Source organism: Nyctereutes procyonoides, unplaced genomic scaffold (genome assembly GCF_905146905.1).
Source record: "Nyctereutes procyonoides isolate TBG_1078 unplaced genomic scaffold, NYPRO_anot_genome, whole genome shotgun sequence".
Classification (NCBI taxonomy): Eukaryota; Metazoa; Chordata; class Mammalia; order Carnivora; family Canidae; genus Nyctereutes; species Nyctereutes procyonoides.
The window spans coordinates 51106927-51251105 of record NW_026575133.1 but is presented as its reverse complement, the minus strand read 5'-3'; the positions used below and the strand labels follow the sequence as shown (position 1 = coordinate 51251105).

General features: G+C 44.7%; 1 protein-coding gene across 3 annotated transcripts; it reads right to left on the bottom strand.

Moving 5' to 3' along the window:
* Positions 1–55195: 55195 nt before the first annotated feature.
* SLC25A37 (solute carrier family 25 member 37) lies at positions 55196–97338 on the bottom strand. Of its 3 annotated transcripts, none has more exons than XM_055346103.1 (4): positions 96976–97338; positions 62758–62986; positions 60699–60755; positions 55196–58829 (listed from the first exon to the last, which is right to left on the bottom strand). In XM_055346103.1, exons 1-4 carry the CDS (start codon positions 97186–97188, stop codon positions 58309–58311), a joined length of 1020 nt encoding a protein of 339 aa, XP_055202078.1. In that variant the 5' UTR covers positions 97189–97338; the 3' UTR covers positions 55196–58308. The 3 variants fall into 3 exon arrangements, with proteins under 3 accessions (XP_055202078.1, XP_055202079.1, XP_055202080.1); XM_055346104.1 differs by lacking the exon at positions 96976–97338 and adding an exon at positions 74195–74452; XM_055346105.1 differs by lacking the exons at positions 62758–62986; positions 96976–97338 and adding an exon at positions 62290–62720.
* Positions 97339–144179: the final 46841 nt, after the last annotated feature.

Genomic DNA, 144179 nt, shown 5'->3' with positions numbered 1-144179 from the left:
ATGAAAATTAGTGAATACAAACATATCACAAATATCAACAATGCCAGAGGTTGCTCTCTTGGAAAAACTAACGAAGTTGACAAGCCACTGGCAGGATTAATCACCAAAAAAGAGAGAAAGGAAAAACATTAGAGATGAGAGTAAAAAAAGAGAGATTTAACTACAGAAACTACAAAAATCTAAAGAAACTTTAAAGGAGGGCTGCCCAGGTGGCCCAGCAGTTTAGCGCTGCCTTCAGCCCAGCCCGTGATCCTGGAGACCTGGGATCGAGTCCCATGTCGGGCTCCCTGCATGGAGTCTACTTCTCCCTCTGCCTGTGTCTCTGCCTCTCTCCATGTCTCTCATGAATAAATAAATAAAATCTTAAAAAAAAGAAACTTTAAAGGAATATTAACAGATTAATTATGAATTGTCAGTCAATTATACTTAATTAATGCTGTTATACTTAATTTATGCTGTTTTATCCACACAAAAGCCTGCATACAGGTGATAATTTGTAGCAGTTTCATTCATAACTGTCAAAACTTGGAAGCAGCTAAGATGTCCTTCGGTAGGTGAATATGCAAATAAACTGTGGTACATCCAGACAATGGGATATTGTTCATATTGTTCAGTGCTAAAAAGAAATGAGCTATCAAGTCATGAAAGGACATGGAAGAAACTTAAATAGTTGTTACTAATTTAAACAAGACAATCTCAAAAAGCCACATATGGTAAGATTCCAACTATATGACATTCTGGAAAAGGCAAAACTATGAAGATAAGAAAATGGTCAGTGGTTGCCAGAGATTGGGGTATGCAGCAGTGAGGGTGGGAGGGGAGATGAATGGCAGAGCAAAATGCATTTTAAGGGCAGTAAAACCACCTTGTATGATACGAGAATGATGAGTACATGTCATTTTTATATTGGTCAAAATCCATAGAATGTACACCAAGAGTGAACCCTAAAGTGAACTATGGACCCTGGTGGTTATGACGTGTCAGTGTAGGTTCATCAGTTATAACAAGTGTACCACTCAGGTGCGGGGTATTGACAGTGAGGGAGGGCTGTGCATCCTTGGGGCAGGGGATGTGTGGGAACTCTGTATATTCCAGTACATTTTGCTGTGAACCTAAAACTGCTCTAAAAAATAGTAGATTTAAAAAAGCAATTATGAGGTAGCTTGGGTGGCTCAGCGGTTTGGCGCCGCCTTCAGCCCAGGGTGTGATCCTGGAGACCCAGGATAGAGTTCCCACATCAGGCTCCCTTCCTGGAGCCTGCTTCTGTCTCTGCCTCTCTTTAACTCTGTATGTCTCTCAGGAATAAATAAATAAAATCTTTAATAAATAAATAAATAAGCAATTATAATTCCAAAATCTTTGAGTTGAATTGTGACTCCAAACAATAAATTGTCATTCTATATGTCAGCAGCAATCAGATAGAAAATAACAAATTTTGGGATCCCTGGGTGGCGCAGCGGTTTGGCGCCTGCCTTTGGCCCAGGGCCGGATCCTGGAGACCCGGGATCGAATCCCACATTGGGCTCCTGGTGCATGGAGCCTGCTTCTCCCTCTGCCTGTGTCTCTGCCTCTCTCTCTCTGTGTCTCTCATAAATAAATTAAAAAAATCTTAAAATAAATAAATAAATAAAAGATCTTGCAAGGCCATTTTTTAAAATATTTTGCAGGATCATGGACTTTAGAATGCTTTAATTCCTCACAGTGTCCCTCAATCTTACACATGACTATTGTCTAATCTTTTAGTTTCGGGATCTCTGGGTGACACAGCGGTTTGGCGCCTGCCTTTGGCCCAGGGCGTGATCCTGGAGACCGGGGATCGAATCCCACATTGGGCTCCCGGTGCATGGAGCCTGCTTCTCCCTCTGCCTGTGTCTCTGCCTCTCTCTCTCTCTCTCTCTCTCTCTGTGACTATCATAAATAAATAAAAATTTAAAAAAATTTAATCTTTTAGTTTCATATTACTTTTATAGCTGCTGCATTAATTGTGTTTATTCTAATGAAGTCACTTTTTATATATGTCTACATGTGGTTTATCATATTTCACCATTTCTTCTTAAAGAACATTTCTTATCTCTCAGTTACAATTAATTTTTCCCGAGTTTCTCTGTGAGGGGTAAATACTCTCGCTTTATTTCTGTGGATTCTGTGAGGGGTAAGCACTCTCACTTTACTTTTCTGAAAACACCTTTATTTTACTCAGACCTTTGAATGGTAGTTTGAGTATAGAATTCTATGTTCACATGTAGTTTCCTTTGGCACTTTTATTTATTATTCATTTGTCTCTGGCCTTCATTGTCGAAAAGTCTACTGTCAGTCTAATGGTCATTTCTTGGTAAAGGACGTATGTGTCTTTTTCTCTAAATGCTTTTAAGATGTTATCCCCATCAGCCCTGATCTGCACCTTTGCCTATTGTATGACTTTGTGTGGATTTATTTTTATTTACCCCACTCAAGATTCATTATATATCCTGGGTCTAAGTGTTTTTCATAATTCTATAAAATTCTCATCAGTACCTCTTCTTATGTAAAATAGTAAGAGCAAACAGGGTGCTGTGGGTTAGTCTACTACCTTTAAAGTATCCTGTATCATCCCTCTGTTACTTAAACAAGATGGTTCCTAATGACCTGTTCATTCAGGTTGTGCTGTTTTATACTCACCAAAGTTTCAAAGTGTTACCCCAGTTTAGTTTCACATGTGGGTCACAACTAGCTTGGATAGTTTTGGATTTTTTGTTTTGTTTTTCTAAAGTTTTAAAACTTCTTTCTATTTCTTGTTTGGGAGAGCAAGTCCACACCTTTTTCACTAAGTCTCTTGCATTTTCCAGCGTCATACCCTTATCCAGGAGTCAACCCTACAGGCCAACTTCTGCCTGCAGCTAGCTTTTTGCAGCACCTGGGAGCTAATAATGTTTTTTTTTACATTTTTAGAGGTTTGCAGAAGACAGAAGGGGGAGGAGAGAGACCATACAGAGTGAAGCAAATGAGGCACTCACCTGGGATACAAAATTTAAGGGGGAGCCAAAAAACTCTATGATATTTTAATATAACACACAAGAAATCAAATTGGCAAATTATGGCCTGTTTTTGTACAGGCTTAGTGGAACCAGGGTCAGGATTAGAATGAGACAGGCTCATGCAGGGGCAGGGTTGGGTCCTGCCTTTATTTAAAATTGTAATATTTTGTTCATCATGGATCTTTTTGCATTAATGTATATTTTTACAAGATATTGCACTGAATATGATTTATTTTGATAACCAAGGTTTTTGGTAAATTTTGCACCAAAAGCAGGTGCCTGCCCCACTTGCCTCACCCTAGTCCCAGCTGCACCTAGAATCCTTATAATCTGGCCCTTCCAGAAAAAGTTTGCTGGCCCCTGCCTGCTCTTATCTGCTGCTTGGATTCCATTCTTCTCGAAGACTTTTCTTTTTAAAGCTCACTGACTTTGGTTGTAATTTGATAGATTTAATTTTAGACTGCTGCCCAAGGATCATTCCAGGATCTCTTTGAGCTCCTGAGTAAGAGACACCATTTCTTGGATTCCATATTGTCTTTTGGACAGAAATTATCTCCAAAAGTCCTCTTATGTCTGGAAACAATCTTAATTTTGCTCCTGCATTGACTGGTAGTTTAACTAGGTATAAAATTCTAACAGAAAATTTATTTTCCCCCTGAACTTTGAATACTTTGGCACACTGTCTTCTAGCATTTATTATTGCTGACAAGAAGTTGCAGGTAAGAATTCTGATACTAGTCTGATTTTTCACTCACTTTTTTTTCTCATAAGCAATTTGTTACGATTTTTCCTTCATCCTTTGTGCTCTGAAATTGCCCAGTGATACAATAGATGAGAGTCTCTAGTCCTATATCCTGTTCAGCTCTGGGAAGCCTCTTGCATTTTGAGGCTCACACTTCATTTTTTTCTCTGGAAATTTTTCTTCCCTAAATACTTTGATTAAATTCCTGTTAATCTGATGTTGAACATTCTTACTTGATCCTTTATCTTTCTTTCCATCTCTTTACACTGATATTTTAATTTCTGAAACCACATTTTTTAGTTCCCAAGAGCATGTTATTGTTCTAATTTTTTCATTTTCCATGGCACACTTTATGTCCGTATTTTATGGATATGCATCATGATTTAATCACTGATATTTCCAAGATTCTACTCAATGTAGAAGTTTCTACATCAATTTCTATTTGATGTATTCTTTTGGTAGGACTTTATAGTGCATATTTGTGACCAACAGAGAAACAGGTAACCATAGGGTTTATTTTTATAAGATACATATTCTAGGGGTGCCTGGCTGGCTCAGTCAGTAGAGCATGTGACTCTTGAACTCAAGGCTGAGTTTGAGCTCCATGTTGGGTGCAGAGATCACTTAAAGATAAAATCCTTAAAAAAAATAAGATACATATTCTAAATTTTAAAGCAGCCATCGCTTTTTTAAAAAAATTAAATGATAATCTGTTTTTGTCTTCCTGCTTGAGGTAAGCATTACACAATGTCAAGATGACCAGTTAAGTTGGAGGCATCATTTTCTGGGCTGTAACCAAAGTAAGTCAACTGGAATGGTTGGGGAATTGAATCCAGAATTTTAGCCTCAATAGTTCCATATTTATTCTCTTCATATTCTCTTCTCCCTCCATATTCAAATCTCTCTTCTAGAGAGATCTTATCTGTGATGCCTGTTAGTACAAAAGCAGCTTCTCTCTCTCTCTCTCTCTCTCTCTCTCTCTCTCTTTCATTCCATCTACCCCCATTTTAATGATCATGCACCTATTTTAGGGGGGCAGGGTGGAGGGGACTCCCAAGTTCTGCCCCATGAGGCAAAAGATCATGTAGAATAAGAGTCAGGTAATGTGGTGTTGGTCCCACTTCTGGCTACTTCTTTGCCCTATCCAGGAAATACAGCCCCTTGCTAATCAAAATATCGTTCTTGACCAGCAGCCCGGGTATCATGGGGGGACTTGATAGAAGTGAAGAATGTCAGGCCTTAACTTAGACTTAATGAATCAGACTCTGCATTCTAACAAATCTGCAGGAGAATTGTGTGCACATTAAAATTTGGTCAGCATCAATTCAGTTTCTCTGAGCTGAAATTTTCTGTGAAATGAAGTTTCAACCCCTACATAATCTTATCACTCTAAAATCCTACAGTTTTATCAATGAGTGGAAGGGAAGAGCCCCTCTTTCAGAAGGACCCAGTAACTATCTTTTGACATTTTGTCTCACAATTAATTAGATCCTGTGAGTGAAGTTGTGAGGTGTCTCGTTGAGATCATGGAGAATGGCAGAAGCTGTCCACGTGTGGATTCAGGAACATAGATGCAGTCAGAGAATGTTCTCTAAGAATTGAGTGTCATTGATTCAGCTGGTGCTAGTCACATCTGGAGCAATTTGAGATCTCTGAATGCCAGTTTCATCCTGGATGTTGTCTTTGAGGTTGTTAGTTTGAAAGGCCAAGAGTCTTTGGAAAGTCTTTGTGGAAATGACAGGAACCCTCTGAAGATCTGAGAAGAGCTGTGTCAGAACAGAATAAGTGGGATTCTAATTAGAAAGACCACCACAAAGAAACATGGGCTTTCGGCCATGACTGTGACCTTTCAGAAAGGCATTTGTCCTTCTTGCTTCTGCTCTCTAGCTCTGTAAACTGGTCCTGAGACACACATAGATTTCTGAAGCCCCCAGGAGGTGAGACGAAGATCCCCTCAGTGATGCATCCACACAGGATGGTTGTAGTTCTGAGGCCATGACAAGATATATGACCACCCCAGGGATGTCCCATTGGAGCCAGAGAAAGGGCTGCCCCACACAAGTAGCTACTGCAGAGGGATTCTTCAGGGCAGCAGATCAACCCCCCTCTTTGTGGGGCTCCTGACCCACCTATTACATTGTATATATCACATCTGAGATTACAAAGTAACCGTAGCTATTTTATTAAAATAGCATAGAAAGCTATTATTATTCAAACACACATGAGTTCTTGTGTATTTATTACAAGTTTTAATCAGTCACAGTCTTGCCCTAGATAACCCTCATGGGACACTAGAGAACACCACCAGTGTATATGGAATTACATTAAAGGGAAAGCAGTGTAGGGTAGATAAGCAGATCTGCCCTGGAATACCCAGACTTGGGTTCAGGCCTTAGCTCTGATTAGAACGCTGCACGCATCTGTAGATAGGAAAACCGAATCAGATGATTCTTCTATTTTATGTGTTAGAATTTTGAACAAGTCAGCTTTCACGTACTGCTTTGTTTTTTATCTTCTGTGAGTGTCTTGACTCCACCAATAGTTTGAAAACACATGGTGGGCAGAGATCCTATATGTTATTCCTTTTACAAACTCACTGAGATCTAATCAGAGCTCATGGTATGTCGGTGGCCATGTAAGTCCTTTGCAAAACAATTGTGTGAACAAATGGCCTTGAATCTGTCTAAACTCAACCTCATAATTGCCAGACAAAAAGAAAATATTTTCTTTAACACTGTGCCATCTAGGTAATATAATTGACTTTACTTTAAGAAAACTGTTTGCACCTCTCTCTCTTAAATCAATCAGTCAATCAATCTTTCGTAAATGGGCAGGTGCGTAGGTGGTGCGGTCCAACTCTTGGTTTCAGCTCAGGTCATGATCTCAGAGTCATGCAATCAAGCCCCCATTCCAGGTTCCACATTCAGCGCAGTCTGCTTGAGATTCTCTCTTCCTCTCCCCCTGCCCCTCCTGCTTGTGCTCTCTCTCTTTCTGAAGAAGAAGAAGAAGAAGAAGAAGAAGAAGAAGAAGAAAGAAATCTTAAAAAAAAACTGCACCAAAAATCTTACAAACATTGGCAGCTGTCAGTGATTCTTTGTCTTCTAAGTGGGGTTTGTCTCAGCCGGGGGTTGCAGAAAATGTGAGGCACTCTCAGAAAGGGTAATTTGAGAGTTGGTTAAGGAACTGTTTACAAGGGTGTGAGCAGGGTTTAGGAAAAGCCTAAAGGGATGATGTACCAGGAACCTGCACTGAGCAGGAGCAGCAAGGACATCCCTCACCAGGTAGAGGCCTAAAGGGAAGGTAGAGGGAGCAGGTGCTGGCAGCAGCAGCGAGAGCTGAATGGAGAGGTGCCCAAAAAGGGCAATGCAGCCACCTGGCAGAGAAGCAGCCAGGAAAAGCAGCCGAAACCTCCTGTCCCTCTGGCCACCTGTATAGTGAAGCCTGGAGGCGTGCAATTACTCCAGAAACACTTCTTTCAATAATAACCCTCTTCCCTCCCCTGGCAATTTGAAAGATCAGAAAATTTATTTTTGGAAGACTTGACAGTGCTGGAAACAATTTTGTTTTAAATGAAATTGTGTGATCAGAAAAAGCCAAGCCAGGAAGTCACAGACCAAATCACTGGAAGCAAAAGAGATCCTTTCCAAGAGCATCTCAGAGAACCTTCAGGCTTGGGACATGTGGGAAGAGAAATGGTGAGCCTCCAGAGCAGTTATCAGGGTTCATAATGAGAGAGAATTAACTCTTTTCTCCATATCAGCTGACCCTAAATATTCTGCATTTTGGCTAGCATTTTCCTTGAAATATATTCTCAGTATTTCTATCAATGAGATATATTCTTATTAAATCTCTGATGGGTGCCTGGGTGGCTCAGTGGTTGAGTGTCTGCCTTTGGCTCAGGGCATGATCCCGTGGTCCTGGGATTGAGTCCTGCAGCAGGCTCCTCTCAGGGAGCCTCCTTCTCCCTCTACCCGTGTCTCTGTCTCTTTATGTGTCTCTCATGAATAAATAAATAAAATCTTTAAAAAAATCTCTGCTCTCCTTTGATTAGCAAATCTAGCTCTGGAGCTGTTTCTAGAATAATGAGACCATTTAGGTTCTTCCCAATCCCCACACCCACCTCCTCTCTGGGCATTGTTCTTGCTCAGGCTCTAGTTGCAGTGAGGTGCCTAACTGCACGGCGTGCTTCTAACTGCAGGTGGGAGAGACTAAGGGAGCAGTGGATACATGTTTAAAAGGGCTCCAGTTCAGGTGCCTGGGTGACTCGGTCAGTTAAGCATCTGCCTTTGGCTTAGGTCATGATCTCAGGGTCTTGGGATCGAGCCTCCGCTCAACAGGGAGTCTGCTTCTCCCTCTGCCTCTCCCACAAAACCCTTGTGCTCACTCTCTCTCCCTTTCAAATAAATAACTAAAATCTTTAAAAAAATAAAAACAAAAGGGACCCAGCTCATAGCACCACATCAGATGTGAAGGGAAAATGGAAGGAGAGGGGAATCCTTTGGAGAGGCAAGCACACATCGGGCAGCACACCAGAGCCTTCCATACTATGAATATGGCCCTCCTCATCTTGCTTGTGTGGCATCTACACACCTTAAAAAAAAATGCCTGACGGGCACTTGGGTGGCTCAGTGATTGAGCATCTGCATTTGGCTCAGGTCCTGATCCCGGTGTCCTGGGATCGAGTCCTGCATCAGGCTCCCTGCATGGAGCCTGCTTCTCCCTCTGCCTGTGTCTCTGCCTCTCTTTCTGTGTCTCTCATGAATAAATAAATAAAATATTTTTTTAAAGAAAAACCCTGACAATTGTCCCATCCTCTATCCCCACCCCCAACAAGAGACCCATGGGGAAACATGTAGAAATCCATGCACAAAGCAAACAAATGGTGACGTGCTTCACACACCATTCTGTACCTTGTTATTTCACTCTGTCTCTTAGGTAGGTTATCTTATAGGTTAGCCATAACCTATAAGATACTGAAAAATTTCCCTATCAGTACAGAGAGAAGCTTTCTTATTCTTTGTTTTGTTTGTTTACAGCTCTATATTATTTCATAATGCTTATGTATCATAATTCATTTAAACAGTACCTTATGATAGAAAATTTAGGTTGCATTGTCAAACTTTCTGATCTTTGCCAACCTGATAGGTGATAGATGATTTTCATTGCATTTATCTTATTAGGAGTGAAACTGAACATCTTTTCACGTATTTTAGAGACCTTTGTATTTTCCTTTCTGTAAGCAACCTGTTTATATACATTTCCATTTTTTCTATTAGGTTCTTGGTCTTTTATTAGCGATAGGAGACCAACCTCTAAATCTGGGGGCTGAAAAGCAACGGAATTAAAACTTGTTAAAAATTTCTGAAGCAAAAAACAATGTAATTATATTTAGATGGCAAATCAACTCCACTGTCTTAACATGCAGCATTTTTTTTACTTCATAAATTTAACTTAACAGAACAGAAAATACATTGCCGAAGCCACTAAACTCTTATAATCTGAAGACTAGAAAGATCAGAGATCTTCCACATTTAGTTGATAGAATTAGTTAGTAGAATAGAAAACCTCCAGATTCCTAGCCCAGGGATCTTTGCATTCTACTTTGCTGTTCCTTTTAATCTGCTACTTAGAGAAACCAGAATTTTCTGTCCTTGGCTGAAAGTTTCTTTTCTAAAGATATGTGAATAGGCAGTGCCAAACCTTTGAAGAAAGCCTGGGATAGCTGAGTTCAGTTTTGCTGGGGGGCGGGGGGGGGGCTTTTCCTAACTGCCTCCCCGACTCTCACAACCTTGACCTTGAACTTCTATAAAGGAAAAAGGTCAGCAGCACTGGGTAGGAAACAAATATTTTGCATTTCTCTCCAGTGATAGCACAGAATAAGGCAACTGGGGCAGAGGTGTGGCCAGGAAGGCTTCAGAGTCCAGCATTGGGCTGAATCCCACCATCAAAGGTAAACATGCAGCTGAGTGAAATTTCAGGCCCTTGGCTCTTTGCCTTTATGTGTGATCCCCTATAAAAGGATGTGATATTTGATGAGGAACAAAAGATTTGAGCAAACTAGGTAATAATCACGTACTGATAGTAGATACAGGAGCTTAATTGTTTAGTTCCTGGCTTAATAAATACAGTGGGATACAAAATTTCAAATGTAAAGACTCCAGCAGAAGCAGTGCATTGGGGACAATATAGCCTCCACTATGAGCTCCAGGCTAAGTAAGGATGCATTGGAGGGTGAGGAACCAGAGGCCAAACTCTCTTCTTTGAGTAGAGATGAAATCAGTTCATGCCCACATGTCCTTCTAGCAGTATCTGAAGAAAAACAGGTATTCCTGTGCAAGAATGAGAGAATGGGCTGGTTGAGTTGTGCCATGAAGGAGAGAGAGAGTAGCAGATCATCTCTGATGGATCACATGCAGGGCTGTCTTAGCAATAGTCCAAGAAAAAGCTGCCTCTACATAGTCAGGACTGCCCTGTACAGTTGGGCAGCTTGGGCACTGCTCAATGGCACCATCTGAAAAGAGTGCCCAGGCTGAAATCTAGCCAGCCTATCACTCCCAAATTGTGTGGAGAAAAGGATTCTTTTTGTAAACGTTTCTTCAGGGCTGCATCTTCCTAGAGGGAAGCACCTTTTCCTAATTCAGGCCAACGTGTCCTGGCAGCCTGGGTTTTTGTTTTTTGTTTTTTTTTTTTTTAAAGACTTTATTTATTTATTCATGACACACACACACACACACAGAGGCAGAGACACAGGCAGAGGGAGAAGCAGGCTCCATGCAAGGAGCCTGATGTGGGACTCCATCCCCGGTCTGAAGGCGGGGCTAAACCACTGAGCCACCTGGGCTGCCCAACCTGAGATCTTCTTGTAAATGCAGAATCTCAAGTCCTCACCCCATCCTAACCGCTCAACCAGAATCTTCCCATTTACAATATCCCAGGTGACTTGAACACTCATTAATCTGAGAAGCACTGCCCTAAAGCACAGGAGAACACATTTCACTTTGCAGAAGGGGAAACAGATACACAGGAAAGTGTTGTGCTTAGAGAAGAGGCGGGGTTGCACTTGGGCCTCCTGAGCTCCAGCCCTTTACTAACTTTTCCAGTAACTTTTTATTAATCCTGATCTGTTTTATCATAGTAGCACAGGACAAGGACACATGTCCTGAATCCCTTATTACTTTAAGGGTTTGGAGCCTCCTGGAATCCTCAACACTTGCCACATATTTTTTTTTTCAAGACTCTCTGTTCATGTTGGAATGGGGATCCTCAGATTATATCTGACCCAGAGCCATGGAGCTACTCCCGCCCTGATCCTGCTAAAAGCTTCAGTCTTCAGATTCTGGCCAGACCCCAGTTCTAAGAGTGTAGGAGGGCTAGAGTGTGTGTGTGTGTGTGTGTGTGTGTGTGTGTGTGTGTGTGTGTCTGTATGTGTGGTGTCTCAGTGCACACAAGCATGAAGTGAGGATGGGTTTACAAGGCAGACAGAACCACACTGCATGCACATCTTGCTTTTCTACCTGTCTTTTGATTTAGAGTTTTAGTACTCTGCTAAGGGCCTCAGCCACCCACTCAATCTGTCACAGAGTCCCAAAGAACCTGTCCCTAAATGTTCTTTGCATTTCTCATCTGTGCAAACAGATGGTACTTCTACATTTGGACTGTCTTTCAATGGAAGTTATTCTGTTATTTTTGGTATAATTACTTTCAAATTACTTTCAGTTACTTCCCCCCACCCCCGGTCTCTGATTCTCTCTCTCTTAAATTAAATCACCTCACTAGTGACTACTGCTAGCTGATGTCCAGCTTATAGAAATAGAAGGAAAGTCTTGAGGCAAAAGTATTGAGGAGGGAATTCCCAGTTTATTAAAAAATGCAAATGTTGGGGCACCTGGGTGGCTCAGTGGTTGAACATCTGCCTTTGGCTCAAGTCGTGATCCCGGGGTCCTGGGATCAAGTCCCACATCAGGTTTCCCGCAGGGAGCCTGCTTCTCCCTCTGCCTGTGTCTCCGTCTCTCCCTCTGTGTCTCTCGTGAATAAATAAATAAAATCTTGAAAAATAAATAAATAAAATAAAAATAAAAAATTCAGATGCTTTGTAAAATTCAATGCATCTGTAAAATTCTGCTTACAATTTACCCATTTGGAGTAGGGAGCATCATTCACAGTTAAATATCAGCTTGCCACTTCTCAGAGAAAAGCTATTTTTTCTCCTTAGCATTTTCTCATTATCTCTTTGTTACTTCTCTCTTTCTCCTCTCCCCTCTCCCCTGTCCACTGTCTCCTTTCCCTCCCCATCCCTCCCTCCGCCTCCCATCAGAGGCGATCTCTTGCATTTTCTCTAAGCTGATTATCACTTTCCAAGTTCTCTTTTGTGAGTCCCAGGAAAGAAAGGAAGACAGTGGAAACAGGTGTCCAGTATGCGAGCCTATTCCCAACAGGGGCTCCTCCACCTGTCCCGCTCCATCCCTCTGTTCCTCATTACTCCAGGGGCTGGAGCTTGGGGACCCTCGGTGCTTATGCACACGGAGGCTGCTGAGTCTCTACAGCTGATGCAAATCCTTGCTTAGGAAGCCACTAATTTCTGTCCCTGCTCACAGACCTCCCCCCTCTTCCAACCCCGCTTCTTGCCATTTGTCAAGTAGGCAGAAGGAGGGTTGAAGGAGTTTCCACCAATACTTTCTATCAAAACAAAAGCCAGAGGAAGAGCATCTGTCTTAGCCCAGGAGAGGAAGGGGTAGGGTCTGAAGTCTAAGAAAAGCGGAGATTTTACATTTTTGTGTGACCACTGATCAAGGACACAGAAGGGGGGCTGGGTGGTTTTGTGACTTCTTCCAGCCTGCTCGTGCTAGTGAGAGGACGCTTTGGACTCATATCCCTTTTCTTCTCTCTCTTGTCTCACTCACTTGGCCTTCAAACCAAGGAGGAAGCTTTTCCAAAGGGAGTCTCAGCTCACTAATAATCAAGTTATATGGAATGTAGAGAGGAAGGAGACATTTTTAAATCAAAGGCACTAGGACTAGCCCAAGCCACATATCATTAATTTGGTCTGTCGTTTCACCTCTGTGAATCTGAATTCTATTGGACATCAAAATAGGATAATGCTAGTGATCTAATCCATGATTTTGAAAGAATCATGTTAGATAATGTATGTGAACACATTTTGGAAGATATAAATTGCTCCAAGAGTAGAAGGAGCTACTGATATCAACTCACTGCTCCAGGGTTCTGTGGATATAAGTTCGAGTACAAATTCCTTACCAATCCAAGAGTTCACAATAAAATCAGGGAGTTCAGACATAGAGTAGTCAAGAACAGCTAGTAATAGGAGACAACGTGGGATAAGGAGTAGATGCATATGGTATGGTACATAAATGAATAGCTACAGACCTATAAGGTGTAAAAAAAAAAAAAATACAGACCGAAGAGTGATTTGGGAAGTTCCCATTGAAGAGATGGGAGCAAAAATACAGACCATAGAGTGATTTGGGAAGTCTCCATTGAAGAGATGGAAGCTTGTAGGAGTTGAATTGTGTCCCCCAAAAAGATATGTTGAAGCCCTACCGCCCCAGACATCACACGTGAACTTATTTGGAAGGAGGGTTCTTGCAAGATGTATTAGTTAAAATCAGATCACACTGGATAAGGATGGGCCCTTTAATCCAACATGACCAGTGTCCTTGTAAGAAGGGCAGAAAGAGAAACAAGGAGAACACTACGTGACCATATGCACACACGAGCAGAGACACCATGTGACAGCAGAGGCAGAGACTGGAGAGATGCAGCCACAAGCCAAGGAAGGCTGAGGACTTCTGACTAGCACCAGAAGCTGGGAAGAGGCGAGGAAGAATTCTCCCCTACAGATTTCAGAGGGAGCACAGCTCTGCTGACACCTTAACCTCAGACTTCTGGCCCCCAGAACTGTGAGACTGATTTCCACTGTTTCAATCCACCCAGATGGGGCACCGTTCAAGCAGGCCTTGGAAATGAAAACAGGAGCTGAACAGGGTCTCGTGAGCCATGCTTTATTCCCACAGGCAAAGCAGAAGGATATTCTCTGTATGACATGAGATCACAGAGGAACATTCACCAGTCAAGTTAATCATTTCTCAATGTGCTATAACATGCTGGAAAAATATCTGTGTTCCATCTGGATAAGATCAGCAATTTCTATTTTACTATCTAGTGATCAGTATCATCATAACTTTACTACCCTGTATATTTGATTTGGCTGTACAGACCCTTTTTAAAACCCTTCTCCTTGCCTATTATCTATTTATTTCCCATGAAGAATCATGCTGGCCCTGTTCTCATCTTTTTTAAAAAAATCATAGTTTGGCTTTCACATTTATTGGTATCAGATATTGGTGGTACCCAAATTTCCTGGTAAATTTTGACATTTAGCTCGGAAGAAAACAGCATGAAAGTTGTAACAAGAAACTCCTAAGCCCTATGATGAGCACTGTTGGATACTCAACAGATTTTGCTTCCAGGAAATCCTGTTCTCTGAAGAAGCTGTTATGGTCTATTGGACTAGTATCATACTTTGAGAAAGATCTGAGAGCCGTATTTACATGTTCAGCTGTCATAGATCCAAAGTAGCCATTAGTAATGATTAGGTAAATAGAATAACTTCAAATGTCCCTAAATACATATTTGCAGGATAATAGGCTATTGGGTGAGGTGTTCCTCTTTTACATAAGCTCAGTTTTTAAAGGAAATTCTGGTTAGGTTACAAGCACGCTGGGTAAGTCTGCCCTCCTCTGTGTGTGTTACCAGTTAATATATCATGGTTGTATCTTATTGTGTCTTGGCATTCTTTGGGTTCATGAAGGATGATACGGAGTATGTGACATTTATTTAATGCAAAGCTCAGGATACGAATCAATATTCTAAGTGCCAGAGCAGAGGCTTTTGCTGACATGCCCCCAGAGTTAGTAATAGATGTCTATGTGTTGCTTTCCTTGTTTCATAAAGTCTATCAGAAATCAGTCATTTACACCTAGGTAACCAATGGTCTCATTCAAGCATCACCTATGCATTATAAAGATTAAGATTTTACAGGGTGGAGCCAGACTGCCTAAAACTCAACACAATAGCTGTGAAATCTTGTCCAATGTAGTCAACACCCTGAGCGTCAGTTTCCTCATCAGTAAAATGAGGGTGACAACAGTATCATATGATTGTTGGGAGGCTTACCTGAGTTGAAGGCATTTAGGATAGTGCTGGGACATACAGTAGTTCTCAGTAAATGCCTCTTACAACTTTTTGGTTTTAGCTAAATTACATGAAGTCCAATAAAATATTTTACACTAATCAGAAACTCTACTTGGCAATGGTATATGTCTCAAATTAATTTTTATTACTTATTAAATAATGTATTTCTAAGATGTCTCTTAAAACCTGTTTTATACAAGGGAGAAAAAAATGAAAGGGGTCATTGGTGGTAAAAATTTTGGAAATCATTGTGTTTGGGGGTTTTTTTAAGACTCTTTTTTTAAACATTGTGTTGTCATAGCATCCAAAACCCCAAAGGGAACACCTCCTCAAGAGAACCCAGTCCTTAGAAGCACTATAACTTTAATATAATAATAATTAATAATAATAATAATAATGACTTGGCAATTGGACACAGTGTCTAATTCTAACTCTCTCAATTTCCCATTAAAATATCCAAGGAGACCTAGAAAAATACAAAAATGAAATGGAAATTAATTAACACTCTAACATAAAAATCTGGAAGGAATCTCCACTAGATAAAGCAGATGGAGCCAAAGAGAAGAAAAACCTGCTCAGGATGATAAGAAACTTAAAATGCAAAGCACCAAAATTAAAGCCCACAGTGCAGTAGCTGTGGACAGTGTCACCATCATTGAAGGGTGCCTCTCCTCTCTCTTTGTTCATTGTCTGAGTTCCCAGGAAGGCCTCTACATTCTTCTACAGTATCACTTGCCACATCATATTGATACTATCTGTTTATAGGTCTAAATCTGAATCTAAATTGTAAGAACCATGTACTAGTCATATCTGCATCTCCAGGAACCGAAGCGAGCTAAACAAAGAGAGAGAGAGAGAGAGTAAAGTAGCTCTGGGATATACAGAGGTGTCTATTTGAGTCGTTGGCTGAATACCTAGCTGCAGATGTGAGAAGTGTGGTTGCACGTGGACAGGCAAAGAATCACCAGAAAGCAGTTGATGAAACAATTTCTGGAGCTCGTGTAAAGCTGAGGATCATTCCTGCTTTGACCAGTCAGGGTAGAGAGAACTCCTAATACATGGGCATGGGTGATGGATGCTGGAGCAGGCTTGCACAAACTTGAGGTAGCTGATTGTTAACTTTCAGGGATTTTGACAGATGTTTGATGTCACATTGGTAGATTGAAACTGGCCATAGGGGATCCCTGGGTGGCTCAGCGGTTTAGCGCCTGCCTTTGGCCTAGGGCGGGATCCTGGAGTCCCGGGATCAAGTCCCACATCGGGCTCCCGGAATGGAGCCTGCATCTCCCTCCTCCTGTGTCTCTGCCTCTCTCTCTCTCTATGTCTATCATAAATAAATTAATTTAAAAAAAAAGAAACTGGCCATAATAGAAAGTAAACAAGCACTGTAAATTGGGTTATTTTTTTCTTAGAGAACAAGCTGTTAAATATTCACCAGCACACCACTGAGCTTGGTGTAGAGTCTTTAGAAAGAACTATGCTAAAAAAAAAAAAAAAAGAAAAAAAAGAAAGAACTATGCTTTAGTAGTTTAGTAGTTTTGTCTAGGACAAAATCTGCCCTAAAAAAATACAAAAACAAAAACTAAAAGGGCAAGCCTCAAAAGCATCAAGCTGATCTACAAGTGACTTAACTAACTCACCTTCAGTCGGACATGCTTGAATGTAATACAATGAGATCCAACTCTTAACACAATAACGTTTATAATCATATGAATAGCCTTACATCTGTTAAATAAATTTAATTCATTATCAAAATCCTTTTCACAAAGAAAACTCCAAGCCCAGAGGATCTCACTGAATTCTATGAAACATTTAAGGAAGAAATAAGACCAGGTCTATACAGACTTTTCTAGAAAACAGAAGAGGAGGAACTACTACCTAATTCAAAAGGCTATGAGGCCAACATCACCCTGATACCAAGACAAGGCAAGAACATTCCAAGACATTACATTACATTACATTACATTACAAGGAAACTGCAAGCCAATATCCCTCGTGAACATAACTATAAAATATTTAACAAAATATTAACAAATGAAATCTGTCAATAGGGCTAATAATAAATGATAAGCCAGTGTTGTTCACCCCAGGAGTTGGATGTCAGTTTAACATTTGAAAAATCAATCCATATAATTCACCATATTAACCATATTAACACATTAATATGAGAGAACTCAGACATGAGACTGTACTATATGATTCCATTTATTTATTTATTTTTAAGATTTTATTTATTTATTCATGAGAGACACACACACACAGAGAAAGGGGGGGCAGAGACACAGGTAGAGGGAGAAGCAGGCTCCATGCAGGGAGCCCAACGTGGGACTCGATCTCGGGTCTCCAGGATCATGCCCTGGGCTGAGGGCAGCACTAAACCAGCGAGCCACCCGTGCTGCCCTATATGAAATTATATGAAATTCTAGAAAAGGCAAAACTGGAGTGGCAAGAAGCAGATCAGCAGATCTGGGGCTGGGATGGAAAGAGAAGATGTATTGCAAAGCAGTACAAGGAAACTTTTGGGTGTGATGGAAATGTTATATTTCTTTTTTTATTGGAATATAATTAGCATATAATGTTATATTAGTTTCTGGTGCACAAAATAGTGGTTGGAGAAATGTTCCATTTCTTTTTTTAATGTTACATTTCTTAATAGTGGATGTAGTTATGTGACGTTTATCAAAATTTATCAAACGGTACACTTAAAATGGGGGGATTTCATTTAATGTAAATTATACCTCAATAAAGCTCATTAAACCGTTTTTTCGGCCCAGATCAGCAAATGCCCTCATAGCAAAAGCAGCTTCTATAATCCTATCCATTCCCTAGGTCTCCTTGTTTAGGAGTGACACCTTAGCACAATACAACGTCAACTTGTTTCATCTTCCTTGTTTAGCCTAGTGACACCTTAGCACAATACAACGTCAACTCTGGATGGCTGGTCCAATTGCCCTGGCCTGCCACTACCAGAAATGGGGGTCAGTCATTTTCTCCATGTGGAGTCTCTGAGAAAAGGTGAAGCATGTGCTTCCAGGCTCCTCCTTCTTTCCCTGCTTTTGTCAAGTGAGTGAAGGCCTAAGGTGGGCCTCCAGATAGACTCTCTATGGCTTAGTCAGAAACATCTGTTCATTTATCAGTGACAATAAATATGTCAAGGACTGGACTTAGAAGTCAAGTGACCAAATTTTAGAACTGGCTCCGTGTGAGGCTGAAGAAGTGAACAAGTTGCTTAACATCCTTGGCCTTAATACTATCCTTCAAAAAATAAAGATTGATAATTCCTAAAGTGTTTCCAATAAAATTGGAGTCCACACTTTCCAGAGGAAAGACTTCTACACGATTCCTACTCTTTTCTTATAGAATTGCTTAGAACTGTGCATCTGCTTTCTATTTATAACTTCAAAAATCATGTCTGTGATATTTTAATGCCCAATCACATTCAGTTTACTAGACTTAATATATAATACTACCTTATCCATCTAGCACTCAGCTCTCCTGATTTCTCAATTCTCCAGAATAAAAATCAAGGATCAGATTTAAAAGCTTTGAAAGAGGGAGGAGGAGAGGAGCTCTGAGCAGTCTATTCAAAGATTGGGAAATTTTTTTAAAATAAGAAATCTATAGGCTTCCTTAGGGTTAACTCGCTGGGAACTCTACATCCAAACCTAATAAAATTAGTTAATTTGTTCTCAAAACCATGCTAGATAATCATCAGCAAATTAAAAGGTACTGACAAACCAATTACAAAGGACAACGTAGAAAAACCATAAAATATGGGTACAATAAAATACAGATGGTTCTATTGTAGAAAATAGACTGTTCTGAACACATACTTCCAACAGATCCTAAGGCAAGTACTGGTATTTTGGAGCTAAATACAGTTACTGATCTCATTAACACTACTATCTTGTGTTGTAAGGGACAGTCTCCCAGACATCCAGAAAACTGGATGGATTCTCCAGAATGACTCAACTTTTGACAGTTTTGGAAAGCTGCTGTTTTACTATAGCATATTTTATTTAGCAGCTGTTTCATACATGTAAATGTTATGTTCTTTACCAACCTGAAACTACATGAGGGGAAGGCTAGGTCATATACGCTTCTGTGCCTCCCATACAACTGTCTTCATCTATGTTGTGAGACCAGTGATACCACCTTCACAGTGGGTGTAGTTTAGGAAAGGGACCCTAGTGCCTAGACAGAGGCTGGCACATAGCTGGTCTTCAGTTAATGTTGGCAGAATGAATGATGTTAGTGTGTTGTGCAGTTTTAGAAGTGCTAGGATTATTACTGATTTAGAGATACCTGTGCTTTCTTCAAAGCTGTGCAACATGCTTGGAGTGCCATCCTTTCTCTCTAAAAAGTTTACTAATCCTCCCTACATAAAATAGTTTCTGAAATCCCACAAATTCCCAAAGATTTTCCTGAAATGGTCTGATGGTTTCTCTCAAATCACACGAGGAGTAGATTGCAAACTTCCATGGCTTTTGTCCCTATGCTCTTCCCAAAATGTTCTAGCTCTGGAGAAGAACTCAAAATTTCTTTGATCTCTGACTCATATTTGACACAAATAGTTTACAGACTGAGCCTAAGATTTACATTTTGACTTCTCTTTTCTCTTTCTGTACTCACATTACATGGTTATCTTATATTACATGTTTTTAGTGTCTTGGTGAAATGTACCTTTGTAATGATTTTTTTATAGTTTCCTGTAGGCAATTAGGTGCATAAAAACGTCTTAAGAAATATGAAATAAGGAGTCAAGGATTCAAGCACTTCCAAAAGAATATTTTCATTGGATACTTTCTGACAACAAAATATTTTAGAATGAATAAAGGAGAGTGTTCATTTGTGATCGACTCTCCTGTAAAATTATGGGACAGGACAACAGGTCTACTGTGTACCTCTTACACAGCTCATGTAGAGCTATGTGAAGGAGAGGATAACAAAGTGATAGAATCCAATGGAATGATTCAACATGAGTATTTAATATATTTGATTTATCTTTATACAAATATAATAATAAAACACATTATAATCTTGGCAAATTCAAAACAAGGAAAAATGCCCCATGTTCTTACTACCCTGACAAGATGATTTGTATAGACTTTCAAAGTGCTACGGGCACAGTACCTAGCAGAAAACTTAGTTCCTGCCCTGGAGGAGTTGTAGATCTCGGAGGGAGAAGACAAGAGCTACACAGTTGATGTAGTTTCAAAACGAGGTGAAACCATGCATAGTTTCCAAGTGCTAAATGGAATTCACAAAGTATTTACAGAGTAGTATTTACAAAGGAGATAAAGAATAGACCCTATAGAATCTTGGCCTCAAAAGTGCTTCAAGGTACTCTACCCAAAGCATGAGAAACTATCCAAAAAACAAGACCCTCTCTTCTAATGACCCGCTGGCCAGATAACAAGCATTGAGGAAATGTTCCTGGCACCAGAAACATCCACTGAGCAGGTGGGAGACAAGGATTCTTAGCCCATCAACTGTGATGCAACAAAACCTTCAAATAAGTAGGGTTATGAGAGGTTTTTCAAAGCTTTATTCTTATTACGCCACTGCTTAGATATAGCTCGACACCTCTGTAGAGTCCTGGCCAAAACAAACTCAAGGTTAGGCCTGAACATTTGGGCAGTTGTTAAAACACTCTGCAGCTCAAGGATTCTCTCTGAACAAATGGCAGCCTGAGATAAGCAAGCAGTCATGAATATTTGTGCTGGGAAGTTTTTAAAATGTGCACTTCTGGGCAGCCTGGGTAGCTCAGGAATTTAGCGCTGCCTTAGGCCCAGGGCCTGATCCTGGAGACCCGGAATCGAGTCCCATGTCGGTCTCCCTGCATGGAGCCTGCTTCTCCCTCTGCCTGTGTCTCTGCCTCTCTCTCTCTCTCTCTCTCTTTCTCTCTCTCTGTGTGGTATGTGTCTCTCATTAATAAATAAATCAAATCTTTAAAAAAATGTGCACTTCTGTGTGTGGGATATGTGCCAAATTTCCCCCATTCGATGAAGAGCACTGCCACCTTGATACTGGGTGGGTGGTATTCTCTTTTCATGAAGTGGTATCAGGGCTGCTTTCCACTCTAGGCCCAAGAATTTGCAATTAGTTAGGATCTTCCAATTCATACCTACAGTTTTTAGTTTTGAAATTCAAATTCCTTGCAGCTTAAATATTATTTACTTCTCTCAAATCAAATTTCAAAAACAGTAAAACAAGGTAATGAATGTCCACTCTAATGTTGCTCATTCACTGGCCTGCTAATATTTCTAAGATTCTTTCCAAATCACAAACATTGTAACTTACCAGGGGATTCCAGAAAATTTGGTAAACCATGATTCTCTCTACATATCACCTAGGATAGAACAGAATCATAGAATATTAGAGCTGTGCCTGAGTCTCGGAGATTATCACGTCCCATTCCTCCATTTTACAGTGGAGATTTTGAGAGATTAAAAGATTATCAAGGTAATGTCATAGCTAATTAGGAGAAGAATCCCTATGTGCGCTTCCACCCTAGTGAACATTCAATAAATTATTTATTTGTTCAATGTCTTGCCTATATTAAGAATTTGTATGTTCTTGCCTCTGGATTTACCAAGATGGAAAAAATTACTCAAGAAGTTTACATTCAAGATTGCTTAGAGTTAGATCTTAGAAAAATGTTAAATATTTAATATGTAATACTCTCTTTGATTAAAAAATCTTTCTTAACTATTTCAATTTAAGAAGGATGGCAGTAATATGGTTCAGATCCTAAAAACTAAAGGAGATCCTCATTATCCCAATATGAATCATCCAGGTGTCCAAGCTCTGACACTGTAAGGAAGCAAGAGTGGTTTTAATATGAAAATTTTCACTAGACAAATGTCCACTTAAAAACTAGTGACTAAATATCCCTTCTCACTCAGCACGGTGTTTATCTTCATCCTTTGGGCCAGCGTTTTTGTTGTTCAGTCTTTCCCCAATCATTAAAAATATCCACACAATGCCAACTGATTGCAAAGTAAAATTGAATCCCTTACCGAAAGAATTCATAAAGTAAATCAAGTTTATGTGGAAGAACTGCTCAACTACACGCAAGACCACTGATAAATGAAGAGCTGCTAAAAATAAAATGGTCAATGGGAGAGAAAATCCTAAGAATGATGACTAAAATTTATTCCAAAAAAGAATGGTCTAGGGGTACCTGGGTGGCTCAGTTGGCTAAACCACCGACTCTTGATTTCTGCTCAGGTCATGATCTCATGGGTCATGAGATCAAGCCCTGTCTTGGGCTCCACATTGGGTGCTGGGCATGGGCCCTGCTTAAGATACCCCCGCTCCCTCTGCCCCTACCCCATCCTCACCCCTACCTCACCCCTGCACTCATGCACGTGTGAGCTCTCTTTGTCTTTAAAAAAAAAATAAGTCTGAATATCCTTAAATTAAAAGAAGCCCTTGAAAAACTTAATAAAGTTCTTAAATATCTTTCCAAGAATGTTCCTCTTTATAATTACAGGATGAAACTCAAACAAGAAGTGGAAGCCATTGCACTCTGCCAGAGTATACTTTTTTCAGAAAAATCACACACTCCAAGAAAGAATGAATATTTAGGTCATCCTTTGTTCATGCTCAGAATAAAACATGGTTTTAATTTAAATATGTGTTTTTTATATAAAGTAGGATAAAATTATCTTTAAAATTTTGTTTGATTCTTAAAGATCTAGTTCCCACCACTTTTTAATTCAGACATTTGCTCTCAATATCAAGTATACTCAATTTCAGTAACAGAGATGACCTGTAACTGGAGAGATGAAGGATGAGAAAGTGTAGTGACTTTTCTAGGGTCTCACATCTAGTACTGGCGGTATTGAGTCACTGGATGCTCCCATCGCCCAGAGATTGCTAATCTCTGTGCAAAGAGGTAAAGAATTCACTTTGCATTTAACGTGGCTTTTCAATCAAGGTAAGAATTTGATGGCAGGAGAAGTGAAAGACGCTAAGGAAAGATCTTATAGAAGATCAAATAAAATTTGTTTTCCCTTCACTTTAGCTAAAGAAATGACATGTCTAAAATTGATCCTAATCCTAAACGTACATTCCAGGGATAAGACTTGCCCATTTTAAAGTGTATTCTGGTGCAATTAAGAGACACACTTAAGATAGGGATTAATCTTGATTATACTGTTCAGGGTTCTTTTTTAAAGAGAGAGTACACAGAGGAAAGTGTGACACTCCCTGGCACGTTCACCCCTGCTGCCTCGCTCCTGCAGCAAGTGACAATATAAGGCTAAAATCAGTCCCAAGGTATTGTGGACTGGATGTTTGTATCCTCCCAAATTCATATGCTGAAGCCCTAACCTCCAACATGATGGCATTTGGAGGTGGGGCCTTTGGGATGTAATAAAGGTTAGATGAGGTCATGAGGGTGGGGCCCCACAATGGGATTAGTGCCCTTATAAGAAGAAAAGATCAGCAGATGTGTGTTAGTGCTCCCTTTATCTCTCTCTCCTCTGCCACATGAGGACACAGAGGGAAAGTGTCCATCAGCAAGCCAAGAAGTGGGCCACACCAGGAATTCCCCTTGATTTTGGACTTCATAGCCTCCAGAACTGTGGGAATATAATGTTTACTGTTGGGATGCCTGGGTGGCTCAGTGGTTGAACATCTGCCTTCGGCTCAGGTAGTGATCCTGGAGTCCTGGGATTGAGTCTGCATCAGGCTTGATATAAATAAATAAATGTTTACTGTTTAAGCCACCAGCCTATAGTATTTTGTTACAGCAGCTTGAGCTAAATACAAGGTCTCCAGACCAAGGTTTGGTTCTTACCTGATGGTTTTCCAGGCGGTCACCATTTCCTCTTATGTAGACATGAAGAACGACACAGCATTTGGAGCCAATAGGCTAGGGATGTGCTGTCTCGCTCAGAAAGACAGGGACCCGCCTGCTTCTGCATCTCAGAGAACAAGGCATCCATGCTATCGCCTCTGGGCTGTGCCCTTGGCTCTAGACACCATTAGTTATGTTACTTCAGCCTGCCCAGAAGCCTTGGACCAGCTCAGGGGCAGTCAGTCTAAACGATAAATATTGAGGCCTCTGCTCTGCCCCTGGGAACACAGAGGTCTCACCCTTAATCATTTTTTAGGGACTAGCTCAAGGGGGAGGACAGGGCATCCCTAGGTTCTCAGGCCAGGTGCAGGCCTCCATCCTACCAGATTTACTTGCTCCTTGGTATGGAACATGAGGGAAATCCAACAATTCCTGCTGTTGGTGGCTGTGTCATGGTGACAGAGGGAGCCCAGACTAGGTGGATGGAGAGGGAGTTTCCCCAGCATTCCGTGGCAGCTGCTCCACATGGAGCCCGTCAGCTACAGCCCATCACAGTGGTTCTGCTACCAACTTGTGTAGCTGTGTGCAGCCGCAGCACCCAGGGCTGTCAGTAACTCCCAGCAGTGAGGCCAATGGTCTTTCCCTCACATCTTCACACCATTGGTTTCTGGAACCACTGGAAGGCTCTGGGACCAGGCTGCATTGCTCTCTCTCTCAGCATGCCACCAGAGGGTGGCTCTCAGCAGGGTCCCCCTGCAAACCCCAGGATGTCGGTGGGGCTCTTTGCCTCTGTCTTTGCACAGAAGACATCACCAGCACCACAAAGTTCAGCAGACCTAAGACAATGCACTAACTCATCCCTCAGTCTGCCCCAAAACGACTGGCTTCTTCAATGCTCACTGCCTCAGCTAATGGCAGCACTAAGCTCATCCACCAGTCCAGAAACCTTTCCCCTCTTTTTTCACAGACAACTGAGCCAAGACTTCTAGTCTAGACCAGAATTCCGCACTCTTCCCACTCCCTGCCTTACACTACTTATGCTATTGAACTGTATCCCAACTGGTTTCTCAGACTCCAGCCTTCAATTTCTCTAATTTATTTCCTACCCATCCTTGCTGATCTGTTCCTGCTCATGCTCAATAATCTCTAGGAGTTTCCCGTTATTGAAAATTTTAAATTCAAACACCTCAGTGTTTGTTCTTTTTTTTTCTCAGTGAGACCTGCGAGACACACCAGCAGGACCTGATCCAGCTTTCCTGCGCCACCTGTCACGAACTCTACCTTACACTCTGCATTCAGGCCTCTTTGGAGTATTCATTAAATGTATTCCTGGAATTCCCCCCCAAATGTCCCTGCTGTGTCCCTTCTCTGGAAAGGCCCAAGCTTGGGCCAATTTTTTAATCCCAATTCCAGTTCAAACATTACCGTTCTTTAGTTAACTTTTCTGCCATTTTCTCAATCTGAATTTATGCTCTGTTCTCCAAGTTCATGTGTCACTTTGTTAATTAATAAGATGACCCTCTGGTTTGCCTGGGACAGTCCTGGTTTATGTCTGATGTTCCTGATTTTTTGTTTATGTATTTGTTTGTTTGCTAGGGGAGGGGCAGAGGGAGAGGGAGCAAGAGAATCTTTAGCAAGCTTCATACCCAGCATGGAACCTGATGTAGGGCTTGATCTCATGACCCTGAGATCATGACCTGAGCTGAAACCAAGAGTCATACGCTTAACTAACTGAACCACCCAGGTGCCCACCTGATAATTTACTAATAATTCCCTCTTTTTGTTCTCGAAAATATCCAGATTAGGGCAATACATGATATGGCCACTATATAATATAATTCTTATATTCTAAAATCTTGTATACTTGTATACTTCATGTACTTATTTTTGTTCATCCCATCCTATCCCTAAGTTTGAGGTCAGGAATGGCCTCCTCTCCCCAGGCTGTCTTTCCCCAGAGTTCAGCCAGTGCCACATAGTAGATGGTCAGTATTATTTATTTTAAGTGCACTCTGGTGGGCCCTCAAGGGATGAATGTGATTTGAAAAAGCAGAGAGTTGAGACATTTTTAAGACTGTAATATTATAGTGATATTAGGGATAATACTAAGATATTCTATTGCAAAAAATATACTTAATTCCAACTGCATCCCAGACTTGACATGAGGATTTCCTGATCTGCTGAGCAAGAGAACACGTGAGCCTTATGAACATGAATTTTGGGCCCTAAATACATGCTAAACATCTGAAGAATAATGGTTTAAAGGGATGTCAATTTACTGGCCTGCTCTGGATGGCCACATGTCTCGAATCAGCCCTAACTCTGAAGATAAGCAATAAGGAGTTAAAAATGAGATATTCTAGATGTTAATAATATGTCATGCATTAATGCATATAAATTCATACCAGTGTTCACATGTTTGTAAATACATAATTAAGTGTATACTGGTGCATTCTTGTGTGTGTGTGTGTGTGTGTGTTGTGTATATGTGTGTCTACTAGGCACATGGAGGGAAGACCTAAATCATGCGCTCACTGTAAATCCAGTGATCCCCAGACACCCATAAGCAGCTGGTAAATGGCTCCTGAGTCTGATCCCAGCCCTCAGGACAAAGACTCTTAAACCTCCTAAACAAGACCTTCCACTTGACTCACCTGGAAGGCAAATGGACAAATATGGAAATCATCAGTACAGGTGCATGGTGTAGCAAGGATCGTAGCAGTGTCTGGGGTAAGTGGCTGGTACTGGGGGAAGGGCAGATTGAAGTACAGCAAGACATGCATTAGGACTGTTTTCTTGACCCTTCTCTGGTGGTTGATGCTGGGGTCCTGGGGTTGTCAGTCTTAGCACCACATGGAGCACAGATTTTGCAGTCCCAAATTTGATTTTGTAAAGGTAGAAGGCAGTTTCGACACTTGCATTTACCTGTAGGCACACAGCAAGAAAGTGCAGCAAGGCCACAAGAATGCAGAGATCATCAGTAGCCCTTTGGGGTTTGGGGACCCAGCATCATCATAGGACCCCGGGGAGGGATTCTTGCAGAGACAATGAAAGCTGCTTGATGAGGTTGGGGCCACCAAGGAGGAGGACAAGATGAGCAAGGCTAGATGGCCATTCTTGAGCTGTATAAGATCCCAGGAACTCTGAAGGACCAAACAAAGGCGTGAGGGGTTAGAATAATCAAGGTTTTGAAGAGGAGATTAAGTCAAAGAAATACTAATTTGTTGCAAGTATCATGACTCTGCTGGACACCCAGTCCAACACCAGCTGGTCATTCTTGGGAAACACTGGTGTATGTGTGTATATGATTGGATTTACTGAGTTTACAAGGAGGATGAATTCATATCTGGACAGCTGGAAATCCCACTTCTGGATGCTTACATCTTGAGTGATTTCTTAGACAATGGAGAGAGAAGTAGAAAGCTTGCTCATCATGGGAGCACTCATCAGCTACGTTTGGACAGGAATTTCATTGATGTTCCCATCCTGGGGTTTCTCGTCCTAATGGCACCTGGAATAACCAGCCTGATACAGAAATGAAAACAGCACCTTCAGGAAGGCAGAGTAAATGGGTGTCAATATGATGAGAGGTTCTGAGTTCTAAGGGAACATCCCAGGACTTAAAAATATTTCTTTCATGTATGCCTCTAATAGAGGCATAGGAGGTCTGAAATCCTGCCATTACACACTCCTTAATACTGTTTGTGGCATTTTGAAGTATTTTTCTGGTTGGAGGTTGTTTCTAATAGATACTGCATCCACATGGTAGTGGCACTATTGATGTAATTTTTTAGTTGATACACATCAAAGTCTCTGGCTAACCCCCCCCCCCAGTTTTTGTCCATTCACACCACCATTTTCCTTAGTGTTCTGTGTATCCTCGTAACATCTCTTTTTACACATACAAGCAATATAAAAATATATCCTCACTTCCGTCCTATATTCAAAAGCAACATTATTATATAACATTTTGTTTTGTTTTATTTTTGTTTATTTTTTGAGACTTTTTTTAAATTAAAAAAATTTTACTTAAAAAGTGGATGTCTGACATACTTCCCTATCAGAAGTTTCCTCATTGTTTTAAAACAGTGTCTTATAATTGTCCTTTAGATTGTATAAAATATCTTGCAAATAACATGGCAAAAATGGGTCCAGGAGAAGCTTGTCAGCATGGCCATTTTGCACATGTGCAAGTATATCTGGAAAACAAATTTTCAAAGGTGGAAAAGGATATATGGATTTGTAATTCTGATAGATATTGTATGTATCTGTGTGTGACTTTTTGCTTTGGAATCATTTTAGATTTATAGAAAAATTGCAAAGATAACACAGAGTTCCCAGACTTCTAACAATACTGCATGTTTTTTATATAGACATTGAAAATTTTTATGTAGTCAACTCTATTTTTGCTTATAATTTCAACTATTGCAGAAAAAGTCCATTGTTTTTGTTATTTTTTTTTGTTTCACCTTTTACATTGAATTACTTAATTCATCTTAATTTATTTGGGTATATGATTTGGAGACTGATACTTCACAATTTAAGAATTTAATTTTTCCCCTTCTATGAAAATTGTTAAGTGTCCTAGCATCTTTCATTGGCTAATTCTTCCTTTATCTCCTAGTATGCAATTCTACTATTATTATATATGAAATTTGTATCCAAACTTGGGTTTATTTGTGGGCTTTCTATTCTGTTACATTGATCTGGCTTTTAAGTATTGGTGCTTTAGGGACAATTTCATATTTTAATTGACTCATTTTTTCCATTGTTTTTAGCGGGTTTTTTTATTCATAGGGAAGTAATTACATTTCCAATGTGCTTGTTAATAGTGGTAATTTTGTCCCCTTTTAAAAGAATATTTATTGTTCTTGTTTTCACTCCTTGTTTTATTCCATTGGCTAGAAATGAAGAGGTAGAAAAAAGGTGGAATCAAGTGCACAAAGGGGCCTCACCTTAGAAGGAGAGAAGTACTCTTTACATTGGGGCATTAAGGGAAGGATGAATGAGTTCAGAAAAGTAGGAAATTGGAAGGCAGGGAATTGAAGGCCTCTCCTCTGATGGTTCATGTGTCTGTGGAGTAGGAGACAAGATCGTCTTCTTAGAGAGTATGGATGAAGAAATAGAGGAAGGAGATGAATGAATGAGCAACTTCTTCTGGAAAGGATGGCAGGGCATAAGGTTCTCAGGTTCTCAGGTTAAGATTAATTATGATAAGAAGATAAAAGAAACATTGTGAGAAGAGACTGGGGATGTAGGAGCATGTGTTCTAAAAGGGCCCTGTGGAAATCTTTAGGAGTGAGAGGTGCTGTAAAAGTTTGGGTCACGGAGATGAGGCTCTAAGCACAATGGGCATGAGAGCATTGAAGCAGATAGCTGGTCAGGGAAGCCCCCAATTATCTCCCTCACAGAGCTATGAGATGTGGACATGTTAGCTGGTGCAAAGTTTCCAAAAGGATTAAGGTCAGAGTCCCATGGTGCACAGGCAAGTATGGAGCTGGAGAGGAGTTACCACAACGGGAATTGATTATCCTTCTAAGGGGGTTCCAATCCAAGAGAGCAGACAAGCAACAAGTCCCTCATTGTGGTTAAAATTCAGCAACCAGGGATGCCTGGGTGCCTCAGTGGTTGAGGGTCTGCCTTCAGCTCAGGGAGTGATCTCCAGGTCCCAGAATAGAGTCCCACATCAGGCTCTTTGCAGAGAGCCTGCTTCTCCCTCTGCCTCTGTCTCTGTGTGTCTCTCATGAATAAATAAATAAAATCTTTAAAAAAAATTCAGCAACCCCAAAACTTCCAGTGCTGGCCAAAATTAAATCTTCTTGCTATAAATAGACTATATAGTCTATGTCTTCTACTGATTACAACAGAAATTCTAGACCAAAAAGAACAGCAAATACTTGAGGGCTCTGAAAAGTACAGAATAGCAGGCAGACTGGGGAGAGAAGTCCAGACCTAAATGACAGTGAGTTTCTTGGCTTTTTGTCTGCTTTGTTTTGTTTTCTGTTTTATCTCCTGGCTTTGTCCTGAGGGAAGTCTGAGTTGCTGAACTGCACAGCAGGTACAGTTAGCCAAAGCTCTGAGAGAAATCTCCTTTTCCTGGCCATAAAACCAGGTAAAAGGGTCCCTGTGGGCCAGAAAATAAGGATGAAACTCTTGTTGTTTTCTTTTTCTTTTTGTTTTTTCCGTCTCTTTCCTACCCCCGTTGCAATGACAGCAGTAGCATAGACACAGAAAACTGGAGAAAGATGTTCCTCTGATCCTAAGATCAGGACCAAAAAAGTAGGGACAGTTCCAACTCTTTTGTCCTCTCTTTTCCTTTGCCACTTTTTCCCTAGGGTTGCCCCATGATGTAGAGCTATGAGTATTGGTGGGGAGGGTGGAGAGTGCTAAAGCTCCTAGAGAAACTTATATTTCTGGTCAGAAAAACCAGAGCAAAAAGACCATGGAGTTAGAGAAGGGGGGTGGGTGGCAGTAATTCTAGAGAAGAAAGCTGGAGAAGTGACCACCATAATTCTGTATACGAACCCACAGACACAAAGAAGCATAGTTAAGGCTTTGAGAACTGAACTATGATATAAACACTGTCCAAGTACCAGAATAAACTCAAAACTGCACATGCATAGGGCAGAGTGACATAGCACAGTAAAGTCTTTGACCAGCAAACTAACATTGGACACATCATCTATAGTAGTTGAAATTGAATTTGCATTCTGAACATAATCAGATTGATTACCTGTTGAAACAAAATAAATATTCTTCAGAGGACTTTAATAGGACTCAGAGTCTCACAACATAATATTTAAAGTACTCAGAAAACAATCTGAAATTATCTAACCTGCCAACAACTAAGGAAATGTGGCTAATACCCAAGTAAAGATAATTAATAGATGCCAATCCTGGATGACCCAGATGTTACAATGATCAGACAAAAACTTGAAAGCAGACTGATAACCATACTTCATGAGATATAGGTATATACTTTTGAAAAGAATATAAAGATAGATATTCTCATCAGAAGAAATAGCCCACTTTTTTAAAAGCTAGAGAGTCTTAGTAGAACTAAAAACAAAACAAAACAAACAAAGAAACAAACAAAAAACAATTCACCAGATGGACTCAATAGCAGAATAAAGATACAAAAGAAAAAGTGCGTTAACCTGAAGATAACTCAAAAGTAATTTTTGATCTGAAGAAAAGAAAGTTAACATTTTAAAACACACAAATTGAGTTTTAGGGATTTATGGGATATTAAAATTCTACACTTAAGTCATTGGAATCCCAGAATGAGAGGATATTAATGCAGAAACAGTATTTGAAGAAATAAGGGTGAAAATTTTCCACATTTTGTGAAAGATAAAGATATATAAATTCAAAAATATCAATGATTCCCAAGCAAGACAAACACAGAAAACCAACAAATAGTAATCAAATTGACAAAAACAAAATACAAATATATATACACACACATTGAAAATAGCCAGAGAAAATGACACATTATGTATATGAGACACTAGTCAATTACTGTAGATTTCTACCAGGAACCATGGAGGTCAGAAGAAAATGGAACAGAGAAATGCTCAAAGAATTATCAACCAAGCTTCATTTCCATTGACTATACTCCTGAAGGCAAATAAAGACATTTTCAAATGAAAGAAAACTAAGAATTTGTCACCAGAGGATCTGCTCTACAAGAAATGGTTTTTTAATAAAGATTTTATTTATTTGTCATGAGACACACACACACACACACACACAGAGAGAGGGGGGGGGCAGAGGGAGAAGCAGGCTCCATGCAGGGAGCCCGATGCGGGACTCGATCCCGGGTCTCCAGGATCACACCCCGGGATGACGACGGCATTAACCGCTGAGCCACCCAGACTGCCCTCTACAAGAAATGATAAAGGAAGTTCTTCCAGCTGACAGGAAATGATATTGAAGGAAAATCTAGAGGGACGCCTGTGTGGTTCAGTGGTTAAGTGTCTGCCTTCACCTTAGGGCATGGTCCTGGAGTCCCAGATCAAGTCCCAGATTGAGTCCCAGATCGAGTCCCAGTAGGCTCCTGCATGGAACCTACTTCTCCTTCTGCCTGTGTCTCTGTCTCTCTCTTTCTCTGTGTCTCTCATGAATAAATAAATAAAATCTTTAAAAAAAATTTTTGAAGGGAAATCTAGAACTTTGGGAACAAAAAAAGATGAGCAGCAGCAGATAAAATCTAGAAAAATTAATAGACTGTTTTTCTTAAGTTCTTAAAAATATGTGTGATCATGGATAGCAAAAAATCATTTTATATTGTTTAGTGCGGATGGAATTGGTAGGGATAGAAAATGATGCACCTTATTTTTTTTAAAAGTTCTAAAGCACAAGGGAATTTGCAGGAAGTGATGGAATTATTCTGTACCTTGATCATGATGATGATTACATGACTCTGTATTTCTCAAAACTCTGAACTGAACACCAACATATTTCACCATTCTTTATGTAAATTTATAAATACATTTTTAAAAATGTAGCAGACTGTTAATGCCTTCAATTCCTAATGTCCCTCCATTAAGTCAACATACATGTTTCTAAAAGCTAAATGCAAACTGAACTCTTGTAAATTTAAATATTTAAAAATCCACTAAGGGAGCTTGCTTTTAAAAAGAATCTTAGTGTGAATTATTTCACAAAGTAAACTGGGTGCATCTGAAATTCAACTATTATCTATGTGGACCAGAGATTTGAATTGCATCACCTGCTTAAAGGGAAGTGAATGTGTAACACCAAGATTTTTCAGGCTCTTCTTTCTTTTTCCATAGCTCTAAGGTGGGTTGGGTGAGTTATTCTCATGGCCTGTCCCAATGTCACGACTGGAAGAAAGAGTTAGGACACTCCCAGGCAGTTCACATCCCCCAAGACCTGCCACTGGAGAAACCCATGTTGTCTAACTTAGTGAAGAGGACACTGGAAGGCAGGGCTGGGGGATCCCAGGGCACCAGGACTCATCCTTTGTAAGACTGCACTTCCAGCTGAAGGTCTCTGGGGCTGAGCCTCATTGAGCTGGATCATGGCCACATCCCTCCTCTCACTGTGCCAGCTTCCGAATGCCCTGATGTCAAGAGCAAACAGCAACCCCATGAGAAGGAGGAAGTTGCCTTTGTCTCAGCCTGGTGCTTCGTGATGTATGTCAGAGATGACACCTGTTCAACAAACCAGGTAAACTTTGTGCACTTTGTTCTGGCTGCCTTCAAGCCCCACAGTTAGCTCAGGTGCCCTGCCCCACCGGTTTGCACATCCTGGTCACATTTCCTCAGGTCTCACTTTCCCAAGTTGTGTTTCAGGTTCAGTGGTCTTCCAAAAACTCAGACAGCTCTGCCCTTGCCCCCACTAGGAAAGTGTTCCTCACGTTGCTCAATAACATCCTGAAAAAATAATGGATGCAAATCTCATTATTATCAATCATGGAGCATAATAAAAGCCTGGGGGAGTTCCCTACAGAGCAAGCCCAGCGTGGCTTCATCTACAAATTGAAGTTTCCTATGTCAACAAAACTCAAAGACAACCTACAGAATGGGAGAAGATATTTGCAAATGACATATCAGATAAAGGGCTAGTTTCCAAGATCTATAAAGAACTTCTTAAACTCAACAGCAAAGAAACAAACAATCCAATCATGAAATGGGCAAAAGACATGAACAGAAATCTCACAGAGGAAGACATAGACATGGCCAATGTGCACATGAGAAAATGCTCCGCGTCACTTGCCATCAGGGAAATACAAATCAAAACCACAATGAGATCCCACCTCACACCAGTGAGAATGGGGAAAATTAACAAGGCAGGAAACAACAAATGTTGGAGAGGATGCGGAGAAAGGGGAACCCTCTTGCACTGTTGGTGAGAATGTGAACTGGTGCAGCCGCTCTGGAAAACTGTGTGGAGGTTCCTCAGAGAGTTAAAAATAGACCTGCCCTACGACCCAGCAATTGCACTGTTGGGGATTTACCCCAAAGATACAGATGCAATGAAACGCTGGGACACCTGCACCCCGATGTTTCTAGCAGCCATGTCCACAATAGCCAAACTGTGGAAGGAGCCTCGGTGTCCACCGAAAGATGAATGGATAAAGAAGATGTGGTCTATGTATACAATGGAATATTCCTCAGCCATTAGAGAGGACAAATACCCACCATTTGCTTCGACGTGGATGGAACTGGAGGGTATTATGCTGAGTGAAGTAAGTCAATCGGAGAAGGACAAACAGTGTATCTTCTCATTCATTTGGGGAATATAAAAAATAGTGAAATGGAATAAAGGGGAAAGGAGAAAAAATGAGTGGGAAATATCAGAGAGGGAGACAGAACATAAAAGACTCCTAACTCTGGGAAACCAACAAGGGGTAGTGGAAAGGGAGGTGGGTGGGGGGATGGGAGACTGGGTGACAGGCCCTGAGGAGGACACTTGACGGGATGAGCACTGGGTGATATGCTATATGTTGGCAAGTTGAACTCCAATAAAAAAAAGAAAAGAAAAGAAAACCAAATTGAAGTCTCCTTTTGTAAAGGAGTTAATCCACCTTTCTACACACACGCACATGCACACACACACCAATTTCTCTGGCTACTAAATCCTTATTGACACAAAGTGGTTTTTTTGTGTGGTGAGGAGTAACTCTCCTGGGTTCCTAAAATTACCTATGCTTTAATGCAGTGTTTCTGGGAGGCAATTAAACTTCAGCTGAATTATTAGATATCAAAACCACTCCCCAGAGCTCCAAGCTCCTGACAGAAGTATTTCCTCTTCAGTCTGCAGCACACAGCAGCTTCTGCTTATCTCCTAGCCCCATCCAGCAGTCTCCACCGTTATGGAAGAAGGTAGTGGCATAACTAAGGAGGATCTACTCAAGTAAAGCGTGCAGTTAGGAAACAAGAAGAAATAGGTTGTAATGTGTAAATGCCCTTTCATTGAACCAAAATACACCAGAGTTTATTTTCCTTTTCTGGCGCTCTCACTCCAACTGCAAGGGTAAGTGAATATTGCGAAAGTTTTATTTTTTTATTTTTTAAAAGATTTTATTTATTCATGAGACAGAGAGAGGCAGAGACACAAGAGAGGGAGAAGCAGGCTCTATGCAGGGAGCCTGATGTGGGATTGGATCCCTGGTCTCCAGGATCTGGCCCCAGGCTGAAGGCAGTGCTAAACCGCTAAGCTACCGGGGCTGCCCGTATTGCAAAAGTTTTAAAACAAAGCTCAGTGCAAGTCACATTTTAATTGTTAATTATCTTATTTTGAAGGTGTCAAAGAGTATCCGCTAATAAGGAAGTCCACAGACCCCTGGTCCACTTCCTTCCTCATCCTGTGCAGGGCTCGCCCTATGCTATCTGGTCCACTGGTTGAAGGACAGTAGCAAGTCAGGAGGGCTGATTCACACCCCCAGACCCTGCTTCACCTGGCTGCCAAGTCACGCTCATCCTTAAGGACTCCATGGCAGAACCAGCCATAGGAGCAGAACAGTTTCAATGACCTTATAGGCCTGACTTCCTATGTCCTCACCCCACATCAAATCAGACATTTTAAATTTACCTACATACCACATTAAATAGGATTTCTACATGGCTACATAAGCAGTTAATTCATTGACACAATGTTTTATAGACATTTGATTAAATGTTCATTTAATTTGATTTTGTGATTTTCTTTTCATATTTTGAAGTTAACACATTTCTTTTTGGGTTCCACACATTCCCGCTGTCCCCTGTAAAGCTGGTCCTCCTAAGGCACTGGATCTATAGTGTTTAATGCATACAATGGCCTTGCACAGAGGAAGCCAGAAATGGACCAAATTTGTGGTATATCCAGCTCAAAATGTTTTCACCAACCAGGGGCCAAAATGTTTGAATAGAGGAAGAACTCAGCTTTCGAACACCTAGTGGCAGTCAGCTTAACTTATATCATCTATTCAATTCTTTGCAACACTGTTTCATGTTTGGAAGAAAGTTCATGTTTCGCCTTCATGTAAAGAAAGGGAAAAATAAAGCACAAAAGTTCTTAATGCTTGTCCAAGATCCTCCTGCTTTTGAATCCAGGTCTCATGGCCCCCAAATCCAGTTTTCAACTGAGTCCTGTCTCCTGCAAAGGTAGCAGAAAGTCACAGCTGTTCTTCCTAACATTTATAGTTAAATAAATATTGCCAATTTCACTGATGACTTAATTCTCTGTCATTCATAGATCTGCTTATATTGTTTAGAAGCTATTCATTCATATTTTTCTGTCTTTATCTTTTGGTCCAAAATGACCCTGTTAAAGCTGTAAAAAGTACTCCTCATGTAACTGTTGTTTGTGTTGTTGTTTCAAGGGGCTAGAGTTGAATCACCTTCTCTCTCTCAGCCTTACTGTATCTCATGAGGAATTCTCCTTGGGATGCCTACATCACACACCACCTTTCAAACTCATTTGGCACTTGGAACCCAGTGTCACTTTTTTATTTCTACTCATCTGGTCTCTCTTAAATTATACTCTGGGATCTGCTAGGCAAAGATGGGGTCTTATGCTTTTTGCTATCTCCCTTTCCAGTGGGATCTAGTGGTAAATGAGTCCTGGTTTCCAATTCCCACTGTGAAGCTACTCGGTTATGTCACCTTGGGCAAGTCACCCAACTTTTAAGTTTCTCCATTTATAACATGAAAACAATAGTTACCCTGCTTAGTTAAAGATGAGAAAGCAAGCTGAGCAGTGCCTGAGTGGCTCAGTCAGTTAAGCACCTGACTCTTGATTTTGCTTAAGGTCATGATCTCAGGGTTGTGAGAATTGAGCTCAACTTCTGGTTCCACACTGGGTGTGGATCCTGCTTAAGATTCTCTCTCTCCCTCTCCCTCTGCTCCTCCCCACCTATCCCTGCCCTCCCCTGCTCCCCACCCCCCAGCTTGTTCTCACTCCTGTGTATGTGCTCTCATTCTCTCACAAAAAAGAAAGAGAAAGAGAGAGAACACATAAGCTGATACATATGTAAATGCTTTGCAATTTAGAAAATAACTATGCACATATGCAGAGTGATTAGTCAAAAGTATTACTGATTGTCACTGAAGAAGCAGGTTCCTGGAGTCTTTTGCCAAACTAAGAAAGTTCATAGACAATAACAGTTACACTGCTACTGTGTTGGGCTTCCCAAGGTCATGGCAGGTGAGTGAACCAATGGATCAGCTATGATGTGACAGCTGGGTCAGCAACTGGGTCCCAGAAGAACAAGGAAAAATCATCAGGCAGCCACATTCTCATGAGACCTTTGTGAACCTCCTGGATCCCTCAAGAAATGATACTGAAACTCAACCCCTGACTGGTACCATCTGATTGCTGAGCACCTAGAATGTTCTGAGAGGTATTGCCAACACTCAATCACCCTATGCTAGGTGCTTACCTTAAGAAAGCATGACAGGTGCAAGCACAGATGCCAGTGCATGAAGAGGGCACTTTGCCAAACCCTTTTCTTAAAGCCCCAAATTGTCAGAGTGAGAACACTGTCACGGTAGGACAGGCTAATTGCAATGAAAACTGGAGAAAGCTGATATAGGAGTGAATGACAGTGAACGAGGCTCCCCAGCCAGCAGGAAAGGGAAAATCTGATTCAACTAGTCAATCTGGCCTTAACAGAAGGAATTCACCGGGAAAATGTCTATGATGGAAAAATAATTCCCTCCACTCATGACTCCAAATAAAAGCAGAGCCACCACCTGTGATAGAATCCCAAGCAAAGAAAGCTCACCTAGGCTCAAGGCCCAACATGGCCACACCTCAGTCTGCTCCCCCATCTAAACACCCATCTCCTTCCCTAGTCTAACTTCTACTCCAGCCAAGCAATCCTCTTGGTTCTTTTGGCTTGTTTCCAGGCAAATCTCTCCCCACTCACAGAGCACCCACCCCTGCAGCTTTAGTGGCCCCCTCAGCTCCTCTGAGCTCATAGAAGATGTGATGCAGGCATGGCCAGGGAGCCACTTTACTGTCTTGTAGAGCAAGCTTTTTTTTTTTTTTTCATGAGCAAGCTTTTCTAGAAACATGTGTAAGCAAATGTGCATGTTTTTGGCTTCGTGGAGCTTCAGTCAAGGACCTCAGTGCTGGTAGTTTATTTGGAAGGTGATACCAGAAAACAGAAGTAAGACAGTCCACAATGTGAGAGAAGAAGAAAGAAAACCAGCCAAGGATGCATTATAAACCAGCTGCCACCTTCATCAATGGGCCTCACACCCACCAGAATCCTCTGAGGAACCATGGAATGTGCGCTGGGCATTGTCCTAACTAAAGATGGGAGGCTAGGGCCTATGGCCAAGGAGTTATGCCTCCTTGGAGGCTTCAATTATCCCACCCTTTGTCCTTCAGGTCTTACCTGCCACAGCCGAGTAAACTTCTTCTGCTTCAGAGAAAGCCCTGAGGTAGCTAGGGGCTGCATCGTTTTTTATACAGTTCTCCACAGGTCACAAGACTTGCTACACTGAGCATGTGTGTGCTTTCTCTGTGCAGCTAGATAGCAAGCTCCTTGAGTGCATAGATTCTAAAAGGGGAACGATAATGATGCAAATGGTTTCAATCATAAATTAATATGAACTTGGCTAAAAAAAACCTTTGAGATGGCTTGCTTTTTGTTGTTTTAACTTGGTGGCATTTTACCAATTCATTACCCCTATGCTCTCCTTAAAAAATGAGACCTTTTTGGACCATTTTTATGGCAAAAACATCAGATAAGGAAATTAGAAGAAAAATAATTGTCTCCTTTTGCTCTGTGAGGCAACAGCTATGTATATTGCTGCATCCTGGCTGTAATAATACAGAAAAAGAAATGAGGAAATCTTACTTTGGTCTATCAGATCCTGTCTAACTCTTACTCTGTCCATCCCTCAATAAGCAGGGTCAGACAAGAGGGCCAAGTGACCTTGGGCAAGTCATTTCACCTCTCTGAGCCTCAACTACTTTCTCACCTATAAGGCAGAGATAGTAACTGTGTTGACATCACAGGGATATTGTTGACATTAAACATGCTGGTGTTTGAAAAGATGCTTGGTAAACTGTAAAAGGCTATTCAAATATCGGGTATGATCATAGCAGGCCTGGCTAAGGGGCTACCTCACCCTGCAAGAAGCCCTGATGTACTCAGCCAGGTGGATCACTTCCCTCTCTGAAAGATCCAATGCAGGTTTTATACCACCTAAGTCTAGGTGTCCCGTATTGCCTGGTATTATTATCTACATAGGCATCATGTGTCTTTCATGGTGCCCCCCCTTCCCCCTGGTGTACTTTGCATCTTGACAACCCATTAAAACGGTCTTTGACTCCCCCCCTGGAGAAAACACAGCTCCTCAGCATGGCCCTGGTGGTCGCGCTGATTCCCCAAGTTGTAACACATATCCCCACCTCAACTTTCTCCATCTGACCCACACCCATAGTTTAGAGTCAGCTTCACTCTACTCATCCATGAAACACTTCTCAGCCTTCTTCACCCATGCATTTCATAAGTTTTGTTGTAGTTCTTTTGTCTTTTTGTTTGTTGGTTTTGAGTACCTACAAGGTGCCAGTTCTGTGCAAGCTATAGGGGGCGCAATGGTGAGCCTATTGGACTTGATCTCTCTCTCCTCATGGATCTAGAGATGTTACTCATAATAATGCTCTGGAACTTAGACAGTTTGCCTTGTGAGTTTTTCCTTTATGGTTATTTCATTCACGTACTCACGTACGTTGTACAGACCCAGTGTGAAAGCTAGATTTGAGTAAGGCTTATTTGTACCCTCTCACTCACAAGCAAAATGCGCGTAGCATATATGTCAAAATACTTCGTGTCTTCTCTCTTGGCTGTAAGGCAAGAAAGACATGAGGAAAGTTCTCAAAGTATGATACATATTCAACACAATGATCAATCACAAAAATTTAAAATGCACGAGCACACCTTGATACAGATATGAACACCAGACAAAAAAAAAGTTTGGTTCAAGGCTGCTAGACAAACGTAAATTAATGCAATTTCCATTAGAGATGTTGCCATTCGAAAAAATAATCTGGTACAATAAACTTCACGAAACTGAGACAGGTGTGGGTTTCTAGTTTGAGGGGTGAGGTGAGTGATTCTTGTATTAATGAAAATCAGATGCCATCTTGTGGCCAGAAATAAAAATTCAAGAATTTAGTTGGGCACAAGAACTGATCGCTCTGGGAATCAGATATAAAATTGCATTCCCCAAGGGAATTGCATTCCCTCTACTGCTCCATGCTAGTAGAGGTAGTGTATTCCCAAATTAACTCTCAAAGCACTTCTTTGATCTAATCTTTGAGGTTTTGCTTCCACAATTCTTAATTCATATATACATGACAATTACAAGCTTTCTAAAGCCCCCCTGCTCTAATTTATAGGGCTGGCTGTCTCCTCACCCAACATCCAGTGTTGATTAACCCCTGAAAAACTCTCAGGGAAATTTTGGTATCTTGTTACTTGTATCAGTAACAAGAGAATGGATGCTTTTCTAAAAGTTGTCTACAAAGGAAGTAATTTCAAAATATTTTATAATTTGTAACACTTACATTTTGTATTATTTTATAAATTAAATATATTTTGTGATATTATTTTAAATTATTTTTCTTTTAAAAAATTGATAATTTGTGATGTTTTTTCACCACATATGTGACCAATTTTCACAGCATTGCAAAGTTCAGAATTTCCCTCAAACTAAGAGTTATCCAATAGAAAAAGAACAATGTAAATATAATCATGCCTTGTTGCAGGTATTATCTATTTGGATGATTTTTTTAAGTTTAGAAATGCCTCAATTATAAGGCAGAAACTGTCAGAGCGATCAAAAATGAGCCTAAATTATTTTTTGTCTACAGGAGACACACTTTACATATAAAGACACATACAGATTAAAAGTAAATGGATGGACAAAATATACCATGCAAAATGAATCAAAAGAATAAAAAAGTAGCCATATTAATTTCAGACATACAGGACTTCAGAACAAGGAAAGTTATCAGGCATAAGGAAAAGCATTACATAGTGATAAAGGGATCAATTTTCCAAGAAGGGAAAATAATCCTTAATGTATATGTACCTAAGAACAGAGCATCAAAGTAATAAGGCAAAAACTGATAGACTGAGGAGAGATAGATGAATCCCCTACTATATATAGTTGAAGACTTGAATGTCCCTTTATCAGAAATAGATCCAGTGAGGAGCAAATCAGTAAGGATATAGTTGAATTCAACAACACCATGAGTCAACTGGATATAATGGATATCTACAGACTACTTCATCCAACAATAACAGAATGCACATTCTTCTCAAGCTCAGAACATTTACCTAAGGTAGAACACATTCTGGGACATAAAGTACAATTTCAAGAATTCTAAGAATAGAAATCATACAATGTCTGCTCTCAGACCACAGTGGAATTATATTAGAAATCAGTGACAAGGGCAGCCCAGGTGGCTCAGCGATTTAGCGCAGCCTTCAGCCCGGGGCCTGATCCTGGAGAACCAGGATAGAGTCCCGCGTCGGGCTCCCTGCATGGAGCCTGCTTCTCCCTCTGCCTGTGTTTCTGCCTCTCTCTGTCTCTCTGTGTCTCTCATTAATAAATAAATAAAATCTTTTTTTAAAAAAATCAGTGACAAAAGATAGCTGGAAAATACGTGGGGGTTAGACAACACACTTCAAAATAACATATGGGCCAAAGAAGAAATCCAAGAGATTTTTTGAAATATTTTGAACTAGACGAAAATTAAAGCATAACTTATCAAAATTTGTGAGATGGAGTTATAAGAGATCTTATTATAAGACATCTTATAAAATTCTCCATGCAGATAGAACTCAAAGAGAGTTAGAAAAAACTCCCCCTCCCACACGGCTCTGGGAGACCCAGCATGCTAGATCTTAGCTGTAGTAGGAGCTGGCACCCTTCACAAGGTGGCTGAATTCCTATAAACGGCATCATGAGCAGAATGATGCTGAGGCTTTTCCAAGTGGCTCTGCAGACCAGGGAGTGAGAGCAGAAGAAATAGAGGCAAGACACTCCACACCATGCAGGATGGTCCTTTCAAAGTGTTTTCAAAAGACTTCTACAATGACCACCATACCCCAATCAGGCATTATTCATTACCTACGATGCAGAAGTTCTCATCACAACCACTTGGCAATTTTATAACAAATTGAGTCTCTTATAACATGAAATCATTACTAAATGCTTAATAAGCTGTCAAAACAAAATTTCTAATTTCCCATTGCATTACATTTTCCTGTTTTTTTCCAGCTTTACTGAGGTATATTTGGCAAATGAAAATTGTATATATTTAAGATGAAAAAAAACTAATGGGACACAGCAAAAGTCATGTTTAGAGGGAAATTTATAACACTGAATGCATCTATTAGAAATGAATAAAATAGAGGCACCCTGGTAGCTCAGTTGGTTAAGCTTCTGCCTTCGGCTCAGGTCATGATCCCAGAATCCTGGGATTGAGCCCCATATTAGGCTCCTTGCTCAACAGAGAGTCTGCTTCTCCCTCTTCCTGTGCTCCTCCCCTTGCTCTAGCCCTCTGTCTCATTCACTCTCTCTCTCTCTCAAATAACTGAATAAAATCTTTAATAAAGAGAGAAAAGAAAAGAAATGAAGAAAAATCTAAAATCAATCATCTAAGTTTCTACCTTAAGGAAAGTAGAAAATAAGAGTAAATTAAATCCACAGTAAGCAGAAGAAAAGAAATAATAAAAATTAGAGCAGAATTCAATAAAATAAAAAACAAATCAATAGATAAAAATCAAACTAAAAGCCAGTTTTTTGTAAATTGTTAAGTCTCTAACCAGGCTAACTAAGAAAATGAGAGAGGACATAAATTACTAACACCATAAATGAAAGAGGAGACATCACTACAGATCCCATGGACAGTCAAAGAATAATAAAGCATTACTATGAAAAACTGATGTCCATAAATTTGATAACCTAGATAAAATGGACCATTTTCTTGAAAAACACAACCTGCCAAAACTCATGCAAGAAGAAATAGACTATTTGAATAGGTCTATATCTACTAAAGAAATTAGATCAATAATTAATAAACTTCCAAAACAGAAAACATGAGACCCAGATGGGTTTACTAGTGAATTATATCAAACATTTAGGGAGAAATTACACCAGTTCTCTACAATCTTTCTTAAAAGACAGAAGCAGAGGGAATTCTTCTTAATACATTCTATGAGGACAGCATTACCCTAATACTAAAACCAAAGACATCACAAGAAAAGGAAAACTATAGACTAATGTCTCTCATGAACATAGATGCAAAAGTTTAGCAAATAAAATCCAACAATGTATAAAAAGAATAATAAACTGTGACTAATTGGGTTTATCCTAGGTATGCAAAACTGGCTTAACATTTGAAAATCAATTAATGTAATGCATCACATAAGCAGGCTAAAAAAAAAAAGTCACATGACCATATCAATAGATGCAGAAAAGGCACTTGACAAAATCCAATATCCACTCATAATAAAAACTTGCAGTAAACATGGAAGAGAGGGGAACTTCTTCCATTCAATAAAGAATGTCTACAAAAAAACTACAGGTAACATAAGGTGAGAAATTTGAAGCTTTCCCAATAAGATAAGGATCAAAGCAAAGATGTCCCCTACCATCACTTTTTCAACATTTTGCTGGTAGTCCTAGCTAATGCAATAAGACAAAAAAAAAAAAAAAAAAAAAGAAAAGAAAAAATAAATAAAAACTACACTGATTGGGAAGGAAGGAATAAAACTGTCTCTGTTCACAGATGACATTATTGTCTTTGCAAAAAATCTGAAAGAATTGATCTTTTTAAATTCCTAGAACAAATTAGTGATAGCAAAGTTGCAGGATATATGGTTAATATCAAAAGCCAATCACCTTCCTATATACCAGCAAGAAACAAATGAAATTTGAAATTCAAAACACAATATCATTTACATTAGCAACCCCCAAAATGAAATACTTAATTTTAAATCTAATAAAATATGTACAAGTTCTATATGATGAAAACTGTTAAACTCTGATGAAAGAAATCAGAGAAGAAATGAATAAATGGATGGATAGTCTATGTTCATGGAAAGGAAGATTCAGTACTGTCAGAATGTGAACTCTATTCCCAATTTGATCTATAGATTCAATGCAATTTCAATCAAAATCCCAAGAAGTTATTTTGTGATATCAACAAACTGATTCTAAAGTTTATATGGAGAAGCAAAAACCCAGAATAACCAATTCAATATTGAAGAAGAAAGAACAAAGTCAAATAACCAACACTACTTGACTTCAAAATTTACTACAAAGCCACACTAATCAAGACAGTATGGTATTGATAAAAGAATAGACAAATAGATCAGTGGAATGGACACTGAAAGAGACCCACGTAAATATAATCAACTGATCTTTGACAAAAGAGCAAAGGCAATACAATGAAGATAGTCTTTTCAACAATGGTACTGGAACAATTGTACATCCATATGCCAAAAAGTTAATCTAGACACAGACTGTACACCCTTCACAAAAATTAACTTAAAATGGATCATAGTCCTAAATGTAATATGCAAAACTGCAAAACTCCTAGAAGGTAGCATAGGAGAACACCTACATGACCTTGGGTTTGATGATGACTTTTTAGGTATGACACTAAAGGCATGATCCATGAAAGAAATAATTGATAAGCTGGACTTTATTAAAATTAAAAATTTCAGCTCTGCAAAAGATGCTGTCATGAAAATTAAAGGAATAGTCATTGACTGGGAGAATATTTCAAAAGATGTCTGATAAGGACTGTTATTCAAAACATACAAAGAACTCTTAAACTCAACAATAAGTAAACAAACAACCCAATTAAAAAAAAAGTGTCAAAGACCTTAACAGATACCTCGCAAAAAAAAAAATACACACACACACACACACACACACACACAGATGGCAAATAAGCATATGAAGAGATGCTTCATATTATGTTAGCAGAGAAATGCAAAAACAATGAGACAGAAATACTCACCTATTAAAATGGCCAAAATCTGGGGTGCCTGGGTGGCTCAGTCAGTTAAGCATTTGCTTTCAGGTCAGGTCATGATCCCAGGGTCCTGGACTAGAGCCCTCGGTTGGGCTCCCTGCTCAGCGGGGAGTCTGCTTCTCCCTCTCCCTCTGTCCACTCCCCACATTCCAGTTCATGCGCGCATGCTCTCTCTCTCTCAAATAAATAGATAAAAAATCTTTTAGAAATAAAATAAAATGGCCAAAATCCAGAACACTGACAAGGATGTAAAGCAGCAGCAACACTTCTTCATTGGTGGGAATGCAAAATGGCAAAATAGTAGTCACTTTGGAAGACAGTTTGGCACTTTCTTTCCAAAAGAAAACCCACAGTCTTACCAAACAATCCAGCAATCATGTTCTTCAAACCAAAGGAGTTAAAAACTTTCAAGGCAAAAACCTGTACATGGATGTTGTTTATAGCAACTTTATTCCTAGTTGCCAAAACTTGGAAGCAATCAAGATGTCCTTCAGTAGGTGAATGGATAAATAAACTGTGGTACAGCCAGACAATGGAATATTATTCATCACTAAAAGGAATGAGCCAACAAGCCATGAAAAGACATAGAGGAACTTTAAATGTATATTAATTAAGTGAAAGAAAAGTGAAAGAAAGCCTCTCTGAAAGACTACATACATACATACTATATACATACATACTATATGATTTAATATGTATATTAATTAATTAATGATTTAAATGTATATTAATTAAGTGAAAGAAAGCCTCTCTGAAAGACTACATACTATATGATTCCAAGTATAGGACATTCTAGAAATCGCAAATTATGGAAATAGTAAATAGATCAGTAGTTGCCAGAAGTTAGGGGAGGGAAGGATAAATAGGTAGAGCACATTGGATTTTCAAGCTAACAAGACTACCCCGTATGATACTATAATAATGGACACATCATTATACATCTGTCCAAACCTATAGAATGTACGAGACACCATGAATGAACCCTAATGTAAACTACAGTCTTTGGGAGATATTAATGTGTCAATATACATTTATCAATTGTAACAAATGTATCATTCTGGTGGGATGTTAGTAATGAGGGGTGCTTGGGGCGCCTGGTTGGCTCAGTCAATTAAGAGTCACGGTCCTGGGATTGAGCCTTACATCGGGCTCCCTGATCAGCGGGGAGTCTGTTTTTCCCTCTCCCTCTGCCCACTTGTACTCTTTCTCAAATAAATAAATAAAATCTTTTAAAAAATAATGAGGGGGGGGGCTTTGCATGTCTGGGGGAAGAAGGTATATGGGAACTATCTTCTTCACAACTTTACTGTGAACCTAAAACTGTTCTTAAAAACCGAATATAGGAGGAAAAAAAAACCGAATATAGGGCAGCCCCGGTAGCCCAGCAGTTTAGCGCCACCTTCAGCCCAGGGTGTGATCCTGAAGATTCGGGATCCAGTCCCACATCAGGCTCCCTGCATGGAGCCTGCTTCTCCCTCTGCCTGTGTCTCTGCCTGTGTGTGTGTGTGTGTGTGTGTGTGTGTGTGTGTGTGTGTGTGTGTGTGTCTGTCATGAATAAATAAATAAAATCTTTTTTAAAACCCCATGTCTAATTTTAAGTTTAAACAGTCTCTACAATTAAAAAAAGCCACAGAAAAACTACATTGTGTCTTCCTATAGGCATATACTAGGTGAAAATAAGGGCATTACAAAAAAAAAAAAAGAAAAAGAAAAAAAGAAAATAAGGGCATTACTACTATCACATTCCGGAAGTTGCAGGCACTTGATACATTATGACCTATTTTGTTTCAGGCATTGTGCAGAGCCTAGAGTTCAACACAGAGGAACAGTCAGCACTCAGAATTTAGATAGACATATAGGTAAACCAGTTATTGAATTACTGTTGCACAGAGATGTAGCAGTTAAAAGCCTATTACAGAGAAGGATGTGAAATACACTGAACATCCATCATTTTCCTATACCAATTTTCTGGATGTTTATATTTGATTGTGTAGGAAACGAGAAGTGAATAATAGTAAAGAAAAGTGATAATGAATGATTCTTTATGGCAGGCGGGCTAAAAGGTCTGTGGAGATTCTCTTTCCAATCTCCTATAAAAAGCAAGTAATCATACTTTTGATTATAGACTTAGAGACAAGGTGGAGCCTATGCTATATGAACAGAGGCTACTGCAGCTGAAGGAACTATTACAGGACATCTGGCCTACTCCTTTCATTTTGCAGATGAGGAAACTACAGACCAGAGAGATTAAATGATATGGCCAAGGCCACTCAAGATTGTCCAACCAGTTAGTGAGCTCCAGGACTAGCGTCCAGACCTTTGGATATGCTGACCCATCTGCTATGTGCTCAATGGTTAAAATGGACCAGAGCAAATAAATTACTTCATTATAACAACAAATAAAATTATCCATGTATTAGTATTCACCATAAGATAATTGTATGCTTTTCAAATCTGGTTTTTAGGAACTCACTGATCTTAAAAACACAAGACTTACAGAGGCCAAGGTGGACATTCAAGAGAGTGTCAATAAACAAAGATTTTTATCTAAGCCAAACCAACAAAAACAATCTCTTCAAAATAAGAAGCTGGTTCAGATGAAGCAGGACAGTAGGAATTTAAGAACATTTGACATACATTTGACAACCCTCGCTCATTGGAACACCATGAAGCTTAGGACCTCAGATTCCATTCTGCATGAAGGAAGTTTTTCTATCACGATAAATAATAGTTTCAGGGTCTGGTACAATCTTTCCATCTAGAACATTCTCTTTTCTCTTTTCCTGGCTGCTCCTCTCAGTATGATTGCCCTCGCAGTACCATTAGCCATGACTCCTGTATCATTCACCCAGATGTCATTCATGTCATGAGTTTGAGGGGAGGCAAGTGAGGATTATACACTACTCTTGGCCATCAGATCCAGGATCCTGCCTGAATACCGTGAACTGACCATAAAGTTTCACTATTATGGACATAAACTAAATCATGAATGAGATCACTGGAAATGCTAGAAAATAAGCAAGAAGCAAAGAAAGTTGTGAGCCTTCGGGTCTTACCAGCTTTTAGGCTGGTGATGTTTTTTCAGTCTGGGACCCAAAGCAGTTGAAGTTTGAACATTGCCTTGAAGCCTTAGGTATTTTTTTCGCCTAGGATTCTCATTATGGAAAGTACTTACTACAAAGCAGTACCCATTAAAACCTCGTGAAGCCCAGTACTCCAGAAAAAGGGCATTATGGGTTTTTCATTGAAGTTTGCCTATTATTTTATTCCAAACTTTGCACAGGCACAATTAGCTAAAGGGAGACAATTTGCTGAAATATTTCACTCACATGGTTGCATTAAGGTAAATATATGACTCTCAGGATACATGTCTGTCACCTGTCATCCTGAGCTAAAGGCGTCCACCAGGAGGATATTCTCATTTTTCGGTAGAAAGCCAGAATCTACTTCCACAGTCCAGAAACAGAAGAGAGCGAATGTTCTCAGGACTACTCTTAATTTCTTTTTTTTAAGCTACCTCTTCCCTAAAGGCAGCCACAAGGGCCAGTGTGACAATAATGGGGAACCCACATATCCACAGTGGGTCACTTTTGTCACTCTGGGCTTCATGAAGCTTCAGTTGGGTTCTGCTTTTTAGTAAGGGCTGTCAGCAGTGAGTCCTTCACAACAATAGAAATTCATGAGGATTCTAAAGCAATGGCAGGCCTCAAATGCCCTGGGTCAAGGACAAAAACAGTGGATCACCTGGATTTCTATCTTTTCTTCCCACAGAGGAGTTTCAGATAACAGTGAACATGGGCTAGGCTGTCCCTCTTAGGGTGGCACTTTGCCCACTCAGCAAAGCCACCAGTGGTTCTCACCAGGTGCCCCACCTACAATGGAAAATGAAAGATCAGGACCACCATGGGTAAATAATAACATCAGCAAAGAGCTTCCTAATGAAGCCCTATCGGCAGAAAACTGGAATTCTAAAGTATCATCTCATAGCCACACATTTACCAAAGCAAAAGCTCACATGTTCCCCGAAACATTACTTGTAGGAGGCAAGGCCAGAGAAGTAAGTTTGGAAGTATTCTCAAATTGTATAAATGTACTGGGGAGTCTGAACTTTAAATATGGTGTCTGGCTGGAGACCCCTCATGAAATTTTCTTCCTTCCCACTAAACTACTGGGATAGCCTGGATATTCTACAAATTATTTGACCTCTTGATAGATATCATTTGTTTCCAGCTTTTGAATTTCATGAACAATCCTAAGATGTGCATTTTTGAGTACCTAATTATCACCTATGGGAATATTATGTCAGATACATTAGGAATGGTGCTGGGAGGGAAAGCAGGTGAACTTGGCAAAGGTGGGATTTATAAGGCAACTAGTAAAGACAAGAGTAAAGGGGGGGAAACAAACCAAGGACAAGAGCAAGGAGAAAAATGTGGAAATTTTTAATTGCTTTAGTTGTTTCCCCACCACACATAAGCAGGTAGAACTGATGACACCTCCTCCTTCTGAAAAGCTTCAGCTCTTGGCGACCTTCATGGTTTTCCAACCATTCGAGTGTCTCCCAGTTCCTAGTTTTTTCATTATTAAATCTGAGCCTTCCAGAAAGTTCTTGTTCTCTCTTGGAGTTCTCATCTGTGTGCATGGCTTTTGCCACCACACCCCTTCGGGTAACTGTCAAATCCTTAGCCCCAGTTCCAGCTTTGCTCCTGAGCACCAATATTGTCATTCCTTCTGAGTAGGTATCTCCACCTCTGATATCCCGTAGGCATTCCAAACTCTACAGGACTTCAGAAGTTTGCTAAATACAGCTAATGATTGTTGCTCTTATGCAGAATGAGGGAAATGATAGGATGGAGGAGTGCTGTGGAAAAAAGAATGAACAGCAGTTTCTGTTCTCATGGAGCACACATCCTGGACAGATGGGAGCAGAAGTGCAGAGCAAGGTAGGGTCCAGTGACTCTAGCCCAGGTACTGACAAGGAAGAGAGAAAGAGAGAGATAACATTTGATATGAGAGACAGGAAGAACTTTCCAATGGAGTAAGAAATGCCATCTTCAGGGCATCTTAAATATAAGACTTTGATGGGCAGAGAGAGGAGGTAGGGAAGAAGCAGGAGAGGGAGGAGGACATTCCAATGGGAACAAAGATCTGTATAGTCAAATGATGGAAAGAGACCAGATGTCCATCTGTTCACCAACAGATGGATGGATAAAGATATGATATAGATAGATAGATATAAATATATACATATATATGTGTGTATATACACACACACACACACACAATGGATACAGATACACACACATAAAAAATGGAGTATTACTCAGCCATCAAAAAATGAAATCTTACCATTTGCAATGACATGGATGGAACTGGAAGGTATTATGCTAAGTGAAATAAGTCAATCAGAGAAAGACAATTATATGATGTCACTTATGGAATTTAAGAAACAAAACAGAGGATTATAGGTGAAGGGAGGGAAAAATAAAACAAGATGAGATCAGAGAGGGAGATAAACCATAAGAGACTCTTTTTTAAAAAATATTTTATTTAAATTCAATTCACCAACATATAGTGTAATGCCCAGTGCTCATCCCATCAAGTGCCCTCCTTAGTGCCTGTCACCCAGTTACCCCATCCCCCACCTTCCTCCCCTTCAAAACAAAGCAACCCTTTGTTTCTTTCCCAGAGTTAGGAGTCTCTCATGGTTTGTCTTCCTCTCTAATTTTTCCCCAGTTTCCCTCCTCTTCTTTATAGTCCCTTTCACTATTTCTTATATTTCACATATGAGTGAAACCATATAATGATTGTCTTATTTCACTCAGCATAATACCCTCCAGTTCCATCCACATCAGAAAGGATATCCGTCCTTTCTGATGGCTGAGTAATATTCCATTGTGTACATATACCACATCTTCTTTGCCTGTTCATCTGTCGAAGGACATCGTGGCTCCTTCCACAGTTGGCTATTGTGGACATTGCTGCTATAAACATTGGGGTGTGGATGTCCCAATCACTTCACTACACCTGTATCTTTGAAGTAAATACCTGGTAGTGCAATTGCTGGGTCATAGGATAGCTCTATTTTTAACTTCTTGAGGAATCTCCACACTGTTTTCCAGAGTAGTTGTACCAGCTTGCATTCCCACCAACAGTGCAAGAGCGTTCCCCCTTCTCCTCATCCTCGCCAACATTTGTTTCCTATCTTGTTAATTTTAGCCATTCTTACTGGTATAAGGTGGTATCTCATTGTGGTTTTGATTTGTATTTCCCTGATGGCAAGTGATATGGATCATTTAATCATGTGCTTGTTGGCCATGTGTAGGTCTTCTTTAGAGAAATATCTGTTCATGTCTACTGCCTATTTCATGACTGGATTGTTTGTTTCTTGGGTGTTGACTTTGCTAAGTTCTTTATAGATCTTGGATACTAGCCCTTTATCTGATAGGTCATTTGCAAATATCTTCTCCCATTCTGTAGGCTGTCTTTTAGTTTTGTTGACTGTTTCCTTTGCTGTGGAAACGCTTTTTATCTTGATGAAGTCTCAATAGTTCATTTTTGCTTTTGTTTCCCTTGCCTTCATAGATTGTGTCTTGCAAGAAGTTGCTGTGGACAAGTTCAAAAAGTTGTTGCCTATGTTCTCCTCTAGGATTTTTATGGATTCATGTCTCACATTTAAATCTTTCAACCATTTTGAGTTTTTCTTTGTGTGTGGTTAAGAGAATGGTCTAGTTTCATTCTTCTGCATGTGGCTGTACAATTTTCCCAACACCATTTATTGAACAGATTGTCTTTTCTCCAGTGGATATTCTTTCCTGCTTTGTCGAAGATGAGTTGACCAGAGTTGAGGGTCCATTTCTGGGTTCTCTATTCTGTTCCATTGATCTATGTGTCTGCTTTTGTGCCCATACCATGCTGTCTTGATGATCACAACTTTGTCATTCAACTTGAAGTGGGGCATTGTGATGTCCCCAGCTTTGGTTCTCTCTTTCAACATACCTCTGGCTATTTGGCATCTTTTCTGGTTCCATACAAATCTTAAGATTATTTGTTCCAACTCTTTGAAGAAAGTCCACGGTCACCAGGGACACCTGGGTGGCTCAGTGGTTGAGTGTCTGCCTTTGGCTTAGGGTGTGATCCCAGGGTCCCCGGGTCGAGTCCTACATCGGGCTTCCTGCATGAAGCCTGCTTCTCCCTCTGCCTATGTCTCTGCCTGTCTCTCTGTCTCTCTCATGAATAAATAAAAATCTTTTTAAAAAAATAAAAAGTAATTAAAAAGAAAGTCCATGGTATTTTGATAGGGATTGCATTGAATGTGACCACAAGAGACTCTTAATCATAGGAAACAGTCTGAGGGTTGCTGGATGGGAGGGGGTGGGGGATGGGGTAACTGGGTGATGGGAATTAAGGAGAGCATGTGATGTAATGAGCACTGGGTGTTATATGCAACTGATGAAGTGCTGACCTCTACCTCTGAAACTAATATGTTAATAAACTGAATTTAAATAAAATAAAATTTAGAAAAAAAGATCTGGAAAGAAGGCAGCATTGCTCTGTTTGGGATTGAGACCTGAGATCTCATACATCTATCCTGCTATCCTATTCTGTTTCTCTTTATTCATTCACACAGGAAGCTAAATCAGGTACTGGCATATTTAGGAGAGCCTATTCTTAAATTCAATGGGCACTGAGGAGCCTTGGAAGGTTTTGAGCAAGTGAGTAGCACAGTAAGCCTCTGGCAGCAGGGGGCAGGAGTCTCTTGGAACTAGGGGACAAATGTTAAGATTTGGAGGATCTCCAGCAGGCACCTGGACATTTAGATCTGGAGCTCAGGAGAGAAGTTGGGGTGCTATATCCCACATCTGGGAACCATCTTTCTCAAGGGGCCAGCTGAAGCTATGAAGGCAGGCCAGCACCAAAAGAGGGAAGAGAGACAGGAGGTGCAAAGGCAGAAGCTTCCCGAGCAGCCAGCGCTAGGTGGCCCAGAAAGGAACTGAAGCCAGGGGATGGTAGTCAAGGTGGATAGCCTGAAGGAGGGCGGGAAAATGGAAGCCAGGAGAGGGGAGCTAAAGAGGCAGCTCTTAGTCTTAGCTAAGAGCTCAAAGCTCTGGTGTTGTGCATGCTGGAGGGGAGTCAGGGCTTGGAAGAGATGGCTGGATGTCGAGACAAGGTACCTTCTCTGCCACCACCTGCTATTCCTCCCGGCCAAGTCTCCCCCTTGACACCACCCCTGCTCTCAGACAGTGAGCTCTCATTCTCATCTTTCCGTCCAGTCATGTGCACCCTGCCCCCAAGCCCTGTAGATCCCACTTTTACATGCTTATCAGCTACATGCACTCTGTTCTGGTCACCTTGCCATTCCCTTCATTATCCCACTTCTAGGTGGTTTCACTGTGGCACCAAACCACCATCTCGGGGCCGCAATATTCCCTCTCCACCTCATCCTGTCCACTCCTGCCAGAGACTCTTCCTAAAGCCGAGCTCACGGTGTCCTCTGCTCCAAGACCCTTAATGGCTCCACATCACCTACTGATTCAAGGTCAAACTCCTGATGGCAGTCAAAGCTCCGATTTGCAGCTTACCACTGGAGCACCCCCTACAATGCTCAGATGGCCACACACTAAGCTGTTCTCTCTAGTTGCACTCATCACTCCTAGCCCACGGCTGCCTCTGCCTCAGACCAAAGACAACTCTTCATTCCCCTGTGAGCAGTACCAGCCCACCTGCACACCCTCCCATGGTTGTCTCTCTCTTGCACAACTCTGGGCTTGTTACATTCTTCTCGGAGCTGTTTGTTCCCTAAGACCGCTCTCGTGGGTAGGACTGGCATCTCTCCCGAGAACTCAGATAGAAAGGAGACCTAGGCCCAGCAGGAAAGGAACCTGCTTCCCTTGATGGCTTTTCTGGGGCTGGCATCTGAGGAGCATGGATGTGCTGGAGAGGGTCCACTGTGATGAACAGGGCCTCTGCCATGGGCAGAACTGGAGGGTCCAGCACTAGAAAGGGAACTGGTGGAAAATGAAAAGTTTCTTTCAGCACACATTTTCCAAGCACCTGCCATGTGCCGAGCATTGGGCTGTGCACCAGCTGTAGCAGACTGGCAAGCTGGTAAGAAAAAAAGCCCTGACTTGTAGCGCATGCCTATTTCTGTGGTGCAAATATTCTTGCCATCCCTGATTTCAAAATAGCAGCATGACAGCATGACACAGGAAGCTGGCAGGAAATTTAGAGTCTGCCCCAGGGAGCTGGGTGCAGGGGCTGGCTCTGGCAAACTACCAGTGGGGACAGAGTCATGAATAAGAGGGCCAAGAAAATCATGGCCATGGAGTTTGACCCAGTGGCATTACGTTACTGTTTTACCTCTGTGTATTCCCTTATGTTCCCCTATTGGGCTGCCTAAGGCTGGACAGGGCAGGAACCACAGGGTATACTTGGCTGTTTACCCCAAGGCCCCAGACACGGTGCTCTGCTTACAGGATGGACTCCAGCCTGGGTGGCAGACTGACTTCATGGGGCACACAGAGGAGGATGGACATGTATGCTCTGGAAACAGCCCCCTGCCCCCATGTCTGCCACCCACCCCAGAGGAGTGGAAGCAACCACAAGCCACAGATCTGCTTTGAGAAAAGGCCTTTGGTAAAAGGCCACAGCTTCCAGTTTACCTCGAGCGTTCCACACTCTCCAATCCCTTTCCCTACTTCACGCACCCTTGCCCATGGCTGGTTCTCAGGTCTGCCCTCAATTTTGACTTTTCAAAATGGCCTTGCTACGGCCTTCAGTGGTGATGCTACAAGTAGGTTCTCTGACCACCGAGCTTTGTGAAGAGTCAAGACCTGCCCCTGGCTTTTCAAAAGGGTCTGAGGTCTCTCTCCACCCCTCTCCTACCTCCAGAAAAGGTTAGGTATCTGGCTTAACCTGTGATCTTCAGGAATTATGTGAGGATTCTAGTTGCTCTTGGGCTTTCCATGAAGAGGAACCCTCACTGAACTTCTAAGAGGGGTGGGGGGCGGCACATGCGTACACATGCCCCCCCCACACACACAAAGTGTGAAACAGGCACATTCCAGGTACCAGGTCTGTGCATCCCATATCCTCACAGCCTGTCACCCTCACACTCCCACACTAGGAAAGAAAACTCCCACCCTCCCCAGGGTGGAGAGCAAAGCGAGAGGTGGCTCTCAGCCCTTGCTTTGGCATGATGATGTGACCGTCCCTCAGCTGCCCAACGTAGTGATCTGCTTCCATTTCTGGAATGCTGAAACAGCATTTTCTATCCCAGCCATGGATCTGGTTTTGCATGAGTGAGGCTGGACTAAGCACCAGCCCCATGGATCAGCCTCCTTCTCCCCATCCACTCTCCTCTTTTCAATATTCCCACCACAGAGCCCACAACACTTCAAAGATCAAGGCTTTATTTTCTCTAGCTCCAGTGTCACAATGGTAGCAGCAAATCTGAAATACCCCCACACATAAACACACATTTGTCCCTGTTCCAGAGAGCTGCCAACAATTGGAGGCAGAAACTGTGCTATTTACTACAGGCATTTAAGAAACAATACTTGCTCACCCTTCTACACTGTGCATCTTACAGGTAGGAAGCAGCAGTACATCCGCATTGAACAGACACAATCATCCTTAAATAAAGTTAAATAAAACCTTATTGGCATAACAATGTGCTAGAGACGAAGCTTTGGGGGGTGGGGACCTTTGGAGGACAGTGCTTGGAATAAGACATCATTACAAACAAACAGAAAACACACAGGATGGAGGCCAGTAAATAGCTAGATTCAATACAAAGTTAATAAAACCCTGTTCTACAAGGGACTGAATCTCACACCACGGTCTGGGCATAGGGGTTCATGCCTGTGTGCCCACGCAGTAACTGAGCACGCACTCAAGGGGCACTGCCCGGCTGCGGATGTCACCCCAAAGACACGAAGGAACAAGCACATGCCATGATTACGTTAAGGTGATCATCACCGGGGTGGGGTGAGGACACTTTCCCATTTAGTTACTTCTCAATGTCAAAGTCACTATTGATAACTGGACTGCAGTCTGCACAGCGCAAGAACACAAACTTTGGAGCTCAAAGGGGGAAAATTAATTCCCATAAAATTAAGACAACTTACATTTGTTCAGTGCTTTACAACTTTCAAAACTCTTTCAGATATATGGCTCATCCAGGCTCAGGACGGTCCAGGGGGGGAAGGCAGGATGAGTGGCCTCACCCCATTTCCCAGACCTTCCAGCTCAGTCCACAGAGCTTTCAAATCCACTCCCTGCCTCTCCTTCTTGCATCCCTCACCCAAAGGAGTTTTCCTAGAGAAGTGAACAGTTTCTTTTCTCAATACCATCGAAAACAAAACCCCATAGGAAAGAATATTTTGCAGCAGTGTGGCATATATTAAGGGGATGAAAAACAGCGGTTGGATAATTATTTTAGAATTATAATGGTCTTCCTTTTGCAGAATTTCACAGTAACGCACAGCATGTTTTAGTAGAAGATGCAAATACTTCCCAGAGCACCATGGTTTCCATGGGCTTTTGGCACCCCCAGGTGGGACAGAGGCATCCTGCAACTGGTTTCTGACTGGTTGGGTGGAGGAAGGTGAGGGAGTGGGAGTGGTCAGCTCCAAAGTAGGACAGGTCAGCAGCCGAGACCTCCCAGCCCAGGAGCCAAGGTCCTGTTCAGGGGTCACGAGTGGGAGCTGCCTGATATGGCACCGTCTTGTCTCTGATCTCAAAACTACTCCTGGAGGCAGTATGCAGGGTGCAAGATGAAAACTGTCCCAGTGCCACCTTGAGTTCTTTGCAGGAGTAACAGCCCCCAAAGGAGCCTGGGTGGGGGCCTCAGTGAGGTGCACTGCACTGACCCTGTGGAAGGTGAGGGGCAAAGGGCAAAGGCTGAAGGTCAGGGCTAGGCCCACCAGATTGAACATATGTGTGCTTCCTACTCATTTTTAAAGGGCTCCAGAAGGAAACCGTGAAGCCACTTGGTCTTCCCTTGGAGATGCCTGGCAGCCAATCAAAGGGCGTGGCCAGAGGAAACAAGCTTGCATTTTTCTTAGCATCTGGCTCGGATGTACCATTTCAGAAAACAAGGCAGTTAGGCCTCGAGTCCTCAGCTGATGCAGATAAGTGAGGCTGCAGCCAGCTCTGGAGAGGCGGCTTGACTTGTGCACGAGGGTCTGGGCCTCGCTTCCGCAGCTGAACTTGGCCGGAGGATCTGACCTCAGTCCCTGCGAGGCGAGAGTCTCTGTGACAGGACAGGTGAGCTCATGGTGAACAGAGGGATGGACAAAAGCCATCAACATACTTGCTACGTTTTTCAAAAATCCCTGAAACCACACAGGGAAACTGATTTAGTCCATACACGCGCGCACGCACAAACGAGACTATCTGGAGTGCCGGAGTTAAAGGCTAAAGCAGAAATAAGTCCTAGGATAAAGGTAGGACTTATCCCAATTGCCTGCCCAACAAGTAACAAAAGATTGGCATGTCAAGAGCTGCTAAGTGCTGGCCCAGAGTGGCTCACATTCGCATCATTCACAACGAAGAAGGGAATGGTGTCAGTAGGTATCCCGATCCTACTGGGGGCCACTGGCCTCCAACGCAACCCATCCTGCCACATGATGTGTGCACACGTGTGTGCTGACAGCAAGAGAAGACACTCCAGGGCCAGGTCTTCGGTCCTGGAATTTTCAGGAAAGACAGAGGGAAAAGGCACATGAAGGTGACTGATTGAATAAAAGGAGAAAAGAAGTAACTGGAAGTAATACATCATCATTTGGATTTTGTTTTCAACGTACTTTTTACCCCCACGAAAAGAGAACTTCAAAATAGAAACTTTATTATTTTACATTCAAGTGAAACTGCCATCTGGGGGCTCCACACAATTTTAGGCCACGTTCAGCAATTTATCACTTTGGCGCCTTTTTATTACTTAACCCAATGGAAGAATCCAGCCCTCTCTTTTTTTAAAGAACAGCCGATACTCCCAGCTGTACCACTGATCTGCACACACACGCTGGCACACACATACACACACCCCGCCAAAAACTTCTACATAGAAAAATAAAGGATAAACATTATCCATCTATTTTCGACTGTGTACTAGAACTTTTATGTACAGAATTCTCTGTTTTTAATGTTTCCAGTCACTGCACATTTCCTCCCCTCCCGTGGGAGCTGATTCTAGGGCAGGAGACTGCTACAGTGAGGCAGAAAAGCTACATTCCTGTCGAGGGGACGGAGAGCAAAAGCCATTCCTCGCTCCCCTTCCAAAGTCTTTCCCCATCTACCACCTCGGATGTCCCTGCGGACGGCCTTCCGGTAAGCGGCTGTCCCATTGTCCCCTGAGGCGTCAGGGAGCAGAGGGCTCCCCCCCCCTCCTGCAAACCTCCTGCCAAGATAACCTCAACCAAGTATGAGGACAAGAGAAGGGAAGCAGGCAGGGAAAGCCTTTTTAAAATAAAAGATTCTGGAATCACTGCCCACAGCCTGTTCCTTTAGTATGGAGTTCGATTCTCCAGCTGGTGCTTGGTGAGAAAGTACTTGAAAAACTCATAGACAGACCAGGAAATGGCAGTGGAAGGCATCTGGTAGATGACACGTGCCTGGATGCCTTTGAAGTAGCCGGGGAGGCCATTGAGCTGATACACCATCCTGAAGGCGTTGACCATGCCCGACAACCGGCCGCTGATGTTGGCCAGGTTGAGGGCCATGTTCTCCTGAGTGTTGAGGAGCGTCTTACAGACGTCCAGGGGGGTGGTGGCAGCGGCAGCGAGGGCCCCGGCCAGCCCACCCGAGATGATGTGGGACTGCGGGTTGTAGCTTCGGTGAGGGTTGACCTGCTCCTGCAGGAACTCGTAGGTGATGAAGTGGATGGACTGGAAGGGAATGTTCATGGTCAGCTGCGTGGTGTAGCTCCGATAGAAGGCCCCCAAGCCCTCGGTCCTCCAAACCGTCCAGATGCAGCTGAGGGCCGACCGGTGTGGCGAGTCGTACATCTGCATGCGCTGCTTCACAACTGTGGTCAGGCCGCCGGCAGTCAATGGGTGGTAGGTTGGGTTTGGCCCCACCCCAGGTCGGAGTGAGAGGGGAAGCCAAGCCATAAAGAGAAACAAGCAAGTTTAGACACACTGGTAACAGGTCCCAGAGAGCTAGCACACACGCAGCCCCAGCCTGAGAAACCAGAGCCAGCTCCAGGCACTCCTGCCTACCAATGTGGCCCTGGGACCCAGTGCTGGGTCACCCCCTGCCTGAAGCCCATGTAAGGTGGTCCTCGAATTGGGCAACCACTTCAGACTAGATTCACCACCGATCTGATCCCCCTGGGGCCTGGAGGCCTCCAGCATCGCACCTGCAGCAGAACTAAATCCTGCTCTCTGGTCCCTCTGCCTGCCTCTCTGCCACCCCAGCTGCACAGGTGTCCCGTCTTTTATTCTCTGCACGTGGCCTGTACACAGCATTTTCAGCCTCTGTGTGTCACAGGGCTCTTGGGAGAAACACTGGCATTAAGTCAGCCCGGATTCAGGACAAACTCCAGTGAAGAGCCTGGCTGGTTCAAAGGAACAGGAGGCAACCGGGCATTAGCTGGGGCCTCTGAGAACTAACAGCCCCCACACGTGGCCAGGTGAACACATACAAGGTGCTTTGCTTTGTTTTTCAAGAAATGAAGTCCTTGGGTCAATACGACAAAGAAAAGAGAGGAAGTTGGACCTCACTTATTTCTTTTAAAAGTAGAAACAGAATTCTTGCCTGGTTGCCATGGGCTAATTAACTGGTCACTAACCAGATCCCTGTATGCACTGCCTTAAACACACAAGAACAGAAGCCCACCTCTCCCAGCCTGACCCATCACATCCCTGCAGGTCAGAACAAGTCCTTTGGTCCTCTGTCTGCTAGGGGATGGGAGGCAGCTGAGAGCAAATTAGGAATTTTAACCTTAAAAGACAAAAACTCCTAACACAAGACTTGAAATGTTGATGTTCTACCTTGAATTTTCCTTTCTGGCAAGGGACCATTTTCAGACGGGGACAAAGGTGGACAGTCATATGCATGGCACACAGGGAATAACTCTGCAAAGAGGATGCCCAGGACAAGGCCCCACTGAAGCCCCTCACCGTGAGGACATGAGTCGGCTAAGGACTCCAGTCTGCACAGCTGACAACTGTTTCCCAGTCTCCCAAAACTCACAATAAAAAATAAAATAAAAAGTAACGTGGGAGGAGTTGGCTACGACAGGGACGGCCAAAGGTTAATTCATGAGGAGAGTAAGGCACATGTGGGCATTCCTGACACTCTTCTCTCTACAACTGTGTAGGTTTGAAATGGTCAGAATTTCAGATTTCTTTTAAAAAAGCAAATTGAACCCAAGCCCTAATGAATGGCCTTTGACGGCTTCCCCCTAATCCTTTGTCTAGGATTGAAAAAGGTTAACAAGGGTCAGAGGGTGTGTGTGTGTGTGTGTGTGTGTGTGTGTGTGTGTGTGTATACATACATTACATGTACACACAGGTTTTAGAGGAGTGCCAAAGACTAGCCAAGGGAGCTTGTTAAAACAGACTCCCTGTCTCTACTCCCAGAGATTCTGATTTAACAGGTCTGGGGTGGGACTAGAATTAGCATTCCTAACGTGCTCCCAGGAGGTGCTCCGAGGAGATGCTAACGCTGTTGGTCTCCCCGGATCACAGTCCCACTCTCTGTACAAGGGATCAGGACCTACACCATAAGCTCAAATGCTCAGTCCCTTTTCAAGGCCTTTGCTAATGTGGTAAAGAATTCTGCTTATCCTGACTGGAAGTCCCCTGGCCCGACCTTCTGTCCCCACCACCACAGTTTTTCCTGCCCCTTTGCACATCCCCTCCTGCCATTCCCTGGGACCATGAAGCATTACCTTCTGCTGGATTCATTACCGCATCGTGGAGCAGGGTGGCCATACTCCCAGCTATCCCTGCAAAACAAACTTCAGAAAATTACCCTCTGGGACCGGGGGTTCTGAGGAAGTTCCTGGAACCTAAAATCAGATGGAACGCTGTAGAGAGCTTTCTAAGAAGCAAAATCTATGATCAGCGGCACCCAGGTGAGCACTGACTCCTCAAAACGTAAAGTGATGATTGAACTGTTGGGGAAAATGGGAACGATAACACAGATGCCATGAGCCATATTTTCATCTTGCAGATCTGTAGTCACTGCCAGGCAAGGCTAGACCCGCTGACGTCAGATGGTACCCAGGAACCACACCTTGTGGCTTTTCCCAGTGGACAACTGTCCAGGTTTTAATTCTCTCTTGTCCCCTCACCTTTGTCTACAGATTAATTTATCTGCCCTCAAGCTGGGGCAAGCAAAGGGGATGCGATTATATACACAGCTAAGAGGGGAGGACAAAAAGAAATTCAAAAAGAAAAAAACCCTTAATAAAATCCAGGCATTTTCAAGAAAACAGGCAAGGGAAGCACACGTGAGGAAGCTCTGCATACGGCAGGTTTCCAGGGTTGGTCTGCAAAGCTGTGACTTGTCTCAGACGGCAGACCCCATCTCAGGCTCTCATCTGGCCTGGCTTCAAGAACCAGGAGCTTTAAAAGTCTAATTCAGGCCTGGAATCTGGCTTTTGGCTTTGGGTTTCCTCCCTAGACAGGTGACACTGCCCAGCAATTAAGATTAGCACCAGAAGGGGGAAGGAATGAGCAACAGCAGGATAACGCTTCAGAAATGCGTATAAAGCCCCCGTCCCCCTCCACACACACTTACGATTACCACCAGAAAGGTCAAAGTGCAACCACAGCATACATCACAGCAAAGCAGTAACAGCGCTGGGCAGAACTGTGTTCCATCCAACCGCCTACAGGGGGTTCAGCGACCCAGGACTAAACCATGACACGAGGCAGTTTCAGCAAAAGGCAAGCCCCGAGGCCACGCACTCAGGGAACAGCATCAGAGTGTGACCTTTGGGGGCTGTCTTGATAAATGCAACCAGGGACCCGGTTTTGTTTTGTTTTTAAAAAGCAAAATAAATGTCTGCAAACCAGCCAGGTAGTTATTATTACCAGGGTTTGCTGATGGAAGGGATGCTTTGGGGTTCTCTCTTAGTGGGACAAAAAGAAGGGGGGAAGCTGTCGCTGGTCACTCTACCTCTTCGTTGCTGAAAAATTAGTTTTGTTAAAATAAAGATACCTTACGCTGCTCTTCGTAGTCCCCTTCCATACCCAAAGAAAAACCAACAAAAGCAAAACCCAAAGGAGGGGGAAGGAGCAGCTACCACTGAGCCGCCCGCGGACCCAAGCCCCCTCCCACTGCTCCCTCAAAACGACAAAGGAAAACCACTCCAGCCCTTGCTCCCTTGCTCGCAGGGCTCGCAGAGATGTGCAACCTCGACCAGAGACCAACAGAAGAGAATGGGGGCGAAATCCCCAAATCCCCAGAGGCTTAAGACGGGAAAGGTGGCCTGCGCTGCAGCAAATCCTTTGTCAGCCATAAAACTTCTTGACCTTTTAAAGCTTAGTTAGATCTTGACGTTGCAGGGACCTGTTGAACCAGTTTTTAAATAGTCTCAAAGAAGCTGTCCAGATAACTTTTTTTTTTTGAATCCAGCATTGAAAAGTTTTGTTTCTATTCAGGGTTTTTTTTTTTTCCTAGATCTGATCATTAACTGCTTTTCAATGTCTTAAAAAGAAAAAAAAAAATGAAAAACCCACGCAACAATGCAAACTGAAACACCTCTGTCACCGACTTCCCCCAGGCTTTAGAAAGCGAAGAAGGGGAAACAGAAAAAGCCTGTGTGTGTGTGCGTGCGTGTGTCTGGGTGTGTGTGCACACACGACTCTAGAGTCCTTTATTCATAAGCAAGCGCGGCGGAGATGAGGCGTCAGGCTGCTGGGTCACGGGGAGGAGAACCCCGGGGAAGGGTCTGTTGAAGGAGAGAGCTCTCTAACTCCAGACAAACGCTTTCAAAATACCGTTGGCTAGGTGGCTGTTTCCTTGGTGGTGGAGAACGGCATTTAAAGTCCTTTTCATGTTTTCATAGCAGGCAAAGTACATGGCGTGGGCCGGCCCTGCGCCCATCATCATCACGTTGAGGCCTCGCAGGGGCCTCCAGAAGCCTTCAGTCCGAATGATTTTCTTGAGGGCTCCATAGACGCTTGTGTACTGCGCTTTGGGATCCGGATTCAAACTCTGCATTCGTGTCTGGGGATGGGCAAGAAGACAAAACAGTGGATGTTAACAAGGATGATAGGAAAAAGGGAGACCTGGGGCGGGGGGTGAGAGAGCTGTCCATTGTCGGTTTCACAGGATTCCTCGGTGAGGAGAACATTTCTTCCCTCCTTCCTGGAGGACTCCCTCCCTCACAGACACACATTCCCATGGATTTCATTAGAGCCAGGAGAGGGGGAACAGGTTGGGGGCAGGATTTGGGATAGGAATAGGTACCCTGGGGACACCTGGGTGGTTCAGAGGTTGAGCATCTGCCTTTGGCTCAGGCCATGATCCCGGGGTCCCGAGATCAAGTCCCCATCGGGCTTCCTCCATGGGGCCTGGTTCTCCCTCTGCCTGTGTCTCTGCTTCTCTCCCTCTCTCATGAATAAATAAATAAAATCTAAAATCTAAAAAAAAAGAAGAAAAAAAAGGAATATGTACCCTGCCACTGGCAAGCTGTGTGACTCCTGACCCCTTAATCTCTCTGGACCTCAGGACCCCCAATTAAAAAAACAGGATTGCCACAAACATCAAATGAAACAATGCATAAGAATTCCTTAATAAACTCACAGACCTAGTCACATGTAAGTATTCTTTTTAAAAAAAACAGTTTATTTATTCATAAGAGACACACACAGAGAGAGGCAGAGACACAGGCAGAGGGAGAAGCAGGCTCCATGCAGGGAGCCCGATGTGGGACTCGATCCCAGGACCCCAGGATCACGACCTGAGCCAAAGCAGATGCTCAACCGCTGGGCCACCCAGGCGCCCCCACATGTAAGTATTCTTATCCTATGGTCCTAAAGTCTGTGTCCTCACTTATCTGAAAGTTCTGAATGCTCCTGTTCAGCCCCAACTGGGCATCTCCCGAAGGTCCTCCAGGCCTCATCTCACATCTCCTCTAACTATATTTTACGTTGTGCCTTTAGAAGTTAGCACTTTTATTTTTTAAAAAAGATTTTATTTATTTATTCATGAGAGACACACAGAGAGAGAGGCAGAGACACAAGCAGAGGGAGAAGCAGGCTCCACTCAGGGAGTCTGACGTGGGACTCGATCCCGGGCCTCCAGGATCACACCCTGGGCTGAAGGCGGCGCTAAACCGCTGGGCCACCCGGGCTGCCCAGAAGTTAGCACTTTTAAATACAAACGGTCTTGTTCTTAATTTGTTCCTGTGTGCAGCTCTGCCTGCTTGAGACAGAAGCTTGGCTTTCCCCACCTCTGTTACCCCTATCAGACTACCAGGGCACTGAAGTAGGTGTGACAGTTCTACGAGTCGACATGGCAAGACCATGGTACCCACAATGGCTCCAACTATGGCCACACACTAGTCTAGATGTTCTAGGGAGGAATTTCTTTAGATAAGATCAACATTTAAATCATTAGTTTAGGATCCCTGGGTGGCTCAGCGGTTTAGTGCCTGCCTTCTGCAGGGCGTGATCCTAGAGTCCCGGGATCGAGTCCCACATCAGGCTCCCTGCATGGAGCCTGCTTCTCCCTCTGCCTGTGTCTCTGCCTCTCTCTCTCTCTCTCTCTCTCTCTCTCTCTCTCTCCTGGTTTGGCCTCTGGAGAACCCTGACTGGTACAGGAGATAATGTCTGCCAGGTGAAAGACCCACCCTGGTTCTGTCCTGCAAAAGCAACAGCATGCCTTCCTCGGCTCCCCTCAACACACGCACAGCCCAGAAGAGGGCTGTTAGCAGGGATATCCTTTCACCACCAAACAAAAATCATACCCAAAGCTAATATATAAGATGGAAGAAGAATTTCTCCAGCTGGGAATGGGGGAAGGGCCCCCGGCTCTCTCCTCACTCTGAGGCAAAGACATCCATCCCCTCGGTAATTCTAGGGCTCAGAGGAACTGGGTGAAAACCAATGATCTAAATTAACACTCATCTGTGGAATTTAATAAACAAATGAACAAACAGAGAAAAAAGGGACAAACAGCAAAGAAAAAAAACAGACTCTTAACTACAGAAAACAAACTGGTGTTTGCCAGAGGGGAGGGGGGTGGGAGGATGGGTGAACTAGGTGATGGGGATTAAGAGTCCACTTACGGTGATGAGCACAGAGTAACATACGGAAGTGCTGAATCACTACATGGTACTCGTGTTTTTTTTTTTTAAGATTTTATTTATTTATTCATGAGAGACACAGAGAGAGAGAGAGGCAGAGACACAGGCAGAGGAAGAAGCAGGCTCCATGCAGGGAGCCCGACATGAGACTCGATCCTGGGTCTCCAGAATCACGCCCTAGACTGAAGCCTGCACTAAACCGCTGAGCCACCCGGGCTGCCCACTACACTGCACTCTTGAAGCTAATATGACACTGTATGTTAACTACCTGAGTTTTAAAAAATAAATAAATTTTTAAAATTAATGGTCAATTTTCAGATTTCACCAGCTAACAAAAACCACAAAGAAAATGGGCACATCACTGGCAACTTTTCATTTTGCCAAGAAAGAGCATAAAACAGTAACAACATGAGCAACCAATCACCAATGTCCTCCATTACAACCATTTTCTATGAAAGGACATTTTTAATGTTCAAAAAAAAAAAAAAAGCAAAGACTCCCTCTGATTATAAAAGTGTTCTGTAAATTAAATTTAGCTTTATTAAAAACTCACCACTTGGGGCACCTGGCTTAGTTGGCACATGGCTTAGTTGGCTAAGCGTCCTACTCGATTTCAGCTCAGGTAATGATCTCAGGGTTGTGAGCCCCACGTGGGCTCTGTGCTGGGTATGGAGCTTGCTTATCCCTCTCCCTCTGCCCCTCCCCACAAGTTTCTCTCTCTCTTGAAAAAGAAAAAAACAAAAAACCAAAACTCACCACTTTAGGCCTTCTTTTCTACCACAGACTGGTGAAAACACCCCCTGGTCCAGCCCAAGGTAGCTGCCTGGCACACCTGACACACACTTCTCGGGGAGTGCGGGGCAGGAATGGATGGGGGTCAGGGTCACTGTACCTTTGGTTGAACTGTTTTCTATTCTAACATGTTTCCAATGTATTCGACGTAGCTTAGTAATGGAGGATACATTATAAGTAAAGGAGAAGTGAAATGGTCAACCTAGAGGACACCTGACTTTGCTCCGAGTGTCCTGCTGGCCGGGGCAAATGAAGTATGGGAAGTGCAAAGTGCCGACTTTGGAAGAGGCACACCTGCTTCTTCAGGACAGCTGTGGCTACCTACGGCACTAAATTCTCAAAGACACTTAGATTGCTCATATTTTAGAGCAAAGAAAGCTTTGTATTCCCCTGCCCTTTTCCTATAATTGCCCCTGATAAAAAGCAGGAGCATAAGGCAGGAGGCGGCATAGGGCAAATGGGGATGAACCAGGTCCCATCCCTTATGCTGTGACCCTGGGCAAGACAGGGTCTTACACTCTTCCTACTTTCATTTCCTCTGGTGACAGAATGGTTGAGAAAATTAAATGTCTATGACCATCATTACTGTTAATAACAATAAAGGATGTGGTTCTAGTCATCTAACCCTGCAGAGGTCTAAGCTCCATGGAGGCAAGGGGCTGCATGTGTCTTATTTACAGTATATCTTCGACGTCTATTACGGTGTCTAGCTCACCCAGGGAGTCCAATAAATATTTGTTGAACGAATGGATGAACAAACAAATGTGTGCAACGTATAGTACCAACTGGGGTCATGGGGTACTATGTCTCTTATTTCACTTCCCCCCTAAAATATGATGAGTAGATTTTCTGGAGTTACCTGTTCCTCCCACCACTCCTTCCCTATTGATTAAAAAAAAAAAAAAAGTTCCCGTTTTACTGCATTTCCCAAGACCAACTGTGATCTGCTGAGCCACAAGCAGTCCAGAGGCAGCCTGTCCCTGGGGCCTGTCAACAAAGGGCAGCTCCTGGCAGTCCTGTTCTCAGAGGAGAAGCCCCTGGGGATGAAATGCAGAAGCTGGCTACCTTCTCCACCACCCACACCCCCTGTTTCTGGCCTGGGGCAGCAAGAGCAGTGGTGATGAAGGCCTCCCTCGGGTCCTAGGGAGTAGAAACCCTTACAAGCAGGGGTGGCAGTGTAAGAAAACACATAGGACCTGGAATGAAGAGCGGAGAGGTTGGATTCTGGACCTGACACCAGCTCCAACAGGGCCAAGTGGCCTTGGCTATGGCATGTCATCTCTCTGGTCCTCCATGTCCTCAAATGGAAAATGAAGGAGAGGATCACAACAGTGGCTGATGACCAGAATCACAGGGAAATGTTTAAAAATGTCCTTCCAGGCACCACTCCAACACATGTGGATTCAAAACTTTTTTTAATTCCCTAGATGATTCTAATCATCAGTGTGGAGAACTCCTAAATAAAGGGCCCGTTTGGCCCTAGCACTTTCCAGTAACATTCTGTATCCAGCCTTGGCAGAAAGGGACACACCTGGGTTAAGTAAGGGGGGGGAAGGTGGGGGACGCAGTGTGGACAGAGCGGGGGGCAGAGGCAGGAAGCCTTAGAGCCAGCCAGTCCGACCTTGTCGGTCTGACTCCAGCTCTGGGACCTCGGGCTGGTTCCTCAAGGTTGGGGTGTGGAATGATCCCCAGCTGTCAGAAACCGGAGTGAGGTAACTGTGGGAAAGGCCTGGAGGAGGAGGCAGGCAACAATGCCCATCTTTTCTCCCATTCACCCTTTATATAGTGTCAAGAAGGCTTCTCCCTGACAAAGCTGCTCACACTGGCCAGCTCTCGTGGAATCAGAAGGGAAATTTGGGATCGATGCGTCATCTCTTTCTTTTTAAATTAGGGGTGAGGGGACGCCTGGGTGGCTCAGTGGGCTGAGTGTCTGTCTGCCTTTGGCTCAGGACGTGATCCCGGGTCCTGGGATTGAGTCCTGCATCAGGCAGGGAGCCTGCTTCTCCCTCCACCTGTGTTTCTGCCTCTCTCTGTGTGTCTCTCATGAATAAATAAAATCTTTAGAAAAAATAAGATAAAATAAATAGGGGTGAGGCAGCTAGCGTAAATTTTACTGAACCAAAATGTACCACACCCTGTGAACAAGAAAAAGACAACTGGGTGTCTCTGCACACTCAGTAGACTTCTGTGTCCAGTAGACTTCTGAGGGTCTCCTCAAAGGAGGCCACGTTTATTGACACAAGCTTGGGATGGAGGCAAGTGGCCGCTGAACAGGGGGAGGATCCAGTCAAGGTCCCTCAGGCCCACCGTGGCCACAGTGGCCAAGTTCAGAGCCGGAGCCCCTTTAGTGCCACCTACATTTTTCAATCTGCTCTCAGAGTTCACCTACCCTCCATCGGGCACCTGGATGCAGAAAGGAAAAGTTGATGGGGAAATAAATAGCAGGGAACATGGGAGAGGAGGGGAGAATGACACAGACTCTCCGTCCATGTGGCACAGAGGATCTCCGAAGGGGGACGGGAGTGGCCATCTGCACCAGCGTGGTCGCCGGAGCTCTCCCAGGAGAGAGGCCGAGAGAAGCCAAGGTGGCTCAGGAGTGGCCACAGGAGTGGCCGCAGCAGGGGAGCCCCCCAGTTCAGCATCTTTCTTTCTTCTTTCTTTCTTTCTTTCTTTCTTTCTTTCTTTCTTTCTTTCTTTCTTTTTCTTTCTTTCTTTCTCAGTGACTCTACTTGGAAAATGTACAACTGAGGGCCAGGCATTTTTTAAGTGACTTGTGGAACCGAGAAGAAGAGGGGGTGAGGGGAGACAACCCAAGTGGCCCTTCCCTCGATGGATGAATGCATAAACCGAAAGGGATCCATACAGACAATGGAACACTATTCAGTCTTGAAAAGGAAGGATGTTCTGGCCCAGGCTATAGCTTGGGTGAACCTCAGAACATGATGGTGAGTGAAATAAGCCTGTGACACACACCCGCAAACAGATATTGTGCAATTCCACATAACATGAGGTACCTGGAGCCGCCAAAACCACAGAAACAGAAAGTAGAATGGGGCTGCCAGGGGTTGGGGGAGGGGGAACGGGGTTGCTCCCCGGGCACAGAGTTTCGTTTCTGCAAAATGTACAGTTCTGCCAATGTACTTAATGCCTTGGAACCGTGCACTTGAACGTGGTTAGGATGGCACATTCCATGTTATGTGTATTTTACCACAATTTGTTTAAAAAGCCCGGGTGTGACAGGGGACCGAAGGAAAAAGACACAGAGAAAGGGCAGAGATTAAAAATCATAAACAAAACAAACTGAAAAGACAGAGACAGAGAATTTCACAAACTGCCTATCCTGCCCTGGGTTTCAGTTCCTGCTCAGGCCTAGCTGCTCACCCTTTCTTTATGATAAATTCCCATTCTTCACATGTTCATTCTCCATTCTGGGAACTTCGGAAGGCTCAGTAGCACATTCAAGGCTCTGGGAAGTCCTTCAGGAAAGTGGCCGGTGAATTTTGCTTAACAAGGCACTTCTTACATGCGTCTGTCTTGGGCAACAGAAACCTTGTCTCACCGAATAACCAGTTCCGCCTCGCAGAACACACTTTGAGAAAACAGCTGGGCCCGGGAGCAGGAAACACAGGGAGCAGCTTCGGGTGTCAGCAGGATCCGGCCCCCCCGGATCCCAACCACCCCCCTCCTCACTCCCTTCCCAGGCAGCCTGGGCACAGAGCAGCTGGCAGGAGCAGCCTGGAAGGCAGGCCCAAGAAGCAGCTAGGCAAAGGTGCAGGATGAGCCTCTGGGCCGTGTTACTCCAGCACCCCGGCCCAGAAATCAGGAGACCTGGGTCTCAGGCCTGGCTCTGCCACTCACTGTGTGACTGAGCAAGTCTCCTCCGGCTCTAGAAGGGCAATTCTACAGCAGGGCTCCACCAATGAGACCAACTCTGTACTCGCACGAAATGGGCTCCATAAGCTGCTAACAAGGCCAGCATGGAGTGAGGGGCAAGCCCCTTGGCCCAAACTTCCCCCTAAGAAGACAAATCAGGATGAGCCTGCCTTGTCTTGCTCTCCTCTCGAGAGGAGGAGAGGGCGCACAGAGTGGAAAATGTGTGCTCTGCCTCAGGTGAGCTCGCAGGATCGAATGACAGGAGCTGCAAGGGCCCCAGACAGAGGACACATGTAGCTCAGCACCTGCCTTTTCAGGTAGGAAACTGTGCCCAGCAAGAAAAGCAAAGGGAGGGAGCAAGCTGAGCCTGGTGTGGAGACCTCTGCTTCCACTCCAGTATCCTGCCCAACCCAAGGACCTACAGCACCACTGGGCAACTGTCCTCCCACCTGGCCCAGATTCCAAGTCCTCCTTTCTTGGTATTTCTTAAAAATAAAGACAAAGTGCGGCATCTGGCTGGCTCCGTAGAGTATGTGACTCTTGATCTCAAGGTCGTGAGTTCAAGCTCTACATTGGGCACAGAGCTTACTTCAAAAATAAGTAAGTAAAGAAAGAACAACTAGTAATATGAAAAACGTCCTGTGTTAAAAACATGTGCACTTTCAAGACCGGGAGATAATGAGAAATCTACCCATTCATCCATTCAAAAGCAGTTGCCAAGCTCCTACTCTGAGGTAGGGCCAGGAATGGGTGTGAGTGGGGCTCCCAGTTCAGGGTGTGAACAAACATCCCACCAAGGGATGGGGGCTGGGCCCTAAAAGGCTACTGAGGAGTCTCTGCTGTTCCAGACTTGCTCCCAGAGAAAGGAAATTCAGTTCAGGCACCCACAGGGTGCTAGGAAGATGCCAAACAGCATTAGTGTCTGCCACCCAGTGTCCGTTGCAGAATCAACAGTCAAATCGGTAAGTTTAATTCTATCCCATCTGCTAACTGTTCCCAAGTGGCACTGACAGTCATGAAGTGGAACTACAGCCCAAGCCAGACTGCAGGTCCCAACTGCAGCCACCTCCCAATTTTCCAAGCCCCATGGCAAGCCACCCATGGGCACACAGCCTCACCCTCCAGCCCTGTGGCCCGAAGCTCTCCCACTTCCACCCACACCCCTTTCGTGGCACGGTGCGTCCATGGCACTGGGGCCTGCTGCTGACACTCCAGTTCCCACCCACAACCACGCAGGGCAGACAGAGGCAAGCCAAGGAGTCTGTTCCCACGTGGGTGTCGCCTGCTGACACACAGTTGCATGGGCTCCAGCAGGCAGCCAGGAGAGAAAGGCTTTTTTGGCACAGTGCTGTGAGGAAAGAACCATGTTCCAGAATGAAGCTATGGACCTCATCAAGGGCTTAGAAAGGACTATCCTAGCCTTCCAGATCCTTAGAAGGCATGCACGACAGAGAAGCAACCCTAACCATGTCCAGGAGAACCCTGCACACACAGTCACACCTTTGGCACTCTAGAGCTCAAGACTGCCAGCGTCCCAACTCAGAATCTGCATCCCAACCTGCAATCTCGCCCTTACTATGTGTGATACAGAAGATGGACAATCACACCCTGGCCCTTTGAAAATACTTGTAGAAGCCATCAAAAGTGAAGCATCATCATCTGCCTCCCCCCCACACACACACATTAACCAGGAACAGAGAGCACTGCAGGAAATGCTTTAAGGAGAACCCACTATTCACGGCAAGCAGAAGCACTTCGAAGTTTATTCTCAAGGTCAGAATTCCAAATCATGTCTTTTCAAATCTCCCAAATTGGCCAAAGTATGTATGTAAAGAGAATATACTTGGTCTCTCTTTTTCATCACAAGGAAAACTTGATCCTCTTAAAGTTTGGGAACCAGCAAGAGGAAAATAACTCCTTAAAAGTCTTTGCCTCCCCAGCACCAGCCCCAAATAAAAGGGGGGCATGAGGCAGGAGAATGAAGTGTGTGGTGGCTTCAGGAGAGGGGCTGAGCATTATATAATCAATAAATGTTTGCTCAGAGAAAGGCAGGTTGGGGCTGGACTTGGGAGACCCTGAACTGTATGTTCTAAAAGCCCCCAGTAAGAACCACTCATTTAGAGCAAACAAAGGGCAGGTGTGTTATACGGTCAGAAGGGCTGTGCCAAGACAAAACAGAGAAACAAAATCAGAGAGCTGGTGGGAACACCCGCAGCTAAATTGTGCCTGCATCTATTTCCCTGCCTCACCTATCAGAAGGGCCAGACTCTCCTCTGTTCCAGGTCACTATTCCAGGTCACCCTGATGCTCAGGGGAGGAAGCTCAGCAAACCAGCAAGGCTGCTCTTCCACTTACGTCCCACAGGAGGCGCGACTTTCAGAACTGTCACCTCTGCCCTTCTGAATGGACCAGCCACAGTCCAGCGGGCTCCTGGTTACCGGCTGCCTCTGAAGCGTGGGGCCTAGCCTGCGGTGAAGTGGTTGGGCCATCTCTCACTCCCACATTCCAGAAAGAATCCTGAAACCTTCAGGGCCCAGGATGAGTATGCTTTCAGGGCACTGCTTTTTCTAAGGATAAAATGACTACGGGGCAGCCCGGGTGGCTCAGCAGTTTAGCGCCGCCTTCAGCCCAGGGTGTGATCCTGGAGCCCCGGGATTGAGTCACACATTGGGCTCCCTGCATGAAGCCTGCTTCTCCCTCTGCCTGTGTCTCTGCCTCTCTCTCTCTCTCTCTCTCTCTCTCTCTCAGTCTCTCATGAGTAAATAAATAAAATCTTTAAAAAAAAAATGACTATGTATTTAGTACGAAATAAAAATTCCACCAAAACCAAGCCTCTCGGCCTCCCAGGGGAGAAGCCACAGTACCAAACATCACTTTTCCTAGGAACAGGCCACAGCGGGAGGAGTTAGACCCCAGATCACATCCAACCCAGAAAAGGGTGGCAGAAGAGGGGCCACTTGAGCTCCAAAGAGGAACAGTATTGCGATTGCTAAGAAATGGAACTGTCTTTGCAATCCCTTCCATCCGATTTGATTTTTTGACTTTGGGCATGTGTTACTGTGATTGAAAAAAAAAAAAAAAGCAAACGGGAGGGAGAGGAAGTGACTGATTCTGCTAGGGGGAGGGGAGTGTGCAGGTGGGTCTGGGAACCAGCGGAAGGTATGGCCAAAGGGGATGTTTAAAGGCAAAGGCAGGGGTAAGGTGCGGTGGAGAGGTAGTCCTGGACTCAGGAGAGGGGCTGAGCATTATATAATCAATAAATGTTTGCTGAAAGAAAGGCAGGTTGGGGCTGGACTTGGGAGACCCTGAACCGCTTGCTCAGGCATCTGGAATTTTCTTTATAGTCAAGTGTTTTCCATGGTTACGTATTGCACTCGAGGGCAGCTCTGCGGAGCCACACAGTAAGCAACACAGATGGGATGAAATCGCCAGCTTCTGGGAGAAGGGATCAGGCCCAGGCAACAGAAGCCCTCCCTGCCTGGGCTCACTGCAGGCCGGCCACGCTCTGCTCTCTCCAAAGCTGTGGCCACAAGCAAGGCCACTGCACCACCACCCCACAGTCACAGGCAGCGAGCAGCTTACGGCCCTGCTATGGCTCAAAGGACACCATTCCTTCATCCCTTTATCCTGGGAGCTAAACCTGGTCACTCCTCCCTTTCTCTAGAAAACTCTCTGGCAGATGCAGGCAGGGATGAAAGAATCTGAGTCTGGATCGGATCCAATGTACCCAGGACACACTTAGAACATCCAGTTTGTGGTCGCCCCAAAGGATTAAATGATTGCCACTTTACAGGTGGCAAAAATTGCCAAGATTCCAGGTAACAGGGCTCAGAGTTCACGGATGGGATTATGATCCCCCTGGGAGAGGGAGAGGGGGAGCCTGAACCACCAGTCACTCCTATCCACCTTGTCTGGCTCTGGCAAGACAAGCAGGGGCCCAGGGCCCAGCATTCTAGTCCCACATCTAGTCCCACATCTAGTCCTGGTATTAAGGACTGTGTGGCCTTAAGCAAGTCAGCTTGTTTCTCTGAGCCCCAATCCTCTATTCAAAAAATAATTATAATAATAAAACAGTCATTCTAGTGACTAATTATCCCCATCTTACAAACAAATCAACTGAGGCAGAGAAGGAATAAGCAACTAGCTCCAGGGTCACAAAGTACACAGAGGACTGGAAGCCAGGCAGACTGGCTCCAGAGCCATGCTCTGAACCAGGAGGCCACCCAACCTCTTCTAAGGGGGTGGACAGTTAGGGATCACAGGTGATCTCCAGCTACCTTCCTGTCTCTGATGTGTTCTGCTTCTCCTACCACGCTAAGTCCTATGTATACCACCCCTTATTGCCTGACCTTTGTGAAGAGGGAGTAGTCCTGACATTGTCAAAGTCACCCAAATCCTCCCCAGTTAAGACCACAAAGCTCCTGAGGGATCCATGTCCAGCCTACAAGCAGGGTACTTACAGAGAGTCACGAACCCAGTCACATGGAGACCACATAGCTTCACTGTTCCCCATCGCTGGCCACCTGGCCACTGGTCCCCAGTGGAACCGGGTAATAGTGGCTCATTCTATATGAACCCATTCTCACTCCTCCAAAAGAGCTTGAACCATTTGCCCGCCCATATTGTGGGCGGGAGGGGCATCTTGATGGATGAAAGCCTGGCACTCCTACAGCATTCAAAGGCTAAAGCTGAATATTCCAGAGTTCAGGCTCCTTTGGGAAGAATTTAATTCACTGCTAGATCCGGGCCTCCCCAGAGCCTCCCCTGACTCAGCAGCCTCGTCTATGTCATTGGCTTATAAAAACGCCCCACCTACAAGTAAGGACAAGATGCAAGGGGCGGAACTGAATGAAACACCTCATTCTCCAAAGTGTTTTATTTTCCTCGCAGATAGGCAAACTCGCTGAAGCATCATAACGCCACATCAAAGAACAAATTTAATGCAAGAATCCACATGGAAGTACCCTTCGAGCACATGAAGCCACCCCAAGGCACCAGGATTACCTGAGTGCAGAAGTACAAACTCTGGGCACTGAGTCTCCACGTGACAATCTGGGCCCTGCTCCCGACTTCAGTCCTGGCAGCTCGGACGTCATGGTTTGGCAGGGTGGGGCCCTCCGTGGGTTTCTCTTGATTTTAGAGTTCCACCACCCATCTAGCCCCCAACCTCCACTGTTTTCTCTAATTAGGAAACAGTTATGTGAGCAGCCTAAGCTCCCAGAGCTGGTCACCGCTGTGCCAGGACCGGCCAGGGCTCTAACTCCCAGACTCTGGCCAGCTGACCAGCTTTCAACCTTTTGCTGAAAATCCCAACGGTGGAATCTCAAAGAAATCTTGTTTGCCCACCCACCGGCCTGATGCTCAGATGGTCCCTGGGGTTTGAAGTTCATCTATTCCATTACAAATTCTACTCCAGGCCTGACTCTGTGACTAGGACCCGAGGACACAAAGATGTCCCCAGTCTTTAGCCACCTCTCAACAGAAGTCCTATTCCATTTTTCAGCTGTAGGCATTTGGAGGAAGTTACTCAACTTCTCTGAACTGCGGTTCCCTCATCTGTGAAAACCCGTCCCTCACATGCTTCCTGCAATGGATACATAAGAAAACGTTCAAGCACGTGGATCACCTGCAGAGTACAGGAGGCCTCCACAAATGTGTATCATCTCTGTAATTATTTCTGTAAGGGCTCCAGCTCCATCCCTAAACAGTTCCCTAAACCAGCACCTATGTTAATAAAACAGCTTTGAAATCTTATTAAGAACCACCACCAAAACTAGCTTCATCTTGCCGGGAAGGTGGGAGGCTTTTCCTCCTGCTTGCTGACAAATGGCTCTTTGGCACAAAGGATCTCATGACAGGTTTGAACTGAACATCAGACCACAGAGGGGGCCAGGCTATAAACCACACACACGATAGACCCCAGGGTCCCAGAAGGAAGCTGCCAGTCTCGGGGCTCTGGTGCTGAGGATTCTGCACCCTAGTTCCTATAACCTCAAGAGGTAGGGACAGGAGTGAAAACCAAGCCCCATCCCCTCTGGTCAGAAAGAAGCTGGACAAAGCAGATGGCCTTCCTGTTTGCAGTGACGTCCGGACCCACAAAGGCCAGCCACCTAGGTCTAAACCCCACTCTGCTGCTTCCTCCTCACACCTTTATACTTCTGGCAAGTTATTCGATCTCTCTGAGCCTGTTTCCTGATCTGTGAATGGGGGGGGTGGGGGGGGATCATAACAGCCCCTCCCTCTCCTAACATTTCCATGAGGATTAAAGGAAATAACGAATGACAAGCCCTTTGCCTGGGATCTGGCCTACAACAGTTGTGGCTTTCCTTTATTGGTGGGGTTTTTGTTTGCTGGTTTGTTTTGGGGATAAACAGCAAATTCCTATGAAGACATAACTTTTACTCCAATTCCTTCATAAAACTCCCATTTTCCCGGGGGAGGATGCCCTCAAGATCAGCCCTGGTTGGGAGCAGCAGCCCACCACCCACAATGACCATGCGCTGAGACTACACAGACCACCTGCGCCACCTTCACGACAGCCCGAGCGGCTTGTAGTTCTGCTGCTTCTTAACAGAAGAGAAAAGTGTGGCCAGGGGATATGCCCACAGCACCCACAAGGGCCCCTGTCCCTCCCACCGGCTCCACTCCTGCTTTTCTTGGCTCTCAATTTCTAAATCGATGGACCTGGCTGCTTACATTAATCCTGATTATGTAACAAAGGGAACTTGGGTAGCCTGAAAGGTAGAGGGAAAATTCACCAGTGTCAGTTTACACTGGCGCAAACGGTCCAGGATGACTGTGCCTTGGGAAGCTTGCTTGCCAGGCCTGGCTGCTGGGCGGCAAGGGAGGTTCTAGAAACCTTTAACCAGTGCTAAAGTCCCAAGGTTCCCGGACACTGCTGACTGCAGCCCATTCCCTCGAGGTCACCACTGTGGAAAGGGCCCTCCCCATGCTCAAGGACTGGCTCCTCTCTGAACTGTAGGGAAATAGCCAGATGGGGACAAGAGGAGCTACAGAACTGGGTATGGGGAGTCCTCTGTGGGTTCTGCCCCCTATCCTGTGCTCTACGGTCACCCTGAAGGATGTGGGTCCCCCACCCTGGGTATGGGCAGGCTCTCAAGTCCCTCAGATTCTGGGTAATAAACCCACATGGTGCCGCAGGGCACAGATGTCTCTAGCCACAGATGTCTCACTTGCCCAAATGGGGTCAATCCTCCCAAAATGTGCACCTAAATGTGAGTACAACTGAATGGACAGAGCCCTGTTCCAAGACTGAGAAGACCCAGACTCCAGGCCAGTTGTGCCCTCAAATCCCTGGGGAGCAATCTAGCCTAGCTGGGCATCAACATGGATATCTACCACCAGGTAAACACCCGAAAGGATGGGAGATTTCTTCCGTTTTCTTCTCAGATCTATTACAATTTGAAAATATCTGTCAAATGGGTCAATGGAGTTAATACTGATGTCTCTAAGGAGGTCCTTTTTGGCCTCATACAGTCTAAATCTGTAAGAATTAGATAAAGAATCCTTTAAAAACCAAATGTGTGGGTGTGTCATATATGGGGGCACTTAAATCCATATATCTACATTACTGTACATCAGGCCTACCTGCAGCTTTAAAACACCTGTATTTAAAAGAAGGGAAGGACGGGAAGGGCAGGGAAGAAAAGGGAAGAAAAGAGATAAAGAAATACAGGAGAAATTGGAAACCTCATGTATTGTCACTGGGAATGTAAAATGGTACAGCCCCTATGCAAACAGTACAGTGGTTACCAAAAAAAAATTTAAAAACAGAATTACCATATGATCCAGCAATCCCACGTCTGGTTTATAACCCCTCAAAAATTGAAAGCAGAGTCCCAAAGAGATAGTTGCACACTCATGTTCACAGCAGCATTATTCACAATAGCCAAGAGGTGGAAGCAACCCAAGTGTCCATACGTGGGTGAATGGATAAACAGAACGTGGTATATCATTCAATATTATTATTCAGCCTTACAAAGGAAGGAAGTTCTGACACATGCTACCACATGGATGAACCTGGAGAACATCATGTGATAAGCCAGTTACAAAAAAGACAAATATTGTAGGACTTCACTTCTATGAGACACCTAGAAAAGCCAATCTCAGAAAGTGCAATGAGGTTGCCAGAGACTGTGGGGGGTGGGGGGAATGGGGAGTGGTTGTTTAATGGAGACAGTTTTACTCCGAGAAGATGAAAAAGTTCTGGAGAGTAGATGCACAACAATGTGAATGTACTCAGCACTACTGAGCTACACACTTGAAAATGCTAAGATGATCTTGGATGCCTGAAACTAAAACAACACCGTATGTTAGCTATGGTGGAATTAAAATTAAAGACGTAGTGAAGGGATCCCTGGGTGGCGCAGCGGTTTGGCGCCTGCCTTTGGCCCAGGGCGTGATCCTGGAGACCCGGGATCGAATCCCACGTCGGGCTCCTGGTGCATGGAGCCTGCTTCTCCCTCTGCCTGTGTCTCTGCGCCTCTCTCTCTCTCTGTGTGTGACTATCATAAATAAATAAAAAATTTAAAAAAAAAAAAGACATAGTGAAAATAAGAAAAAAAATCAAGACGGTAAATCTTTCATGTATTTTATCATAATCTTTTAAAAATCCTAAATCTAAATCAATAGCTCATGCCACACATGAGATGCCTCATCATCTGAAATCCCGCCACAATCAAATAATTCCCTAGAATTCCTGTAACACCTGAGATAGTATTGTTTGTTTGTTTGTTTGTTTTTGGCAGCCAAGGATGTCCAATGTGCAGCGTGATCCCCTAGCCACAGCAACAATTCTGGTTCCAGAACCTGCCTTGGAAGGAAGCACCTGGAAGGTCAGCCCAGGGGGCTCTTGGACAGAAGGCCAAGCTTTACCAGAAGGCAGGAATGGATAAGATGCAGTTTGAATCTCCATCCTTTCCCATAGGCTGACCCCCACCAGCCTCAGTGATATAGCACTTCCCTGTCTCATGCACACTAGTCTGTGCCACCCCAAACGATATTATCCCAGGGATCAGTACCCCAACTGCTCAGGCATGGAGGTAGCTGTCAAAAACCAGCCAAGTGTTTGGATGTGACAGACTGGGTGATGACACAGATGACAAGCCATCAGAGCCAGGAAGTGAAGGGGGCCCCCTAAACACTGTGAGTGACAGCCCTCCTGGAATCCACCCGAGACAGGCCCAGGGAGCCGGGCACCTCAGAAGCCCTACGTATGGTTCTCAAGTCAAGTGTGGTCCTGTCAGCTTCTGCAGCACCAGCTTCCACACCCTTCCCAGAGGCCACACCCTCGAAAGCGTGCCCCACTATTAGCCTATTATCCACAGGAAGAAAAGACTTTTCAAAGCAGCCCCATCGCCAGCCTTCTCTTGCTCATTTCTCTACTTATAATTATGTCAGGTGATGTGTCTGCATGCCCGTCTTCCAATAAAGTCTGAGGACAGGAAGGAGGGGACAGGCTCATGCATCTGTGATCTCAGTGCCCTGCCTATGTGCTTTAATAAACAGACACCCAACAACCACCTGTCAAGGACTCAGAGGTATACAAAATTTCACCCACAGGCATACAGAAAGTAGGCACTTGAAACCCTGCATGCACTCCCCTTGCCAAACAGCCGCTGCCTTGCTGCCTACCCCCCCCCCAAAGGCTATCTACTTGCTGGGTCCTGCAGCACGATGAGCCTCACCATTTTCGGGGCCTACCACACAGGGTAAAAACTGGGGACATAAGCCCCATCGAAGCTGGGCTCCAGAGTTCAGTGTATACTAGAGGCCTAAGGAGGGGTTCAGGGTAAATTCTCAGATGCTACTGAAGCCAGATTTCCCACAAATGCTAAGATCAAATTATCTCCATGATGTTCGTTGATTAACAAGGGTGGGGTCAGGTCACAGCTGGAGAGGACGTTCTGCTCTCTTCACGCACCTTGCACACCAGCCAGTAACAGAGAAAGAAGACAAAAATACCAGAAACACCAGGCTGGATGTTCTAAGGGTCTCAGGGGAAAGACACCACAGGAAACATCCCAAAGATTTCCCTTTCAGCCTCTGGAACCCACTTACACGTAGCAAATGTCTGCCACGTACAAACTGTTTCACAAGCTTTTGGGGGAGTCATATTTAAGTTTTACTGGATGCCGAAGGGAATGACAGGAACCTACAATCATGGGTGAGATTTCATGCTGACTAAATCTCTCGTTCTGGAAACAAGAGCTATAAAGGATTTAAAATGAAGCCGTCTGACGAGAGAGAAGGGTTTCCAGAAGTGAGAGCAGGAGATGCGCATGGGGGAAGAGAGTAAGTGGCCTCAAATTGGTAAAACAATGGGGTTTGGGGGTCAGCTGGGTGGCTAAGTAGTTGGACATCTGCCTCTGGCTCAGGTCATGAACCGGGGTCCTGGGATCGAGTCCTGCACTGGGCTCCCTACAGGGAGCCTACTTCTCCCTCTGCCTATGTCTCTGCTTCTCTCTGTATCTCTCATGAATAAATAAATAAAATCTTAAAAAAAAAAAAAAAAAACGGGTTTTTCTCCCCAAGTCCATAAACATCAATGTGCCCCTGGGGGTGCTGGGGCTGAATAAACCTTAGAGAGGCTTGTTGTCTTAGTAAGGACAGCTCGAGTAAACCAAAAAGCATACAAATAACAAAATTTCAAAGTCTAAGGGCAAAGTAGAAAGTGAAGGTGCTGGGGAGCAATGCAGGAAGCCTCATGTACAAGTGGGGAGGCGTCCCGGTGGAGGCAAGCCCTGAAGCCTGGGCCTGGGGAGAGTCAGGCAAGTGGAGCTCAGGACAAAGGGGCTACCTGGGGCACAGGTAGTGAGTGGCAGGTCGGAAGTGGCCAGAGGCCCCGGGAAGGCTGGCAGCGAGCTGAGCAGAGGGAGGTGACCCCAGAAAAAGGCCTAAGGACACAGGCCCACGGTGAGCCCTGAAAACCACAGCAGCAGAGGAGGATCAGTTCACCCTTTGGTCTGTTTGGTCCTGACCTCTGGCTTTGGAGGAAGATTCTCTTGGATCAGGGAACAGAGAAGGAGGAAGTGGGGAGAAAGGAGGTAAAGGATACAGCGGAACATTTCCCACTGTGAAATCTAAACGGAAGTGCAAACCACAAGGAGTGGTGGTGCTCTGGTCCCCATGAAGGGACACACCCAAAGGCCTGTGAAGTGAGGAACCCCCCCACACACACATACCCCACCATCCACAACAACGCTCGGGTCGTCTGGGCTAACCCAACTTGTGCTGCTGGCAACGCTGCCTGACCTTGGCCGTGCCAGCTGACCCCTCAATGAGTCAGCTTCCTGGTAGTGAACTTGTAAAAGGTCCCCGGCAGGAAGGAGTCAGAGTTATAAACAGGGCCTTCCAGAAGCATCTGCTACACGGCTCCCCTTGATTCCAGGGTGGGGCTGTGGCCATTCAGCATTTCTGGAATTGCCTGAATGAATGGTTTGCAGTCTTTCAGCACTGTAGCTGGAGGTTCCAAGTAAACCAAACAGCCTATAATTTCTAGTAGTCTAGTAAGGACCAGCAGGCACTCTGAGATGCAGGAACTCCCAACAATACCCTGGCTGGTCCCTCTCCCTGCTCCTTATCCCCCCTGGTACAATTCCAGGGCAGGAGTCTTCCAACATCCTCCTCCAAACAGAAGTGCCTGTTAGTCTAGACATTCCAGGTCAGAAGACGATGTCCAAAAGTTATAATGCCCCATGGAAATAAGGGGTGGAAATTTTAGAACTGGAAGCTTCCTAAGAGATCATTCAGTTTGAGCTCAATCTTGCCATTTTACAGATGAAGAAACAGAGACTCACACGAGTAAAGTGCTTTTCTCAGAGTCACTAGTTGCTCAGCCTCTCATCTTAAGCTAATTACAATTTGCTCTAAAAGGCCAATGCTAAAAAAAAAAAAAAAAAAAAGAAAGAAAGAAAAAGAAAAAGCCAATGCTAATGTTATGTGTGCATATGTACAGAAAGAATCTGCTTTTGCTGTGCTTTTCCTCAGTTTGCTCCCTGCCCTCCATGCTCAAGTTCTAGGTTGACAAAGGTTCTCCCTGTCTCTTAAACTGGCTGCTCAGAGATCAGAAATCTGTTTCCAATTTAAAGCAGTTTCTGGTAAAAGTCCAGCTTTGTAGGGACTCTCAGTTCTTAGGGTCTGAAAGAGAACGTCAGAAACTTTCTTGTGCCTGGATCGTCAGAAAATACAAAAGACCCTGGAAGGAGACACTAGGAAAGTTTCAGATGAGAATTCCTACCCAAGGTCAGGGAAAGCATGACCAGAGGCCTCAGGAGCCTGGGGCGGGGGGGTGGGGTGGGGAGACAGTGTTAAGTCCAAGGATAAATGGAACCTGCCACCACCTGAAGCCGTCCTGACATGCACACGCGCGTACACACACACACACACACACACACACACACACACACCCCAGGACAAACTGGTATGGAGTGCCAGCTCCTTCTCTACCTCCTTCCTAAACTCAAAAGATTCTTCTGGAAGCACAGAAGGACCTAGGAGTCCTACCAACTTGTCAATAGATTCCTTATTGCTACTACATTGTTTTGTGCGATGAAAAGTCACTTTTGAAGCAGACGTTCTTAAAGCTCTAAGTGCTAACTATAAATATGCAGTAACTGGCAAAGTCGGTTCCCTGAACCCCCCATCCTTCCTGGGCTGCATAAATACACATACGTTAATTCTGTTTATTATCTGAGAAGCCAAGATTCCAAGGGGGAAAAAATGAAACACTAACATTAAAAGACAGCTCTCAAGTCTCACACACTATTTAGGATTTTAACTATTTCACTGATCGCTCCTGTCCAGACAGGGCACTTTCTATAGCATAACTTGAACCAGATCAAATCTTGGCTGCTACCCTGACCGTTTCTTCTGGGGAACAGCTCAGCATTGTCTAACGACACTGAAAAGGCCCACACACACCCTCCTTCAAGACACTCAGCAAAGAGATTCGGTAACAAAGACCTCCTGTGCCAGGGAAATCCACAGACACAGAAATAGAGGGCCAGCCTCGGGGTCAGCCAATTCTTGCCCATGTCACCGGACTGGCCTTTTAGAGAAACAGGCCTCGGTTTCCAAAACCTGCGAGTTCCAGGAACTTCTGTCTAAACCCTAGACTAATACAGATACCAGGGGAGCATTCCTCAAGAGCCCAGTTTCGGGCTCTTTATCAAAACAGCCACGGGCTGCTGGGACAAGCTGGGGGACTGTACTCTCTGAATTTTATAAAAGGCTCCACCAGAGCCAGATAGACTAACAGGAAAGAGAGGAACGGGGGAAATGTTCAGCTACACAGTTGCCTTTAAAAAGCGATAAGGGGGCAGCCTGGGTGGCTCAGCGGTTTAGTGCCGCATTTGGCCCAGGGTGTGATCCCAGAGACCCAGGATCGAGTCCCACGTCGGGCTCCCTGCATGGAGCCTGCTTCTCCCCCTGCCTGTGTCTCTGCCTCTCTCTCCCTCTCTGTCTCTCCTGAATGAATGAATAAATAAATAATCTTTTAAAAGAATAATAAAATATAAAAAGCGATAAGGAATGGCATGCGGATCTGAGTGTCAAGAACAGGTCCAGGTGCCATGGGGCTCTGGAACAGTCTCTGTCCTTTGGAATACACACCAGGCACCTACATTGTTTGTCAGGTTTCTCCCTCATAACCCTACAAACTGTGACCTGTGCCAGGAAAGGTCACTCAGGCAAACCCTAAACCTCCACCTAGTCACATGATGGTATTTAATTTTTAGCCCCTTATCTGGCTGCTGCTGCAGCTGGCATTTGACACTAAGGCCACCCATTAATTATGAGACAATTAGGAGCAGAAATGCCTTTGATATGACAGCCTTTCTCTCTGCCTCCTTGTTCCCACCCTCCTCTGGTCTTTAGCACTGTGGTTAAAGTTTCCACTCAGGGATGGAAACCCACCAGCCAGTCACTTGGTAGCCGAGCAGGGAATTAAAATCCCAGAACATGGGAGAGAGAAACAAGAAACTTCAGAAAAGGGGAGTGAGAAAATTTCAGAACCGGGGCAGGCTCCACGTGCAGGGCCCCATGAAAACTATCTCTGCTGATTCTGCAGTCAGGAGACTCAGAGCAGGGGAGTCTGGGTGGATCAGTGGTTGAGCATCTACCTTTGGCTCATGTCGTGATCCCAGGGTTGTGGGATCGAGTCCCACATCAGGCTCCCTTGCATGGAGCCTGATTCTCCCTCTACCTATGTCCCTCCTTCTCTCTCTGTATCTCTCATGAATAAATACACAAAATATCTTTTTTAAGTGGCTCAGAGTGGAACCCCAAAAGCAGAGTGTCAGAGGGGTACAGGCATCCTGATCATGGCCAGGCACCTTGGGGACAGGACTGACAGTCTAGGGGACAGACAATTGCAGGGCTCTGTTCTAACATCTACGTCTCCTTTGGTCTAGATATAGATACTGAGATAATTCTTTGAGGGGCCCTTTCCTTTCCTGAACCTCTAGATGAGGTTCAGGTTCCCTGAGGACAGGCTCAACACCCACTACAATAATGATTCGTCAATATATCTATCCTCCCTGACAGACGAGGACTTCTGTGGGGAGAGATTCCCAAGGTGTCAAGACTGGCTCCCATGAGGTCGCTCTGCAAATGTCCTCACTCCTTAATTAATGGAGTCATTCAGTGAAGTCCAGCAGATGAAACTGCATTGTTGCAAATGCCTTTCAACTCTTCCATGGTTCTATGAATCAGGCTAACACAAGCCCACATTTAGCAAACAAGCCACGGAGACAGTGACTAAGGAAAGAGACACTTGATTCTTCAGTTAAAGACATGCCCTGGGTCTGCCCTTTTGGCCCTCACACACATGTGTACACACACCAACACCTTTCCGTTGGAAAGGCTTCCCTGTTCCAGTCTGAGTTCTCAGATCTGCTCATCAGCTAAACCACCCTGTCCCGTGACAGCCCTGGGACATCCTTGGGACATCCCCTATCCCAGGGGAGCGGAGCCCAGCAAGTCAATGGCAGTGTCTGGCACGTTCCTGTTCTGAGCAGGCCTGGCTGGTAAGCTTCCTGCAGGCTGCTGGTGTCCACCCACTACCACCTTCCACACCTACTGCCCGGCCTGGGGCCAGTAAGGTGCCAGCAAAACCCTCAAAGCAGGCAGCATGAGGAAACAAGAACCAGAGGACCTCAAGACAAAGGCACCTATGTCCTACCTCCTTCCCCTTTCTTTTCTATGACAGCGGTCGTGAGAAAACAAGGACAACACAGACACAAGGGCCCAAGGTGGGAAAGCCTCATCTGCCTGACACTCAAAGGGCAGACTCACTTAAAAAGTAAAAGTGGGCTGAGGAGCCTGGGTGGCTCAGTGGTTGAGTGTCTGCCTTCAGCTCAAGGCATGATCCCGGGATCCTGGGATCAAATCCCACATCAGGCTCCCCACAGGGAGCCTGCTTCTCCCTCTGCTTATGTATCTGCCTCTATCTGTGTCTCTTATGAATAAACAAAATCTTTAAAAAAAAAAAAAAAGGGAAAGTGGGCCTATAAGATGCCAACTGACAGAGATGAACGGGCACACTGCTGTCCTCCGTGTACACGACCTTACCATTCACTAGCCTAATCTCAGTAGCCACACACAGCTCTGCTCAGAGCCAGTTCCACAATAAACAATTCTGAATGTGTTTCCAAGCATGCTCAGAGTCTAACTGGCCCTTCCGCATCACCCAGCACAAGAGGCGGGGGCAGAGGGTCACCCTGGTCTTTACTCAACAGATGGGAGACGCCGTGTGCGGAGACAGGTGAAGGGCCCATGGCCGTGCAGCTGTAGCGAATCCCACAGTGGCTGGAAGAAGAGCCTGGATTTTCCATTCCAACGAGCTAACCTTACCCCTTTAACAGGATCCCAGTGTGATAGTAAATACCATGACCTGGCACCTACAGGGAGCTTTATACTTCTTCAACAGTATAAAGGTTGGTTTGCTGCGAGCCTGGCTGTATTTTCTTCCTGGATGCAGTAAGTAGACATGAAAGGGAAGCAAGATGGTCACTGCTACACTTCCCTGGGTGAGGTAAGAAAACAGCCGTCCTAACTGACCAAGGAGCGATGACATAGTGCTCTTCCCAATAGGCCATCTCAATCCTTTGATTTGGGAAAGGATTCTCACGCCAGTCCAAATTCAAATCACTATATTGAACCCAATGTTTCTACTCCCCGCTGAAATGAGAAGGGGCCACAGCAGCTGCAAGTCACTCCAGAGAGAGAAACTGGACAGAGCCAAGAGTTACCTACAGCAACGACCATTTGTCATCATCCCCTTGCCCTCTGTACTGGATGGAGTATCTGATCAAAGAACTCCTACTTATACGTTAGAGCCCTGTGTTCCAGGCCATACTCTGATTTTCTGCTCGCACTCCCTTAACTCTAGTTCTTCCTTCCCAAGAATGTAGCTGGGGCTGCACCATCTCCTCTCAGAACCCAGCTCAGGGGCTCTGCTGCCATTAACGTGTGAGTCTACTCCCTAGCAGCTCACTTACTTCCTCACCGTCCCCACCTTTAGCTCTGGTGTAACAGAAAATGCCTGAGTTCCAGAGGGTGTTATTTTTCTGAAACTCAGTTTTCTCACGGGTGAGATGAGAAACAGCACATGCCTTTTCCCACCTTCATAGAGCTGGAGAATCAAATGACAGAATGCAGGCAGAAACAATTCAAAAATACTGCAACATACAAGCGCAAAAGCAACATACAAGCATAAACAGAGATTCAAGTAGTAACACTTTTAGAAATGATATAGGAGCTAAATTTAACTGACTGCTTACCAGGTACCTGATGCTATTCTTAACACTCTAGATGTATCCTAATTAATTCTCATAGCAACACTCTGAGGTGGGTACTGTGATGATCCCCGTTTTGCCGATGAGAAAAAGTAGGGGTGTCAGTAGCTTGTCTAGGCACCATTCCCAGGCAGGCTGGCCCCAGACCCTGTGCTGTGAACTTGAACTGCCCTCCTCTGAATCATTAAGCATATTGCCTCCGATACGATCTGTCATTATCTGGGCATGCCCAGGTTTACAAAAGCCACCCGCAAGTTCGCCATCCCACCTGAGCTCAGCAGCCCCGTCAAGTGAGTAAGCAGATGCTGTTAGTCTAGAAAACTAGTCTAGAACAAAGAGACACCAGCCTAGCCTAGAGAAGTAACTTGGCCAAGGTTTTAAAGCTGGCCAATGGCAAGACCAGGACTTAACTTCACAGGGCCTTCTGTGCCCCAGGGCAGTGCCCTTTTCTAGGGGCCTCCACGCCAGCACACACGGCCCTTCCCAGCCCTGGCCCACAGGAGCATCTCAAACGTAGCCTTTATGGTGGTGCCAAGGAACAAGAGCTGTCACCACGATGAGTGACCAGGGCAGGACAGGGGCTCTTGCCGGCCAGACCTCGGTGTGCCGCCCCCTCCTGGGCCTCTCGCCGGCTGCGTCCGATACATCAGAGGAAGTCCTCTCAGTGACATGAAGCTACAGTCCCTCCACTTGACCCAACAATGGCCAGACATTTCTTAAAGCTGTTATGCAACTCTTGCTTCAGCCAAGCTGCTGCTGGGATTTCTATTTCAACACGTTTTGTTTTCTCTTCGGAGAGAAAGCATGAATGTGAAACCATAACACCTCTTAGGGACCGGACAACAGCCCTTCCCGACTGTCTGGGGTTACTGGTAGGGTGGAGGATGTTTTCAGAGGCACCTTCTGGAAGCCAAGTTCAGCTTCCAGAATGACTAACAACCTCAGGGGTGAGCAAGAGGATTGGTGGGGTGGGGGGGCGGGCAGGACAACTGACGGCCACTGTCTCCTACAGGGGAAGGAGCCAACTCAAGACTGCGTGGCAAAGAAGCCTTGAATGATGCTCCCTGGGCAGTCACTGGACCTGCAAGATGGCAGCTTGGGCACTCCAGAGTCCAAACACCCAGACCTTGTGCCCATTTGAAAGTAAATACCAATTTGACCCATTCTTCCCCTCAAAGGGAGCCAGTCCTGCCACCTTAGCTCAGGATCTAATTATAGGGGAGCAAGGCTCTGGAAACAGAGGCCAGGACTTATTTTTGTTGTCCAGTGTCTAGCACAGAGACTGGCAGGAAAGGCGCTCAGTAAGCCTGGAATGAAGTGGGTGGCCAGATGAATTAACAGCTTAATGGCGATATAACTGTGGCTTGAGAATTCAACTACAAAAAAAAAAAAAAAAAAGACAAAAGGGCTGAGAATGTCTTTCTACGGGCAAGGTACACGTGGATTCTGAAATAACACGCACAAAAACATTACAACCAGCATTTGTTTAGTAGCATGTTTCAAAGCACTTGTTTCCCCACATTTCTTCCCTTTTTGTTTTTTAGAGATTTATTTATTTATTTATTTTAGAGAGAGAGAACATGCGGTGGGTGGGAGCAGGGGAGAGAAACTCAAGCAGACTCCCCACTGCGTGCAAAGCCTGCTGGGGGGCTTGATCCCACAAACCTGAGGTCACCACCCAAGCCAAAGTCAAGAGTCGGACGCCCAGTTGAATGAACCCCCAGCGCCACCCCTCCCCATCTCTTTAAAACAACTGAGCCTGCACTCATTCAACCGATATTCACACAATACCTTTGTCTTGCTCTGGTGGACAAGTCAGAGGGGAGAGGATATGGGTCTCTGCACACTGCTCAAGGTTCAGGCTTTATTCTGCAAGCAACAGGGACTGCTAGGGGAATATGAGGCAGAGAGAGACACCAGCTGATATGAGATGCAGAAGATGGCACTGGCCCTCAGGCCCCAGTGTGGACTCTGCTACACGTGGAGCACAGGCTAGATTTTCCATTCTAGTCAACTAACCTTACCTTTTAACGGGCTCCCAGTATGATAATACCACAACCTGGCCCCTGCAGAGAGCTTTATACTTTTTAAATTGCATTCACTGTTTAAACACAGTTCACTGCAAACCTGCCTGCAGGTTTTTCTTCCCAGATGTAGGAACTAGACCTGAAAGGTTGGGGATTGTGACTTGTCCCTATTTAAGAAGACTACAGCCACCAACAAGCTACAGGACTCAGAGGTGAGCGTGAACAGCTATGAATGATTTCCAGTAAATCATTCAACAATTTCCTAACTGAGCCCCTATTACGTGCCAGGTATGGTTTCTGGCAACGGGAAGATACCAGAGAATAGAAGAGCAAAAGATTCCTGCCCACTGGGAGCCTACATTCAGATAAGGGGAGATAGACCATAAATAACACATAATATTCTAAATAGAAATAACATATACAACGAATATAAGTAATAAATATAAGTAAATGGCACTGCGTGTTAGAAGGTAACACATGCTGTGGAGAAGAATGGCATGGCCAGGCCACAGGGAAATGGGGACAAGAAGTGTCTCAAGTGGTTGGGGATGCCATCGATCCAAAGCAGACAGTGAGTCCTCCCAAAACCAAGGTGTGGTGGGAGGGAGAAGAATAAATACATGCAGGAGCTATCAGAGATACACAAATGGAAGGGTCTTGAAAACATAAGAGGTGGCGCCTGGGGAGAGTGGGCAGAGGTGAGAGAAAAGCTGAAGAGGACCACCAAGTTTCTGGGGGAGGGGGGTCCAGGCTGGAGGGGAGGCCGGGATGACCACACTGGACGTCCTGGCCACCGAGGCACCCAAGTCTCCGACATGTCTGTGAGGCAACAGGCTGTCCAGCTTCCAGAAAGACTGCACCAGAGACACCAATCTGCCATCTGTGAGTAACAGGGACCCAGACAGAAACTGAGACGTGTCCTGGGAGAAGAAAGGAAGGTGGCAGACTGACTTCCAAGGAAAGCAGGCGGCTGCCCCTCATCAGAGAGACCAGGAAAACAGTGACTGATTTTATTAGCAAGATCACTAGCAGCCTCTGAGAGGATTCCAGCAGAGGGTTGGGCACAAAGCCAAAGGCCGGGGCCTATGAGGGTTTGGGAGGCGGATAAGGTGAGGAAGCAGAGACCAAGTGTCAATGATCCTTTCCTAACACTTGTTATTCTAAGGAGAAAAACCCTCGGGGCACACGGGGTCAAGGTGAGAAGTCTAGGGTTTGTCTGTTATTTAAGATGGGACACGCCTGCACTGTATAAATGCTTTTAGGAAGGAATCACTGGTCAGGGGAAGGCTAAAGATACTGAAGCCGAGTTACTCATCAGAGAGATGACCAAAATAACTACCACCATGACCATTTATAGCACATTTGTGCAGGAAACACTGCAGCAAGAGCTTTATGTGAGTTGCCTCATTTAATTCTTTCAAGAGCCCTATAAGGTAGGGCTTGGTGTGAACATCCCCACTCTGCAGACAAGGATACTGAACTGGGGTGGAGGCAGGATTGAAATGCGGGTGTATGTGGGTGGTTCCCACACACCCTCTTTCCCCAGGCCCACCGACTCGCCTTTGGCAAAGGAAGGACCCTCTTACCTTACGACAGTAGGAAGGTACAGGACAGCATGCTGGTTGGGAGGACAGTAACAGGAAGGTGAGCTTGACCGGGGTCTTGGTTTCTGGATGAGCTCGGGAGCAAGATGCTAAGCAGAGGCTGAGAAAGCAGAGGGATGGGAAGTGGAGAAACAGGAGCCTACATGGTCTGGAGCAGCTGTTGAGAGGACTGGAAGCGGAATGACCAGAACCCACAGAAGGACAGGCTGAGGGCCCCAGAGGCGTGCGCACACAGGACACCAATGGAGACAACATGTGATTTTTACCCCAGAAGGGCTTGACTGCTCAACAGGGTAATGGGCCATCCAGGATGGGGGTCTGGGCAGGCTGGTGTGGGGGGGAAGGAGAGGTCCCGGGAGCGGCTGCAGTGGCCCCGGTCTGGATGAGGAGGACAGGGCCAGGCTGAGGGGGAAGAGAAGAGGCAGGGACCTAGCCCAGCGTGGCCAGGTTGACACATCTGGATTCAAGCCCTCAGGTGCCAAAGCTCTGGGTTAGGACAAGGCCCCCGTGGAGTTTAGTAAGGCCACCAACCTGAAGGGCATAAAGAACACAGGGATTTGGGTGTTAGTCGGGTGGTGCCCAGGAGGGGGGTCCTCAGAGTGATGACGGGATTCATTCGTGGTGGAAGCAGTCTGTGCGCCAGACGCCCAAGTCCAGAGAGAGTGGAGCAGGGGAGCTGCACAGCTATGTTGTGGCAGATGATGGAGATAGGAGCACTGACCCGGAGAGAGCACTCACCACACGGCAGGCTCTGTCAGCAATGTTCTCCAGACCTAACCCGCACAGTCGCTCCCGGGCAGCAGTACCACGTTCCCCTTTGCACGGACGGCCACCGGGGCCCAGAGGGAAGACGGGAGGAGGGACTTGCCCAAGGTCACACCAAGCGGAGCCAGGACCAATCCACAGTCTGGCTCAAGGGTCCCTGCTCCTCATCATTCCACCTCCCGCCCTTCAGTATAAGTCAGGCTGGAGGCAGAGGTGGGCAGATGAAAGAGAGACAGACAGAGAAATGGAGAGAGAGAGAGAGAGAGAGAGAGAGAAAGGGGAGGAGCCTCAAAGGAGGAGGAGAGGCTGAGAAGAGGCTGGTCAGTAATGGTGAGAGGGCAGGAGCCCCCACAGGTGCCTGGGCTTGAGCTCATAGGAATGCTACACTCCAGAGTCTTCAGGGAAGGAGTGGCCTCAAGGGAAGAGCTGGATTTCTATCAGGACACGGAGACAGAAGGAACATTCAGTGCAGATATAAGGGAGCTTGTTCCAAGGAACTTCCGCAGGGTGTGATGAGAAATACGGTAAGCAGCAAGCGGTGGAAAGCTAGGTCAGGAGAGAGAAACCAGCAGGAAAATTAGGATCTGCATTTTACAGACAGAGCAATCACATCTCAGAAAAGCTATGCTTCCGGCCCCAACCAGCAAGTCAAAGACTAGGGATCTGAATCTCTCCCCAAGATAGTTTTCTGAGGGTGAGAGAACCCTCAGAACCTTTCCAGCTTGGAAAGAACTTGGGGGAAGGTTTGTAGTTCAAGACAAAGCGGTTAGATACATTCCACCCTCTCCCCACCCATAGAAAATGTCAGCCATGAGCACTCAAGGTGGAGGCGGGGAGGGGAAGGGCAGGCTCGGGCTCCCCACGCCTGCCCAAGAGCCCCAGCAAGCAGCAGGACCGTAGAGACACGGCTGCAGCCTGCCCTGAGGATGCCAGAGGGCTCAGAGGATGAAAAAAAGAAAAAGGAAATTCCCTGAGAAGGAAATGTCGGGTACTAGGAGAAATACGGAGACAGCCAGAATGTTCTGGGGTTGAAGAGAGACTGCCAAAGGCTTCATTTGACACAGAAGCCAGTTCATCCAGTGGGCTGGGGAAAGACAGCCTCCTAAAGCTGGAAGGGAAGTAAAAAAGGGAAAGTGGACTTCAGTCGGTCAGTGCTCCAAAGAGCAGATGGAACAGAAGCTCTCAAGAAAACCAAGGAAAAGGGGATGCCTGGGTGACTCAGGGGCTGAGCATCTGCCTTTGGCTCAGGTCATGATCCTGGGGTCCTGGGATCAAGTCCTGCATCGGGCTCCCCGCAGGGAACCTGCTTCTCCCTCTGCCTATGTCTCTGCCTCTCTCTGTGTCTCTCATGAATAAATAAATAAAATCTTAAAAAAAAAAAAAAAGAAAGAAAGAAAGAAAACCAAGGAAAGGTCTGGGACACACACTCCACAGACACACGCGCACATATCCCTGAGTGCTTGAATGACACAGTCAGGTACACTGTGTCCAGTAAGGCCCACTGCCTCTCCCTACTCAAGAGGGGAGGGCGCCCTCCCTGCCCATTGGAATTCTGGGGCGCCCTCCCAAGGCCTGCCCCAGCCCGCCCCTCCCCCACTTCCGGGCTGAGGGGGCTGGGTAAGGTCCTCCCCCTCTTCCCGGGCAGGCCTGCAAAGGTGCAGATCCAGGCTCCGGGCATCAGCAGGGGCAGTCACGAGGCAAACAAAAGGACACAAGTTCAAGAGTACACCTCTCTTCATTCTGTGCCCCTTCCAAATGCACCTTTGAGAAAAGCATCACCCACTTAAGGCCGGAAAAAAAACGGGGGGAGGGGAGGGGAAGGACCTAAAGGAGACAAGACAGGAGAAGAGAGACGGAAAAATCACTATAATTTTCTCGCAAGAACTCGAGCAATTTGGGATTTCACGCCCTTTTGAAGCTGAATGGCATCTACTGAATTGTACTTGGTTTCGAAAACGCTGCAGTGGGTGCAGCCTCCCCCCCCCACCCCGCTGAGCACCCTGGCTCCCAGCAGGCCTGCAAGGCCGGGACCCCGGGCGGGGAGGGTGGTGGAGCAAACTCGAAAGCTGAGGAATGCTGAGCCATCCTGGCACCTGCCTGGTCACTGCAGCTCCAGAAACCCCTGAGGCCAACCGAGGTTTCCAACTGGCTCAGCACCCACCAGCTCCTCGAGAGAAGGCGAGCCTCAGGCCCTCGCGGTCCTCTCCTCGCCGTGGACTGTGCGCCCGGCTGGGAAGCAGGGCTTCTCCCAGCACAATTAGGGACCGCGCTTCCCTGAGAAGCAGAGAGAAGGGCTGAGAAAGGGCCAGCGGAAGCTGCCTCGCTTCAAATCTTTCCTGTTTCCTTTTGCCCCCCGCTTTCACCACCACGGGATTCGACATGGTCTAGAGTGGTGTGCCTAATCTGGTTGGAATTTCCTCCTCCACCCACCTGGCATTCTCCCCACAGTCTTGAGCACTCCCGACCAGGGCTTCTCACAGCCACCCCACGCGCGGGTCTAGGTGATCACGCCACTTGGCCACTCGGGAGCACCCGCTAGAGAATCAAGGAAAACCCGCTGCAAAGCCCCAGTTGAAAGAAACGAGTAATTGCTACTGTTGGCGAAAGCCCTGCAGGGCCCCCATATGCTCCCTCCCTTGGTACCATGCAGACCAGACAGGGAGCAGGAACCGACAGGAGGTCCCAGTGACCTGGCCCTAGCCCTTTGCAGATTCGTAAGCACTCACACTCCACCCCTAGGGACTAAGTGAGGGAAGGCGGCACAGGAAGGAACAGCAAAGTTGCCAAAGGTCTTCCAAATAACCCTTTAATAATCACAGACTGCTGGAGCTCGAGAGACATTAGTGATCATCAGGTTCAGTGTTCTTTTTTGGCTGTAACCCCCAGTCAGAAGGGGATTTGACACAGCCATCCAGGGGACACACACACACACACACACACACACACACACACACACAAAACCCAAACAACTTCACCAAGCAAGGCTTCTTACTGTATGGCACACACACACTTGCATTTTTTACTCTCACCATTAGAAAGACTGATCTTTCTTAAAATGTTGATGCCAAGACACAGTTTGAAAAATACAGGTAATTAAAGTCACACGGGAGGCGGAGTGTTAGGATGGGACTTCATGGGAAACATATTTAACATAATAATGTTAAGCATCAGTAAGGTTGGCTTTCTGCCCTTATGACCACAAGAGCAAGCAGCTCCTGGCTCAGTGGTCAAAGTGACCAGCACTGAGTTCCATGGACCACAGCATCTAGGATGGAAAAACTGGAAAAAGCAGGCCCACCTGATACCCTCACTTAATTCACATATTCACAGTTCAAAACGTGTGCCTTATAAAATCAGAGAAAAATTTTTTGCCGACATACAATTGACACTGCCATGGCTTCGACTGTAATAATTATTTGGAATTTCAAGTATCGTAAAAGAGGACAATAGGTTTTCTGTGTACACAGAAAGGGGGACAGATTAAAAATGGGGAGAAATACTCAAATGGCCCATAGCCCCCATTTTACAGTGACAAAACTAAGATACAGAACAGTGCCTAAAGCATGAAGAAAGTTAGGAGCAGGGCTGGAAACCCCAGCCAGGGCTCCTGTCTCCATTACTCATGGTCTCCACCATCCAAAATATTTAAGAAGAACACAGTCGAGGTCTCCCCAAGTGAAGCATTTCCATGACTGAGGCATGGATGCGTCCCTGATATGTCATGCTGGGCACAGACAACTGTGCTGATCTCAGCAGACCTCGGCACTCGGCACTGGGCTGTAGCCTCCCTGGGACCATGCAGCAGGACTCCCACCACTTAACTCTCTGTGTGTGTGCCTTTTGTCTCAGCTGGAAAATGAAAAGAATAATCGTTGCTACCCCCTTCCAAGAAAGTTGTCGTGAAAAATGAGGTGCTTTCCAACTCAACCTGCATGCTTAAACAAAGGAGGACTCCCTCACTAATGAGCTAACCCAGGCCTTCATGTCACGCCCCATAAGGTGAGTGACTTGTCTGGGACAGCCAATCCTGTTGCCTATCCAGAGGTGAAAACTGCTATGTAAAATAATACTAAGCACACAGGGACATGTGGACTAAAACATAAAACGTCTACAGGGCAGAAGGCAAGGCAGGGAAGAAACTAAACACAGAACATATAAGACAGATGCCTCTTTAGACTGACAGACGAAGGTGAGAAGGCATGACTAATTACATCCAACCCTGAAGATAAGCTCTAGTGATGCTCTGAACCAAACTCAGCAAAATCTCACAGGTGATATAGCTCTCCAATGGGACGTTCATCTCAGCCACCCTGTGGGTCTGGTGCCTGCTGGAATAACATCTCCCTGCCCCTAACTTTCCCCATACTCTGTCCAAGGCACTGGAGACAACAGCTTCGAATATGGGAAATTTTATTACAAGAGATGGATTCTTTCCTATACAAATGCCACCTGGTATGTGTCCAGGGTCTTTCCTGGAGAAGCTGTGAAAACCTGCGGGGCAAGATCTGCCCCCAGGCCCTCCATAACCCAGGCAGCTAACCCTTAATCCCCCCTGGGGATTCTGAAGGGTCAGAAGAGTGACTCTCCAAGAGTTTGCCCCAGGCCCTGAAACACATTCAAAGGCTTGGGCCTCACCTTACTACAAATGCCCACACTTTCTCTCACTGGATTCCTATCTGTGCACTGACGGCTAGCTCGCTGAGAGCTGCCCAGGGCAGGGCAAACCCGGTCTTAGACATTCTGGTCTTCACACCGGCCCCCCCCACCAAAGTGGAGCCAGCCTCAGCAACAAGACACAGCCACCGACATGGGGGCTCTGTGGGGTCCCGCCTTTCAAGAGAACTGCCACCCGGAGAGGCCCCCCAAATCCCCAAAAGCACTCTAAGGCTGGAGTCAGAGGAAACAGGTGGAGTATGAGCCTGGCCAGGTGAATCAGTTCAGATCTCTTTGCCTCAGTTTCTTCATCTGTTAATCCCTGGGCTGCTGAACGGATTCGATGAGTGACGCCCACAAAAGTGCAAGACATCAATACCAGGACTACCTTCCTGCCACTGGGTGTCCTATATACAGGCAGGCAGGCAGAAGGCAGCTCTAGCCTAACAGGAAAAATCCACCTGGCTAACGCTGCCTCCTTGCAAAAATGCACGTAAAACTACCTCGGGGAAGGGCGAGCAAACCAAGTGAGTGCCTATTACACAACCCACAGTTAAAGAGTCGTTATAGCATAGCATATGCTCTCCTTGCCTGCCTTCCCGGCAACAAAAAGAGAAGGCAAATGTCACTGCAGGGCTCCCTTGCCTGTGGGCTGCTCGGCTGCGCGAACTTCTGCGGGAAGAGGCGCAGACACCCTGAGAAACGGGGATCACGCGGAGCGTCGCCGAACCGGTATGCCCGAGAGAGCTGCCAAGAACCGGTAGAACCCCTGCCCCTCCCACGCCTCCCCAGGGACCCGGGGAGCAGAGGCCACACACCCAGGCCGGGGCCACGTTTCTCAGCGCTGAGCGTGCCGAGCGCCTGCGGGCCAGCTGCCGGGCTCCCTCGGACACTGCGCACGTGTGGGCAGCCTGGGCCGCCCCGCACCGACCCGCGGGGCAGCGCGCGCGCCCAAAGCCCCGGCACCGCGTGGGCAGGCGCGGTAAAACCGTGCAAAGCCGCACCGATCGCCTCCCTCGGGCACCCCGCCGCCGCCGCCGAGCCCGGGGGCGCTCGCCAGTCCTCCTCCCCCGCCGCAGCGCCGCCAGCAGCCCGGGTCGGGAAGGCGGCGCGAGCGGCGGTGCGCGGCGCCTGCCGGGGCCCCCTCGTGGGCTGGGGGCTGGGGGCTGGGGGCTGGGGGCGGCCCCGGGGCCCCGGCGCGCGACGGAAGGAGACCCGGGGTGCCGCGCCCCGCGCCCCGCGCAGCCGGGAGCGGAGGTGGTTTCGGGGCGCTCCCCCAGGCTGCTCGCGCGGGATGCAAGCGCACGCGCGCGCGCTCCCCGCTCCCCGCTCCCCGCTCCGCCCGCCCGGTGCCTGAGGTCCCCGCGCGCCTCACCTTCACCGAGTCGACCGGGTACATGACCGAGTGCTCCAGGATCCCGGCCATCGCTCCGGCTGTCATGTGCGTGGATAAGGAGGCGCTGGTCGGCAGGTTCTCATAGTCCTCCGACCCGGCGTCCTTGCAGCCGCCGCCGCCGCCATCGCGGCTGTCCCCATCCATCCTGCGCCCCACAGCCTGGCTCCCTACGCCGCCGCAGCGCAGCTCCATCCGCCAGCTCCGCGGGGCGCGGGAGGCTGCAGGAGGTGGGCAGGGAGGGGGAGGGGGCGAAAAACTTCACTTCTTAAAGTGGGAACCACCTCCCCGGTTTTGCGGCGCCTGACGCCATGGCGGGCTGGGGTGGAGCCAAGGGGCCCGAGACACCAATCGCTGGAAAAGAAGAGGCCGGCCGCGGCCGCGCCATTGGCGTGCGGGACCCTGGGGACCCGCCTTCCTGTGTGACGTCACCGTCCAGTGCAAATTTCCAAGCAACCGGACGGGGGCGAGAGGAGACGTTGGGGTGTCCCGGGAAGTTGTGGTGCCTCTCGGGGGTGCTGCCGCGCTCGGCGCAGGCGGGGCGGGGACGGGGCTGGCGGTCCCTGGGGAGGGTCGTCTGGGCCCGCGGCGGGGGGGGGGACGTGCCCAGGGCTGCAGGAACAACGGTTAATCCTTCCCCGGAGCCCGGGGTTTTGCAAACACTGTTGCTCAGCAAGCACTGGCATTCCTCAGGCCTCGAGTGGGGACAGTTACTGCGAATGCCATTTATGGGGCAGTTACCGATGGCTGGATCGGAGGGGGGCGGGGGGGGCCACGTGGGGGGGGTGGAGTGGAGTTCTAGAATTGGAGACTCACTGCGCAAAATCTGGGGGGCAGCAGCCTCTTTTGTGCAACACAAGGGCATTTACGGTGGAGGAGACAGAGCTAAAACTCAAGGTCCTGGGATCCCTGGGTGGCGCAGCGGTTTAGCGCTTGCCTTTGGCCCAGGGCGCGATCCTGGAGACCCGGGATCGAATCCCACGTCGGGCTCCGGGTGCATGGAGCCTGCTTCTCCCTCTGCCTATGTCTCTGCCTCTGTGTGTGTGTGTGAGTATCATAAATAAAAAAAATTTAAAAAAAATAAAACTCAAGCCCCTGTGCGAGGCTGCTTTGTTGGAGAGAACATTCATTTAGTGGAAATTTTTTCATCTCATTAGAACACATAGAGCTAAATTTGTTTCTCTTCTTATCCTCATTAGGACACTTAAGGGATGCCTAGGTGGCTCCTCGGTTTGGCGCCTGCCTTCCGCCCAGGGCATGATCCTGGAGTCCCAGGATCGAGTCCCACATCCGGCTCCCTGCATGGAGCCTGCTTCTCCCTCTGCCTATGTTTCTGCCTCTCTCTCTCTCTCTCTCTCTGTCTCTGTCTCTCATGAATAAATAAATAAAATCTTTTTAAAAAAAAAAAAAAAAAAGGACACTTAAAGCCCCACTGCCCTGGACTGATCGAAAGACATGAGTAGGCATCAGAATGGAACCTCTCTGAGGCCTCTTAAGCGCGTTTTTCTCAGGACTGGTATGCCTGCGAGGTCTTTAGAGGCTGGTCTCTCAGGTGCAAAGTGGCCCTGAGTAAAATCTTGCAGCATTGCATCTGCCTGCCTTTTAAGACTCTGGTCTCCTGGTTCTTAAAGTATCCCATGCTGACTTCCAAAAGTGTAACCCAGGCTTTATTTCAACCTAAACAATACTGTCTTGCTTTATCTCGGGGAAGAGGGAGAAATCAAAAAGTAGAGGAATGACCTGTCTGTCTATGGAAGTCTCCATGAAAGCATGGCATCTGCATACCTAAAAGTGCATGTTCCAGGGCTTGCCACTTGGCACTTCTAAGGTACCAGACACCTTATCCAGAGAAGCCTTCTGGTCAGAAGAGCTGGGCCTTGAGATATGAAAGGGTGGGGGAGAGCCTGAAGATGCTGCACCCACTCTACTCTCACCCTGGTCCCAAGATTCAGGTCACAGCAACCTAGGCACCTCTCAGGGATTTCAGATACAGTGATGTATTGTGCATCAAGTCTTCAAGGCCAAAGGCATAATTCCCCTTTAAGGATGTCACAGGGAGAAGGAAGTTCTTTGTTTAGTGGTTGGCAGAGAAAATTTTCCCTGCTTTTACCATAGGTGATTTTTAAGAAACATTAACCAAAAGCCATTGATACTCATTTAAAAATGGATACCTTTTAACCAGTATGTGTTATTGCTCCACTTCTGGGAATGTGCCACAAAAGTCTAAGTATTCATAATCTCCTCTTCAAAGCGCTCTTTATAATACTAAATAATTGGAAACAATTGAAATGTTTAACTAGAAGGGAATGGCTGAGTAAATTATGACATGTATATTCGTAAACTATTATGGGGCCATTAAAAATTGTGGTTGTATTATGCAATAAGATGGGAAATGAGTATGATACAATGTTGGGTGAAGAAAAACACAAACCTCTATAAATATGACATTTATAAAGATGTAAATATTATGCACATGGGAAGAAGGAAGTGGTCATTGTGATAGTGACCTGGCATTAAAAGTATTTTTGCTATATTTTTCAGACCTAAATAATACTTGTATTATTTTTATAACTTAATTCTTTTTTAGGATATAATCTCCTAATGGAGAAAAAGCCTTCTGAACTTTGCAATGGTGATGTTTGTAGAGAGAAGCCACCCACTGGATGATTAAGGGGACTCTTGGCAAATGTGAACAAGCCCATAATCTTCAGAGACATTAGATATATTTTTTAATTTCATTGAATAAATGTGAAGCCAGAGCTTCTTAGAAAATGTTTGGTACATTTTTATAAGTATTCAGTACTTTTTCTCATCATATAAGGTGGTTTAGTTCTCAGCATCCATCTTAAACCCCTTTTTGTTTTGCAGCAGCCAGACATTTTTTAAGCCATATTTATCAGATCTTTGCAGCTAGTAGTCCAGATGTGAATTATATTCTGCTAGTTGGATGAACTGGAGAGATCTGGGAGGCAGTAAGGAGACAGAGGTCACTTTCCTGCTGTTTTGATGATTTCTGCTGCCTAGCAAAGTCAGAGACACTTGGGTAAGGAGCAGTTGGGGTAGGCAATGGCTTTCCTATTGCAACGGCACTGCAGTGTCCACTCACCAGATTCATGGATGTCAAGAAGCAATGTGGAGTAGGAATGGCAGCAGGAATGGTGGCAGCCTCTGGATCCCTGCACCACAGCTTCCATAGGTAGCCTTCCTCACCTTTCAGACATGGCAGAGGATCCCTCAGGAAGGCAGTTTGGCAATGTGGATCTGAGAGTTATTCTCAGAGGCCCAGTCTAGGTTTCAGCTCTAACAATATTGCATATGGTAGCAAGAGGACATGATAATGAAGGCTCCATTCCTGGATATCAGAATACAGCCACCAGCCCTGGTTCTGGATCTCTGTGGAAGGCCTGTTTGGACATCCCAGATACCATCACCCAGTGCTTTGGCCACACTGTCAGCAAAAAGGGGGGGACCATGGGGAGCCAGGAGCAGAATAGCAATCCTGTCCTATAGGGTGGACCTGGAGACACAAAATGATTTGCTGGTTCCCTGGAGTCTTACATAAAGTTCCTGAATGTTGAGGTTCTGAAGATGTCATCATACTTCCCTCTCCCAACTGGGAGCCAGCCTTCATTAGAAAGGGGGAGCTACAGAGGGTGTAGGGTGAAGAACACTTGGAGTCATAGACCTGTTCAAACCCTGGTTCCACCATTTACTAGGTATGTGGCTCTTGCCCATTGGTTGGCCTGCTTCCTCATCTGTTGGTAGGCATTCATACCTAACACATGGTGAATGAAACAGAGAAAAAATAAAATCTCGTGGTGAAGGATATATAATTTAGGAGTACTGAGAAGAAAGAAAATGGAAAAGAGTTAATGGTACAGAGGTAAGAGGTCCAGACTTTCTCTAAAATCTTACTTTTTTTTTTCACAATAATTGCTCCAACCCTGGCATCCACCTGCCCACCTGTGCAACACACAGACATTAACACCCTGCCCAGACTTCAGCCAGTGGAGGCTCTGTGCCTTGGAGTGACTGCAGCTGGTATGATGTTTCCTAGAGCACCATGTGGTGTGGTACCAGGGTGTGAGGGGGGTGCATTTTGTCTTTGTTTTTCTCAATGTGCATTCATCCACATATCCATTTATTTTAAGTCAGGGTTATATGCTGGAAAGGCTGGGAGGACCTCTAGATGTGCAGGATCCCTCCTATATATACGTATATTGGACCATGTATTCCTAGAATCTCTCACTTTTCCCAAAGACAGCACTGTGTTTCCTAAAAAGCTCTGTGACTCATGCTTTGAGATGAGTCTCTCCATAGGTAGAAGAGGAGATGAAGACAAAAAGCTACTTCTTAGGGACACCTGGGTGGCTCAGTGGTTGAGCATCTGCCTTTGGCTCAGGGTGTGATCCCGAGGTCCTGGGATCAAGTCCTGCATCAGGCTCCCTGTGGGGAGCCTGCTTCTACCTCTGCCTATGTCTCTGCCTCTCTCTGTGTCTCTCAAAAATAAATAAATAAAATCCTAAAAAAAAAAAAAAAAAGGATCTGTCTATGGCTCAGGTCATCATCCCAGGGTCCTGGGATCGAATCCAACCTCCACTGCTCCCCACTGCTTGTGCTCTCTCTCAAATAATTTTTTTTAATCTTCAAAAAAAAAAAAAAAAAGCTAGTCTTACCCCAGAGCCCCATGTCAAATACAGAAGTAGTGAGTGAGAGCCATCAGGCCCAGAGAACATGGAGCTGTTTCACTTTACCATCTTTTCAAAGGATGCTGATGGGCAAGGGTGAGAGCTGGGGGTTTAATCAGCAGGTTGGGAGTGGAGTGTTGACCTACTCTGCCTCCTGAGAGCCTAGCCCTGCTCACACTTCTGTAGACTCTACTACTGAGTCCACTGGTAATCGTCCCTGTGAGGAGGCTGGGCCCCACAGCTGGGGGACAGTCCCCTGACTCCTGTTCTGTGGATGCCCATGCCATCCACCTTTGCAGCTGCCCCCATGCACTTTCCCTGATGAGACCCAATGACACCAGCTGCCCCCTCCTCACATCAGGACCCAGACTCTCTGCCTTGCTGCCATGCCCTCTCCACTCAAGAGCACATCCCCTACTGAAGGGCTCAAGGCTCCAGGATTGGCACAGGAGTACTGACGCCCCTGGGGAGGCAAAGCATTAGCTAAATTCTGAGTGAGAGGCACCATGTCCGTGTATTTGCATGGCTGGACCTTGGGCCATCCATTAGCCACCCACCACAACCCCTTACATCTGTGATTACTCCCTCTCCTCACCTTTCTCCAAAAATACACTCGATTCTCCACAGCTTAAAAAAAAAAAATCCCTCTTCCCTGCTCCACGCTTTAAGCTATTTGCCCGGTTTCTCCCTTCATCCCCAAGAGTAATCTCCCCTCATCTTCCCATACTCATAACGCCCTCACCCCTGCAGCCTCTGCCAGATTCTAACCCCTACAATTTTCCAAAGGAGCTCTTGGAAAGGTCACCAGTGACCTCAATGCCAAATCAGCTGGGGCCAGTCCTGACCTCTTGACCGCTGCCTCTTCTGGAATTCCTCCCTCACTTCCTCTCTCTTCTTGAACTTCCAGCAGTGATGTCTGCCTCCTGTCTTACTTCTCCACACTCTCCTCAGAGCCCCTTTCTATTCCTCCCTTGGGTCCTGTCTTCCATTCCCACATCCCCATCACCACCCCTGGCTCTGTTTTAATCCTGACCATTCCCCTGCACGTGGGCCCCACATTTTCTCATGCCTCACAGACAGGGCCATCTGAATACTCCACCTGAACTGAAACCTCAGAAGGCACCTCAGTGTTCCCGGGCTACCATAAGTAAATACCACAAACGGGGGCTTGAAATAACAGATCTATACTCAAGGTTCTGGAGGCAACTCTCTGGAGGTTCTGGAGGTTCTGGAGGCATCTTGATCCAAAATCAAGATGTTCTGGAGGAAACTCTCTGGAGGTTCTGGAGGCATCTTGATCCAAAATCAAGATGTTGGCAAAGCCTCGCTCCCACCGAAGCCTCAAGGGAAGATCCCTCCTAGTTTCCTCCTAGCTTCTGGTGACTCCCAGCTATGCTTGATGTTCTTTGACTTCTAGATGCTTCACTCCAACCTCTGCCTCGACTCTCACATTGTGTTCACCACGCGCATCCCCATGTCTACCGTCCAGATTTTCCTCTTCTTATAAGGACACTTGTCTTACTGGATTAGAGGCCCATACTATGCCAGGATGACATCATCTTAACTTGATTACATCTGGCAAAGACCCTATTTCCAAATAAAGTCCCATTTCAGCGGACGTGGATTTAGGAGGAACGCTATTCAACTCAATACAGTGAGGTAGAGAGGCAAGAGCTGCAAAGGGGGGCGGGTGACCTGGGTTCCTGTCCTGACTAACGTCCTTTGCCCCATTCCTTTTGCCTGTGAAAGGAGGGGGTGGAGTCAGTGGTGCACAGGCCCCCTCCAGCTCTATCTTTCTGATCAAAAACTCAATTTGTTGGGGTGTCTGGGTTACTCAGTTGGTTAAGCGTCTGCCTTCTGCTCAGCCCCGCATTTTTTTTTCATGATCTTTCCTACTAATTGGCAACTCCTTCTTTTTTTTTTTTTTTTTTTTTTTTTGGCAACTCCTTCTAATGTCATTTTTATCTGTATTTTACCAGGAAACCAACTGGCAAGCGTAAAGTCATTCCTGACTCCCTTTTTTTTCCTCCTAGGTTTTTTTTTTTTTAAGATTTTATTTATTTATTCATGAGAGACACAGAGAGAAGGCAGAAACACAGGCAGAGGGTGAAGCAGGCTCTTCGTAAGGAGCCCGATGTGGGACTCGATCCAGAAACTCTGGGATCACATCCTAAGCTGAAGGCAGACGCTCAACCACTGAACCACCCAGGTGTCCCTTTCCTCCTAGTTTTAATTGAAGTCTAATTAACATATAATATCTTATTAGTTTCAAGTGCATGTTACAGTGATTTGATATTTTTATACTTTACGAAATGACCCCCACAGTAAGTTTAGTTACAATTAGTCACCATACAAAGTTATTACAATATAATTAAGTGTATTCCTTATGCTGTACATTACACCCCCATAACTTATTTATTTTATAACTGCAAGTTTGTACCTCTTAATCCCTTTCACCTACTTTGCCTGCTCCCCTCCCCTTCCCACTCTGGTAGCCAGCAGTTTGTTTCCTATATCTTTGAGCCTATTTCTGTTTTGTTTGTTTCTTATATTCCACTTATAGGTGGCCTTTATTATGTTGAGGTACGTTCCTCCTCTACCCACTTTTTTAAGACTTTGTAATCATAAAAGGATTACAAAAGGATTACAAATGTTTTGTCAAATGTTTTTGACAAATTGTCAAATGTTTTTTTTTCTGCATCTATTGAGACAATCATATGATTTGTACCCTTTGTTTTGTTAATATGATGTATCACCTTGACAGATTTGTGTATGTTGAAACATCCTTGCATCCCTGGAATAAATCCCACTTGATCATGGTTTATGATCCTTTTGATGTATTGCTGAATTCAGTTTGCGAATATTTAGTTGAGGATTTTTGCAACTACATCAAGGATATTGGCCTGTAATTTTCTTTTTTGTGTGTTATCTTTGGTTTTGGTATCAGGGAATATTTGACTTGAAAAATGAGGACGGAAGCATTCCATCCTCTTTAATTTTTTGGAATAATTTGAGAAGGGTATGTTTCTTTGTGATTCAGTATCGAAAGGTTGCATGCTTCGAGGAATTTATCCACTTTTTTAGATTTTCTAATTTGTTAGCATTTCATGATTCATAATAGTCTCTTACAATCTTTTGTATTTCTGTGGCATCAGTTGTAACTTCTCTTTCATTTCTGATTTTATTTAGTTGAACCCTCTCTCTTTTTTCTTGATGAGTCTGCCTAAAAGTTTATTCATTTCTTTTTATCTTTCCAAAGAATCAGCTTTTAGTTTCATTCCTTTTCAATTTTTTTAAGTCTCCATTTCATTTATTTCCTCTCTAATTTTTATTATTTCCTCCTTTTAACTTTGGGCTTTGTTTATTGTTCTTTTTCTATTTCCCTTAGATGTAAAGTTAGATCCTTTATTTGGAATTGTTCTTGCTTCTTGAGGTAGGCCAGTATCACTATGAATTTCCCTCTTAGGACTGTTTTTGCTGCATCCCAAAGATTTTGGAAAGTTGTGTTTCTGTTTTCATTTGTCTCAAAGTATTTTCTGATTTCTTCTTTGCTTTCTTCACTGACCTACTAGTTGTTTAGTAACACTCCTTTACTTCCTCGAAGATCTTATTAGCCATGTGATGATTTGGCCTCTTAGAGAGCATCACTTATAACTATGGTGACTATATAGTTTATCATCCAAATTACGAAGATTTTTGAGAGTAAAAAGGGGGTGCTGTTAATAATTACACCAGGACAGAAAATATAAGCTGAGACTGTCCTAGGAAAACTCAGACACATGGTCACTCTACATAAAGCCAGCCCCCAAACTTTGTCAGCCTATGGCCTTGTCCCTTCCTTACACCCTCTTCTAAGGGAGGGCTCTCCGTGTCTTCACCTGCTGAAATGGTACTCATTTCTCAGTTCAAATGGCTTTGTTTTCATGAAGCCTTATCTGACCCGGAAGAAGTGAGCTGAACCTTGTCACACTTTCATGCTTCCTTCGTGGATCTTGCTACCTTTCACCTTGCATTACAGTTCTAGTGGCCATGTCTTAGCTCTCCCACTACAATCTAAGTTCCTTGAGGATGTAACCTGAGTAAGCAACCAATATTTGTTAACGGTGTAAGCATTTCTTTCCAAAGAGCTCCGTATTCTTATATAACATTAAAATATTGCAGACTCATGATCTCCAGAAAATTAAAGCACATTGCACTTTAGATCCCAAGGCTCTGAATACAGTTCGTGAAGAAGAGAAAAAAGTGGCATTTTCTTTTCTTCCAAAGGACATGTCACAAATGCTACCGAAGGTTGCTACTTTTCTTAGAAACATAAAGTTGCCAAGCCCCAGAACTGGAAGAGACCTAGACTGTGATCTAGTCTCTAAGTCTCATCTCACATGTCAAAAAGAGATCCAAAAGGTAAACTAACTTGTCCAAGGACACAAAGTGGTTAATGGCAGAACTGGGATCAAAACCCAGGTGTTTCATTCAGTACTCTTTCACTCCACACCTTTGAAATAAACCCTGAGGCTGATAAGACTCCTTTATTGCTGCCATATTAGTCATATCTCAGATGGCTGCTCTATAAAAATCAATAGTCATCAATCCTCCACTCTGGCCAGGTTTACCTGACACAGCACATTAGCACATGGCCACATTTGCCAAATTCCACATGTGAGTTTTACATTGAGCTCCAGGCCTTATGAATAAGAGTTCATGATCCTTCAGACAGCGTAATGACCATTTTCAAACATCTCAAATAGGCTACTGAGCCAAGAAGAGGTGCTCTTTAAGGGAATATAGAAGAAATAGAAAGCATGTGCTTTGGAGACAGACCAAGATCAATTAAGTAAATACCTGCTGCTCCAAGAATTGTCCTTGAGCAAAGCAACTCATTTGCAAATTGGAGCACCACCATTGGGATTTTTCATTCGGGTTTCATATTTGTTTCCTCTGTCCATAGTATCCTATTATGCATGGCATGTCTCTCCTGACCTCTGGTCACAGGTGTCTTTTTGGTGCAGACTCATTTTCAGCTACTGTTGAGGAATAATTGCAGAGCAATTGTGAATTAAGAAGTGAAAGACACACGGAGATGCTCTGGTCACTAGTGAACAAAGCAGGGGTTGAGTTAGCACTTGGAGTCTGATCAAGGAGAAGTATTAACCAATGGTAACCACTGGATTATTCATCTCCACTGTCCCTTTCAGAAATAGAGAGTAGAAGATAAGAGCCCTGAGAGTGACCTCAGAGACCAGCCAGTCCAAACCCCTCAGCTACACTGTTGGGAAGTAGAGCACCAATATCCAGACTCCCAATCTGGCCATGCTAGAATGGGCTGGAAGATACCTCTCCCTAAATTAAAGCCCCAGTCTATGGGAAAATTCTACCTCACATAAACTGTGAAATCCTTAATTCCAGGGGCACCTGGGTGGCTCAGTTGGTTAAGCATCTGCCTTCAACTCAGGTCATGATCCCAGGGTCCTGGGATCAAGCCCCGCATCGAGCCCCGCATCGGGCTCCCTGTGCAGCAGGAAGTCTGCTTCTCCCTCTCTCTGCCCCTTCCCCTGCTTGTGCTAACTCTCTTGCTCTGTCTCTTTCAAATAAATCAATCAATTAATTATTTTTTTAAAAAATCCTTAATTCTGCTTTGTTAATTAGTAGAGTCTCACTTGCTATGAGACATATATCCTTCTCAAGTTACTCTAAATGTAATAATTCACAAAATTTGGGTAAGCAGTGTGCTGTGTAGCTGTTTTTCCCAAGAAATCTGCCTAGCCAAGATAGGTTATCAAAAACCAAGGTGTTTGATCAACATAATCAGAAGGAGTATTTTTAGTCTGGATTTTAAAACTAACTAAACCGATACAACCAATCTGGAAAACCGTCCACAGTATCTACTAACCCAGCAATACTCCTAATATCTACCCAGCAAAAACATGTACTTTGTTTCCAAAATATATAACATGCACATTTTCTAATTTTACAAAAATGCTTCTGGCAACAGAGTTCACAACAGCCCCAGAATGGAAACAACCCAGATGTCCATCAATAGCAGAATGGGTAAGTCAACTGTAGCATGTTCACACGAGGGAAAAACGTTATGCAGCAGTAAAATTGGATGATGTCTGATGTCTGGCTTGAGGCAGCGGTATGAATGAATCTCAAACATGTGATATTGAACAAAAGAAGCCAGACACAAAATACAAAGTGTAATTCTTTTTATATAAAGCTCCCAAACAGACAAGCTACTCGTTAGTGTTAGAAATCAGTACAGGGGAAAAAAATAAAAATAAATAATAATAAATAAGTAAATAAAAATTAAAAAAAAGAAATCAGTACAGGGTTACCCTTCTGAGATTCTGGTTGTGTTCTGTTTCATGACCCGGATGCTGGCACACAGGTGTGTTCATTTTGTGCAAATTCATTGGACCCTTATGATTTCTACACCCTTCCACATGTATAAGTCAATACATAACTATAAATATGGAAATATTTGTATATTTTGGTGGAAAAATAGAATCTTTCCTCATGGATGGATGGGACTTGTTGATGATAGATCCAGAGCTGAAATATCCTACTAATCTTGTTTCTCGCCCTCCACACAGAGAAAAGTGAGGTATATGGAGAACCAGGGGTGGGGAAAATCCAGTGAAGGGCTCCTCCTACCCTGACACGTTAGAACTGAATCTAGGGTGACCGCTGCTCCTGTCCCTCATGATTATCCCCCAGTTAGGAACAGTGGAACCCTCAAGTTCCCTACACACAGCTAGACTACTTTTTGCTATTGCAAGCTATCCATTCTTCAGGGAACATGCAGCCCCCTGGGAATTCCCACTGCCCTAGGAACGAAGCCAGACCCTCCAGAGCTGGTTCTCCGGGGGCTCGGGTGGTGTGGCTCCACCTGTCTTAGCCATCTCATCTTTCCCACTCTCTGAGACTCTTGCACACCAGGCTCCAGCCACGTATTCCCCAGAGCTCTGGACCTGCCATTCCCCCTGCCAACTCCTCCCATGGGCAGCTTCTTAGTCTTTCACTATTAGCATTAAGGTCTCATCCTTCAATAAAACAATCCAAACCAGTCCCCAGTCACTTTTTTTTAAAAGACTTTATTTATTTATCATGATAGACACAGAGAGAGAGGCAGAGACACAGGCAGAGGGAGAAACAGGTTCCCTGTGGGGACCCCGATGTGGGAATTGATCTCAGGACCCCCGGATCATGCCCTGAGTGGAAGACAGATGATCAACCACTGAGCCACCCAGGTGCTCCTCCAGTCCTTTTTTTTTTTTTTAAAGCTTATTTATTTAAGTTAACTCTAAGCCCAACATGGGGCTTGAACTCAAGACCCCAAGATCAAAATTCACATGCTCCTTTGACCGAGCCAGCCAGGCACTCTGCCCCTCAAGTCAGTTTTTAAACATTTTTATTTATTTGAGAGAGAGAGAGAGAGCACAAGCAGGGGCAGGGGTGCAGGAAAAAGTAGACTCCCCACTGAGTGGGAACCTGACTTGGGGCTTGATCCCAGGACCCTGAGCTCATGACCTAAGCCAAAGCCAGACGCTTAACCGGCTGAGCCACTCAGTCACTTCCTAAGTCACTTATTTTTTTTTATTTTTTTTAAAGATTTTATTTATTTATTCATGAGAGACACAGAGAAAGAGAGAGGCTGAGACACAGGCAGAGGGAAAAGCAAGCTCCATGCAGGGAGCCTGATGTGGGACTCGATCCTGGGTGTCCAGGATCACACCCTGGGCTGAAAGCAGGCGCCAAACCGCTGAGCCACCCAGGGATCCCCCAAGTCACTTTTTAAAAAACGTGTAGTACCCATTGTTCTTTCAAATTATCTTGTTTGTTAGTTTATTCTCTCTCCCTCCCCCATATGTCTCTCTCTCTCTCTCTCTCTCTCTCTCTCTCTCTCTCTCTCTCACACACACACACACACACACACACACGCTCACACACTGTAAGCTTCAAGAAAACAGACACTGGGTGTCACATCTTCCAAGCCGTGTCCCCAGTGCCTAGAAATATGACTGGCACAGAGTCAGCTATCACTAAATAGATGTGAATGACTAAATGCAATGTCACTTCCTCCAGGAAGCCTCCCTGACCCTGACAGCCCACACACATCTCTGTCACTGAACTTTTCTAGGATTCATTTGCTACATAACCCACATGGCATTCACTATTTACTACTTCATACTATGGTTCGTTTCGGTACATGCCCTGGTCTCCCTTCTAGATATTAAGTCCCTGGAAGGCAGAGCTCCTGGTTTAAACTCCTTTCTATCCCCAGAACCTAGTTCAGAGCAGGCTCATAACAGGAAAGCAATAAATATGTGCTCAATCCACCGAGGAGGAAGCAGAGCTCAATAGAAAAGGTGAACTTTGTAATCAGAAGTGCTCACTTACCACTTAACACCTAGCAGTATGCTTGGAAAATTTCCTTAGCATCTCTGAGTCTAGATTCTCAATTATTAAATGAGTACGGGCATTCCTACATCATAGGGTTTAAAAAGAAGTTATATAAAGCAATGTGTGTGTGTGTGTGCGTTCAAAATGTCAATTCCCCTTTAATGTTTGACAAAAGTTTGTCATCTATTACTGTAACCATGGACATATTTCATAGCATACTTACGTTCACCAAAGGCTTTCTCTTAGGCAGGAGTTAATTCCGCTTTTTAGGTGTTCTCTTTTTTTTTCCCCCCAAAAGAGGCAAGTCTATAACATGTTTACCAAAGTGTTTTTGATAAATGCAAGTGTATAAAATCAGGGCATGAACACAACTTGCTAAATTTAATAGGCTTCATTTCAATGTTGTGATAAACAGGATCAATTCAAATTTTCACCGTTGGCTTCACATGCACAAAAGTGACCTCAAGAGCAATAGCAGTCTGTCCAAACTGATCAGCTTGGCACAAGTAAGGGAGGGACGCTCTACTGTAGCACGTTCGAACGGGCAGGAATCCTTCCCTCATCTGCTCTGTGACACTTAGCCTGCTCACTTAGCACATGTGTGTCTCCATTCCCAGAAATTCGTGGCCAAGTCATAGTAAACATTGGCAATTTGTGTCACTCTGGAGAACTTTCTAGCAATTTGACATGTCTTATCTAATTTGATTCTTGGGGCTGTGTAATATTGTCATATGGTCGGGTTGATCTGTAGTTGTTCCCTGAGGGTTGATTAATGGGACCAGTATCAGCTCGAAGGGAGGCATGACACAGGACTCTGACCTTGGCCAGGTTCAGTTCCACTATTTTTTTTTTTAATCAACTATGAGAAAAAGTCATGGAAGACAGACTTATCAACCTCTTAGAAGACACAATACCAGGAGGAGTAGCTTCCCAGAATGCTAACAGTCAAGATTGTTTTTAAAATCTCTAAAAACAGAAAATATTACACTTCAATCCTAAACAGCATGGATATGCTGAACAGGATAGAGCCCTCCGGGGGATCCCTGGGTGGTGCAGCGGTTTGGCGCCTGCCTTTGGCCCAGGGCGTGATCCTGGAGACCCGGGATCGAATCCCACGTCGGGCTCCCGGTGCATGGAGCCTGCTTCTCCCTCTGCCTGTGTCTCTGCCTCTCTCTCTCTCTCTGTGACTATCATAAATAAATAAATTAATTAATTAAAAAAAAAAAGGATAGAGCCCTCCGGAACTGCTGAGTCTTCACATGACTGTAGCTGCCCATAAGCTTGGCATAAGCTCCTGCTTCTAGAGCACTTTTCCTGGCTCTCTTCAATTGCATAGCCACCACTTGTCCTTCCAATCCCCATTTAGATGTCACCTCCTCTGGGAAGCCATCCTGATCCCACACACCTTGACAGCTAGTAGCTCAGGCCAAAAACCTTGGAGTCATCCCAAAGTCCTCATTGTTATTTACATCGAACACTCTGCCTATCAAGAATCATGCCAGACCTACCTGCCCATAGACAATATAGTTGTATTTATCATGTATTAATGCATAATATGACCTGCCCATAGACAATATAGTTGTATTTATCATGTATTAATGCATAATATGACTTTCACTACTTATAGTTTTATTCATTACACCATTGTCTGTCTCGCTCCAATACCCTGTAGGCTTCTCAAGAGAGAGATTTTTGTTTTATTCCACTGATAATTCTGAGTTTACAACTGTACCTCAAACATGACAGGAACCTAATAAGTATTTAATTTTAAGAAATGAGTGAACATTTCAACCATCAGAAAGGGCAAGTACCCACCATGTGCTTCGACGTGGATGGAACTAGAGGGTATTATGCTGAGTAAAATAAGGCAATCAGAAAAGGATAATCATCATATGGTTTCACTTATATGTGGAATACAGGAAACAGTGAAAGGGATTATATGGGAAAGGAGGGAAACTGAGTGGGAAAAATCAGAGAGGAAGACAAACCATGAGAGACTCCTAACTCTGGGAAACAAAGGGTTGCAGAAGCGGAAGAGGGTAAGCGATAGGGTAACTGGGTGACAGGAGCTAAGGAGGATACTTGATGAGATGAGCACTGGGTGTTATATTATATGTTGGCAAATTGAATTTAAATTGAAAACATTAATTTAAAAAAAAAAGAAATGAGTGGGTGTCTGGGACTGCCTGGGTAGCTTTGTGGGTTGGGTATCCGACTCTTGGTTTCAGCTCAGGTCATGACTTCAGGGTCGTGGGATGGAGCCTCCCATTGGTCTCCTTGCTCAGTGAGAGTCTGCTTGGGATTCATTCTTTCCCTCTCCCTCTACTCCCCGCCCCCATTAGCTCGCACACTGTTTCTCTCTCTCAAAAAGAAAGAAAAAAGAAAACAGAAATAAGTGAGTGTGAATGGAGGTGAGTTAGGTGCCACACCTTTGTGCTCCCATATCTCCCTGTAATTTTCTCATCAGAAGATTTAATACACTGTGGGACAACTGGGGTTTATTTATATTTAAAAAACATATCTTTTAATTACACGTTTGCCCATGAATAAAGTCTAGTTGTCATGTAATGGTTTACTTGTCCAACCATTTCACTAGACTGCAAACCACAAAAAGCCCAGAGCTGGTCTGCCTGGTCAACTACCGTGCCCCCAGCACTGGGCACGGTGCCCCAAGCAGAGAAATAGCACATTTATGGAGCACCAGGCACACTTCTAATGTTTTAGGTGCACTAATTCATTTAATCCACAGGACAACCCAATGAGGTGCCTTCTATTATCACTCCTATTTTGTAGACAAAGAAACTGAGGCTCTGAGAAGTTAAGAAATATGCCCAATGGCGTCTAGTAAGGGATGGATCTTGGAATCTGACCTACAGCGTCTGGCTCTGGAGCTCAAGTTCCAAACAACTGCCCTGAATTGCCTCACCTTTACAAGGCACCCAATAAAACTCGTCCAATAAATGAATCAAGGAAATATAGCTGCCCAAAAAAAGGCAATGCATTCTCCGGCTATGTTAGTAAAGAGATAACAGAGGTTGTAGTCCCAAAACAGAGTAGAAGTCAGCTCAGTTTCGGATAATTCCAGTTGAGAAGGAGATCAGTTAACTGAAGTGCGTCTAATGACCTACTCCACAGTGGCAAAGCATCTGGAAATTATGAACTAGTCCGAGATTGCTTAGCCTTTGAGGAGTTGGCAGTGCAGATTCAGGACTTCTCTTCAAACCCTGGGATTCCTGTGGGAAGGGGGTCAGTTGGAGGCTGTGGGCCCCAAAGGTAGAGCTGGGCAGATGGGCATGATTCACAGAAAGGCAGGTTCCACTTCACAGTGTGGAGGAGTTGATAGTACCATTCAAAACCCGAGGATCCATCAACACATGAATGGATAAACAAAATGTGGTGTATACATACAGCGGAATATCACTCAGCCTTAAAAAGGAAGGACATTCTGACGCAGGCCACGATGTGGATAAATCTTGAAGACATGAAGCTGAGTGAAATAAGCCAGTCACAGGGATGCCTGGGTGGCTCAGTGGTTGAGCGTCTGCCTTTGGCTCAAGCATGATCCCCAGGGTCCTGGGATCAAGCCCTGTATCAGGCTCCCAATAGGGAGCCTGCTTCTCCCTCTGCCTATGTCTCTGCCTCTTTCCCTGTGTCTCTCATGAATAAATAAAAATAAAATCTAGAAAGAAAGAAACCAGTCACAAAAGGACAAACACTGGAGGATTCCATTACCTAAAGTAGTCAAAATCCTACAGACGGAAAGAACAGTGGTTACCAGGACCTGGGCGCGGGAAGGAGGACGGGGAATGGGAAGGTATTGTTGAAAGGGTATAGCATTTCTGTTTGGGGTGATGAAAAACCCTGGAGCTCAACAGTGGGAAGGTTGCACAACCATGTGAATATACTTAATGTGCTTAAGTATCCCTAATGGAAAGTCTTACGTTCTATATATTTTACCACAGCAAGAAAATTAAATGAACAAACAAGGAAACAGGGAGACAGTGAGCCTCCACCATTGGCAGTGAGCCAGCAGTGGCTGGACATCAGGGAAAATCCAAGGGTGCTCTCGAGGCCGGGTGAGAGTCGGACTGCACGGCCTCGCAGTCCCTCGGCCCTTCAGTTCTGTTTGTTTGCTTTAACATGGATGGGGCACTTCCTGTGCGCGGAATAGCTCATGGATGCTACACCACTCCAGAAGGCATGACTACCATAGTCTGCACCTCACAGGTGAGGACACTGAGGCCTGGAGACCGCCAGAACTTGCCCACAGCCTCCCAGGTGCCAAGCATGAGGCAGAAAGGCGGGAACTCGAGGGTGGGTGCTGCACTACCGGGCATCGATTGCTCTGTGCCAAGAACAAGACCCAGAGACCTTCGTGACGGACCCAAGGTCATGCCAAGCTAGCATCAGAGCCCACGTCTTCCCATGCTGCCTGGGCCTCTTCCAGCAACCACATGCTGCCTCCTGCTCTTTCCTGCTCCACCCTGGGCATCAAATGCACGATGTGGGCATTCCTGCACAGTCACAGAGGGCACTATGTGGCCAGGAAGGCACATCCTCACACAGCTTCTTGCGGGGCTTGCTCTGGTGTCATGATAGACAGAAAGCCTGACCCAGCACTGGCTGTACCATCACTGCTCTTTCAGGGTCAAGTTCCTGGAGTGCTAAACAGGGTACCTTGTCATTTCCCTCACAGTTTCTCATGTCACAACCTCTCCATTCCCTTACTTAAAAGCTGACTGTAAATGATGGTTTGAGAACAAAAGCTCTTCCATAGACTCAAAGCCCATTTTTATTTTATGAGCGTAGTGCTTTATATCTGCCACAGTCTTTAAACACTCTGAAGTAGAGTCTAGACCAGCACGGCCCAATAAAAATACAACACATGCTGCATATGTAATTTTAAATTTTCTGGTAGGCACATTAAGAATGTAAAAAGAGGGGAGCCTGGGTGGCTCAGTTTAGTTGAGTGTCTGACTCTTGGTTTTGGCTCAGGTCATGATCTCAGGGTCGTGGGATGGAGCCCCTCCTCGGGCTCCTGGCTCAGCGTAGAGTCTGCTCGGGATCCTCTCTCTCCCTCTGCCCCTCCCCCTGCATTCTCTCTCTCTCTCTCTCTCAAATAAACAAATCAATCTCTAAAAAAAGAATCTAAAAAGAAACAGGTAAAGCTAATATTAGTAATATGTATGTTTATTCATTTCAGTTTTTCCAAGATAATTATTGATGACATATTTTACGTTCTTTTTCATCTTGTTTTTGAAATTGGTGCACATTTTATACTCAGAGCACAACTTGATTCAGACTAGCTATCTTCCAAGTGCTTAATAGGCAGTGGAGCTGGTGATGACCATTGAGGTCCACAGGTCTAGTCTCTGCTTTTCAGGGAGTTTGGTGGTGAAGAGGGAAGAGAAACCAAGCATGATGTAAGGGGAGCTGGATCTAGGGAGAGTTTTGCTTGGTACAAAATGCATGATTACCTGTTGACTGGGGGATAGAAGACAGAGAAACTTAAGATGGAAACAAGAGGAAGTCGATCATGGTGCCTCACCCTGGAAAAAGCTATAAGCTAAGCTCTTTGTACTAGACACCACAGCACTGAGAGGGTCGGGGAGAAAAAGGTAAAACTAAAATTCCTACACTTGTCTCTCCAGAAGCCTGACTCATAGCTGCTGTCAGTACTTGGGGGCTACAGGAGGGTGCTTCTCACCACCTTAACCATGAGGAATATTTGGCTTTCTTCTGAGTGCTAAACTCAAAAACCTACACACAATACATCAGAGGTATGTAGTCATTTGAAAGAGAGAAGATGGCCAGGTCCATAAAATCTGACCGATAACTGGTTGAAAGTAGCAATATTTCAGTTAAAGGGGGAAAAAAATGGACCTTGAGGAGCTTAAGTGAAGTGAAGTAAATCAGACAGAGGAAGACCAATCCTGTGTGATCTCACTTATGGCAGAATCTGTAAAAAAAGAGATCAGATTTGTGGCTACCAGAGACTAGGGGTGAGGAGAGAGGGGTGATTGAAGGATGATGGTCTGAAGGTACAGACTTTTCGGTTGTAAGAGAAATAAGGACTCAGGACAGAATGTACAACGTGACGACCGTAATGAACACTGCTCTATGGTATATCTGAAAGTTGCTAGTAGAGTAGATCCTAAAAGTTCTCATCATAATCCAAAGGGGCACCTGCACCCCAATGTTTATAGCAGCAAAGTCCACAATAGTCAAAATATGGAAAGAACCCAAATCCATCAACAGATGAATGGATAAATAAGATATGGTGCATATATACTTTGGACTACTACTCAGCTATCAAAAAAAATGAAATCTTGCCATTTACAATGATGTGGATGGAACTTGAAGATATCATGCTAAGTAAAATAAGTCAATCAGAGAAAGACAATTCTCATATGATCTCTCTCATATGTGGAATCTAAGAAACAAAACAGAGGATCATAAGGGAAGAGAGGAAAAAATAAAACAAGACCAAATCAGAGAGGGAGACAAACCATAAGAGACTCTTAATCATAAGAAACAAACTGGGGGGGGGGTGAGGAGAGAGAGTAACAGGGTAATGGGCATTAAAGAGGGCATGTGATGTAATGAGCGCTGAATGTTATATAAGATGAATCACTGACCTCTACCTCTGAAACCAATAATATATGTGAATTAATTGAATTTAAACAGAATTTTTTAAAAGTTCTCATCACAAGTAAAACAAAAACTTTTTGTAACTATATGAAATGATAGATGTTAATTTATTGTGGTAAATATTTCATAATATATGTATGCCAAGTCATTACGGTGTAGAACCCTAAGTTTTCACAATGTTGCATGTCCATTATAACTCAATAAAGCCAGGGGTGGGTGTGGTGCAGGGGGAAAAAAAGAATGGTTTAATCCGAAAGCGTTTTATTTTATTTATTTATTTATTTATTTATTTATTTATTTATTTATTTATTTATTTATTATGACAGTCACACAGATAGAGAGAGAGAGGCAGAGACACAGGCAGAGGGAGAAGCAGGCTCCATGCACCGGGAGCCTGACGTGGGATTCGATCCCGGGTCTCCAGGATCGCGCCCTGGGCCAAAGGCAGGCGCCAAACCGCTGCGCCACCCAGGGATCTCCGAAAGGGTTTTAAAGTCTAGAAGTAAAAGGAGAGTCACAGAAACTTCAGCTGCACTTGTCTGGGCAGAGATGAAAAAAAGGCAACCTTCGCTGTCCCATCCTTTGACAGCCTCTCTGGTGAGCGTGAGCACCAACGGCGTGCTAGTATTTCGTCCTTTGGCTGGATGGTTATATAAAGGCCTGATACTTTTGATAACAAGAACATCTGATTCATCTAATCCCCTGGTTCTGGCTCTGTGCTCACCGTGTCACCATGTGGGTCACCCTTTGTTTTTTTTTTTTTTTGTTTGTTTGTTTGTTTTTAGAAATACTGTTTTTTTTTTAATTTTTATTTATCTATGATAGTCACAGAGAGAGAGAGAGAGGCAGAGGGAGAAGCAGGCTCCATGCACCGGGAGCCCGACGTGGGATTCGATCCCGGGTCTCCAGGATCGCGCCCTGGGCCAAAGGCAGGCGCCAAACCGCTGCGCCACCCAGGGATCCCCACCCTTTGGTTTTTATGAGGATTTGTCTACACAGAGGGAATGTGCCAAGCCTACCCCCCCCCCCCGCACATTTATTTCTCATGGTAAATTTATGGGTAACCTGGCATCCTAGTTCCACATATTAACCTTGTTGTGTTTGATCAATACAAACCAACCACCTGAGGAATCAGAGTACCCCTGGGGTGCCAACAAATATGGGGTTTCAGAGTCTGGAAGTCTGTGGCCCTCACCCTGGACCGTGTGGTCAGTTGCCACCACCTTAATGAATACCACCCAGCAGGAAGTGGCTGTGGCTTATTCATTTGACACATCATCTCTGAGCACCTTCTTAGTGCTAGACAAGTGCCGAGTGTCAGGGACACTATGCCCCTGCTCTGTTGGAACCTCTGGGGTGGTTTTCAAGGCAGCTTTCAGAGAAATGAAAACAACAGTCCTTTCCCACCTTTCTCGAGCCAAAAAACTAACTTTTAAAAAAGATAATTAAATGCAGACTGAAGGAAATTTCTCTAGGCCCCTCCTACCTCGCCTTCAGGTTTTGTTGACATGAAGTTTGTCTTCTAATGAGTGGTTTCCCATTTTGGGACCCTTCTTGAAACTGGGCCCCATTTTCACTGTGTGCTACCTGGACAGGTGAGCAGGGAAGAGCAGCCAAGGTTGTCTGGTGTGGGGCAAGAACCTGCTGGGAGGCAGGCGTGGGGAGGTGGGCAGTCAGGTGTACAGACACCCAGAGACAAATCCTCCCTAAGGATCTAGCCATTACAGAGAACCCAGGGATCCAGGTGGGTCCCGGTATCTTTCAGTCTCATTGTGTTTGGAAGCGTTGGTGCAGCCACGAAGTTGTACAAAAGGCCCTTAGTGGGCAGTAAGTGGAAGTGGCTGGTCTGTCCATCACTCGTTCACTTTCCAATTTCAACCTCCCAAGGGGCTCCTAGGGGGCAGATCTCAGCTGTGTTTTATCTCCCATGGACTTGCCAGGTCCTTTTCGGTTGATTAGGAGAGGGATGGGTTCAGCCCTGTATCAGAAACCATCTGCTCTCAGGCCGGAGGCACATGTATGAAGCAAGATGACTCTGAGGGGTGGTGAGTACGCTCAGATAAGCTGGGAGTGACCAGCCAAGGCAAGCACACCCATCCCAGAACCCAGCAGAAGAAAGGCTCTTCAAGGCGCCACATGAGGAATGTGTGTTACCCAAGCTGCTTTGATTGTTCAGAACATTCAGCTGTATGATTGTGGCTTACAGGACACATAGTGAGCTGTCATACATTGCAGCTAACTGAGGGCACTGCATTGTCCAGTGACAACTAGTAGCATATGTCTTTTTTATGTTCTCTGGAAGGTGGTTTATAAATGGTAGCTACTCCACAGAGACCATTTAGAAGCAACACTTAAAGGTGGTGTTGAAACAAAGCAGGGATGCCCAAGAATTGCTTGATGTTAAAAATACAGATTCTCCAGGTCCCACTCCCAGAGATACTAGCTCAGTAGGTCGGGGGGACAGTCTCCATCTCTCCCGAGCCCTCATTTGCACCCTTGGTGATTCGGACAAGAACTATCAGAGGACCCCACTTGAGAAAGTCTGTGAAAAGGACACTGGGCCTGTAAATCGAAGGCCTGGATTTGAGAGTAGCTGTGTGACCTTGGAGAAGTCCCTTGACCTCTCTGTGCCTCCATTTCTGTCTATAGTATGAGGGAACTGATCTCTCAGGCCCTTTCCAGGCCCATTATCCCAGACATTTAGGTGTACTCACGATAGCCTCCCAAGTATGGGTGTTCCAAATTTCCTAGAATGGGAAGCAACCCTCAGACTGAGCTTTATCCTAAGGAGGCCTGGACAACAAACCACAGAGCTTTGTCCTTCTGATGCCCCACTCGGGACTAGGCCTTTCAGGAGAGACATCATACTTCCCTCTAACACAATCATCTTCCTCCTCGTATAATTCTGAGCACTTCCAAAGGCATGATTTATTTTCATCTTACGGAAGGCTAGACTTTAGGTGGGGCCACGGGAGAAGCTCCCCAGTGATTGAAGGAAGACCAAGGCACAGGAAGAAGCCAAGGGACATTGGCAGCCCATCTATCCCAGATGCCCATGCTTTGTCCTGGGGTCTCCATCCTCATCACACCTTCGGTACAACAGCATTGACCCTCTGCATGGGCCGGAGATGAGGGCCACGGCCCCTGGATAAGACTTGTAAGCCAACCATCTCCTTCTGGTAGTATTTCTGTGAGCATGGATGGCACATACACATCACAGAGCCACGCGCACAGCCCTGCACTCTTCAGAGTCACAGCACTCCTTCTGGAAGGCAAGGGGCATTTTCTCCTACCTGTTTTTACTAAATCAGCTCACCACCACCACAGTTAACATCTAATGAGCCATAACTTCCTGCCCTCAGAGGGTCGGGATCCAGTTGTGAGTCACCAGCCCTTAGTCACAGCAGCATGAAGAAGAACCAACAGTGACGTCCAAATGGGAAGAGTCCTTATCTGTGATAATTGAGATGGCGTGAGCATGGCAGCCCCTGTTTTATATTCCCTTACCTCCCACTTCTGATGCTGCCAGGAGTAGGTCTGAGATTATAATCCTGGCTCTGCACAACCCACCCCCCTTGGCCCCTGAACTCCTGGTTTTCTCAGCCGGGTGAGGTGGTTTCTGACAAAGATGTCGTTAATAATCACTTGCTGTATCTCGGGAAATTCTTGCATAAACCACAAAATCTTGTAGCAGATACTGTATGACTCTAGTTTCTGTCTCAGTGTGGGGTTATTCAAACATTTCCTCTGTTGGCATCTCATTTCTGTGGCAAGAACCATGTGCCAATAGCAAAACCTTGACCTTGATAGAGATCACCGAGCAATAAATGGGGCTCTTCTTTCCTCTCTCCCTACCTTGTCGACCTGACATCAGCATGTCAGAACACCACCGAAAACCAGAAGGGAATAGAAAATAAAATAATAAAGATGGCATAAAGTTGTGTGTTCTCTTACTTTAAGGAACCCTCTTAGTGTGAGCTTCTTACACTGATGATTTTACAAATACCTTCAAGACGTTAACTTCTAATTCCATGGTAGATTTGAAGGAAAGAGGGTGTTCTAGATGGATAACTGGCAGTCTAACTCAGGGCAGCCTTTGGAAATGGCAAAGCCGGGAAAGCTGCAACTAGGTATTCTGTGTTCTGTTTAAAAAGAAGTAGAAAAAATATTCTAGAAATAGTTCTACTCTAAATCATTACAATGAAAAAAAAAAAGACATTAAAGGATAAGCCCTCAGCCATCTGAGAAGACTCATTCCTGGAAAGTAGCTATGTTTAACTGTAGTGAAATATTTGTTGTCAGTAAGTTGTAAGTCAAGCCCTTGGGGTATGCTAGGTGATAGAACATTGATGAGTAGAGTGCAAGAGCCGTTTACCCAGAACCTCCTGACCCAGCCTTGGCTAAATGAATGTTGGAACCTTCTATACTTCCAAACTTTAGGGAATTAACCTAATTTTGCAATAAAACCTGCCACCCTTCCCAAACTCAGTGCTGTGTATCTAAGTTGGAGGGGTGGGGAGGAGGAAGTTATATTTAAAGGTAACCTAAAACTAAGTTTTTAAGAATTTTTGAAACTTTTATCAATCCTTGACAAAATAACTGTGTTTGGAGTGCCTGGCTGACTCAGTCAGTGAAGCATGCAATTCTTGATCTTGGGGTCGGTCATGAGTTTGAGCCCCACACTGGGTGTAGAGATTACCTTAGAAAAACTTTTTTTTTCTTGGGACGCCTGGATGGCTCAGTGGTTGGGCATCTGCCTCCAGCTCGGAGTGTGATCCTGGAATCCAGGATCAAATCCCACATCAGGCTCCCCTCGAGAAGCCTGCTTCTCCCTCGGCCTGTGTCTCTGCATCTCTCGCTGTGTCTCTGATGAATAAATAAATCTTTTTTTAAAAAAAAAGAAAAATTTTTTCTTAATTATAAAAAGAAAAAAAATGACTATATTCTTATCACAAATGTGATGGATCAACATTGTAGAAATCTTAGAAAATGTAGATAAGAAAAAAAAACTAAAAATCACTTATAATTGTGTTCTGAGAGTTAAGACTGCAAACATGCATCCTTCCAATTTTTTATTTTTAATTGAACAAGATATATATAAATAGATGCATCTTTTAAAGAAAATCAGAACATCGTATATAAAACTAAACTATCCACTGACTATCTCACATAATCCTAGGCCCTTCTCAGGCCCAGGTGACCAACCACTTTTGGGAGTTTGGCCCATTTCTTTCTAGAGTTTTATAATTATATATAATATATTTTGTGGGTTGTATTTATATAAGAGGCATCAAGCTATAAGTATGGTTTTCAACTTAGCAATGTCTTGGAAATCTAATCGTGTTCCTATACAGAACAAACTAATTTCTCTCAACTGCTAAGTAGTATTCCATTGTATGAATATACCATATTTTATTTGTCCTCCCCACTTTTATTTTTTTTAAGATTTATTTATTTATTTATTTATTTATTTATTTATTTATTTATGATAGACATAGACAGAGAGAGGCAAAGACACAGGAGGACGGAGAAGCAGGCTCCATGCCGGGAGCCCAACATGGGACTCGATCCTGGGACTCCAGGATCATGCCCTGGGCCAAAGGCAGGTGCTAAACTGCTGAGCCACCCAGGGATCCCCTGTCCTCTCCACTTTTAGTAGACACTTAGGATTGTTAACAGTTCTTCTACCTCAAACAGCGCTGCAATAAATATCTTATAATTTTTTTCCAAGTCTCTCTATTTTAAATTCCTACAAGAGGAAACAGTGGGTCCCAGGCTGTACCCCAGGTGCCTCTAAAGTTGCTGTGCAGTCTGAATGTTCTTGCTTCCTGACAGTCTCCACCACCCTTTCTTTACCTTCCAGGGCTTTCAATATGGCCAGTGGAGTAAGTGTAAACTGCTATCTCCTCATTGTTTTAATTAGTATTCGCATGATAAAATCTGTTTAAGTGCCTTCTTATAGGTTTCTGGCCACTAGTATTTCCCTTTCTGTAAAATTGTGTATTCATAGCCTTCACTCATCTTTGTAAAGGGTGGGCTTTCTTTTTCTTTATATATCTGTTACACTCATTCTTTGTTACATGTGTTGCAAAATGTGCTGGTCTCTGGCTTGCCTTTAATATTGAGTGGGATATCTTTTGCTCAGTAGTTAAGCTTTGAATGATTCAGGGTTTAGGAGTGTGGCCTTCTCCCATCCCCAGCAGAAAATCTGCATATAATCCAAATTCCCTAAAACCTAACTACTAATAACCTGTGGTTGACCAGAAGTCTTACCAATAAAATAAACTGTCAATTAGCACATATTTTGTACATTATATTGTTACGTAGTATGTTCTCACAATAAAGTAAGTTAGAGAAAAGAAAGAAAAGGTTAAGAAAATCATAAGAAAAAGAAAGTACACTTACAGTGCTGTACTATAAGACATCCATGCCTAAGGGGACCCATGCAGTTCACACCAGTGTTGTTCAAGGGCCATCTGTACAACACTTTTTCTTATTTACAATTTAGGTAACATTTATTCATGAATATGATTTAAATTGTTTGGACTTTCACTGTCAAGAGTTTTGCTTTCCATGACTTACTCAAGGTCTCCATTTTCCTGGGATCATAACAATATTTCCCCATGCTTTTCTCCTCTAATTCTTTAAAATTTTTGTTTTGAGGGTTCAGCTTTTGAATTCATCTAGAGTATAATTTTGTGTATCATGACTTGCTTTCATTTATTTTGTCTACATATAAATACCGATTCTCTCGGGGCACCTGGGTGGCTCAGTCGGTTAGGCATTCAACTCGATTTTGGTTCAGGTCATGATCTCGGGTCATGAGATTAAGTGCTGCGTCAGGCTCCATACTCAGCATGGAGTCTGCTTGTCCATCTCCCTCTGCCCCTCCTCCTGCTCAAGCTCACACTCTTTTAAATAAATAAATAAATACATAACATTGTAAAAAATTAAATTAAAATACTGATTCTCTCAATACCATTTTTTAAAGAGTCCACTTCCTCCACTGATTTGAAATGTACTATATATCAGTTTCTCTAGTGTTGTTTCTGGATTCTTTTCTAAATCATGTTTTACTGACCTAGTTCTATTCTAGTCTTACCAAAAAATGACACTGATTTACTTGCTCTGCAGGGTGTGTGTTTGTCTTATGCCCCGCTTTCCTTTTTTCACAACCTACTTTTGTTTTACAACTTGCTGGTTTTGCTGAAAAAATTGCAACAGGAGAATGGATAAGCTATAATCACACGATGGAATACTATATAGCAATTAATAGAAACTAAAGCTATACATATCACCATGGATGCATTTCCCCCCTTATGATGTTGATTAAAAGAAAACAAGCAATAAAAGTTTCCATTCAAATACCATGGAGAATATCATTTGTAGAAGGCTTAAAAATATGTAAAACAGCACTTAATATCGTTTAGGAATACACATGTGGCCGAAACAAAAAGGAAATTCCTGCGAATGATAGCAACGGAAATCAAGATTAAAAGTGGATCTACCACAAAGTTTATGAAGCTTCAGCCCCTCACTCACATGGACCTCCCTTTTAAGGTCCTATACTGACATTTTATTTTATGGTTTGGGCCTTTTTTTTTTTTTTTCTTAAAGAGGCTGTCCCTTCCCAGATTGTATTAGGCTATCCTAAGTAGGAGTAGGAGTAGGAGGAGTAGGGCAGGGAAGGAAGAGGGGGAAGGCTGGGGAGGGAGGGGAAGAGGAAACAAAGAGTCTCTCCCAAAGGACAGCTGGCTCCTCAGTGCCTGCCCTGCCACCTCTGGCTGGCTTTGGGACACTTGGGTCTGGAAGTGTATTTGCTGTAAACCAGAGGCTGGGGCAATAACTGGATTGGACTTGATCTGCAGGTCGATGCCTTGCAGGGCTCCAGGCCTGGCAGAGACTTCGAGGAAGCCACTTGATGGCAACGAGTTCCCAGGACAGCAGCTTGCTGCTGCTACCCTGCAGGGACCGGGCCATTTTTCCAGGGAGAAGTTCTCCAGGCCAGAGGCTGAGTGCTTTGGGCTGCATCCAGGAGGGCGGCTTGAGCCACCAAAGCGCCCTGCAGCTGCAATTCTGCTCCAATTCTTTAAGCTTCCAGACCAAATCTTGCTTCTTTTACTCAAAGTTTATACCATTTTTAAAAACAAACCAACGGGAACAGGATAAATAAATGGCAGTTCTTTCAACAACAGAAATCCACACTCTGCACATCTTTCTGCGTGGTGAAATGCTCTCCTAAATATCTTTCAAGGCGACGTAGGACATGTCAAAATTGACTTAACCAATCACTTATTGTTAGATGTTTAGATTGCTTCCAGTTTCTGTTTCATGCCAGAACAAACATTCCTACAGCTCTGCCTTGGCTGAAAGCCTTAATTATGTCTTTAGAAAAAACAAATTCCCATAAGTTGACTCCTTTGGCCAAAAAGTCTGATTATTTTCAAGGCTTTTGAGATATATTGTCCAATAGACCTCCAAAAAGCTTGCATCGATTCACCCACACATCAGTATAGGAGAGTCTTCTTTGCAAACTGAAACCAACACTAAATGTTTATGTTTAAAAAAAAAAAAACTGTTGTTCATTGAGCAGACAAAAAAATGGAATCTCATAGTTTTAATTTGCCATTAGTCACATGGCTCAATTGCCGTCTGGCTGTCAGACATTGTGTTTCTTCTGGATTGATTTACTATTCATGCACTTTGTTCTGTCTTCTGTTGAGACATTCCGCTTTTCCTTACTGATTACTGAGAACTTCTAATTTATTATGATACTAACTTTTTTTATGTATGTTGTTAACACTTTTTGTTCTGTCATTTGCCTTTATATTTTTGTGTGTGTTGACAGATATTTTTTAGTTAAATATATTAATTTTTTTCTCAGAGTCTTTGGGTTTTTTAAAATCTTTTCCCCCCAAATTATGTAAATATTCACCTATATTTTCCCCCAGTCCTTCTCTGGCTTTATTTTTGGAATTTTTTTTCTAGTCTGAAGGCTGAGATGGGACTCTCTTTTTCCCCTCAAAGAGTAATCATTTCATTAATAAGTCATCTTTTCCTTACTGATTTTAAATGGGGTTTTAATTATATACTGAAATGAGTCTGTTTTTTGGACTTTGGTTTTAATTGATGTGTATACTTTTGCCAGCATTATGTTAATTATTATAATTATGGTATATGTCATTTATAGTATTATAGAAACTCCTCGTTTCTTTCTTGTCTTTGTTTCAACATTAGTTTGGTTGCACTTGCATGTGTGCTCCTCTCATTCTGGCAACTCTGCTTTTCTCCCCTTTACTTGTAATATTAAGAGCATTAAGATTTTTCTTAAACTCAGTCAGGGTCATGACTTTTTTTTTAAGATTTTATTTATTCATGAGAGACATGGCGTGGGAGGGGGGGCTTGGAGGGGGAGGCAGAGACACAGGCAGAGGGAGAAGAAGGCTTCCTCCAAGAAGCCAGATGTGGGACTCCATCCTGGATCCCGGGATCACACCCTGAGCCAAAGGCAGACGCTCAACCGCTGAGCCACCCAGGTGTCCCTTTTTTTTTTTTTTTAAAGATTTTATTTATTTATTCATGAGAGAGAGAGAGAGGCAGAGACACAGGCAGAGGGAGAAGATGTGGCTGAAAAAGGGAGGGAACATTTAAAGAGACACTTATGAGTCTAGGTGATATATGATGGATTTTTTTTTCTCTGATCATTTCACAAAGTACCAGACCTTAAACTTCTCCAGTATGCCTCAGAGCCTTACCACTCATGGCATAAATGAAACCCTTCTGTGTAAAAGGGAGCCAAAGAGAAAATATGATGACAAGAGGCAGAAATCAAAGAAAGGAAACAGAATCTGAAATTAAGTGGAACACAAAGGCCCATGAAACCAAAAGGCTCAAAGTGACCTAGAAAAATAATGCACGTTTTCCATTTGTTCCCCTTTTTCACTTTTCATTTCGGGAAAAGAGAAACTGAAAGTCTAGATGCTTCTTAGAAGCTGTAAAAAATTTTTCACATATTCCCGTATCTCATTCATGAAGTATAGAACTTGCATCTCAGACAGCTACAGAATAACAGCATCTTTGAGTTAACCTCCTACCCAATGCCAGCATCCCCAGTGGCATTTCCAGTAGTGACTGTCCAGCCTCTGCTTGGCTACTATCTGACCAGGCCCCGGACTCATTGCCTCGATGAGCTCTTTCCATGTTTAAAAAGCCTAATTATTAGATTCTTGCTGCTATGAAGTCAAAGCCTGTCTCCCGCTATTCCCTCCCCCTTTACCCCTGTTTCTGCCTTTTAAAGTCAACAGAGGCCTCATTGCTTTGAAGGTGATTCTCATGGCTCCTTCTGTTTTATCTTTCCCAGCCTTGCCATTCCCGATTCTTCAAACTACTGCTTTTAGGACATGGTTGTAAATCTCTCAACGTCTTCATCTCTCCTCTGGAAATGTTATAAAAGAGCCAGCATTTCTTTTAAAGGTGAGATGGACAAGCTAACAATTCTGCTGATTCCATCTGACCTGTGCAGTAAGTTGGGAGAAGCTCATTCCTTACGTGGCTTCTTTCTTTTTTCTTCTTCTTTTTTTAATAAATGTACCTGAGGTTACATTCATGCCTGAGCTAACAGACTCGGGCTTTAGCTATTTGGCCTTGTCTTCAGGAAAACAGCTTCAGGCCTTTCCACATAAGCAAGTGAACAATCTCACAGGGGAAGATTACCTCCTGACAGCCTTTGGTGAAATTTGGGGAAGCCAAGAATAAAGGAAGGAAAGGCCTGCATGGAAAAACCAAGAGGTCCAGTTGGTGGAATTATGGGTGCTGTGAATGCCTCTGAGCCCAGGGAAGATGGGAGCCTGCCAGCCAACAAAGAAGCCCCTAGATGAGTCTTTCTGGGCACAGGCAGGCAGAGCATCAGATCAGTGATGCTTGCTCTCTGTTTCGGAGAACTGGGTGGGAGCAGTGGGGGCTTACTTCCCCATCTTGGCCATGACAGTGTGTGCCCAACCATGCCAAATGGAAATGAATCCTCAGGACGCCAATTACTGCATCTAGTCTCCTCAGGGTCCCAGAGAGCTTCAGTTGGGCCTCCTGGCATCTTCCGGCTAATCCACGGAGCACCTGACACCACGGTGGCCCCCCTCCTGCTGGCCATTCCCTCCCCAGGAGACCATGCCATCTGCACCGCAGGCAGGCTCTCGGGCATGGGTAGGCTCAGCTGTTGCCTCCAGGCCGCAAAAGTCAGGCATAATCACAAACGGGCCCTGCCTGAAATCCAGGAGGTCTAATTACAGAGCTACGGATCTGTGTTTTCCCTGCTACCCTAAATCCTGGCATAGACCATAGTGAGTCAGGAAGGCAACACTGGCTTTCACAGGAGGGAGGAGGCAGGCCGGGGAGGGTGGGGGAGGAGGAAGCTCACTGAGCTTCTATTGGGAGGACAGGAGCACGTGATGGGAAGGCCACTGGGCTCTCTCCCAGCACAGAAGTTTCTTCGACTTTTTCGTTGTCAGGGGGCCCGGCCTACCTCACATTTTGGGGGCTTCGTTTGCTTATTAATCTATCTCTTATCATGTAAAATCCATTCGGGAGTAGATTGCGTATATCCTCTTACAATGTTATCCTTCCTGGCAAATTAAGTCACTGAGGAAATAGGAAGCAGCCTGATATGTCTCAACTTTTGCCACCATATATGGCAGAGAGAAGGTGTGGAAGGAGAGGTAGTTTCTCTCTCTTTGGTTCAGCCAGCAGGAAAGCAGGTCTCCCTTTGCAAAGCATACGGTGGAGCCCAGGACCAGTGGTGATAAAATAGAGGGGGAGGAGAAAAGGTAGTAGTATCATGCATGTCTCCTCTGCCCCAGGCTCAGCCCAGAGCCCCAGGTCTCTTGGGGGTGAAGGGAGTGACTGAGGCCAAAGACACCCCTCCATGCTCCCCAATCCATACACCTCTCCTTCCTCCCTAGGGAACTCTGAGTCCTGGGCAGAGGAATGCCTCACATGTCCTCCTCCCTTACCCACTTAGCTTCCTATAAGGTTCAGGGCATTTGCTGAACTGTTAGCTTGTGTTGTTAACTCTTTTTTTTTTTTCTAAGATGTTATTTATTTATTTGAGAGAGGGAGAGAGAGAGAGAACACGATTGGGGAGAGGGGCAGAAGTAGAGAGGCAGGAGGGCAAAGAGAAGCAGACACCTGCTGAGCAGGGAGCCTGATGCAGGGCTCGTTCCCAAGACCCTGGGATCATGACCTGAGCCGAAGACAGATGCTTAACTGAGACATCCAGGTGTCCCTTAATGTTTCATTTGTATATCATATCTCCCAAACTCAGCTGTACCCCCCTCACAGCTCATCTCTGGGCTGGAGATGAAAAAAGAACACCTCATAGATGAATAAATAAGCATGTACTGCTCACTCCCCTGGTTCACAAGGAGGAATGGGCCTGTAGGGGATGTTTTCACAGACTGATCAACACTGGGGAGGCTTTTCAGGAAGCTGCAATAAAGAGTTGGGTTTATCTTTATTTTCTACTCTGAATCTTCACGCTCTGGGTTGGAATATCCCTGCAAAGGTTATTTGCAAATGGTCCAATGATTCAAGATTTTTAGAAAATGTTTTCGCGTGGCAAATTCCAAGCCAATACAAAAGAAGAGAGAGTTCCTGTTTGTCTACTTCTCAGCTTTAACAAATTCAACTCATGGCTGATTTCATATCACTTATATTCTGTCCATTTATTACGCACCCTCACCAATCAGGGTTATAAACAAAACACATCATGTCATTTTGTTCCTAAATATACAGTGCGTATCTATAAAAGATAACTTTGCTTTAAATAATCACTTCTGTGCTATCATCAAAATGCTCTGACCTTTGAGGCAGGGCCTGAAGACTGATGAGACCCTTGTGATAAGCCTCTGTCAGGTCCCTATTACTATTGCATGGGAGGCAATGGGCACACCAAAGTCTTCCTTACGTCCATCCTGCCACTCCCCCTCTTTTCCCAGTCACCTGGTGTCAGAGGAGTGGCTTCTTAGGAAATGTTTACATGTAGAGCCTTGGAAGCAAATCTGGCTTAAAATCCCAGCTCCACCACTTCCTAGCTCTGTGACTTTGACAAAATACTCAACCTTTCTGTGCCTCAACTTCCTCATCTTTAGATAAGGATGAGATAAGCTAAGTCAGGGGCACCTGGGTGGCTCAGCGGTTGAGTGTCTGCCTTTGGCTCAGGTTATGATCCCAGGGTCCTGGGATCGAGTCCTGTATTGAGCTCCCGACAGGGAGCCTGCTTCTCCCTCTGCCTGTATCTCTGCTTCTTTCTGTGTCTCTCGTGAATAAATAAATTAAATTTTTTTTTAAAAATCTAAGTCAATTAATACTACTTATCTCATAGAGTTCTAAGGATTAAATATATTTAAAATAATGTGAAGCTCTTAGAACGGTACCTGGCACATAGAAAGTACCATGTGTTTGCCCTTACTATTTATTCTTTGCTTAGGACGTGCACAATTTCCACCAACACCACCCACTCCCTGAATTAACTGACTACCACAATAACCTGCCACATCTGCACAGCAACATGTGTATTTCTCAAGGAATTTTCATATGTTTTATTGGGTGCAAACTTGCCATAATCTGCGACGGTATCGGGAATTCAGAGGTGTTAATGCAGAACAGAGGAGTGCAAAAATTCAGCTGCAATTAGCCCTGTCATGATGAGGACAAATTAGAACCAAAACAAAGGGCTAACAATAGCAAATAAAATAAAATATAGCATATATATTATTAAATAAAATAAAATATAGCATATTTGTTAAATAAAATACAGCAATTTATGTCCTATCATCATAAATGAAAAGGAACATTTAATGACATAAAAATTATTCATGCTGCATAAGGTGAAAAAGGAAAATTACAGAAAGGTATGTAAAGTATGAATCTACTATGCTTTTTTCCCCCCTTTTGGTGTCGTATGTTCGTTAAAAGGACTAAAAAGATACACATCAACATATTAGCATTATTTCTCAATGGAGCAACAAAAAGTCATCTTTCTTGTGTTGGGAATTTCTTTTTTTTAATACACAGATAACATTGTTTATTATATTGCTTCGTGGCATATATTAATAATAATAGGTTGTGTTTGAAATTTCTGAATGCTACATAATGAACATTTATTACACTTACAATAAGGAAAGGTTGCTGTTTAAAAACAAGATACAGAATTGTATATGCAACGTGGTTCAGTTACATAAAAGATATATGGAAACTGCAAGATGTTAATGAGAGAATTGTGGGTTTCTTTATATTTTTTCTTTATATTTTTCTTTATATTTTCTTTATATTTTTCAGGTTCTTCCAAATTTTTCATTCTGAGAGCACAATGTTGTTTTGAGGTAGATGGTTCAGATAGGGAAACTGAGGCATAGTAGGTGGGCAGGAAGGCTCTCTGGCTCCAAACCAGAGTAGGTGTGTTCAGTCCTCCCCACGGATGCCCACTTTAGGGTCTGTTCCTAACATGTGACTTAAGGTCAAGGCTATGACTGCCATGGAACAACTGACTTTAAGACTCTCCCCTTGGAAGAATTGGGCCGCAGGTGTGTGTAGGGTGAAGGTGGGGATGCTCAGCACCCCAGAGGCATCACCCTGGCCCTCTGTGGGGGCAGAAAGCCAGCCCACAGCTGTGTCTCTCCAGATTCTGAGGCAGCAGCCATCTCCCTGCTCCAGATGCCAGGTGTTAGGGAGGAGTAAGCCCTGAAGGCAGATGTGTCCATGAGTGATAGCAATCCACCCAGCCCAAACATTTGGGGTGTGTGTCTAGAACAAAATAAAATAAGAACAAAAATAAGTAGGAGTGGGGGGAAAAGAAGAAATGGGTGAATGAGAGAAAAGTATTTTCCAGAGAAAGCAATTGGATTTGTTAGCAACCGAGGAAACAGGTAGAAGAGAGGGTGGTGTAGCCCAATGGGCAAAGCTGTGGGTTAGAAGTCATGGACCAAGAGTCTGTTCCACCCACTGCCTACAACTGTATGATCCAAAGTAAGTCCCCCTCTCGGGGCAGTGTCTCTTTTGCAAGAAACAAATGTCACTAAAGAGTACGAAGGGTTCCTTGCTTCTGGAAGGGGAGCTACATTTGCCCCAACCCCCCAGGAAGGGTGAGTTGGTTCACAGCCTTCTTGCACATGCCTGTTTGGGTTTGATCAGCCAGGCAGATTGCTGACATTGTTGGATTCATGCTTCCAGACCTGCAAACAAGGAAATAGGCCCATCTCGGCGATACCACACTGAGGGGCCTGGGCTGGGCTGGGCTGGGAGCACCCCTCCACCACACACACACACCTGGCCTGGGCTGACCCAGTGTGTGAGACAGCTGCAGGCCTGCACCAACTCAGGGCCGTCAGCTCTGAGTAGCTCCGTGGCCCCTGGCTGCCCTCCAGCAGGCCCATGCTGCCCAGGAGGACATTCACATCGCTGTCCATTGGCCACAGAGTAGTCTTTGAGGATGTTTTCCCCCCAGTGGAATGGAAGCAAAAAAAGGAGCAATGGTCTATTGTCATTGAAATGTTATGTACAGGGGCACCTGGGTGGCTCAGTAGTTGAGCATCTGCCTTTGGCTCAGGTTGTGATCCCAGGGTCCTGGGATCAAGTCCTACATTGAGGTTCCCACAGGGAGCCTGCTTCTCCCTCTGCCTGCATCTCTGTTTCTTTCTCAATGTCTCTCTTGAATAAATAAATAAAATCTTTTTAAAAAATGTTATGTACAGGGATCCCTGGGTGGCGCAGCGGTTTGGCGCCTGCCTTTGGCCCAGGGCACGGTCCTGGAGACCCCGGATCGAATCCCACGTCGGGCTCCCGGTGTATGGAGCCTGCTTCTCCCTCTGCCTGTGTCTCTGCCTCTCTCTCTCTGTGTGTGTGACTATCATAAATAAATAAAAATTTTAAAAAAAATGTTATGTACAGTTGAGGCAATTCTAGACATGCCCCCCAGTAACTTACCTGTCTTTGGACGAGGGAGACTCTAGCAGTGATTTCAAGGCAAGAATATATGGAAGAAAATAACACTGAAAATGTGGATAATAGGAAAGAATCATTCTTTCTTACTCCCTAGCTTCCTAAGTTTTCCTTTAAATCCCACCCAACTCTCCCACTGGTGACTGTTTGGCTGTGCAGACAGATTCAGGTTCTAGTACTGGGTAAGAGGTGGCGAAGAGTACAGCAGAGGGACAAAACCTGGTCCTGGTGACTTCATTCCAGAGGGGGTGACAAAAGCCACGCTGGAGGCTATTGACTAGAACAAGTCAGACAACAGATTCCAAACCAAATCACAATGATACAGCCCGTGAGCACGCTCATTCTGAATTAACCCCAACCCCAAACAGAACATATAGACAGGATCATAAACTGCACCCCTGTTAGTACCAGCCTGTGCCGTTAATGAAGATACCCCAGCAGTGGTTCTCTGCCTCAGAGGGCAAGAGCCATAGGATGGCCACTCAGTATCATGCCTGGACATTCTGGGTATACATTAAGGTCCATCTCCAAGCAACAGCAGCTAGGCTGTTAAAAAAAGGTATCTGGTCATGATTGTGTATGTCCTACCCTAAGGACAGCATAGAGGAAAGAAAATATTTACTTCACTCAAATTTACTTCACTAGCATACAGGCTGCTTCTGGCAGGATCCACCTGCAGACCTCAGATAAACCCCATGGGCCCACCTCTCACTTGCTGGGTGTATCCTCTTAATTGACTAAATATTTCTTTTTCTCTTTTAAAGGTACCATTTGAGCATCACATCTCCTCCTCTTCAGTGATGTCTCTAACTGCTCTTGCAATTCCACGTCAGTATTATTCAAATAAAACCAGTTCATGATTTATTTATATTCCGTGTTTTGTATTTATGTTTCTGTTGTGGTTCCAAAGCAGGTAGCAGATGACAATCCTGGGAGCCGCACCACGGTGCCTACCCAAAGCCAACAATTCTGTCCCCAGGAAAATCATGGCAGACACCATTCTAAATATCTAGCGTTGTCCCTGTTGTGCTGTTTAACCGCCTTTAAGTGAGGCCCACTTAGAGGTGTACGTCTGCCTCGCTGCTTCAGAAAGCAGGTGCATTGATACCTAAAGGCAACCATGACTCACACTGGAGCCATGCCAATTAGATTTTGAATTATATTGTTCAAACCCATGTTCATCAGCCAAAAGATTGCAACCAAAACAGTTATTATTACAAGGAATCATCTGTATAGTCGGTGATAATTCCACAAGATATGCGTGAGAGATACCATCTTCGTGAATAACAATTCCACAAAAACACAAACGTGACCACACATGCGAGTAGAAATCCTAGCTCCTTCTAGGAGAAGAATAATAAGCAAACTATGAATTTTCTTTATATTTACACAGTGGTTCTAAAGCTAATGGTTAATCTGTTTGCCCTGTTTAAAGATTTAAAATTATAAGCTGTTTATATCATGCATGTGAAGTTAATAAATTACATTTATCCACCAAAAAGAGGCATATTTCTATGCACACATCTGTATTTCAGACAGAGATCTCTAACTGCACAAAAAAAAAACCCTTCACCGGAATGGAAGTGAACACAAAGGCAAGAGCAATTAAGTTGCTAATTCTTTCCTCCCGGCTAAGTCTATTAGTCTTCCTGCCCTGTGTACTTGGTTATATTCCTTCCTGGATTTGCCGAGGGGAGGGCAATCAGCATTAGAAGTCTGACACACAGATTTTAAAACTGATTTTCAAACACATCAACAAAAGTTCCAGGCCACCAATATAAAATTAAGCCTTGTCAAGCCTGGTGCAGACCAGTTTTGGCTTTAACCACTAATTTAAAATGATGTTTAATTCAAATACCCAAGAGCCAACCAAGAGAAGCAATTGTGGCTTCTGCATACAGTGAATTACTGTAGATCACTTACATATACAAAGATACCTTTGAAAGGCTTAGTTTATTCTCTTAAATAAATAGTAATTGTATCAGTTTCCTCTGGCTGCTCGAACAAATTACCACAAATTGGCAGCTTCAAACGACAAACATGTATTGTCTAACTGGAGTTCTGGGGACCAGAAGTCTGAAATCAGTTTCACTGGACAAGGTATCAACCTGGAAGGTTCCTTCGGGAGGCTCTCAGGATGAGTGCGTTCTTGCTTTTTCTAGCTTCTGAGGGTGACCCCAGTGCCTTTGTCTTCTGACCCCTTCCTCCCACCACTCCACCCTCTTGCCTCCATCCTCACCTCTCCTCCTTCCTTCTCTATCTTCTTGTCTCCCCCTTTCAGGACCTGGCGATTACGAGGGCCCATCTGGATAAGCCAGGCTCATGTCCCCACCTCGGGGTCCTTCAATCATTACACCTGCAAGTATCTGTTACTATACAAAGTCTCAGAGATTAGGACCTGGAGAGTTTTGGGGAGCCTTGTTTACACTGCATTTACAGTGAGATGGACCTACAATAAAAACTTCAGACGGTAGAGTCTTAATTATTAATTATATCTAAGTCCCACACCCTGGAATTGAAGACAGGGCTGGATTGGCAGTGAGGAGACCTGAGTTTCAGTGTCGCTTTGTCACCACCAGGGAAGGGTAGCTGGGGAACAGACAGGTCTGCTTTGAAATTCTGGATCTGACTTATTAAGCGAGTGACCCTGGGCAAGTTGTGTAACTCATCTGGGGAGTAATCACAGCTCCCAGGCAGGGCTGTCTCCGAGAAGAAATGAGTAACTGTATGCAAAGAACCTGGCAGAGAGGGTGTTTAGGAAATAGTTTTAAACCCAGTTGCCCTTCCTACCCTACCCTCAGGGATGAAACAATGCCTGTGATTTTTTTTTTAATTTCTAAAAATTAAAAGCATCTCACAAATATAGATTTGTATGATTATAATGGACAAAGTGAGTTAGGCCTACCCTCTGATTATTTTTCTCCTTAACTGAGAGCCCAGGTGAGGGCAGAGAAAGCAGTGGCTCTCCATCCCATTAGCTGGAGACGTGAGTGAAGTCCACATACAGAAGACATAAAGGGAGCAAAGATGGAACACCAGGGTGGCTGAGTGGGTTAAGCATCTGACTCTTGATTTTGGCTCAGGTCATGACTTAGGGTCGTGGGATTGAGCTGTGTCAGGGCTCAACACCCAGCACAGGCTCAGCTGGAAATTCTGTCCCTCTCCTTCTGCTCCTCCCCTGCTTGTGTGCTCATGTACTGGCTCTCTCTCTTTCTCTCTCTCTCTCTCTCTCAAATAAATCAATAAAATCCTTTTAAAAAATAAAAAACAGGACACCTGGCTGGCTTGGTTGTTGAGCTTCTGCCTTTGGCCCCGGGCATGATCCTGGGGTCCTGGGATCAAGTCCCACATTGGGCTCCCTACGGGGAACCTGTTTCTCCCTCTGCCTCTCTCTCTGTGCCCTTGTGAATACATAAATAAAATATTAAAAATAAATAAATAGAGCAAAGGGATGGATGAGAAGGGAAGAAAAGAAATATGAGAGAACGTGGACTAACTGGCTTTTAGAAAATCGGAATGACCATTTGAGCTCACCTCACCCTGGATATCATGCTGGAGGACTTAAGCAAATCAGTCCCTTGAATTTCTGTGTCCCCACTTGTAAAATGGACATTATGGAGACTATCCCACCTCACTCTGATTATATACAAATAACAATTTACATTCAAATCAAGAGAAAGTGTGCACAGTGTCATGTAAGTGGCATTTTGCTTCACAAATCAAAGGCGACATCATAAACCGTTGTTACCAGCCAGGGTCCAGAGGGGCAATAAGTGTCACCCAACTTCAAAATGCAGCTTCCAAAAACAAACAAACAAACAAAAAAAACAAAAATGCAGCTTCCGTGTCAGCATGGGCAAAACAGGCAACACAACTAAGAAAAAATGTTGTAATAAAATATGTCAACAAGCCACTCATTCCCTTCCTCCAGGACCAATGCCAACACTTCCTTCTTTAGGACACACGGGAGCCGGGGGTGTTTGTATGCAGTTGCCTTGCACAGAAGGCGCCTGGCCAGTGGGGCCGGCCTCCTCTCCAGACCTCCAGTGCCTCATTGCACTCACTCCTCCAAACTCAAAACCCAAGTGTTGTTTCTAAGGGAAACGGCTCCAAAATGACTCACCAGGAGGCTCACTGCTCTCAGGACCCACTGCCAGTACCCTGGAAGGGAAGGGTCAGAAGAAGCAAGCAGCTTACTTTTCCCTTGGCGCCCCAGAACTCAGGGGAAACCCACTCCGGGATGAAGCTCTTGGGGCTCTGTGGGCTACAGAAGGACCAGGAAGCAGTGAGCCTCCTCCCCACTCACTAGGCCTCCACTGGATTCATGCCTTAGTTCTCTTCTTAGTAACAAGTTTTCTTCTAAGGGTCAACTCTTGTGGTTTTCTTTTCTGGCTTTGTTCCAGCTATTTCCCGGGACAGTCCTAATCCCTGGGCCCCAGTACCCTCACCTCTCATCAGGGGGGTCATGCTGGGTTGATCACAGATATGTGATAAGGATTTTGTACCTGGGATCTCCTAGTACGGCCCACTCATTTTGCAAATCAGGAAACTGAAGCCCCAAGAAGGGAAGTGACTTGGCAGAGATGGCAACGAGGTTGGGTATGAATTTCTGGGCTTTGTCTTATCTTGTTAGCCAGCTCCTCAGGAACTCAGGGGCAGGGGCTATGGCTTCATGCCTTTCAAATCCCTCCAGGTACCCCCGTCCATGGGCAGTGAGGGCTGGGGTCTCTGTAGACACATATTAATTGCGGGGGGTGGCTAGTGGATGGAACACAGGATTGGTGGACTTGGGTTGGAGAGAAACTGTCAAGAGCGATCCAGACTGTGGAGCAGGCCCACATGGGCAAGGGCAGGGAGCACGGGTGTGGGGCTCTGGACAGTTTCTTGACTTCTCAAACTCTCCATTTCTTCAACTATAAAGGGGGAGGGGCGGGCGGCAAAACTTACTCCACGTGGTTTGAAGATTTACTAAGCCTGACATGCTCAATAGATACCAGCTTATTTTTGTTGTAGTTCTCATTATTGTGTAATTACAACTGGAACAAGAGCAGGGTTCCTGGGGAGGTGGGGAAACAGAATGTCACCGGAAGATGCAGGAAAACGCAAGGCAACCAGTCCCCTGCCTCTGCTCCTGATGTGGGGAAGCATTGCTGGGCTGCAGGAAGCTCTGCTGAGCCTGCTGGAGGGGAGGCTGGGGAGGGCTTCTGCAAGTAGCCGGTCACTATGGTTGGGGCCACCCCTTCTGGTTTGCACTCAGGGCCTCAGGTGTAGGGGATCCTTTTAGACAATTCTTTTTTTCTTTTTTTCTTTTTTTTAGATTTTATTTATTTTTTCATTAGAGACACAGAGAGAGAGAGGCAGAGACACAGGCAGAGGGAGAAGCAGGCTCCATGCAGGGAGCCTGATGTGGGACTCGATCCCAGGACCCCGGGATCATGCCCTGAGCCGAAGGCAGATGCTCATCTGAGCATCTGAGCCACCCAGGCGTCCACCTTTGAGACAGTTCTGACGCAGTGCTCAGCATTGCTGTTGACTGTGAACAGAGGGGTATAACCCAGGGCAGGGCCCACCCTTGATGAGAGTTCTCCTCCTAGACACGGATGCTCCCCCAGCAACTGACTTCTCCGGCACACCAGCAGGAAGAAATGGTGACAGACAGATGGCTTGCTAAGGAATTGAGGACATCTCACCTGGGGGGCAAAACACGGGCACTGATGCCTAGGTGGGCTCATCTCTGGCAGGGTGGCCCTGGATGACAGGTGGCGTTTGGCAGGCGTGGGGCTCTTCCGACTCCAGTGCAGCCCTCTCCCAGATGTCAATCCTGCGGGCAATCGCAGTGTGATCACGTCCTCAATGAACCTCTGCTTATCACTGCAAAAGTGTTAGCTGATAATTCAGCAGCGAGATAACTACCAAACCAGAAGGTCTGCCATCTTAATGGGGGTGGAGTAAGGAGGGAAACCAGCCAGACTAAGGAGGTTGGCTCTGGAATCCAGAAGACCTGGGTTTATATTCCAGCTGTACCATTGCCGCCCTGCACAAGCTATGTGTCTTTGCTGGGACTCAGTTTTCTCATCTGTGAAATGGGACCGATCTTTCTTGTCCACTATGGTTGTGGTAAGGTTCCAATGAGATATTTGTCTGTAAAGGCACTTGGCAAACTGTAAACTCTCTATACTTGTAGTAGGTTTTTATTGCCAACTGTCCCTCTCACAGTTTGTTTCAAGGAGTTTTAAAGTTGAGAAGGGAATTATCAGCCATACCTCAGATGATAGGACTTGGGACACCCCCACACCTGCCATGCTGCATCTGGAGAGTAGGCGTGCCCTCCAGTCTCCAGCCAGAGCAGCCCTTCTTAACTAAACAGTCATAGGCTTGGTTGAAACCTCTAATCCTCCAACCTGATGGAAATGAAGCCTTTCCATTGAATCAGAGCAGGCCTGCTAAAAATAGCCCCTTTAAGAATGCTGGGGGGAGACACCTCTGATGGTTGGGTCCTGCACTGGCCACTGGGCCACTGAGTCATTCCAAGGGGTTGGGGGCTTTTCTCACCTGGATGGCCCTAAGCCTTCAGGGTTCCCTAAATGTGGGAGCAAATGAGATAAAGGCTCTACTAGCTTCTCAAGGCTGCTAGGTTGGCATGGTGGTAAGCATGTCTGAAAGGGAAATATGTGAGTGTGCAAGCAGGTGATGGGAGAGAGGGCAGGCAAGTGAAGGGAGGGAGGATGAGGCTCATTGAGTCTTCCACTCAAAAATGCTGTTTGGGAGTTGACTATATGTAGGTTCTATAGTGGATAAGGAAAATGGGAAGAGTGAGGGAATATGAGAAGGGAGAAAAGGAAAATGAGCTCAGTATTCTAGCTCATGGGGATCCCTGGATGGCGCAGCGGTTTGGCGCCTGCCTTTGGCCTGGGGCGCGATCCTGGAGACCCGGGATCGAATCCCACATCGGGCTCCCGGTGCATGGAGCCTGCTTCTCCCTCTGCCTGTGTCTCTGCCTCTCTCTCTCTGTGACTATCATAAATAAAAATTAAAAAAAAAATATTCTAGCTCATGCTAGAATTTTCTGAACTGTAGGTTCCTGACCCTTAGAAGGTACTCAGCAAACAGTGATGGAAGGCTGGGTGGTTCTAGGCCCCAGTTCTCCAAAGGAAGCCAGACCTGAGTCTGAGCAAGGTTTAGGATCTTGAAGCCCAACACAGACTTGGGACCAACTCTCTACTGGAGTTTCAGAAACATGCTTAGCACTTGGACTCTGCACCCTGCACTCTTGAGGCAGATGGCACAAGCCATCTCAGTAACAGCAAAATGTTCTTCTCTGACATATGTGCAGGGCAAGCATCAAGCCTTGCTTTGTCCATCCTCAGACCCCTTTCAGGAGCCCAGGGGAATTCACTCCAGCCAACTGGTGTTTATTGACAGTACAACCTGTCTATGGACATTGCAGTAAGTGCTAGAGATACACAATAAATAGAGTCCATTCCCTGCTCTTCGGCAGCTCCCAGATCAAAGAAGAGGTGAAATCATATCTACTTTATAGATGAAGAAACTGAAACTCTATGTGATAGGATTAAAACATTTATTCATTTGTTCTTTCTTTCATTCACTTATTCAGAAAACTTTTATGGTGTCCACATGAGGTGTCAGGCCCTGTGCTAGGTGCTGTAGGCTGATGTGGAGAAAAGTCAGGCACTTTCTGCCCCACAATAGGACACCTACAGAGACAGTAGCAAATAAATGAAGCACTCTGGAGTTGATATTTTTGTTGTGCACTGGAGCCTTGTGACTTTATCCGTGTAGCTTCCATTTTATTATTTAAATGTCATTTAGAGGGGTTATAGGAAAATGTTGTGGGGTGTGTATGTGTGTGTACACAAAGACTACTAAAATTGCTTCCTCAGATCTCAGGGAGTTGGGGGGAGAAGGATGACTGGGGAATGATGTAAGAAAAGACAGTCCCAGACAGTTTAAGTGATGGGGTGGTACCTGCAGGAAGAGGGGGAGATAGTATAGCCTAGAGCCTGGGCTGGGCATTCAACCTGCATCATGATGGTCCAGAGCAGGGGCACCTGGATAGCTTGGTGGTTGAGTGTCTGATTTAAGCTCAAGTCTTGATCCTGGGGTCCTGGGATTGAGTCCGCATCGGGATCCCCACAGGGAACCTGCTTCTCCCTCTGCCTATGTCTCTGCCTCTCTCTGTGTGTTTCTCGTGAATAAATAAATAAGATCTTTAAAGAAAAAAAATATGGTCCAGACCAGGGATAGTCAGTTATATCTGCCACTTATTAATGGCATGGTCATGAGGACATGGCCTAATCTCTCTAAATCTCAGCTTTCTGATTTGTAGAATGAGGATAAGTTTGCAAATTTCTCAAGAGTGTTCAGACTTCCTTGTGAGGAGTCACTGAACTATCACTGGCATATTCTAAGAACTCAGTAAGCTACAGTCAATCATCACCATTAACACGGTTATGAAAAGTGTCTCATGCTGGGGCACCTGGGTGGCTCAGTTGGTTAAGTGTCTGCCTTCAGCTCAGGTCATGATCCCAGGGACCTGGAATCAGGGTCTGTGACATCACAAATATACTCTCTCTCTCTCCCTCTCAAATAAATAAATAAAATCTTTTAAAAAAAAATGTCCTGGCGAACCTGGTTGGCTCAGTGTTGGAGCGTCTGTCTTTGGCTCAGGTCGTGATCCCAGGGTCCTGGAGTCCTGCATTGGGCTCCCCAGAGGGAGCCTGCTTCTCCCTCTGCCTGTGTCTCTGACTCTCTCTGTCTCTCATGAATAATAAAAAAAAAAAGTGTCCCATGTGGAAGGAGTAGGAGAAGGTGACAGTGAGTGAACAAAGGGATTTTTCCCATCAGGGCAGGCTTGAGGGGATAGAAGACCCCCTGCCCATCACTCTGGGGTTTCAAGCACCTGCGGGAGAGACCCACATTGTGGACTGGACCTGTGGGGCCCAGGCTGCATCGGGCTGGGAGAAAGAATGCTGCATCTGACAATGAGTGGGTAGCTGGGGCCCCAAAGCCCCTGGTCTGGGGTGGGGCCCCAGGACCCTTAAATATTCAAGGACAGCATTTTATCGGTCTGTCTCCCCACAACCCCACAAGGAGGTTCCTCAGAGATAAGCTCAACCCACCAGTCTCCCTCCCGGAGAGCAGGTAATTTCTCAGTTTTAAATAATTGAATATTTTTTTCTATTCACACAAATGCTTATATTTGGAAAGTGTACAAAAGTAAAAGTAACATTTTACAATGATCCTGGGCCTCACCACTCAAAACAATCATTTTTCTGTAGTATAAATTATTTTTAGCGCTTTATTTTTTGCCTTTAAAAAAAACAATATAGTAGTAGCCAGAATATAATTCTATTCAACTTTCTCACTTAACATTACTTTGTAGCTTTTGTTATTACAGAATTTACATATACAATTTTAAAAGTCTGCCTTTGGTTTTAAGTAGATGATCAGTTTTTATCTAATCATTCCTGCATTGTTAGACTGTTTCCAATGTTATATTTTTATAAATAACATCACATTAATGTCTTGGTAGACAGCATATTCTATAACTTGAATTATTTCCTTAGATTAAGTCCTCAAAATGGCATTTAGATAGTTAAATAGCCTAAACATTTATAAAGCTTTTAATGTTTAGGCATCTCCAAGTGTTTTCCAGTTTTTAAAACCAGTGTATGTAATATACACTTGTGTAAAAATGCTAAAACATAGAGCTAAAAAAATTAATGGAAAAATTATAAATAATCCTATCACTCCAAAACAACCACTTTTGACACTTTCATATACTTCCTTCCACATTGCTCAGGGATCATTTTTTTAAAGAAAATCGTTATTTTCATTTCTTTCTCCACATCATTAAGAATCTGTCCACCACATGAGTTTTAATTACTGCAAAATGGCCTTTTATGTACATATATCATAATTTATATCTTATTGGTGCTTAACAGGATTTCCTCCTAGTCTAAGTATTATAAGTAACACTCAAGCAGATGATAAAAGACCGACCCCTACATTCATGAGGAGGATCCTATCTGGTGGGAGTCACAGAATTACAATCTCAAGCACTCATCTGCTTCAAGAGATTCACTTGTCTAGTACCCTGCAATCAGATTCAAAACCATTTATATCCTCATTTTACAGATGGAGGATACTGTACTACAGAGCCTTGGAGTGGTCTGTGCAAGTTCATAGATCTAGTGAGTATCAAAGATGAGAATTGAAACCTTAATATGTTGTGTCCAATGCTCCTTCCATACATGAATCAATGTGATTATTTTCATTTTTCTGAAACATCTTTATTTTTTGAGCAATTTGAGAGCAAGGTGTGCATAAGATGATAATGTGCTAAGGGAAGCCTAAAGAGGATTGGCTTTTATTCACATCAGCCCAAGGGAAGGTCTCTACTGTTGTGTCACAGATCTCCATCCTTGACTTTATTCGTTCAGCATTTTAATGAAAATGAACCAAGCAGGCTTATCCAAATTTCAGGTAATCTATAACTAAGGTGCTGAGTGACAAAAGCAAGATTCCAACTCAGTGGATCTGAAGGAAGGACCCAAACTCTTCCCATTAGGAAGAAGTATAAAGATTTCCTTTCCATCAAGAAAGTAGGGGTGGGGGTAGAGAAGAGGAACTACACACAAAAAGCATGTCTATTAAAAATATTTGAAAATGTATTTTTAAAAAAAGAAAAAAGAAAATGCATTTAACTCCCCACACACACACACATAGTGCTGGCCACCAAGGTAATGCGGGAGCCACCATGTTGCACAACTCCAGGGGGCCTCATTTACAAGGACTTCAGTGAAGTGGCCTTGGATATGGTTGCCAAAAGGCTGCAGTGGATGTAGGCTGTCTTCACAGAACTGTAGAGTTGTTAAAGAGATTTTCATGATACTTGTTAAAGACTAGAAGGTCAGGCTTTATTTAGCGGGGACTTCTACAATGGGGTTCTGTAGTAGAGGAGAGAGCTTGGGTCGATTCCAAATATAACAAGGACAGGCGGCGATTTACAGCCAAGGAGCAGAGGCAGTGGATGGAAAGTTACTAAAATGAAACATGAGGGGTAGAGGGGATTCTGCTAAACCAACTCGATAATATTATTGTTGAAGGCAGGCTAGAGTGGTAAGATATTGAGGGGGTGAGGGGCGTGGTAAGGAATTTGCCCAGAAATCAAGGGTGAGAGTTTTGGTCAACTGACCCAGCAGAATTCTTGCTAAATCTCAACTAAGCAGAGACGAACACAGGAGCCCAAGAATCAGGGCCTCATTGAGAAGAGAGTTCAGAGTTGATAATAAAAGTTCTCTGACAAACATGTCATGTTTCTCTTTCAAAAACATGGATCGAGTACCTACCATGAGCCAGTTGAACAGTAGAGATAACAAACTAAATTCCTGTTCCAAAGAACTTTACATTCTGGTGTGAATATAGGGAGATTAA

Coding starts and splice junctions, on each gene's coding strand:
- SLC25A37 (XM_055346103.1), bottom strand. CDS start 97,188: ATGGAGCTGCGCTGCGGCGGCGTAGGGAGCCAGGCTGTGGGGCGCAGG. Junction 60,756..62,757: donor AAACAGCCACCTAGCCAACG/GTATTTTGAAAG, acceptor TTTGTTTTGCAG/GGATAGCTGGGAGTATGGCC. Junction 58,830..60,698: donor GGTAATGAATCCAGCAGAAG/GTAATGCTTCAT, acceptor GCCTGACCACAG/TTGTGAAGCAGCGCATGCAG.